The sequence below is a fragment of the Mastacembelus armatus genome, chromosome 19 (assembly GCF_900324485.2).
Source record: "Mastacembelus armatus chromosome 19, fMasArm1.2, whole genome shotgun sequence".
Taxonomy (NCBI): Eukaryota; Metazoa; Chordata; class Actinopteri; order Synbranchiformes; family Mastacembelidae; genus Mastacembelus; species Mastacembelus armatus.
In genome coordinates this window covers 7033576-7177754 of record NC_046651.1, presented here as the reverse complement: position 1 = coordinate 7177754, position 144179 = coordinate 7033576, and the positions used below count along the sequence as shown (strand labels likewise).

At 39.5% G+C, this 144179-nt stretch overlaps 7 protein-coding genes across 9 annotated transcripts; 2 read left to right on the top strand and 5 right to left on the bottom strand.

Annotated features, from left to right (window-relative positions):
* Positions 1–16553: 16553 nt before the first annotated feature.
* On the bottom strand, positions 16554–27785 carry frmpd2 (FERM and PDZ domain containing 2). The gene is made up of 28 exons (XM_026316114.1): positions 27665–27785; positions 26905–27068; positions 26596–26661; positions 26327–26506; positions 26089–26164; positions 25911–25998; positions 25403–25559; positions 25237–25308; positions 24727–24901; positions 24326–24461; positions 24092–24230; positions 23780–23932; positions 23446–23631; positions 23194–23353; positions 22839–23037; positions 22129–22217; positions 21841–21921; positions 21401–21508; positions 21064–21187; positions 20820–20833; positions 20417–20598; positions 20217–20315; positions 19246–19339; positions 18867–18952; positions 18076–18271; positions 16884–17098; positions 16685–16751; positions 16554–16591 (listed from the first exon to the last, which is right to left on the bottom strand). The coding sequence occupies exons 1-28, from the start codon at positions 27783–27785 to the stop codon at positions 16554–16556; spliced, it is 3465 nt and encodes a 1154-aa protein (XP_026171899.1).
* A 2144-nt stretch (positions 27786–29929) lies between these two features.
* mapk8b (mitogen-activated protein kinase 8b) lies at positions 29930–54596 on the top strand. Of its 2 annotated transcripts, none has more exons than XM_026314840.1 (12): positions 29930–30206; positions 35481–35661; positions 36071–36200; positions 36854–36912; positions 38390–38528; positions 41536–41701; positions 43682–43753; positions 45674–45856; positions 46918–47042; positions 48248–48311; positions 48813–48890; positions 49936–54596. In XM_026314840.1, exons 2-12 carry the CDS (start codon positions 35540–35542, stop codon positions 50139–50141), a joined length of 1344 nt encoding a protein of 447 aa, XP_026170625.1. In that variant the 5' UTR covers positions 29930–30206; positions 35481–35539; the 3' UTR covers positions 50142–54596. The 2 variants fall into 2 exon arrangements, with proteins under 2 accessions (XP_026170625.1, XP_026170626.1); XM_026314841.2 differs by having other exon boundaries at positions 49931–50095.
* Positions 54597–58581: 3985 nt separating this feature from the next.
* On the bottom strand, positions 58582–81353 carry arhgap22b (Rho GTPase activating protein 22b). Its single transcript, XM_026314839.1, has 10 exons — positions 81214–81353; positions 75494–75690; positions 71468–71555; positions 64675–64803; positions 62181–62388; positions 61952–62084; positions 61792–61865; positions 61494–61615; positions 60337–61357; positions 58582–59864 (listed from the first exon to the last, which is right to left on the bottom strand). Exons 1-10 carry the CDS (start codon positions 81254–81256, stop codon positions 59642–59644), a joined length of 2238 nt encoding a protein of 745 aa, XP_026170624.1. The 5' UTR covers positions 81257–81353; the 3' UTR covers positions 58582–59641.
* An 8455-nt stretch (positions 81354–89808) lies between these two features.
* On the bottom strand, positions 89809–92306 carry lrrc18b (leucine rich repeat containing 18b). Its single transcript, XM_026316034.1, has 3 exons — positions 92148–92306; positions 91482–91752; positions 89809–90334 (listed from the first exon to the last, which is right to left on the bottom strand). The coding sequence occupies exons 2-3, from the start codon at positions 91737–91739 to the stop codon at positions 89858–89860; spliced, it is 735 nt and encodes a 244-aa protein (XP_026171819.1). The 5' UTR covers positions 91740–91752; positions 92148–92306; the 3' UTR covers positions 89809–89857.
* A 9560-nt stretch (positions 92307–101866) lies between these two features.
* vstm4b (V-set and transmembrane domain containing 4b) lies at positions 101867–111711 on the bottom strand. The gene is made up of 8 exons (XM_026315770.1): positions 111660–111711; positions 110235–110642; positions 104442–104495; positions 104138–104245; positions 103995–104028; positions 103758–103882; positions 103112–103176; positions 101867–102402 (listed from the first exon to the last, which is right to left on the bottom strand). Exons 1-8 carry the CDS (start codon positions 111709–111711, stop codon positions 102277–102279), a joined length of 972 nt encoding a protein of 323 aa, XP_026171555.1. The 3' UTR covers positions 101867–102276.
* Positions 111712–122399: 10688 nt separating this feature from the next.
* Positions 122400–130787, top strand: LOC113135692 (uncharacterized). 2 transcript variants are annotated; one of them, XM_026315904.1, is made up of 3 exons: positions 122400–122541; positions 122611–122710; positions 124056–130787. In XM_026315904.1, the coding sequence occupies exon 3, from the start codon at positions 124189–124191 to the stop codon at positions 130453–130455; it is 6267 nt and encodes a 2088-aa protein (XP_026171689.1). In that variant the 5' UTR covers positions 122400–122541; positions 122611–122710; positions 124056–124188; the 3' UTR covers positions 130456–130787. The 2 variants fall into 2 exon arrangements, with proteins under 2 accessions (XP_026171689.1, XP_026171690.1); XM_026315905.1 differs by having other exon boundaries at positions 122435–122541; positions 122614–122710.
* A 2201-nt stretch (positions 130788–132988) lies between these two features.
* On the bottom strand, positions 132989–136062 carry LOC113135914 (bone morphogenetic protein 2). Its single transcript, XM_026316264.1, has 5 exons — positions 135728–136062; positions 135321–135460; positions 135024–135140; positions 134613–134802; positions 132989–133404 (listed from the first exon to the last, which is right to left on the bottom strand). Exons 1-5 carry the CDS (start codon positions 136038–136040, stop codon positions 132989–132991), a joined length of 1176 nt encoding a protein of 391 aa, XP_026172049.1. The 5' UTR covers positions 136041–136062.
* Positions 136063–144179: the final 8117 nt, after the last annotated feature.

The following is a 144179-nucleotide window of genomic DNA, read 5'->3' as shown; positions in this document are numbered from 1 at the left end:
TAGTGGGAGATTTTAACATTCATGTAGATGTTGAAAATAACAGCCTCAGCATTGCATTTAATTCTATATTAGATTCAATTGGTTTCATTCAAAACGTTAATAAACCCACCCACTGTTTTAATCACACCCTTGATCTTGTTCTGACCTATGGCATCGAAATTGAACATCTAATAATTTTCCCCCCAAATCCTGTTTTGTCAGATCATTCTTTAATAACTTTCGAATTTAAAATGATGGATCATGCAGCGTCTGGAAGAAAATTCCACTACAGCAGATGTTTATCCGACAACGCTGTTAATAAATTTAAGAAAATGATTCCATCTTTATTTGCATCTATGCCAAGTATAAACATAATGGAGGGCAGCTGCCTTAATCCTACTCCCTACCAAATTGATCATGTTGTTGACAGCGCTGTAACCTCACTGCGTGAAACGCTTGATTCTGTAGCCCCTCTGAAAAAGAAGTTAGTGATTCAGAGAAGTCTAGCCCCATGGTATAATTTACATGTTCGTACCTTAAAGCAGGCATCACGAAGGCTGGAAAGGAAGTGGCGTTCCACAAACTTAGAGGAAATTTTTCTAGCCTGGAAAAACAGTCTACTAACATATAAAAAAGCTCTCCGTAAAGCCAGAACTGCATACTATTCATCACTAATAGAGGAAAATAAGAACAATCCCAGGTTTCTTTTCAGCACTGTAGCCAGGCTGACAAAAAGTCACAGCTCCGTTGAGCCCAGTGTTCCCTTAGCTCTCAGCAGTGATGAATTTATGAGTTTCTTTACAAATAAAATCACAACTATTAGAGATAAAATTCAGCAGATGCTTCCTATACCTGCAATAAATGAATCTTTTACTACAGTAGCTCTTGAATCATCTGTAGGACCTCAGTTATGTTTAGACTGCTTCTCTCCTATAGATCTCTCTGAATTTACATCAGTAGTTGCTTCATCGAAATCATCAACGTGTCTCTTGGACCCCATCCCGACTAGACTGCTTAAAGGCACCCTGCCATTAATGAACTCATCTTTATTGGACTTGGTAAATTTATCTCTAGTATCAGGCTACGTACCACAGGCCTTTAAGACTGCAGTAATCAAACCTTTACTCAAAAAGCCTAGTCTTGATCCAGGTGTCTTGGCTAATTATAGACCAATATCCAACCTGCCATTTATTTCTAAAATCCTAGAAAAAGCTGTTGCTAAGCAGCTATCAGACCACTTACACAGGAATGAACTATTTGAAGATTTCCAATCAGGATTTAGAGCACATCATAGTACAGAAACAGCACTGTTGAAAGTTACCAACGATCTTCTCTTAGCCTCAGATAATGGACTTGTTTCGATACTTGTCCTCCTAGACCTTAGTGCAGCATTCGACACCATTGACCACAACATCTTATTACAGAGACTGGAGCATGTGATTGGTATCAGAGGAACAGCGTTAAAGTGGTTCCAATCCTATTTATCGGACAGATTCCAGTTTGTTCATGTCCATGATGAACCTTCCACACGAACAAAAGTTAGTTATGGAGTTCCACAAGGTTCTGTGCTAGGACCGATTCTGTTCACCCTGTACATGCTTCCTTTAGGATATATCATTAGGAAGCACTCTATTAATTACCACTGCTATGCGGATGACACTCAGTTATATCTATCTATTAAACCTGTTAACACAAACCAGTTAACCAGACTTCAAGCCTGTCTAACTGACATAAAGGCTTGGATGACCAGTAACTTTTTACTTTTAAACTCGGAGAAAACAGAAGTCATTATATTTGGGCCTAAAAATCTCAGAAATAACTTTTCTAAAATTATAGCTACTCTAGATGGCATAGCCCTGGCCTCCAGCACTACTGTAAAAAACCTTGGAGTTATTTTTGACCAGGACATGTCCTTTAACTCACACATAAAACAAATTTCTAGAACTGCATTCTTTCACCTGCGCAACATTTCCAAAATTAGGAACATCCTGTCTCAAAATGATGCAGAAAAACTAGTCCATGCGTTTGTTTCCTAAAGGCTAGATTACTGTAACTCATTACTATCTGGATGTCCTAATATCTTAATAAAAAGCCTCCAATTAATCCAGAATGCCGCAGCCAGAGTCCTGACAGGAACTAGCAAGAGAGATCATATTTCTCCTATATTGGCTTCTCTTCATTGGCTCCCTGTAAAATATAGAATAGAATTTAAAATCCTTCTTCTCACATACAAATCCCTTCATAATCAAGCTCCTTCATACCTTAAAGACCTCATAGTACCATATTATCCCAATAGGCCACTTCGCTCTCAGAGTGCAGGCCTACTTGTGGTTCCCAGAGTTCTCAAAAGCAGAATGGGAGGCAGAGCCTTTAGCTATCAAGCTCCTCTCCTGTGGAACCAGCTCCCAGCCTGGGTTCAGGAGGCAGACACTCTCTGTACTTTTAAGGCTAGACTTAAAACCTTCCTCTTTGACAAAGCATATAGTTAGGGCTGGCTTCAGGCAACCCTGAACCATCCCTTAGTTAGTTATGCTGCTATAGGCCTAGACTGCCCGAGGACCATCGGTGCACTGAGCTCCCCTACCCCCCCCCCCCCCCCCCTTCTCTCCCACCTCATGTATATTCCACCATTGAATGTTACTAACCTTGTGCTCTCTCTCTCCCCTAGTTTGTGCTCTCTCCCTCCCTCTCTCTCTCTCTCTCTCTCTCTCTCTGTACCTTCTGCAGGTGTCCCTGGTCCTGGAGCTGTATATCGCTGATGTGCAGTTACTGGCCCCACCAACCTGCAGTGTCTATTTGTTGTTTATTGTTGCTGTTCTTTTCTCTCTGCTCTATCCACTCACCCCAACCGGTCGAGGCAGATGGCCGCCCAAACTGAGCCCGGTTCTGCTGGAGGTTTTTTTCTTCCGTTAAAGGGAGTTTTTTCCTCTCCACTGTCGCCAAGTGCTTGCTCATAAGGGAATTGTTGGGTTTTTAGTTTTAGTTTTTGTAAACTGCCTTGAGATGATTTGTATTGTGATTTGGCGCTATACAAATAAAATTGAATTGAATTGAATTGAATGTTAGCTAATGAGTACAGAACAGATGAGACTGAGGTTAATATCATAAGTTATTGGTCATACTTAGCTTACATATGTAAAGCATCAATAGGGCATACATTAATCACAGCCTAAACCATTAAGAACAAGTGAATAAACAATTTCAGTCCTCTATATTCTATAGATTTATCATGAACTTGTGTTATTATTCATACATATGTATTTATTTTCTTTTTACACAACACCCGTCTTTAGCCAGTGCAGCAATATAGCCCAAGGTCTGTAAAGATTAGATTTCAATCAAAAATAAGTAAATGAACAAAAATCTGTGTGGGCAGAATTTGCTCAATATAGGAGAACGTGAGTTAGAAAAACAGAAGTTCAGCAAATGGGCTGTAACCTTCACTGACACTGATATCTTTCAGCAATGTAAAACAAATGACTTCAGTAATGTCTATTCAATATTTCTTTCTCTCCGTGCTGCATTTTTACCCAGCCAGGAAAACCACATGTCCAGTTTCTATAATGCAGCCCATATCTAAAGGATAGCCTTCTAACTGGAGCAGCAATAGGGCTTTTAAATTGCCGTCAAAAGAGATCATGGTTTGTATCCCCTTGAACAGTTTGGAGAGGAAAGGCATTGGCAGAAATCAAAGTGTCTTTGTTTCCACAAAGATCATCTGTCTCTTGTCTTTTCTCTTTTGAAGGAAGAAAGAATGTCTGAGGGTTGTGTTTTATAAAATTATGGCGAGGGTACAGTAAGTCAGAAAACATACATATATACACACACATCCAGTTATACAGGGCCCAGGCACCTGGAGGAGTCATGAATATCCATCACAGTTAGAAAAGATGACACAAATGTTCTTCAGTGAAACGTTAGTACTCACCAGGCGGCTCAGCTGTGCGTCCTGAGGCATATGTCTTTGAAAGAGAAACATACACACACGCACAGGAGCTGGAGGAGCTTCAACTGTCATCAAAGAGGATGAAATCTTAGTGAGAATAATGGGATTGTTGTTGCAGTGAGGTAATGGCAGATGGAGCTGCCAGTGTCACACAGCCATAAACACATTGTAGAACACACTGTACACCTGTTCACATAGACATGGCCACACATATTCACGCTAGCGCTTAAACACCTGTCTTCACATGCACACAGGCTGTAATGGAAATATAACTTTTTACTGCTGCTGCCTGTCAAACTTCACATGGACGCACTCACAACCACACACTGCTGGTCTTCACTGTGAGGGTTTGGAACAGCGCTACCCTTCCCTTGCAGGAAGCAGAACTGGGTGTAAATGTGACAGGCGTTGAGTTCTTCTTACCACTCTGTCATTACTCTGGCCTTATTTGTGTTTATACTGGAAGAATCTAAAGCTGAAAACTGCTGGAGAACCACAGATAATCTCACTGGTTGAGCAAAACCTCAGCGGGTGAAGCCGTGGAACCACAGGCTGCTTTCATTGGCTGTGCTGATGTGCTGCATGTTTATGGAGGCAAGGATGGATTTTATGAATTTGTAGCATCTGATGGTCAAACAGGCACTATTACCACACACTTACTGACTTGATTTTAGAACTGAACTCACCTTGGATCTGTCTTTTGTCACTCCCACACCCTACATGTGGTAACTCTGTGTTACTGGTCATCACCCTTGTTTGCCTTCTCAGTCCTGTGTGTCTGATCCCTTTACTGTTTTCTCTGGAGTTAGCAACTTGCTCCTTCCCTGCATACAGTATTTGAACAATATTAAAATGAACTTATGAACTGCTGTTTGTTTTCGAGTTTGTGGTTAAGCTTTTGTGTCCTAGGACCCAAACGTTACACTTCACTGACTCACAAGAAACCCAAAATACAGATGTGCCTGATGGGAACGTCTTTTGTCTTACTGGTATTTAATTATAAACAAAGTATGGGACAAATTACAATTTAACCTGAGGGAAAGTTGAATACGTGTACCAAGTTTCGTGGCTAGTGGAAAAGTCAGAGTCACTAGGATTCATCTACTGGAGACCATGAATGGCTGTAGTTCATGGCAGTGTTTATTAGTGTGTATGTTTTGTCATGCTGGCCCCAGTCACTGAACCAGAATAACTGATTCAACTCTGGCTCTCTCTGTGGATAAACAATAACAGCAGGCAGCAGAGGTCTAATAATGACAAACATACAAGTATGCATCTGGTATCACACATGCATATCTACACATTTAGATGCAGAACACACACACACACGCTAATAGGACACATTTTAGCAATCTGATGGTCTGTCTGCTCTGGTAATAGCCAAGCAAACATACGTAGAATCAGACTGATCTCAGCATTTATGTTTAATGATGGACACACACAGAGAATGAGATGCACAAAATATGTGGAGCTTAAAGTACAGTAATGATAAATAAATAATACATGGAAAAAATCTGTAACTAAACAGGTTGTTCTGTCTAGTTTTACTAAGCATACATATTTGCATACATATTTGTTTTTTTCATCAGGGTCCTGTGTAGCACAAAAGCTATCAATTATATGAATCTCATATCCTGAGGGCAGTATATCTCATGATTTCATGTCAAGTTTAACTTCCAGTCTAAGAACCACAGACGCACACTTCAGCTGTGGAATATATATCAGAATGACAAGTTGTAATACAGACACCAGTTGAAGCTCTGCACTGCCATCTTCTGGGTTTAACATAGTGTGATAAGAAAATGTATTTACAGTAGATCATCGGATGCATTTGGTTTATGTAAGCCATTTATTACATTACATTTCAAATCAAAGTATAACAATATCAGATGAATTAAGGCTTAAAAGCTGGGAGAGGTCAGATGTTGTAATATAAAAATGATCATGCTCCATTAACGTAATGATTTACTTGTATTTTCAAGCATGCATGTTCCCTGTACTAATATTAACTGTATTAAAATTCATAGCTTCCTGTATAACAGGCGTCATGGTAGTGCAGCAGTTGGTTCTGTTGCTTCACAACAAAAAGGTTTTGGGTTTGAATCCCATTTGAACCTGGGGGCCTTTCTGTGTGGAGTTTGCATGTTCTCCCCGTGTCTGTGTGGGTTTTCTTCTAGTGCTGCAGCTTCCCCACACAGTCCAAAGACATTTAGTTTGGGGTTAGAGTAATTAGTGACTCTAGATAGTCTATAGGTGTGAATATGAGGGTCAGTGTCTCAGCTCTGTGACAGACTGGTGATCTGTCCAGGCTCCGCCTCCTGTGCAATGTGAGCTGGGATTGTGTCCACCCCACCACGACCCTGAATGTTAAAGGATAAGAAGTAGATGATGGATGGATGAGAGCTCATAACAAGTTGATGTGGCTAAATTGTTAGCCATTACTTGGTTTTAAACCTGTCCAGCTGATATGGAACAATATTCATTTCTTAGCCATCTTTCTGGGCACCTGGCAGCTATAAGTTCTATTGTCAACTCTTTCAGCTCTGGTTTTGGTCTCTACCGACTCCTGAGGAAAATATTTGGCTCTTTAGCTGCTGAATAGTCCTCTATGTTCACCAGCTAGCCACTAATTATCTCTGCTGTTTGGTGCTGTGTAGGTGATGTGCTGTGGGTTTCAGTCAAAAATGACAGTGTATATTATAGGCGCTTTAACTAAAATCTAAATCAAACTGAAATCTATCTGCTTTAAATGAAAACTAAAAAAATAAACTAACCAGATTGAAGATACGAAACTTGGTCTGTTCGATCAACTGTTATGGTGGTTATACATCATTCATGTCCCCTAAGCTACACGCTGCAGATAGATCCACATTTCAGCAAACATATATATTAGACATAAGGTTTTCCTGGTCTTTCAGCAAGATGGAAATTTCATAATCTTCTCATCCAATTTCTTCTTTATGGCTGTATTTAAAGGGCCTGAGGTCAGAATTCATAAATGATTCACAACATGCTGAGAAGCTTCTTTGTAGCCTCAAAGCTGCCAAAAGGAAAAACAACAGGAATGTTTGTAGAAAAAAAATAACAGGTGGAGACAATTTGACCTATAGGTCAAGAGGCATTATGCAGACACAGTCTTCTTCTATACTTTCCTGCATGCAACCATCATTGATTCGAGCACCAGACCACCTTGTAACAATCTGTGCATGCTGTGCATCAAATCATCCATTCCAAGGAGTGATTGAAACAAGGTGGACACTGCACTAGGAGGATGATTTGTAAAATACATGGCAACTAATTATTTACAGGGATCCTTGCTACCCCAAAACACATTTACAAGGAAAGAAGCCTGAGTTTTTACTGGGATGAATAACACTTTTATGAGATGTGATGGACAGATACAGAACTGAGATTTATAGCTCTGGCATGGCCTGCTCATCCATGGGGATACATTAAGGGAACAATGGGAGGGAGAGACAGATGAGAGGGAAGAGGGGAATGAGAGTGCAAAGGGGAAAGAAACTACAGAAACTAAAAGAAAGACAAAAGAGTGTTCTGGGGATGCTTGAATTCCTTTCATTTGTGGCCGTTAAACTAAACGTCAAACAAAACTGCATTGAGGGCAGTGAGGAGTGGTGACAGTATATTTCTCTGTAGACCAGAAACTCCATCAGGATCTTTACGGTGCCAGTGAACACTTGACACTGATGTTGCTGTTAAGAACATGCACTGAAACACATCCCATGTATTACATTTCCACAGTCTACAGTTGGGAATTATTGGACCCTTGTTGTTATTCTTTTACACATCTCTGTAGGATTTAATCACACTATGACTGCAAGGAATGTGGACATCCATCCGTTTTAAGAGGAAGTGGGAAGCATGTCTAGAGCTGCTGTAAAAGCAGAAATGATCTTGACCTGGTTAGATTTGGTTTTTTTACTGTGAGATTGTTGAACATGTGTGCAAACTAGAGGTTCTGCAAAGAAAGAGAAAGCATATACTAATTTGCTAAAATATAGCTGCTTTGCAGCTTGAATCTTGCAGGCATTATAAGATGAGAGACACCTCAATTGTTTTTGAGGTTTGCTAACTTCAAAATATTGTTGATCTTTGGCTCCTGCTCATAGAGGTGATTTCTGACTCTGGAGTGGCTCCTGTCCTAATACAACATTTAAAACCTCAAGCTGCGAGTCCTAACGGGGCCTAGGAGAGTGGTCTTGGAGGAGAAACAGGGCCTTTGGGGGGAAAAGGGTGGGCTGATTGAGGGCAAGACAGAACATAGGGCTTGTAAAACTTGCCTGGGGTTCATGCGGTCTCACCGCGTTTCACAGAGACTGATGTTAACTGCTGCAGAGAGGTGGAGAATCCAAATAGACTCTTTATCCTGGACAGGAAGGTACATGGGTGCATAAGGAGCTCGAGAGAGATGACTGGATGATCCAGGTTCTGACTGCAGATGGGTGGGCTTTACAGTACGCATGAGAGTCGCACTGCATGGGTTTGACCACATTTGTTCATGTGGCGGATGTTCATGCCACCCAACTGACAGAATGATGATTTCCTCCACAGTGTACTTGCACATTCATAAGGGACTTTCACATAGGATGTAACACAACTCCTACACTATGAAATGCATCATTTGGGTTTTGCACTGTATATAAGCATATTTTTTTGATCCATCTCAGCTGAATGCAAACCTGAAACTCAGCTCAGTACACAGTCTTCCAGATGCAACAGTCTGAAAATATGCAGGAACAGTTGTACATTTGGAAATCTCTCTGCACTATTTAATGGCATATGCTGGAAATCTTACACTGTGCAGGGTAAAGGCAGTGCATACAGTATTCCTCCTCCTACTGTAAAATAACAACCCTCACCTTCACTTATTTCCCTCACTCATTTTCTCACACATGTCTGGGTGGTGCACTACATCAGGATTCAAACCATAAAGTTGCAATGAAGCGTGTTCACTTCAACAACACAGTACTGTACATTTAATCCATGCCTGGCTGAGTGTACCCAAGCAGGATCAGTCTGTGTGGAGAGTCCTGGTTTTCTGTGGTAGCACTTGACTGAGAAGTTTTACCCAGGGTGACATTAGATATTAAAGTCCGAGTGGAAGTTTAGGAAATTTGTAGGTTGGTACTAAAGTCAGCAATCATGTCAAGACATTTATAGTAATGGCCTATTCTAAACTTTTCTACACTTTTCACTGTTTAGTTTCCTGGTGATTTCTTGGAAAAAGCCATGTAGTATTACAGGAAAAACAGAGATCTGAGTCTAATATTAAAGTAGTTAAATTATTTGTTTTATGTTAGGACCATGTTTGTAATGAGCCAAAGCATGTGGGTGGGAAAGATCCTAATGCAACCAGAAGTTAGAAAACTTTTTTGGCTCATGTGCCAGGTGAATAATTTTCATCCTTCAGTCTGTGGTGTTTTTTGTGTAGTACAACGTATAGTAAGGGTTTAATTACCTCTCAAAATTCTTACTAAATTTCAAAACAATGTGTGATTAAATTCAAACAAAGCAATACAAAAACAAGCTTGTCATGTCTATTCATGTATAACAGCAGTTTATCAAAAGAGACATCTCTGAAATATCCTTAAAATATTGAAATCTTTGTATTCTTACGTATTTGTTTATATATGATAGTGGCAGTCCCTCTGCTATTGTAGTTTTTGACTAAACTGAGCTGCTTCCTGTTGTGTAACACTCATTAAGGCAGTTGAAAAATGAGTTCATTTAGCTCACAATGCTTCATCCTTCTGGTCTTATCATTGTAAACTGTTCAGGGAAATTAAAGTCCCATCACTCCCCTGTCTGTGTCTGTTGCAAATATCATTCCTCCCTTATTCTGAGTCCATAACCAGAATTTTTGGTCTTGAATTATGCAGAACATTAGGCCCTGGCCTACCCTCTGCTGTAGGGAGACTGAGCCTCTTTCCTTTTGGCTGTTTGATCCTTTGCACAGATGGTTTTCCTCAAGAAAAGGTGCTGAGTGAGAGGTGTATCAAAAGGACCCAAGTATACTGACCGATTCATGCTCTCCTGCCAAGACTGGCTCGGGCTAATGGGAATGACCAAATCAAAAGGCTCGGGCTGAGAGTAAGGATAACAGATAATGAGAGACCTAAGCCATAATGCTAATTTTAGGAATGGCAAGAGTAGCAGCAAATGTACAGTTGGTTGCACCAAGATGTAATATGTGGCATTCATGATGCAAGAGGCAAGCTAACGTGTTAGCTACTTTGGATTTTAACCTGAAACATTAACCCAGTCTTGAGGATCCAAAACAAACAGCACTTTTGAAAACACAACACACAATGGGTCTGAAGTCACAAGGCCCTTTTGTGGTTAGTGGAACATCAGATTTGCTATTTACCCTGGATGAATTAGACAGTGACTAAGCATCGTAACAAGTGACCAGGGATTCTGCGTTTCTCCTCCCACGCTTGATTTCTAGCAATATAACATCTTCACATTATTTTTTGTAAAACTTATTCTGGCAGCACCATTTCTTTTCTTCAAACTCACATCTGGGCTGCATACCTGGAACTGCTGGGAGCTCAGTCTAGTCAAAAAGTACTCTTCGTACCACTATTGAAAACACCGAGCTCTTCATCTCAGCACGATATCATGTTGTCATCCTCGAGGACTGCAACTAGTAAACTAGTCTTAACTAGTAAAGACTTAATTAATGTGTAAATCAGTCGGTGGTAGGTTGACAGCTGACAAGAATTATCTTCAGTTTCAATGGGAGTCCCTTATGACTTTATTTTAGTTATGCATGAATGAAATATTTGTGTCACAGGTCATAGTGTTTATGTATACATGTGATCATGTAATCAGATATTATGTAGCCCAGGGTTGCCTGCAGATTATTTTAATACTTTTGTATTTATTTAGTCTAACTTAAAAATTTCACAAAATTATTAAACCACATTTTCATCAAATATGCCAGCCATATTCCATATTACATCTTACTCTTCATATTGAAGGGGTCAAGCTGCCATAAGTTGACATGGTTATCCATTTGATGGTGCATCTTGCTGTTACATTTAATAAAGACTTATAACTGCATAGAAAAATGATAACCTCTACATTTGTGTGATGCACAACCAAATTTTATTCTTTAATAGTTTAATTATAGTTTAATATTACCTGATGCTCATTACTGTATCATTTTAAACAATCAAGGTGCTTTTGCTGTAATTGCACATACTCAGCAGCCAGAAGTATAGACAGAGTTTACGTAGTCTGTGGCTCCCAGATGTTAGTGGGTGTAACCAAGTGTGAAAAACGGTGTTGCTGAGAAAGAGCATATGCACGACACACATCACAGTCACCTTTCCCAGGATAGGTGGATCATGTCAGTGTGTGTTAAAGTTCCTCTGGGGGGAACTGAGTATTTATTTCAAAGAGAGCAGGAAACCTGTAAATCTCTTCACAATCGCTCAACCTTTGGCATCAATCAGAAACCTATCAGCCCCCAGCAGACATACAGTGTTATGTTGATGTTGCGCTGTAGGGAAGTAAACATATGCTAAACCAACCATTTAATATTGTTTAAATACTGTATCACTTTCTCTTTAGTTTTGACATATGAAGTATTGAATTCCTGTCATCAAAATAAGTAAATCTTTCACAATCCTTTCCGCCTCATGGGCTGAGACAACCACAGCCCAGGCTCCAACTCAGAGCTCCATGGTCCTCTCATAAGGTTGTTTTGCTTTCCTAAAGCATTGGAGATATATGATGAGGATTTCCGTTGAAGGAGCTGTTGAATTTCGTCCCCCTGGGGCGACCTCCCACACTGAACAGTGTTGACACATTATGAGCTAGCTGTATAACTCTCCTGTTTCCTTTAATGCGCTCACTTTCCCTCCAACTGTGTGCATGTGTGCGCATGTGAATACCCATACAGTTATTCTTTCACCTCCTATACATCTATTTGACATATTGAAATTTTATTCTCTATTGACCACTTCTTTTTCATGGATGTCACCTCAGTTACCTTTTTGACTCCCTCAGAAACATGGAATTCTTTGGCTGACCTCTCCCTTCAAATGTGCAATTACCATTGTTTTTATTTTTGAATACTGACCCACTTTATTCAGGATAAAATGGTAATTAGGATATCCTTTTCCACTTGACAGTAATAAGTGAAATTTGATGATTTCCCCTTCATGTTTCAAAAAGAGCTGGAAGGCTTTTTCCAAGTCCACAGTCGGTGGATGCTGGGATCGTGGTGATGGATTTGAGACCATTCTCAAAAACAACATGGCTTACGTTTAATCGTGGTAGTCAACTCTACACATTACAACAATCATTTTAATTGGGGAAATAGCTGAGCAAGAGGTGACATCAAAGATGCAGGCAAACTGCTCAGTGCACGCAATGACCCAGCATCCATCACCGCCTCTGGACAAAGTTGTGTACCGTGGTGGCTCCAGTGGAAAATGTGAATCGCTCACAATGCCTTGTAATACAGAGAGAGGGCTTTGAGGCCTGCCAAACTGCATCACTGTGCTCACTTGTCTGGGTGGTAATTGTTTATGTTGCTTTGGGGGTCATCAAGCTGTAGCGTGGGAGCAGAGGTGTTCATCCATATCCATGTAAAATCAGCTACTTTTATGGTTTCCAGAGTCAGATTTTCTTATGCCACATTCTCCTTACATGAAGGTAAAGAGAAGATCAGACCAGACACTTGTTCTGTGTATATTTTTTCATGTATATGTTCTGTATAATGCTATTTTTCATACATGTGTACAGTACAATATTTAATTTCCCCTTGGGGATTAATAAAGTACTTCTTCTTCTTCTTCTTCTACATGCTACCATGTAACATTAGCCTATGGATGGGAAATGCACACCCTGTATATGTGATCTATGTTTGGCTAATAATGTGAGGTATAAGTACAGACTGGAGTCAAAACTGAGCGCTGAACGTGAAATAAGAAATAATTGAAATTTGAACTTTTAATTGTGCCACATGTGCAAGTTGTCAAAAGAAAACTACTCTTTTCCTTCCACCCCTGCTTCTCCCTGCTCCATTGCACGCCACCCAGTCCTACACCATCATGTTCTCTTTCTTCGTTAATCCAGGAATCGCTCTCTAGCCTGTGAGTCTACAGCCTTCCAGCAGCTAATAGTAGCATGAAGCCTCCTGAAGCATGTTTGCACATACTGACTGACAGCTGTGAGCTCCCACCCCTGACTTTTGTCCTGCTCAGATTTGTCAGAAGAGCAAGCCTTGCTCAAAAAAATTTAAAAGGGAATATCTGTGAACTGCTCCTCTGCTGTTCAATGACACTGGGTCCAGAAGCCTTTGAAAGCATCTCTCCACATTAAGACATGTTTGGTAGTATATTAAAAATACATTTTTTAGTTTTAAAGCTGCATTTGTTGATTTTTGGGTCACTTAGAAGGACATAATAAGCTCTAAACACACACTGGCACATTAACACCTTATAAAGTGGATGTGGATGTGTAGTTTCCTATTCAAACGTCCTGTAGAGATGTTTCTGACTACATGATGAATGTAAATCCAATTTTCAATCTCAACAGCTCTTTAATTGCTAATCCTCCACTGCACTATTAGCTGCCATTGTCTCTGTTGTTTGCTGCTGGACTAATAGGATACAGTAGTTTCATCAGAGCTTTCTTGCTAAAAACAGCCCCTTGTGCTACTAGAAACAAGACTGATCAGAGTCCTCAGAGTGAAGCAAAAGTTTCAGGCTATAAAGACTAAAAGCTAAGAAATGTTAAGCCTTTCAACAGAGCTGAGGGAAACTGCAGTCTCGCAAGTTCATTACTATAAGTAACCCCTTCTATTATTCATAATTTGAGCCATTGTTAATATAAAAAACACATATATGCAACTTTAATGAGTAATACAATTGTTCAAGTTATATTCCAATAACAATTCAGTGAAGAAATGAGCTCAGCAGCAACAATAAATACAGTCATTCAAGATAATTGATGTTAAGGTCTCAGAAGTTCTGCTTTATTACATTGAGGTAAATTCACTGTCTCACAAAGAACAGCAACAGTAACTAGAAAAGTCATCCAGCAAAGGGACAATGGTAGGTTCTTTTATAAAATCATGCTTTTTTTGTTGCACACACAACAGCTGGCACAGTTAACAGTGATTCAGTTCCAACATAGTCATCTATGGTGAAGTACTGTACCAGAGAAAAAGTGTTGCACGATATTCTGTTAGCACTTAATGAAATGTTCCTTGGTGTATTCAGTCACGCACCTAAAAGGTTGTTATAACACAATGCAATTGCAAACAATCACATTTGCACACACTGCATGCTAAATCCAAACTGCAAAGGGCCATCCACACCCTTCCGTTCAAACAATTTGTAATTATTCAAAATTATGTTGATTTCACATACCAAATTTTTTGCTGCGATATATAAATAACATGGATCCAAAAGTGAGGTAGGTCTTTTCCACTGTGGATAAGACCATTAACTCTCTCACAAGTGCTGATCTAACTACACATGCTTCACATATAGAGATATAATTTAAAATTTTAAAATTTTGTTTGCACATTGCACAACTCATCCTGCAACTGCAGCCAACCTTGAAATCTAATCTCCACCCCATAGATTGGAAATCAATTAAGAAAAGCAGGGAGACAGTGATGTCAGGACAAAAGACTAGTTGAGAAAATCTGTCGTCACCCCGTCTTTCACTCATCCGTCATTACTATGTGCAGCGACCTATGCAGATGCTGCAGAGGTCAAGACCATGCTGTCCATCTCTGTTACTCTGTTCATGAACAAACAGAGGCCAGTCTATGGGTGTGCGTGTCCATCAGGGCGATTACACGCACACAGAAACACACACGCATGCACTTACAAAGCCTCGTGCCGACTCTACTGGCATAATTAGAAACATTTGGGATCATTTGCAAAGGGAACGCAAGCTCTGATGGGATCCAGATGTACTACTGCATTTCATCGAAATACAGGAACCCTTATTTATGAGGGGCCATTACTCACCCAGGGAGTGTGTGTGTGTGTGTGTGTGTGTGTGAGAGAGAGAGTGTATGTATTTACTGCCCAGTTTCTCTAGATATTAAATGAGTATTTGGATGTTTGAATAATCCATATTCAGGTTAAACACAGTTTAACAACTTTAGTTTTAGTGAGAAAATTAGGTATTGAATTCAGTGCATTTCTGACCTTAGAAAGGTTAAGGTTAAATGTATTTATAGTTAAAGCAGAAAAACAAAGTTGGCACAGAGAAGTTTGATTTTGGTTACAATTAATGACATAGACTAGAAATAACAAGCACACTGTTGTATCATTTCTAGATATTTGGTTTACTTTGCCTGCATTGCTGGCATGATGGCATTCTTCATATCTGTAGTGTCCTTCTCAAACTCCATACAACAGATGATTCATTTTTCACTTTTTCTGCTTTTGTTGTTATCAGGTTGTTTTTGCAATCCTGTGGAGGAGAAAAGAAAAAAAAAAAAACAAAACCACTTAAATCTTTCTTCTAGTTTCCAAATATAATATTGTTTAATTGTGGAGTGAGACCCACCATTGATTCTTATTAGTATTTAAAGAAAAATATTTTCACTTGTAGCACCCTTCTGCCACCTTGTGGCTACCAGCTTAATTGCTAATGACTGTTTAAAGGTTGCTTTTAGACCAGTAGTTCAGATGAAATCATAGATCAAATCATGGGTAATGGAGGTTCTTTGAACTAAATTGTTTGCATTGTTGCATTTCATTGAATTTAGGTTAAGATGAGAGATTGTTTGGAGCATGTAAAGGTTTCACCTCCAAAACAATTACATTGGCTGAATTTCTGTCTGTCTGTAATGTGGTACGATTGACTGATTCGTTGACATGAGTGAACAAGGCATGCTGGTCTCTTGAATGGATATAGGATTTCATAACATTTCCATCCACGATGGTAAATATTTACAATGAAAATATTGTAAAATCTTTCTGCATCAGCCAGAATTTCAGGAAAACATCAAGTGGTGGTTGAAAGAAATCAGATTGTTGTTTCTAAATTCTATATAAAATCAAACTGTATGATCAGACACAAAAAAGAAAAGGCCAAGTGTAAAGACAAATCAATGATATTGTCTTTTCCAGTCTCTCAGCTTTTTATCCCATTATTCTCATATTACTGTATATCCTTATGAAACTGTGAAGGTTTCAGTGTTGTCCACATGCAGCATCTACCTCTTCTTGCCATTTCCACTTATATTGTTTCAATATGCTGGGAAAACACACAATACACAAACACAGAATAACCTTTTGTAAAATATCTGATGTTTTCTCTCCAGCCCACATAATATTACCAACCAACACTTTACTGGACTCTCTTGTCAGTTGATATGTAACATATATTGTTACATATCAATATATGTCATATTTTATGTTCTATCGTACTGTTTTGTGTGTTTAGTAGGATTTTAAACATGCACAAATGATGCTACACTGTGTCATAATTTACCTACAGTATGTGATATTAATGCCTGGCTGCAGTGTTGGCTTTATTGGCCATGCTTACCTCAGTCTCAGTTAGTATTGATCAGAAAGTCCAGTGTTGATTCGGGAATCCATTAATTCTGGTGTTAGATCACTCATGTGCCAGTGAACTGATCAATGGAGGGTAGAATCCCTGTAGAAAACAGGCAAATGAGTGAGTAAAGTACTGTAGGTGGACGCTAGAGTGTGTGTGTGTATGTGTGTGTGTGTGTGTGTGTGTGTTTACCTGGGTCAGGCCGACAAAGAGTCAGTCGAACCTCAGGTGGGGAAGTCTTGAACAACTTTATCACCTTCTGCAGAAAGAGGAGATACGTAACAGACTGAGTGAATCTGAGTATGTAAGGAAATAAGAGAATTGAATAAAATAATAAAAAACAAGCATTACCAGTGAGAGTATGAAAGTAATTATGAATGAAGCCACATACTGGATAGGACAGCTCCTTAAGCGACTGGCCGTTGATGGCCAACAGGACGTCTCCCTCATGGATCCTCCCACTCTGCTGAGCTGGCTGGCCAGGGAATAGCTGCTTTATCCGGACCAGGCTGCCAAAGTCCCTGGTGGGTGGGTCCAGCTCACACATTAGGAAGCTGAATCCCAGGCCATTGGCACTCTTGGTCAGAATCACATCCTGAGTGTTGTCTTAGTAGGGTTTGAGGTGGGAGGACAGAGGCGATAATGGGATAATGGCGAAGCGTAGGTACAGAGAGGTCAGGAGAGAATTAGGAAGATAAGGTAGATGGGAAAGAATGGAGGAAAATTAGCTTTTCTTTTTAGAAAATTTACTTAAATTAATTATCACTTAGATAGGATTACACTTAAACATAACTAAAATGAATTAAAAATACAAAAAATATAAAAAAAAATAATTAGAAAATCTACAGTTCCATTAAAGGTTTTTTTCATGCAGGGTAGACGTTTGACATGTGCTCACTCTCTGTCATGCTAGTTCCTGCATTGCTACCTTGAAAGACATGCTCTCACTGCTACTGCTGTTTCTTTATAGCAATTAATAAGCTCCCTCTTCAGCCTGAGCATCCACCTATAGGCTACAAGTTGCTCTTGTAATCACACTCCCTAGTCCTGGTTGGGTTGACCTTGTTTCATTCTGGTAGGTGGTGAGGACAAATTCTGGATTCCAAATGAAATGAATGAATTTTGCAATAATTGCCTAACCCAAATGAGATGACTTTTTTAGAATTCATTTTTAGAATTAATTTTTTTTGGACTGGTGACCTGTCCAGGGTGTACCCCTGCCTTTCACCCAAAGAGAGCTGGGATAGGCTCCAGCAGATCCCTGTGACCCTAAATAGGAATAAGCAGGTATAGATGATGGATGGAGGGATGAATAATTTTCTTTTGATTATAACAGTAACATTAGCCAACTCAAAATTTAGACCAACCATGTCTATTTGCATACAGGTTATATCACGTATGCTCTTACTTAGCAGTAGGAATGAGTTAATTCATCATAGGATGTTGGCATGAATGTGCTCAGATCTTGGCTTTTGCTTTCTAGATTCATGAGATGATATGAGTTCTGATCTGATCTGATCTGATCTCATTAAAATTGAGTGCACATAACTCCATTGGTGTGAACCTGAGCTGAGGTGTCCTACCGTCATGGACAAAGCTGTAGTCTTTGGGCCGGTCAGTGACAATTTGTGAGGCAATGCCAATGGATGAGCAGCTGTTGAGTCTCAGTTGGCTGGTAGCTGGACTGATGCTCTGGTTGGATACATTGCTGCTGGTGTCTGCACTGAGGGACACCCTGGGCAGGGTCATGAATTCCCTCTGCACAACCAAGGTTACCACCTTGAGGAGAGGAGAGGAGAGGAGAGGAGAGGAGAGGAGAGGAGAGGAGAGGAGAGGAGAGGAGAGGAGAGGGTGGAGATCAGAGGAGAGGAGAGGAGAGGAGAGGAGAGGAGAGGAGAGGAGAGGAGAGGAGAGGAGAGGAGAGGGTGGAGATCAGAGGAGAGGAGGGTGGAGATCAGAGGAGAGGAGAGGACAGGGGAGCAGAGGAGAGGAGAGGAGAGCAAAGGAGAGGAGAGGGGAGCAGAGGAGGGGAGAGGAGAGGAGAGGAGAGGAGAGGGGAGCAGAGGAGGGGAGAGGAGAAGAGAGGAGAGGGGAGCAGAGGAGGGGAGAGGAGAGGAGAGGAGAGGAGAGGAGAGGAGAGGAGAGGAGAGGAGAGGAGAGGAGAGCAGAGCAGAGGAGAGGAGAGGAAAAGAGAGGAGAGGAGAGGAAAGGAGAGGAGAGGAGAGCAGAGGAGAGCAGGAATGTCATAGAGAGAAATACAAACATTTTTAGCAATAAACAACCAACAAATTTACCATTAGTAATTGTAATTGGTAATGGTAATTGTAGGTCTCTAATAGTCATATCCTAACAACAGTCACATGTCATTCTTTACCTCTCCAGTTTTACTCAGACACTCCACTGCCTGCTCATAAGTGAAGCCCTGAAAATTAATCCCATCCACCTCCAACAGTCTGTCACCTGTAATAGAAGAAAACAGAGGGACTGAAATAGAAAAATTATTACAGATTAACAATTTTGTGTATTATCACTGTTTCTTTCTTAAAAGCATCAGCTAAAACCAAAATTTCCAGTTTTAATAAGTGCCAACATTCACATGAAAAAATGAAATATTGAAAAATGGATATTCATTTGCCAATCTACACTGTACTGTTTATACCAATAATTCAGTTACAGTGCTTAATTTGTAACACGCAGACATAGGAATAAATCTGATCATCTATCTCTTAGTAAGAAACACAGAGCTGTAATACCTGTAAGTACACGTCCGTCTCTCTCAGCAGCCCCTCCAGGAACAAGGCTCTTGATGTAGATTCCTCCATTAGGAACCCCAGTGTTGGCACCCTTCTGAAGAGTCAGTGAAAAAGGCTTTTAATTCAATGTTAAATGTTGCTTGGGGTGGTCATGTTTATTTATAGCATTTGTTACTTCCAGTGGTGGGAATTTCATCTCTTCAAGTGCTGTGCTGAAGTAAATTTTTGAGGAATTATACTTGATTTTCATTTTCATTTCCTGCTAATTTATACTTTTACTCCACTACATTTCAGAGAGATTTTTATTATTATATTATTATTTTTAACTGCACATTTATCTGATATCAATCATTATTGATTATTTTGCATACAAAATTAAATGTGCTTAATGTAATGTAATGAAACAGTAGTTAAAATGACAACTAGCTACAACAATATGTTTGATGTCATTTTCAAACAAGGCATACTTCTTAAAGGGTTTATAACTGATGGCTTATTAATGTTCAGGTGGCTTTATGGTATAATGATACTCCTTTTCTAGATATTTACTATTAAAATGTTAGAATACTTTTGTTTATAGGGCATTTTTAAGTTGTAGTATTGTTTTGATGTGAGTATTTCTGGTGGCAGTGTTCATAGGGCAGTGAATAGTGAGGTAATATGGACCAACCTGCCTCTCTCTTTCTTTGTCTCTCTCTCTTTAATCTTGTCCAATCACAGATGTTATTCAGACTGGATTAAACAGACTTTATGACCCATTGATGAAGGTAAGTTGCTATACTAATGAGACTGGTTCTTACATTATAACATAGTTTGATGAATATAAGGTTTTGTGGGCCAAAAACAGAAACATGTCCACTTTCCCCCCAAAATTTGATGAGTAAATTTTAACTCAACCCAATGACACTTCCTCCAGAAAGTCAGATTTACAAAACTGATTGTAAGTGAATTCAGATGTTTGATAAACTCACAGAGATGCTAATGCCCATACTTCCTGTGATCTTCCTGAGCTCCACAGTGATCACCTCCGGCCTCACACAGTTTAGAGAGGGGGACACAGAACAGGTGTCCTGAAACCAACACAGAGAGAAACAACAGCAAATGAAAAGTAAAACTAAATGATTATAAATATAGTTTCACAAAAGCACCTGAACCACTGTCATGATTTTACCTGTGTGCTGAGGACTCGTACTTCACGGGGGACATGCAGCCTGTTGCTGGGCTTTGGCGTCATCATGACCGAGATGATCTCATCCAGGCTGTCGTCTCCCGATCGCCCGTCTGTCATCAGCGTCGACTGGGAATCGTAATTCCTCAACACTGGGGAGCGCACACCGTTGGGACTGAGAGGGACTGGAGACAAAATCATCATAGTGAGTCAGTTGAAATTTTTGACATTACTGCAGAATCAACCAATATTATTGACATATATAATATACACTAGCAGTCAAAAGTTTGGAAAAGTTTTTTACTGTTTTCTTTTGCCATACTACTAAATAGACAAGCTACCAAAAAACAGCCAACCAACACCTTACTGTCTCCATCAGTCATGTGAACCTCATCTTGCATCTTACCGCTGGACAAAAAGCTACACCTGTTTCTTTGTTTGGAGCCAGTAAATGCATTTCCTCATAATGTGAAACTATTATTTTAAAGTGATCTGAGTCTAAAAGAAGACAGAACTCATTTTTACATTTTAATAATTCAGATCAGGCACATATGTAGAACAGGCTAATTAGCAATCACCAGCTTTGTCTGAGTCCTATTATTCATAACACACATACAGCAGCCCACAAACACAATTACATATACATGTACATAGCACCTTTGGGTTGTGAGACAATGAGCTGCACCTCCTCGGGGCTGCTCTGCATGACCTCTGCTGCCTCACTTAAGGTGACGCCCTCCAGGCTGACATGGTTCAGAGAGATTAGACGACCACCTGAAGGCAAAGTTTGCACCGAAATGATGCTGGTGTCCAGTAGCAGTGTACTTTGAAGACCTCCTCCACAGAAATGATTGAAAGGACCTAACTAGATTATTTAATAGATTACAAGATATTTATGAGATTAATGGCTGATGAGGAAGTTTGACTTCTCCGTGTGAAAGCAAAGTTCTATAAAACGTCCCCCCCCTCAAAAAAATGATCCACTACCTGGTCGGATGCATCCATTTTTATCAGCTGGTCCCCCAGGCACAATGAAGACAATAAAGATGCCTAAGTCATAACGTCCAACAGTGTCCTCTCCCACTATCACAATACCTGGGAGGGCCAAAACCACAAAAAAAAAATCTTTTTAAAAGAAGAGAAGGCCTTTTTATGTTGCCATCTGGTATATTGTAAACTAAACTTTCAAAAACATGTTAAGTCCTGGGTTGTTAACATCATTATCTGTTCCCTGAATCTCTGGGAAACCTTTACCGTCTCGTTAATGTTTGAATGTCATGTATGAAGGTGCACTACAACAGCAGGAAAGGAAAGCTGGATCGCAGGATGTAGCAGTTTAAAATTTGTGCACTACCAGTTTTCTCCTGTCTAGTAGTTCATCAGACAATCAACACTGTTGATGGTGTGTGATAAAGTGATCTGTTTACCCAGGCCAAGCTTTGGGTCCTTCTTCAAAGAAACACATATGACTTCTCGTTCTGATGATGAGCTCAGTTTAGGTGGAGTTTCTATGAGACATAGAGTGGGTGTTACAGTTAACTAGAGGCAAACTGCAAAAACATTAGGTGCTAACACACATTAGGTGCTTCTTTATGGAAGCAAAGCATCACAGGCAACCTTCCAAAACGCTAACTTGTGGTACTGTGGCAAGAACTTGTAGTAAAATCTAGCATGAAAGTTATCAGTTACAGAAGGTGATATTTGGTTTACTGTACCTCTGGCTGCTGGAGAACCACACAGGGCTTCAGATCCACTCCTCTGAGAGCATGCTGGGGAATGCATACCAGTGCTGCTGCGCGGACTGCTGCAGAAGTTGTTGAAGAAATACATAAAGAGGAAAACTATAACAGTTATCTTTTCTCTATCTTCTTCATTAAAGCTGTGAAGGTGCATTAACCAAGGCAATGGTAAGGCAGGATGTGTTTTAAAACTACGGCCCATAAATTAGTCACGCCTGCCATCAACTGAAAGTATTTTCTGAACTGCATGTAGTAATTTCAACCTCCTGTACACTAAAGTCTAATGCTGTGCCTACTAGATGGTCTTTTGCAGAAAGACAGTGGGACAAAGAAAGAGGAAAAACCAGGGTTAACTTTAATTTGACTTCTTTCATCTGGATACATTAGTATTTAAAGTCAACTTGGTATTTGTATTGAATGAACACATTGATTAGTGATTTCATACAGACAGTAATTCAGGTTTTTTGTGCACCACTAATGCTTTGTGTAGCATTAGCGGTAACTAGAGCATTTCATCCATCCATCCATTAACTATACCCCCTTACTCCTAAGAGTCATCGGGATCTGCTGGAGTCTATCCATCGCAGTAGAGCATTCCACTAGATTACAAAACTTACTCTACTAATGGTAGCTGTGGACTGGAAGTTTAATATTACTAAATACTACATATTAAAACATATGCCTACCTCAGCTCATTGAGACTCTGGTACTGCTGTTTAATGCGGGTCTCGATCCTGGCTGCAACATCATCACACAGCTTGGTCAGGGACTCGTCCTGAGGTGTAGTTAGACCGCTGTCATCTTGCGGTGTCTCTGAACAGGAGAAGGACTTGAGCTGGCTGCTCTGAGCACAGCACATTGCTGCATAGTGCACAATGCTCTCTTCTGGAGGCAAAATAAGAGAAACATGCAAGAGTTTACAGTGACTGGAAAAAGTTAGTGAAGTCATACTATGTTTTGTCTTCGTATGAATGTCCTTCCTTTAATGGGCTCTCAAAACTCAGAAAAGGCTTTGGCAATGGTTATGGCCCAGTAACTGACCTGAGACCAGACTGTGACTGAGCTGTCGCGAGTTCATCTCATTGTAGAACTTGTGTTGGGCTGAGCACAGGTTACACAGGTATTTGGCTATCTTTGACTTTCCTGTGATGAAGGTGCACTTCTTCCTGCTGCCCTGGCTCTCCACCACAAATTTACATCTCTGCAGGAACAAAAGGACGAGTTTTAGATAAGAAAAGGGAATGCACACTTTTATTTTTGCAGCAATAAAGACTGTATCATCAATCCACTCACATTAGAGGAGATGGTTGTGGTCTCCCTCCAGTAGAAATTCTGACAGCTGGATTTACAACCATTTTTAACCTCATAAACAGTGACTCCTTTGGCACAAACCCCAAGAAGAATTTCTCCCTCTGAAGGCTTTTTCTCACGCATCACACGGTGGAACAACACACCATATTCAGGCAGCTGCTGACACACCTACACAGGGTGTAGGAGATAAATACAGGATGGCAGCTGATAGCAGGTGATACTAATGGAAGTCATAGTTGCATAAATGTCATATGTTGACAAGAATCTTCAAATTCAAGTCTACGTATATTGCTTGTTAATTTTACTATTTTGCTACCTTGAGGAACTCGAGCTTTGATTCTTCTGCGAGCATCTGAGCATTATTCATGTGAAGTCGTAGCAGCTGTCCCTGAATGTAGGGCAAGGCACGTTTCTCCATCACACTCTTGGAGACATACTGGTCAGGCCGGTAGTAGTTCCTACCATACATCTGACAACATATCACAGCTTTTTATTTATATTATTAAAATCTGTCTCCTATCAGTCACTCAATTTTATGAAGGTGGAGTACTAAATTGGGGGGGATATCCTCTTAATGACTCATGTGGGGAATATCTACCAACTTTAAATTTAGTTTTAGGTGTCCAACCTCAGGCATGCAGTCTCCATACTCTGTCTGCAGGGCCAGAGCTCCCAGGTACAGAGCAGTCTCCTCATGGCAGGACAGTCTGCCCTCCAAAAGGTCTCTCCTGAGCTGGAGGTAATACTGGTGACGGGTCTGTTTGTGCCTGAGGGAGAGAGAGGAGTCTAGATGATGTTACGTGACACATTTTTGCAATATTCTCTTTTTAGTAACAACATATGAATGATTACAAATACTTACAAAAGAAGAGAAATGTCTTTGACAAAGAATTTGATCCTGAAGAAAAGGACAAAGGTGGCTGTAGGCACTTTAATCCAGCTATCTGGAGCAACTTTTGAAATCTTGGTGTCGTTGTCCACAAAGAAAAACTCATTATCTGATCAGAGAGTACAGAAAAGCAGATGGTACAGATGATAGTTGAACTAAAGACATTAATATCCTTATATACTTATCCTTGTGTTTTGGCATTTGCTTTAGATTATGTTCCCACCCATAACAACTCTATAGGAAAAGGACTGCAAGTTGCATTTTCAGCCTTTTGGCGTCAGTACTGTTTCCTCATCAGGATGTAAGTTGCATCAACAAATTATTCATTTGTCTTTGGTTACTACACACTCGTAATTATTTTAAAACCCCATTACCATCAATATAAGCAAGTCCAAAGTAGAAATGTTCCACCAGGTTGGAGTGAGCCACAATCATGTCAAAGACGTCTCTCCCTCTGGATTTCATGTCACACTTGACCAGGATGCTCTGACCATTTGGCATCACCACACTCAGTTCTCTCTGGGTGGTTGGAGATTTACCCTTCTTTGACTGCAAGAGGGAAAAAAGAAATGTAAGGACAGAATGAATAATAATGATAAAAAATGGAGTCAAGCAAATATTTTGCAGTACACAGTTTGATTTCACCATAGCCACATATGTGATTTGTTAGCTGTCAAACTGCAAAAAATTGTTCTGAAGGTTTTGTCAAATTCTCATTTTCAAAATTCAGGACTTTAAAGAAATAACTCTCATCATCTAAACCACTCCCCATATTTCACTGATAGATCTGGCAAAAACTTACCTTCAGTGAGCTGGGTGATATAATAGTGCAAACTTTGTTCAAGACTCACAATATTAAGATTTAATGTCTTTCAATAACTCACCACAATAGATGCAGGCAGCTCTAAAACAACCAGTGGCTCATCTGGCATTCTAATAAACTCAGGGCCCATGTCCTGAAATGACAAGGAAACATGACAAAACATGATGAAAAATTGTAATATTATTCTATGTTATATAATTATCTGATTATACAATTGTCTGACCCACCTTTACTTTCTTGTCATTCAGGTTTATTGTGCACTCAAACTGTGTGAGAGATCTTGAGTTGACTTTTTGATTGTGATCCATGTGTGGACTACATGGGCTGCGGTTCAGCTGCTGCCAGCTGCCATAACACTCTCTGTGTCGATTTCCCGAGGGTGTCCTGGGGAAAATTGGTTTTCCATTCTCAGTCTGATATCTGATATCAGATCTGTCACTCATGAGGTGATGTCTCGGAGACATTATATATTTTAATCACAGTTGCTTTGTCTCTTCAAGGTGTTTGTTTCTCCAGCAGTTTCTATCTCTTGTGTATGCTTTCATTTTTATCATTTTATCAAGTAACTACTCAAACTTTAGTTCAACTTGGTTTATTTTAAAACAACATTATGCTGCAATGCTTTATTTTTTGCTTTGTTTCAAACATAAAAATTCATTTGTGAAAATGTGTTACAATTTGTGCTAAAATGCCTGTTGAAGGTGTGAAAAATATGTTTAGACACAGACTTCATACCCTGTGAGATCAGATGGATAAGATGCTCCTGAGAATGATCTAGAAATTTTCTTCTTAAGTGCCCATGCTGAGTTACTAAGAGAGCCCCCTGAAAAACAAATTGGCATTGTTGAGAGACAGTTGATCGTGGTTAGTTTAACACCACTCTGATGTCTACATGCTAAACAGGATTTCTTACTGTGTAATCTGTTCCTGACCATTTGACTGCGGTCTGTTAGCTGGGATCCATTTTCAGCCATGGGCACATGATCACCCTGTAACGACATAATTGTGTCAAAAAAAGAATACATTGGTGCTATGAATACACTAAAATAAAAAAAAAATGACCTAAACCAAATCAGAACTACTCAAAATCAAACCTGACCTCATCTAACTAGTTGAAACCAAATCAAACCACTCATTCAGTGCCCACTCACTGAGTTTCTGTAGACATCTTCAACCAGCTGTCTGATGAGGTGTTCAGCAGGAGGCAGCATCGCGACCTTGTGGTGACGCTCACAGGTCTCTACCACCGTCAGCAGGTCGGTCCGCCTCACCACCATATCCTCGCACATGCTCAGCAGCAAACCCTCCAACTGTCCACTCAGATTGACCGGCTTAAAGAAACACCAAAAAGCACAAGGGCTAAGAATTTGCAAAAAAAAAAAAGGAGTTTGACCAAAAGACAAAAGAGAGAGAAAGATACCTGGTTTTGAGGTAGATGATAATCAACACACCAATAAAGAGTCATCCCCAGTGAGTACACAACCATCTGATGGAAAAAAGCAAGAATGATTCCTACATTAAATTACTGGTTTTACCACCATTAATTTTCTTATCAGAGAAAAGACTGAATAGAAAAATGTGTCTGACCACTCAGATATCTCTAGTGACCCTCAGGTTTAGAACCACTGGTCTGCATCATGATAATTCCCAAATGGGTTTCCACTCAGGTAATAAATCGGCCTGAGGGTGGTAAATGTGAGGACACAGCCACACGTGACAGATTTCCAACCTTTTCAGCTACAGTCCTGGTGGAGGCAGTGTGACCTTGCTGGACCTCTGGAGCCATGAAGGAGGCCATGTCTTCATATCGGACACAGCTCTTGAATGCCAGATTCCCACTGGCTGACAGCAGCACAGAGCCAGGACTTAGCACACTGCACATGGTACCTGAACCTAAACAAAGACCAGACCAGAAACTAGTGACACTTGCCAACTGAAAGGATTTGATTAAGTTTGCTTGGACTGTTTAAGGTTACATGTTATGTAAAAATGCAGCTTGTAGGAGCTTGGTGAATGCCAATGCTGAATTAAAGACTAGAAAAAAAGGGGGAAATTCAGATGGATGAAGAGGTTTAAGAGTACAACTGAATGTAGTAATATGGATACACAACATTCATGCGAAGTCACACACTTTAATCTCATTCTGTTCAGCATTCAACACAATCATGCCTCAGCAACTGATTGGAAAGCTGGTCCTGCTGGGCCTGAATACCTTCCTGCAGATTTGGATCTTAGTCAGTCCAGACTGGGAAAAGTCTAATTATTATTTCTGTGTAGTATTATGATTATGTAGTTTTTGCATTCTTTGCACTTTGGTCCTTGCGGAACACTTTACTATACACTGTATTCAGTGCACATGGCCGAAAAGACAATTAAAGCAACCTCACTTGACTTGAGATGCTCTTGAATGCTGCCTTTGAATCAGGCCCTGCAGCCTGGCAACAGGTGGAGCTAAAAGGACATAGAAGTCAGTGAGTGGCTTTGGTTACCTTTTTTTGAGATATCTAGTAAGGCCTCAGTGGTGGCGAGCAACAGACACCAGACCTCATCCTCATCTAGTGGTGAACCCCTGGCCTCCAACACTTCTGCCAGGGTCACAAATGTACCCATCCTGCTGGGACACACAGACATTTACTAATAGAAAAGGACTGTATACTGATGGCCCTGTGATGGACTGGTGACCTGTCCAGGGTGTACACCTGCCTTTCACCCAAGGAGAGCTGGGATAGGCTCCAGCAGATCCCCGTGACCCTGGCTTTCAGGAAAAAGCGGGTATAGAAGATGGATGGATGGATGGATGGAAGATGGTAGACTCTCAGACTCTCTTAGATCCTTAGAACAGTGAGTCTCAATATTTGTGCGACAGATTAATGGCGTCATTAATGGTCAAGTGTTGTAAGCCTATAGGACGCCTCTTTCCTTCTCTTATTAGAGCATAAAGGAAGAAAAAATGGAAGAATTCTGATGTCATCTGTTGTTTGCAGTGATAGATTTTACATCAAAAAATGTTATTACTTTATCATTTTATTCCTGCTGTACAGAAACACTGCTTCATAGCCATTTCATTCTAACAGAAGCCAAAAGTACTACAGTAATTTGATAGTTTCCCAGGCAACCCAGCTCTGTTAATCAGGTTAGGTGTACAGTACTTTATGTAATTCAACTAAGATAATCTTTATTCTAGTGTCTGTAAGTATTATTGTATTTATAAAGCTAAGAAACTAAAAAATGTTAGGTAAACTACAAAAACAAACAAAATACCATTAGAACCATTTTTGGAAATAATAAAAGGTATTTGTTTCCCACTAGATAATAAAATGTTATTGTGTTGCTAGTGTTATTAGTGTTAATATCAAGGTATAAGTGTTTTTATGAGAAATTCTACTGTTGTCGTCTTCACACAGAGCTTAAACTTAGACTAAACTTTACTAGTTTAGACAGTTTGATTGTTTAAGCTTTGTTAAATGTCACCATATCAACCATATTCCAGAGGGGAAATTAAGTTGTAACCACAAGTGACATAAAGAAAAAAATATATTAAGCACCAAGAGTCAATGTAGAGTCTGAAACACAGGTCTAGATCTACAGCTGGTATAATGACAACTTGGTTTATGTATGTTATATAGCCTACCTTATTTCATATGGTATCTGAAGCGATTCTTCTTAAGTTCCTTCAGACATCCGCCACTCTAATCCTTCCTGCTGCCAGTCCACCCACCTCTCCCTGATGTCAGTGCTTCTGTCTGTCATGGCAGCTTTTCACAAGATCAGTTCCTCATAAATTGTCAATCACTGCCACAGAAGGGGCACATCACCTTCATCAGTTCTACAATTTCCTCTCCACTCACAGCTAATGAGGCGTTGTTTCTATGTTTCTGTTGTTTTCATGTTTAGACTGAGGAACATAAGAACATAATTGGATTTGCAGGGCAAGCTAACAGCAGATGGGGCAGCATAGGACCAATCCATTGTAGGTAGCATGGTGTTAATCTGATGTTTCAGTGACAAGCAACACATTAATTGCCCCACTTTCTATTAGTGGCTTTTACAGATTAACACACAATGCACTAATACACATGCCTGTCCATACAACAATTTCATGCTACCTATTTACATACAGTACCTTTCTCCCAGCTTCAGTGATAGGAATGAGATATAAAACAATTTAATTAAAGTTAATTTTAAAAATAAAAGTAAAAAACATTAGATTAAAATTTTAAAGTAAAAGCATGCCATTAAATCTTAAATTAATAGTGTAGAATAGGTGGTAAAAGCAGTATTTTGAAAAATGGATCCTGATGTGATATAAAAGCCTACTGGTGTGTTAACATGCAAGTAATGTTTCAGTTCATAAGGGACCAGGCCCCACACTCCTGCTATAACGTACATTTACAGTGAATAATCTATTTATTCTATGTTTTCTATTTAAGAACATGCAAATAAGTATAAATAGAGTGGTTGTCTTCAGAAAAGTAATAAAGAGACAATAAAGTCTAACAGTTGGATATCATACTATCATAAATGTTGCAAACTCGCTTAAAGAACATTTGTATACGTATATATTGTGTATTTATGTTGTGTACTTTAAACCCTTTTGAGAACAGACCTAAAACATGCCTAAATATCACTGCGGGCCTGTTGTTGCGGTGCCATTTCAAAACGTTGCGAAACCGTCGCTTCCGCTTTCCCGGAGCGGCCGCCGGGAACGCGCAGGCGGTCTTGAACGTGCCCTGCTGTCGCTGTGCAGCGGAGCAAACATCGTTTCGACGACGTCGGTATGAAATGGCAGAAACTGCCTGTGCTTGTGTCGCGGAAGCACAAAATCTAGATTACGCTGAAGCTAACGTTACACATGTGTTTTGCGGTGATCCCGGCCTGCTAGTGTGAGGGAAACGAGAGTGTATCCGGAGGAAAAGAGGGATTAAAGAGCTGTTTTTCACCAGAAAAAGAAAAAAAAACGTCCGGGTTGTGTCTCCAGCAGGCAGCGGACGGCGACTGCGGGTCGACACTGTCGGAATCAACCGGAGAGGGGTAAGCTTGAATTGTGGATTTGCTTTTTTCTCTGTTGGACCCTTTTGGCGTGTTATTATCGCCAGCTGGGGGGATGGGACCGGCTACATTTGGGTGACACCAGTTACAGCGAGTCTGTTCCTCCAACATACATGGTGTCCAGCCCAGCAGGCAGGACTGGTCTGGCCTAACTAGTCCGAGGCAGCCAGACCGAGCAGCTGTAACCTGTATCCGTGCTACACACTTTAGCTCTGCTTACAGTATAAACTGTGGACCTCCGTCAGGGAGCAGGTGACCTCCGGGCTGTGCTCACCTTGGACATTAACATCCTCCATGCAAACCGAGGTCACTTATTGGCGCCGTTAAATACACGCTGTATTCCCTCATATTTACTGCTGTATCATATATCTGTATACCATATGTCTCTCTGATCATTCAGTGACAGCACCGAGCAAAGGCTATATCAGTGTTTGGCTGTATGTAGGATTTCTATGTTCTTTATTGATGCTACAGGCTTATTCACCTGCACAGTGAAAGCTGGGATGTGAATACCTTTACTGGGTAGTTGGATAATGCAGCTTGATTTGTCTTTATTGGAGCAATCAAATAAACAGGTAACAGTCTCTACCTTCATCATCAAGGCCATTATCAGTTTGGTAATCCTGATTAATAAATCCCGGTTTATCAGAATTGTCTGATCAAAGGTGGCTTATGCTGAACATTGTCATTGAGTGCATATTGTGTGTGTGTGTGTGTGTGTGTGCGTGTGCGTGTGCGCGCGCGCGCGCGCGTGCGTGTGTAGTGCATGTATTTTGGTTGTACTCCCTGTCTACGTGTTCCCGTAGTCATATCTGTAACTCCTAGACTGCACTGCACATTGCTAGCGAGATTTTCTAAACAACCTGCCAAGAGAACAGCAGCGGTCAGCCAAAAGCACCAAGAAATCTGATTCCTGCACCAAAAGCTAAAGGTGGCCTGCAGAGACGGGATTATGAACCCTGGCTAACACAGGATGAGCCCACATTGATATCTGGAGCTCCTGTTGCTTGATAGTTATAAGATATTGGGGCTTATAGATTATGAATATTATTTACTCTTCACTCTTTGTAGCACAGGCCTCATCAATGTCACATTTGGCTGTTCATTTATTAATCACTTCCTGTTGAAAACCCATGTCACTCTTTGTATGTAAACACGTTAGCAAGTCAGGTGTAAATGATGCTGATTTGCCTTAGTAGGTGGAGCTGTTACTTGTTATAATAACTACTCTAACCTAGTAGCCGAAACCATCCCTGACAGAGTTGCGTGAAAGAGCATATCACAGTTTAAACAGTCACGGGTGAGAGCAAAGGCAGTTGCTTTTAGAACGAATCGCCAATCTCTTGTGACGTTTCACACCTTTGGCTCACCCTTTTTCATGAAAGATGTGATGTTTTATCTGCTGCTTTTTTTTTTTATTTCTTCTTGTGCAAATATGTTATCACACAACTTATTGTGGTGATTTCCAAGCACAAATGAATATTTGCGATCCCTGGTAGGAGATCCAGAAACTAACGAATGTCCTTCAGTGTTTGTTGTGGGGATGTTTCACTGAGAGCCTCAGAATGTGCTGCAGCAAATGGGTCTTATTACTGATATGTCAGACTGAGACCTTCAAGCAATGCACTTATAAATATATATCCATCCATTATCTATACCCACTTATTCCTAACCAGGGTCACATGGATCTGCTGGAGCCTATCCCAGCTCTCTTTGGGTGAAAGGCAGGGGTACACCCTGGACAGGTCACCAGTCCATCACATGGCCAACAATATATCGACATTTCAAATTTTCTTATCAATTTAATTTACTCTCAATTGAATTTCATATTGTTTATATCGCCCAGCCCTACCAATTGGGTTAAATGTATATAATATTATAAAATATGGCCACACTTTTGTCGGGTTGGCGCTGATTATAGCAGAGCATGTGAGATGCAATTTGTGCGAGTGACACATTCTGTAGTGGTTAAGGCCCTTGGTTAGTGGTGACAAAAGGTACCTAAACAGCCAATTGTATGTCTGAATGTACAACATTCTTTCAATAACAGAACTGAGCACACACACAGTTTTTATTGTTGTTTTACTTTTGCTATATGTAACTATTTGTGATGGTAGAAGATGATGTTGTTCAGTGTCTGTATTGGTATGAAGGTTTGGCACATAATGCACCGTCGTGGGCTCTTATCAGGTGCTGGTACTTTAGCTGAATGTGAATGGGGTAAAGATAAAATCAAGATGTCCTAAATAGCTAGTGGATTCAATCAGGCTCTTACATGGATAATTCACTCACCTCACTGATATTTGCAGGAATATTAATGGTAAAGTCACATTGAAACAGAACAGACCTGTAAAAGCTAGTGAAAGACAGATTCACTCCCAGGAGAGATGGTGTTGTGGAGAGCTGTGGGGGATGAGGGTAGTGTCAATTTAGACAGGACTGCCAAAGTGAATGTGTCTTCATCTGTACAAAAGCCACATTTGACACTTTCTGACACAGTTTTCTTTTTCTCTCTGGCTCTCTTATTTTGCTTTTACAGTTTTTCCACTGTAGAGCATAAGGTGATGCCAGTTTCAACTGTGATCCTTCAGTCTGTATGTTGCAGCAAGGGTTTTTCTAAGAGATAGTCAAGAGATCAGGCTGACCTTTCAGCCACGGAAGAGTGAAGTGGTCAGATAGATAAAATGTAGCTGTAGTCAAAATGCAGAGCCAACGCCATTCATATGTTCAGTCCTTTATTTGTGTGTAGCCCTGGGTGGATAACAAATTGTGATGGAGGGGGGCACACACTCACTATTATCAGCCTCTTAACAGTTGAATTGTACTGACAGCCTGACACACTTTGTCATATTGCTCAGGCCCATTTTCACACATGGCCACAGATCCGACAGTATCACAGAAACCTTGACGTGTGCTGCTCTGTGTTCACATGGGACATTAAATTATGTCAGATCAACTGAAATCTAACATCACTTTAGACATTTTCTCTAGTAATTGATTGAATTACATGTGCTTGCTTGTGCAAGTGATTACAAAATAGAGGTGTAGGTCATTTTCATTGAACTGTACCCGTCTGTTTAGTCAATTTAGTTCATTAAGGTCAGGAATATGATGCTTCAATCAACTTTCCAGATCTCAACCTGAGTCTTGGGTATCTGCCAATGCAAGTTCAATCTGATACTTCAGGTTATGCAGTGTTGGAACTGCTAGAGATGTTGGAACTACAGAAACACATTGAACAGCTGTGTAACAGAGTGAAGGGTCTTGTCTCATTAATGATCTTTAGCACAGACACAGAATTAATCTTAACTGATATGACCAGCTGACTGAAACAAGAAGCTGTTTGCTGAAAAGAGGTTTGAACTTGGAAAATCAGAGTTGTATTCAGGATCACTGGTACCCTCAAATGATTTACACACTTTTAACTCTCACTTTCATAAGCAACAAAATGGCGTGGTTGGTTTTAGTAAAGGACAGCAGTCCCACACCACTAGCAGGCTGAGATAGTCTTAATAAATACACTGCAGCAGCAACAACTCTTACGTTATGCATTGAGGTTTAAAAGCTGTAAATAAGGAACTGCCAAAGAAAATGGCTTTTTCTTTCTAGTCACCTGTGTGACCACCTGTTGAGCCCATCAGTGTAGTATAGTGGCACAGCTTGGTAAAGAGTGAATTTGTTACTGGCAGCACAGCAAATTGTCATTTCACCAGCAAATATGCATCAATTTTCTTACAAATTTCTTTTGTACCAGGTTTTTTGGCCTTGAAGTCAGTCCACAAAAGCTATGAGAATCAATGAAGAGTGTTAGTGAAGGAAAGGAAGAAGGTACCATGTTACATCACTGAATAAAAAATGACTTTGTCTGAATTTATTCAGTATCTTTAATTCTATAGAAAGGTCATATGTAGATTTAATTCCATTTATTTTTTCCCCAAACACTTGGCGGTACGTCTCTTGCTGTCAGATAAAATAACTGAGTTAAAGCTCTTGTGTGAACCTTTTATTCATCCCTGTACCTCTGCACTGCCTGGACTGCAGATTGTTGACAGGGTTGTCTAGCAGGAGAGAGAAAGCTATGAGATCACAGTCAAAGAGAATAAGTCTGGAGAGAGGAGACAAAGATGAGGAGGAACATTGGGTGAGGTGGCATGAATTTCTTAAATATAAACATTGCTTTCCTGGGGTCTTAGTCTTCTCTTGATTTTAGACACTTGGTTACATTTTCCTGTCTATCCAACATAATGTCACAGTTCTGTCTTGTCACCAGTAAGTGTATCTCTGCACATAAATGTCTTTGAGTAGAGTATGAACTTCTTCTCGAATTTCAACTGTACCTGGTTTCTGAATTGAATCTGAGGTAATTGTGGTGGTTGTGATTACAGCCCTATAAAACAAGACCCAAGGAGACAAGAAGATCTAAAGAACAGCAATCAAGGAAAGAAGGATGAGTGTAGTGGCGAGGAAAGCAAAGAGAGGGAAAGACTAACTGATACTGAAAGGCTGGGGGTGGGCTCACAGTAGTCAGAGAAATCCAGAGGTTGGGTTGTGGTCCGTGGAACGTACAGCTATCACCACAAAGCTGACCTCCTCAGCACAATGTTCCAAATTCCTCTAATGATTTTGTCATCTTCATACCAACACAAAAGCCCACTTCCTGCTTCCTCTCTGTGTTTCTCTGCCTGGGTCATCACTGTCTTGCTCTGACCTTGTTGTTTTGTATAGTCTGTACACAGCTCCTCTGAAATACACCATGACTGGTCTGATTTCCTGGTAATAAAGAGCTCCTTCATTATTGAATCCAGACTTTAATTGGGTTGAAGAGAAAATACCATAGCACAGATTAGCATGTCTGCACTGTGGTGGGGTTAATCACTATCAGTAACTCGACAGGTCTATTTAAGGATAGAATAAATAAAACTTTACTTTAATTACATATGGGCCCTACATAATAGCTAATAGTTTCTAATGGGTGAAGCAGTAAGCTGTTTCTAGGCCAGCTGATGAGTCAGAAGCCAGCAGTGTGTGGCTTTTTTTATTTTTACAGTCTGAGCAGTTTGAATACCTAGTTACCATCCAAATTTAGTGCAAACCTTATGCACAATTCAAAATTTCATGTTAAAACAGGAGGATGGAGAAATACTTAGTTGCTGTGAGCTGTGAACTTGGCTTTGAAACCGGAACCATAAAGGCAGGACCTGTTTGCCTGTGCCTGTAAATCTTAGATTCATTGTTTGTTCTGATGATGCTCTGCAGGTCTTGAGAGGAGAGCTCCCTTTGGATGCCCAGTCACAGTGTTTGTCCAAGGCTTCACCATGAACCGGAACAAGCGTGAAAAGGAGTACTACAGTATAGATGTGGGAGATTCAACTTTCATGGTTTTAAAACGTTACCAGAACCTCAGACCCATCGGATCTGGAGCACAAGGCATTGTCTGGTGAGTGAAAGGAAAATGCTGTACTCAAGGCCCACTTATCCATTTATTATCTTTTCTGGCACTTTCAACTGTATCTCCTAGTCAACATCTGCAGATGGTGTTTGCTCAGTTGCCATGGACATAGTTTGTATGATAAACAGCAACGTTGCTCAATTGCTGAATATAGAAAAATATTGGAATTTGTCTGGATTAAATGAATCATCATAAATCAAACGGAATTGAGATTAAAATGACTCAATTCAAGACTTTGGGAATAGAAATCAAATTAGGATCAGTGTCAATATCCAGCTCTACTAGAAAAGATGATGGCAACAACTTGACAGCATGAAGAGCTTTGTTTTGCTATTGTTAAGGTCATATATGATGTGTAACTGTTATAATGATGTTTTTTATTCTTTCTTCACCATAGTTCAGCATATGACCACAATTTGGAGAGGAACGTCGCCATCAAGAAGCTGAGTCGGCCCTTTCAGAATCAAACTCACGCAAAACGGGCCTACCGAGAACTGGTGCTCATGAAATGTGTCAACCACAAGAACGTAAGAGCTCAACTTTTCTCTTGTTTTCTGTCCTTTTTGCATGTTTTTCTTGTGTTTCAGTCTATCACATTTATCATTAGAGATTTTTAGCTGTGACACCTTTACTGTCAAATAACTAGGTTTCTTACTGGTAAATCTGGCTCTAAACAAGTCAGTCAACAATGACTGACAAGTAATGAACAAGTATACAGGAAACGGCTGCATTTATTTTTCTACATCACATCGATCATTGTTTTTGGCCCTGTGTTTGATTGTACTGATTAAAGCACTGTAAAGGATTATGCTGATATGTGGTCATTATTGTTATTCAGATACTTTCAGAGTCAGATAATTAAATAATCTGTTACACTTGCATAAAAATGTCATTCTCTATTGCTGAGTCACTGTCTGATTGATGGGTGATTTTGAAAAAAGCACTGTGCTTTGCCATGATGCTTCTCTGCGGTGCCATGTTTTTTCTTCAGTATTTTGAATTAAGAGAGTGTATTGTTGTTACTCATTATTGATGCACAGGCTGCTGCAGTCTGAGCCTTTCAGACCAACAGTTGGCTCTGCTGGTTCAGCAATGCAGAGCTGGAGATGTTGTCATTCATTGCAGCCCTTCATCTCCCAACCACACTCGCGAAGTAATAACTGTTCCTTTTCCTTGGCAGATAATCGGCTTATTAAATGTATTCACACCACAGAAGACATTGGAAGAATTCCAAGATGTGTGAGTATTACCAAGCTGAATATCTTTTCAGTGTGTTTGTAAAATCAATACAGGGTACGGCATGCTGGGAGACTTAGATGATCTTTTCTGACTTTAAGGGGGTTGTGCAGCTGGATCTCTGGTTGGTGTGTTATTCTTTTTTACAAGTGCATATTACAGGAGAGATGCATTTTCAGGAATATATGGAATTACTAATATTACAATCACCCTATGTGGATTTGTTAAATGTTAGACACATTTTACAAACTAGATTCAAACGGTGGGTGATCAGATGGGAATATTTCTGCAGAATATAGCTATGAACACTGATTAAAGTCAATTTTATTGCCATATTAAATAAAATCTGGTATCCTAACACACAAATCTATTAGGAAGATGACTAACTCTGGTGGTTCTGGTGGAGTGCAGATTGCATAGACTCTGCCAACTCTCTACTATCTAAGTCCTGTGTCTTTTAGTACCCTACCATTAATCACTTTACCATTTCTGCAGAGTCTGCCTTTAGTAAGAGCTTGGTCTTCAATGTCCTGGCTGCTTTTCAAAGCCGACAAGATGTCCCTGTGAGTGGGAACTGGCTCTAGGATGACTTAGAGGGGCATACTAGACTGAGATGTGGGGGAAGTGATGGTCTTTGCAGAGTACGACAGGAACAAACATGATTAATACCATCCTCTTGAAGCTCTTTATTTATGTATGTATGTGTGTCTGAGAGTTTGTGTGTTTGCACTGCTGTGTCTGCCTGATTGGAGCTAAAAAGGAAACTGGACAAATCATAGCCAGCGGGTTGCAGGGCGAACATACGGAGGATGAAGAAGAACACTCCATTTGCCTGTGTTTGTAGACTTGAATGCAAAGTTGTATTACCGCATGCACAACAGAAACATGGATTTCAGCATTTGTGCATTTGAACTCAACCTTAAACAAAAAACATTATTTGACAGTGTCACCTATCAATTTTCCCTCTACTACCTATGATATTAACATGGAATGTATACAGTTATTGTGCTAATTTTTACACCATAAACATCTGTCAGAACTTCCTCACATTTTGCAGGAGGTTTGAAGGCACTGATGATGCCACAGCTGCCAGATAAAATAATGTCAACACTCTTATGAAGAGGAAAACTCTTACTGTCATTTCTAAATGCCATGCAAAACAAGTCCTGTGTGGGTGAGGAAATAACAGACCATAATGTAGCTTCACATTAATTTTTGCTTCTAGTTAATATAGCTAAGATTCACTAATGTTTTCCTTATTTTGATTTCCAAGAAACCTGAACCAAACTACTAAGCATAACTAGTAAATGATTATTTACTTTAGACAAGTCAGTTACAAGTCACAATAATGTGTATTGTCACATAAAAATATGCTACATCATATGTGAAATAAATGCCTGTTATTCAAAGATGTTTGTGTATTGTTAGAATGCAATGTGCATTGTGTGTGATATTATTAACCTCTGTGGTTGGCCTGCAGGTATCTAGTGATGGAGCTGATGGATGCCAACCTGTGTCAGGTGATCCAGATGGAGCTGGACCACGAGAGGCTCTCCTACCTGCTCTACCAGATGCTGTGTGGAATTAAACACCTGCACTCTGCTGGCATCATTCACAGGGTGAGACACACTCATCTACATACATAGTGTACCCACAAAACAGTCTGCATAGGTCAACTCCATATAGGATGTCCAGACTTTAAGCTGTGATCGCACACAAGCATAAGATAAGATAATTAAAGATTTATTAGTCCCACAACTGGGAAATTTGGAATGTTACAGCAGTAATAGAAACAAAATATATAAAATACAATAAATCTATAAAAATAGAAATCAAGTGTTGTGCTCCGGTATATTAAATACTTTTACAGTTTTTACAATCTGTAGGTGTGGGAGGTCAGCTAGGGGTGGGAGTGTTGGGCCTGCAGGCAGCAGTGCTGGTTGTATAGCCTAACAGCAGAAGGAAGGAAGGACCTGCACTTTATCACATGCTTAGGGTGAAGCAGTCTGGCACTGACAGAACTGCCCAGTGCTGTCAAGAGTCTCATACATATTGTGAAAGTCCTTCTCCAGCAGGGACGTTAGCTTGACTAATATTTTCCTGTCTCTCACTACCTGCAACTGGGTTGACGGGACTTCCCAGGAGAAAGCTGGACATCCTGATCCTCTTATCAAGTCTCTTCAAATCTGCAGTTAAACCAATAAATAGTGGTGAGGGAAGCGAAGTGAACCCTTTGAATTTATATCTGCATTTGTGTATCAACAAGTACAATCTGTTTGAACACAGTCTTTGGAACACGTAAATCATTCTCTTATTCTTGTCCATATTGAGCACATAATTCAAAGTTGACAGTGTAGGCTGGTATAGGTATGTGAGCCTGTAGGCTAATGACATCAACAAAAGATTATTGGAATCAGAAGTTGGCAAACTGTAGACTGGTCAGTAAAACCAGATTAGGCTGACTTGAGCAATGTTACTCAAAAGAGAGCCTCCAAGACTTATAATCAATAATTAATTTGCATAAATCTGGAAAGGTTAAAGTAATCTCAACAGATCTCAACATTTATTATGCCAGAGGCAAACAGAAATTTTGATGGGTGCTTACAATAAAGACATGTTTATAATTGCCTGTGTGTTATTAGCTTAAGCTTTTTGTTTGTCTGTACTTGTGAAGAAAACTAGGTCATTCCAAATGGGGTTCACACACTTTTTCTTGCAACTGTACAGCTGTAAATAAATGTTTTTGAATCAGCAGCCCTGGAGAGGACAACAGCAAATGGGAAGGCTGCCGGCCCTCATATGATAATAAGATTAAGCAGAATTTCTAATGTGGCTTGCAGCTATTATCCAGGAAGATATTAAAGATGGCACTGAAAAGCCAGTTTATGCAAACAAACCATGTATACTATAGCTGCATCTTCATAGTTTGTCATTAGCTTAAAAAGTGACCAAAATAGTATCAGGATAGTTGGTAACCGTTTTGTTATTAACCAACTAATTGATTGTTTCAGCTATGTCACATGTTATTTGATGAGCTGTTTTCTACTGTTTTATGTTAATCTGAGCTGCAAGTGATAGCCATATATTTACTGTGGAAGCTTGAGGAATATCAGTCTTCTCACCTAAGTCTGAAGTGAACAAGTGTATTTCCCCAAATGTTGAGCTATGGTATTTAAGTTATTTGGAGTTGGCAGAATATCATATGATATTGATACTTTAGCATTATATGCAAGATATTCCCAGCCAAACATATGCAGGCTGCTGTGCAGGCAGAGATGATGTACAGGTTATAGTGAAACACACACGGATGTACGCACGCTCACATGCTCACATTCACCTTGAAAAAACAGTCACAGGAGACACATACACACCCTGAAGCACCAGCAGTAATACACAAAGTACACACACTAACACAAAGTGACGGCACACTGTCAGTCACCCTCAGTGAAAGACGCAGTAGTAGATTAGCAGAGCTCCTCTTGCTCTGCCAGCCAGAACTAATTGAGCCACAGGCGGAGCTAAGTAGCCTCGCTCGCATCGGCACGGCTCAGCACGCAAAGCTTTCATAGGGTGAACAGATGCAATATGAGTCATGGATAACCAAAGACTCGGCTCCCTTGTTTTTGTGAGATTTGTATTTATAATGAACCCTCTCTGTTCCTCTGTAGATACTCTGGACTGCAAAGCTCTCATTCTATAGAATATGTTTTCCTACCTGTCACAGCAGTCAAGTATTTTGGTGCGCAAAAACAGTTCAGTGGTTTCATTGTCAGGAAGTGATGTTAATGACTATGATTATAAGGGGATGCACCTTTAGCACATTCCAGAGGTTTTCATGGAGGTTTTTGGGCACTTCTGCAGGTGTTGTTATAGTGGTCTGTGCAGAGTTCTCCAGTTGATGGTTGCTATGTAAATTATGCTGAGTACCAATTAGTAAACCCTGTTGTGGCTGGCAAATTAGTTATTCTACAATTATTCAACTGGAAAATAGCCAATTGTACATAATAGCTGTTGGCAATGAGCTGTATTTATGATAGGATGCTGTACAGGTTGGAAATTTGAAGAACAAGAGAGATAATAGGTTTGCTTCTCAGCATTAGCTTCATCAGAGAGGAAAACACTCAGTCAAAACATTCAAGTCCTTTTTGTCATTCGATGGGGAATGAAAACTTGAAAAGAGACTGTCGGCAACATGCATTAAACTATAGCTCTTATTTCTTGATGAAAGCTTGGGTGTCTCCCTGTAGGTGTTTGGTGATTGGCACTACTGTAAAAACACTCAATTCAGGGAAAAGTTAAAATAAAATAAAACACTGGACCAAGACATTCAGGGCATGTGCGTTGACTGTGATAAAACAGCTCTGCTGGTATTTGTTTTTCATTCTGGGCATTAATGAGTGATGGTTTCTTCTAGTTTCTAATCTCAAGTTTTGGATTTTGAAACTTCACATCAGCCAATGTAATGTCTTCCACAAAGTTTCATCTACCAAACATTATTTTCAATGGTTAGAGGAGGGAGAGCTGGAAATGTATGACGAAAGAGCATAATATTATTGTATCATAATGCAATTGTACATTCTCAGTCTAAACCAGGTTTGTAACTTTCTGTGTTGGGATTTTGAACAGGACCTGAAGCCCAGTAACATTGTGGTGAAGTCTGACTGCACTCTAAAGATCCTGGACTTTGGGTTGGCCAGGACTGCTGCCACTGGCCTCCTCATGACGCCCTACGTGGTGACCCGTTACTACCGTGCCCCTGAAGTCATCCTTGGCATGGGCTATCAGGCCAACGGTAGGTGGAGGCGGTGGCTTCTTGACAGTGATTTGCCAATGAGGAGCTGCTGTCTGTCCTGCTGCATGGCCCTCCCCCCGAGATAATTTTTTCTCTGCAGCACCTCTTGAGCACACACTCACAAACACACTTTCCCTGTTCCCGTAAAGGTCACACTCAGGGGGGAAGTTGGCATGTTGGGCATCGGTGCTTTGTGGGAAACTTCCTCTCTGATGACTCCAGTGCCCAGCAGTGCTTTCGCATGTGTTTGATGTTTTATTAAGAGGTTGCCCGTCCTGAGCTCGGTACAGCCTGGTTAAAAAAAAATGCCATTATGAATACAAGCACTTGTGCATGTTTGAAGAGTTTCACTGGCCGCTATTGCTTGGAACATTATCACAGTTTCTGCAAGACAGCCTTTGAGGAGTAGTGCAACAATTTGGAAAATAAGCTTAGTATTAGATGGGAAGATTGATACAACAGAAGTTTACTGGATATGAAGCTAGAGGCAGGCGATGCTTACCTCAGCTTAGTATTGGTAGTAAGAAAAAAGGGCTAGCCTGGCTAGCTTTTTACCCCTTCTTCCACTCTTTATGCTAAGCTAAGATCACCACCTTAGAGCAGGTGCACTCCCTTCACATTTAGCATACAGACATAAGTGGTAATCAGTTTCCACCAACCTCTCTGCAGGATACCTCTCTGCAGGATAGCTAATTTTCCAAACTGTTTCCAAACTATTCTTTGGAATAGAGCCAGGAATGGGTCTTCATAGTAAGACTAGGTATAATTAAAGTCAGAAACATTAAGTAAATCCACTTCTCTGGATTTAAAAGTACTCAGGGTAAAAAGAAAAATCCCCTTCATGCAGGTGTTTGATTAAAACAAAACCAAGGAGAGTCTTATAAATACTAATACTATCTCAACCTTAGTTCTTCTGAACAAAAACCCTAAATTTTCCTGCTGACTTGTTGCATTTTTTTGCTTATTTTCTTCTCCCTCCTTTTATGCTGCGCATATGTAGTGGATATTTGGGCTGTGGGCTGCATTATGGCAGAAATGGTTCGCCACAAAATCCTTTTTCCAGGAAGGGATTGTATCCTTGAGCTGCTTGCAGCAGTGTCTGACATTATTTGTGAAATACACTCAATGCAACAAATCTTTTCAGACGATTATTTTTTTCCCCCTGATGGATTACGCTGATTATATCCTGTGAGCAACTATAGAAATTCTATTTCTTGGATACCTTGACTTGCTATCACCCACCTGCTCTTTCTACGTACACACAAATCACTTCTTCTTCACTCACCTTAGCAGCACTGGTGCTTCAAGCACCATTAAAGTGACATGAAAAGCCCAAAATAGAATTGAATAGTTTGCTCTTTCATAGCTGAGAACTGAACTGTAGAAATACCCTCTCCTATCCTCAGACTGTTTTCCATGTGTCTATGTAGATGCAATAGCAGCAGACACACAAATGGATGAATATTAGGATTATATCCAGAATAAAACACAGTATAAATTGGTGACAAACACTTGTGACTTTTAATCACGTCAAAATATATAATCATTTCTCGCCCTGTTGATCAGTATTCCAGTTTATCACATATGGCATGTATTGCAGTCAGGATAAAGAGGGTACTGAAATACATTTCACCTGAAAATATTTTCAGAAGACCTTTAGAGTCAGTGTCGCACTTTTTAAAGCTGCACCTGAAGTAGCAATAGCATGAATACCTTTTTGTTGAATAGTAAAATTGGTGTTCTTAAAGAATATTCAGCACATACAGTTTGTGCTAGCCAAAACAATATCTTTGCTTAGCCTTGTGGAACACTGACCCAGGTTTGAGAAAGCATTTAGCTGCATGCAGTTCATTGTTGCCATGCATCACATCACCTAGCATGCACATTATGTTTTCTTTATTTTCTTATGATTTGTGTTTGTTTTTTGGTTTGTGTCTCAGTCCTGCATGCTAATTCGGTGGTTGTCATTTCATTTTTCAGTTGATGTCTGGTCTGTTGGCTGCATCATGGCTGAAATGGTCCGGGGTAGTGTGTTGTTTCCAGGCACTGATCGTATCCTTAAGCTGAACATTCATCCAAAGCCCCAAATGCTGTCTCATCCCATCCTTTGTGTAATATCTTGGTCATATCTCTCCACACAGCAGGAGGCCAGAAGTCATTTATCCCAACGGACAAGGAGAGTAGTAGCTCGACCTGCCTTTACTTAGTCCAGTTCGGATGAAGCCAAAGTGTTGGCATTTCTGTCTTTCAGTGGATTAGTTGAGAAGGTTTTTAAAATTTTTTCCCTATTGACATTTTAACTCCCAATAGTAGATAAAACATTAATGATGGCTCTTTTCAGTTTTACTGTCCCTGCTGTGCCAGTGAGTCTGCATGCACATCCATGATACTGATGGAACTGGTAAACCCAAATGTAGTGCAGCTGTCATAAATGTCCTTTATTACATGTCATGTGTGAAAACAGTCTATTGTGCAATTTGAAAAGTAGTTTCTAAGTAGTTGCTTATATTAAGAGGAGACCAGTTGGTTCACATTTTTCTGAAGCTGATTGCTAGTTGAACAATTACCACAATACACTAATTAGAATAAGTGCTTCTTTTTAATGAGTTTATAATTTTGGTTATTTTTCTCAAATATTATTGACAGCCCTTAAAAACAGGAATAATGCTGCTTCTGTCCTAACAATTAGACATACTGACACCTTGCCTCTTTTTTATTGTCTCACCCTTTTCATATTAATGATTGTGTTACACACAGAGGTTATTTTGCTTTAACCAGTCAGCAACAAATGACATATGCCCTACTGATTTAGTTTTCAGTGGATGCAGTAGTTAGTTTTTCCAGTTGATTGAAGAAGAATGGCCATTTAAGACTTTTCTGTCACCATCTTGGCACCATAAGGTGGACCTATTTAGCCAGGTTGTTTTTCCCAACCAGACCAGGCTTCTTCTCCTTGTCCATTGGTTGTTAGGGATGAACAAAGATGAAAACAAGAATTTCTGAACGTGTCCTCGAAGTAGATCTGTGTATATCTATATTTATGAGTTTTTGTCTTTCAGAAAAAAGTCATACATGTTTTTGGCAATTGCATTGTTTCATATGAGCATCATTTATCATGTAGTGCTGTGTAGTACTGATGTTTGAAATACTTTTTTGCATAGAATGTGTGTCCTATTCAGTACGTCCTGACTGCTTCCTACAGGATCGACATATGAATGATATTTAAACTATCAGTACTTGTCATAACGTTTCACCAGACTTCCTGAAAATTCAATTTTTCCCCCAACTTGGTCCAGTCACCAGTCTCTGCCAGGAAAAGTGCTCAGTCTCCACCCTCTAAGCATCTTAGCATTTACAGCAAAGGTAACAGTCTGCTGTGTCTTTTTGACATCCCATGTCCAGAGCCAGATTTTACATTTTCATTTCTTTTGCATATATAGTGTTAAGTATTGAGGTGGGTGCAGGATGAAAGGAGGCATAGGACCCAAGTGCATGACACTTTTTTATTATGCCTGAATCCACCAGGCTCTAGCACTGACACACAACGCTACCTCCGCCATACAGCATACAAATAAAGTTTCTCCTCTCAGTGACATGCACAAACAAATGCTAACTAGTCACAACTAATGCTCCAACAAAGAAACAAAGGGAATGAGGACATGTGGGGCTAACAGAACACAGAGTGAAACTGGTTAAAGGTGATTAACCTAAAACTACTGAGGACTGAGAATGGAAGACAGGAACTAAGTATCAAAATAAGAATCCTCAGTGGAAGTCCCAGAGACGGTCATAACATACACTTACAGTACATGAGTGTGTTAGGACCATGTATAGTGCAGTGCAACACATGCCAGCTCCAGATGGCTTTCTTTTATTATTTATCACTTTATCAATATTCCACACCAGCTCTGAAATGTCTATTCCTTTTGTCCAAACCCAGCCCAGTGTTTTTCTTAATACTGTAACCTTAAGATATCGATCAGTGGAATAAGGTGATCGAGCAGCTGGGGACACCGTCTCAAGAGTTCCTGATGAAGCTCAACCAGTCAGTGAGGACTTACGTGGAGAACCGGCCACGTTATGCTGGCTACAGCTTTGAGAAGCTCTTCCCTGATGTACTGTTTCCTGCAGACTCTGAACACAACAAACTGAAAGGTAAAGATGCATTTGTTTTCCCTATGACCACGACCTAAGTCATCTTGCAAAGGTGTGCTGAAGCCCAGGGAGATCAGTGTGTTCATGTTACTGTTCATATTACTACTATTATAACGTCAGCAAAATTCTGTTTTATAGCAGGTTCCTTTTTTTTTAATGGAGAACTGAATTGATATAATGGGTCTGTTGTTGCTCAGTGAGTACAGATCCAAACACTTAAAAAGCAGAATTAAGAACTTTTCTTCCAGATAGCTTCTATTTTTGCAAACTTACAAACATCTTCTAGCACGAGCGCGAAAGTGACAAAACAGTTTTCATTTCTGCCTTACATTAATCTTTTTATTATGAAACCTGACAGCTCAGGACTAAGTTGTTAAGCATGAAGAGGAATTGACCTCAAGCGTATCTTCACGTGTAAATGGAGAGAAATTGACAAGAACATTCACAGCAGGCACCGCAGAGCTGTTGGAAATGTTGCAAGAAAAAAAAAAAAAGCTCAGCCTTTTCTGCCCTCATTAATTTACCCAGACAGGAATATATTGCAAAAGTGTTCTTCTGATAACTGCATGTGTCGGGTTTGCGTAGCTGGCTCTGAAAACTTTGATAGCTCACACTGGAAAATCTTTACACAAAGCACATGAGAACCAAGGTGGATGTCCTTGACAAACCAATATACAGACACATGACATTGAATGTTTTTGATTTGTTTTTTCTTGATCCCAAAAGGTTTCAGTAGTTGGATGTGATAATTAGTCGGTACCCTTGTATCTTGCAGATACAAGCAAGTACACAAGACACACAAGTACACAGCAGGTTTGTTAGGCATCAAGGATGCACATGCTGATTTTTGGTGAGAAACACAGTTTGAAGAGATTTCCTTGCTACCCCAATCTGTCAAATGAAACATTCTCTTCCCTGCTGCAGAAATACTCCATCCATTTGTACTCCCATCCATCACATTAATGGAGCTAGATACTCCCAACAAATTAAGAATGGAAATCTGTTTAGTTGAAAGCTAAACAACCAGTCTTGCCTCATTTTCTGCCACCCTTTCTTTCCAGCGAGCCAAGCCCGAGACCTACTATCCAAGATGCTGGTAATAGATGCTTCAAAACGGATCTCGGTGGACGAGGCACTCCAGCATCCTTATATCAATGTGTGGTACGACCCAACTGAAGTGGAAGCTGTAAGTACACGTTAATAATTAATTAGTTTTTTGTTTTGTTTTTTTTTCTTTAAAGCTTCAAATAATTTTTCTATAATTCATATATTCATGACTAAATAAGAGGCACAAAATGTTGACCTGCATTATCATCATAGTGTGGATGGAGTTTGCTCTATAGCTGGAACAATTAGCCAATTAATTCATTAATAAATGAATTGCTCACATAAATAAGCTGACTTTAACCTTTAAGATTTGGCTGTTCATTGATAATGAAGTGAAATATGGGAACATCTGGCAAATATGTTACAAAATCTCTGATCATGTTCAGGTAAGAAATGAGTCCATGTCTCAAAAATAAGAATTTGTTCTAAAAAAAAAAAAATTCGACCCATTGTTTCCTCTTCTCTGAAAATGTTTTCCCCTGCAGTCATGTTTTATAGTTGAGACTTCATGTTTAGTGTCTTGTGCTCTGCTTGGAAACACAATGACTCAGCCAGTGCAATTAAATTTTGCCTGTGATCAGGCGGATTGGGAGATGAAGTGAATTGTTGCTCCTTTGCCTCCTCTTTTCGGTGTGGCATGAAAAGATTCCTCAGAACTGACAGTTCAGCCTTGAAAAGTGCAGATCAGTACACAGTTTCCTCTGACACTGCACAAATATATCTACTCTCAGGCTGGTTTGGCTTGGAGGAAGTTTATTTCAGCTCTGTCAGTGCCATATATTTCAGTTTAGCAGGTTGTGGTGTTTACCGAGAATCATTTGTGCAAATTAAAGGACAAAGGTTTAATGCAGCCATTTTCTATCTTACCATCATCAGCTGAGCTGAGAACTGAATTTACTTTCTCCAGTTGAATACAAGGTTATTTACTTGCTGTAGTGTCATGTTTGTTATAATGTAAACATAAAGATTTAAGCTTGTCTTCTAAGACAAAGGCTACAGGTTTCAGTGTCACCGTTTATGCGACACTAAAACCTGATCAAAAAAAGAAGAAAATAAGGACTGTTGGGGGGATAATCAAAAAGGAAATGAAAAAAAGTCAGTGTTGTACACACAAATATAATGTAATCAGTATTACATTTTGTCTAGAAGTACTGCAATTTTACTTTTCTCTCTCTGAATGCAAAGGTCATTTCCTAACTGTGATGTTTATGGACTGTATGTTTAGAATGACCATTTGGTAAAAAGACTGAAATATAGGAAACGTGTGTCTCTGTTTTTTTAAAGCCGCCACCCATGATCACAGACAAGCAGCTGGACGAGAGAGAGCACACAGTGGAGGAGTGGAAAGGTAGCAAAGATCCTCGGTTCCCTCTCTGCTCCTGTCTTTGATGCGCTGTCATCAGTACTTAGCTGTTTGCAGTGTGTTGCATAAGGTTGATCTGTTTTAACACTTTGCAGCCTGTGGGACATTTTAATCTTCATTCTGAAACCGATGAACTTGTTTTCCTCTGCATCAAATACACAGTCCAGATTTTACTCTGCACAGAACTAATGGACATGTACTCCTGCTTAGAGTCTTGTGTAAAATGCAATTACATTACAATAATGTGACAATAGTAAATTTCATGTTCCTCACTCATATTTGCTAACACTAAAATAAAGACCAGAGGAAGAGTCTAAGGGAAGATTAGACTTTAAATTTTAGACTCATCACTTCCTGTGTGAATGCATAGTATATTTCTTTTATTTTCTGTCTTCTCTAAGTTTTTATTGGCACTTACATGTGTATGGACTCATCTTACACTGCCCTCCCCCCATACTTGATAGTTTTGTCTTTTATTTATTGTAGAGTTGATATACAAAGAAGTGTTGGACTGGGAGGAAAGGACAAAGAATGGAGTTATCAGGGGACAACCAGCGTCCATAGGTTAGTGGAGTTTCTTGTGTGTCTGTTTGTGAGACTGCATGTTAAACTCAGTTTTTATGTCTTGTAGGTGGAGAACTGAACAAGATTGCCGTGTTGCTGTTACATTTATGAATTGCATGTTGTTGTTAAATAGTTTTCCTGTTAATGCAAATGTGTTATTTTCACTCTGGTGCTTTCTTCTGTATTTGGCCTAATGGAGTCACGCAGTATTCAAGCAGGAGAGTGCTTATTTCATGTTCTGCTATGACCTTATTTAGTTTTGCCATAAGCTTGTAATGTGGCTGTAGCACTGCAGATTTTGAACGTGCTTGTTTGTGTAAAAAAACAAAGCTCTAAATTTTTACAATTACATTACAATTACAAATTTTTAAGAAAAAAAGTCAAACCTGGTATGAAATTGATACAACTGTGACGTATGATACTGTGAAGTGGAAATATAAGTTGTGAAGAACAGATTAATTTTGTTAAAAAGGTCATTATGAATTGGTGTAAGTGTAAATAGTGAGGATTACTCATTTACCTGAAGGTTTATCTTGTCATTGCAGCTAATTAGGCAGAAAATAATGCATATAACACACACATCAGATATATTTATCCATACTTCATTTAGCCTTAGACCTCTTGGTATCGTCAAACTCTCGAGTCAATAAAGTATGTCTTTTCCCTTGTTAAAATTGGAATTAAAACAATTTAGAATCAGAAATACTTTATTAATCCCTTCCAGGAAATTGTTTTGTTCCTGTGGGCTATTCCACACTATATAAATCACAGTCCTGAGTACCTGTAGAGACTGACCTGCTACTTCAATTTACCTGAATAGTTCCCTCCAAAATCGACTGCTTCACTGGTGCTTTTGCGCACACACGTACACATAAGTGACATTCTTTATATTTGTTTTGATGAATTGCTTATAGCGTCTCCAATACTGGAGAATGTCATTGCATGTAACAACTCAACAGTGGTTGACACGATCTCTGAGTGAGTGCTGCTGCAGGCTTGCGTTTGATGGCTGACCACAGGCCTTTTCCTCTTTCTCATAGCACAGGTGCAACAGTGAGCAGCAGCCCTCAGCAGCACCACCAGCACCACCCCTCCACATCCTCCTCCGCCTCCGTCAATGACGTCTCCTCCATGTCCACTGACCCAACGCTGACCGACACTGACAGCAGCCTGGAGACGGCCAGCACTGCTGCTGTCGCTGCCACCGCCGCTGCTGCTATGGCCACCGGCCCCCTGGGCTGCTGCAGATGACTATCATCTACACCTCTTCCTGGTCCTGGGTTGGACCACATACCCTGGTCACCACAGAGACCTGACACTGGCTCATGGCCCTGCCCCCTACGCCTGCCTCCCTCCACCTCCTCTCTGTGCTTGTCTTCAGTAGTGTAGCAATTAGCCAGCTAGCTGTTTGAGATATTTCTGAAAGGACAGATCTTTTTTCTTTTTTTATGACAGTTAAAAGCCTTTTTTTAAAGTAGGATTTCTTTTCGTTTAAGTCCTAGCTGTAATTTATTGTGGCATTTCTTAATTTTTCAGAAACCTAAGATGATGAAAAAAGAATTTGTATAATTTCACTATGTTCCGGTTTGTATTAACCGACAGTAAGAATTTAAAGAAATATCTGTAAAATGTTTTAATGTGATCTATTTTTCTGTTGAAAGTCATTTGTTTTCACTTGTAAACTACTGCTTTTACAACTTGCCATATAAATGTAGATTGAGTTTGTACAGATTTTATGGTAGCTGTAGTTTTATCTTCGATGCGAGTTTGCAGTGAGCCACTGAAACATAAATTCATTGATTGATGTGTGGTCTCAGTACTCCCCATATCTTCTATCTCATATCATATGGATATTGGTTAAATTGCGATTTAAATATCCATTTATTTGGGCTGAGATCATTTCGATTTATTTGTAAAAAGACTTTTTGTGAGTCACTACTACTTCCTACATTGAAAAATTGAATGAAATCCTTATCAATTGCTTGTTCTTCACTTCCTGTTCAGTCAGAAAACTGAGATTTTCACTCACGAATGATTTATGGTACCTTCTATATTTAAGCTATAGGATTGATAGGCACAGTTAGGTCCCCACAAAGTCAACTTGGAACTTTTTGATGACTGTCTTCTGTATTTTTAAGTGCTTTAATGTACCTCTTTCTCTTGTTTGCAACAGGCTGTGTGACATTATGCAGCTGGAGTGGTGGTGTGTGCTGGGGAGGACTGGGTGCTCCTTCTCCACTGGCTTGCTTTGACAATGAGGTGCTGTTAACATTTCAGGACTCGATTGTTTTTCATCATGCTTCGGGAGGTTTTTCCAGACGTGGAGTTGTGTGAAGTTGTGTAGTTGGTGACGGTGTAAGTAGAATGTACTTCAGTCAAGTAGGGAATTGTGTTGTTGAGAATGCATATGAATGTGTTGATATATGCTGTTTTAAGGGATTATAGTCTGCAGCCTGATGGAATTGGTTGAAAAGATGTCGACTTCCTTCTACCATGTCCTGTTATTAGTAACGTACTTTTTGTCAAATTGGAAATGGAAGGTGTCTAAAATTTGTCCTTTGGATAGCAGCCTTTTGAATCGCATTATACTCAGCATGTTAAACAGGAGCACAAATAACCCAAGTCAAAAGAAACAAATTATTCTTCCTGTATGCAATAATAGTGTGGTTTTTGATTTTGCTTTGAAAGGAAAAGTGCCTGCTGTTTGCCATTCATTCCTGAGTACATGGGAGGAAGTGTATTGACTACGTGTTGGGTTTTATGGAATCTGGATAACAGCAGCAGAGTCCATATCAAAACAATAGTTTATGATGGGGTTGTAGTTCTCACAAATGTATTGTATATTTTTGTACTTGATTTGATTTGGATCCCTGAGTGGGAGACTGGTATCTTGCAGGGTATGAAGGTGATGACGTATGTGAGATGATTAAGCTTGTGTTTGAGTCATTTTGAAAGAAAAGGCAGTTTTATCAAGGTATTTCATCAAAGTAGAAAGAAGTGTTTCTTTGCAGTGACAGCAACCAAAATATACTTAATAGTCTTTCTTTGAGTACTGATTAAATGCAGTGGTTGTAAGAGAAAAGAAAAAAGGGAGAAGTTCATCTATTGGACTAAGTTAAAGAAGTTAAACTGAATTATTGTCAGTATTGGAGCGTGTTTACTGTTGGAAGGCAGAGTGATGCTTTAGTTACAAAGACATTTCTGAGTGCCAGAGCCAAGCAACCAGTGTTTCTGGCTAATTTTTCAAATGTAACATCATTTAACAATCATACTACCGAAAAGTATGAACTATCCACTTTGTTGTTGTCTGCTGTTATCTAGTGTAGTTGTGACACAGACTGCCATCATTTTAAAGATCATGGACATCCCAGGCATAAATGAATAAAACAAAGGAGTTGACACTTTTTTTTGATTGTAACATTTTGTTCCGCCTTGAGGTGTCATGCAGCCACTCTGCCTGCTAGAAACATTTGCAATAGGCAGAGTCTGGATATACTGTACACCATCATGGATCATGAGCAGCTGTTGTGGATGTTGACAGCAGGGATAAGATCACTGTCACCAGATTTGCCTGACCATGTATTATAAACAGTGAGTTTGTCTAAAACCTGTTTTAGTCTGTGGCATGGTGTTTTTCAGGGAAACTCAAAGCAAAGTTGGAAGGAAGATGTCTTCAGACTGTAGCATATGCTGTAGCTCTGTGCTGTGCTCTGCTTAAGCACCTTGTTATTGTTTGCTAAATATGGAATATGGCTAAACAGGCTATTCATTCAACAGCACGATTTTACAAATGCTGTGTGGTATGGCTCGCTCTCTGCTGGAAGCTCTGGACATACACCAGCCATACAGAAATCCACAACTCTGTGTGTGTGTGTGTGTCTTTCTGTCTTGTGTGATCTACTAATTAGGGTTGCGCCATAAAAACCTGAAGAATGTCTAGTAAAAGCTTTAGCGATGGCTAAATTGGTTACCAAAAATGATCCATATCACCGTGAAATCTAACTCTGTTAACTGCGCACATTGGAAGTAACCGTAGTATCAGAGCTTCAAGCAAAGTAGGGCAGACAGTAAATTAAGGTGGCAGTCCTTTACGTAGGTATTACTACATTTGATTTATATATGCATACATAAAGTAAAACTATTTCAGAATGATCAGTTTAGAGTAAGTGGGGAAATATGTCATTATTCTTTACCTAATCACTTCTGTTTGGCCAATCAGTCTCTAATGTTACTAGTGTTTTGTTATTTGAGGTGTATTGTGTTATTTTTGTGGAATTTACTTTGAAATTTAAAAAAAAAACTTTCATTAAACAGCTGTTTTTAGGTCTGTTGGTTAGCTATGTAAGAGTTAACCTTGTTCTAAATATTTAGTAACAGCTAATCTCTACATAAGAACTAGTTTGTGTGGTGCAACCCGTTATAAGTTAGCGACTCGTAAATCTCCATTTGGTAAACACTTATGTTAAACCAACTCAGTTGTGTTTGAACATACGAACAGCTGGTGCAAAAGCTTCCATTCTCTCTTCACCGCCACGAAATTTAAAGAAATGTTGTAATTGTTGAGCATTAAGGATGTGCTAACCAGTAGTAAATATGCAGCGTATTTTAATGAGTAAAAACTAGTGTTTAATCAGTGGCATAATTGTAAACAGCAATAGCAAGGAGGAAAAACAAGTCACATGGTCATTTCTCAGCACATTGATCATATTAGATAAAGAAACCTAATAAGAGAAAACACTTTGTCTAAAGTGCGCTTAATTTTCTTAGCCCAACATTTGGGGTTTTAATTGGCGTATTTTTGTTGGTTTGTTTGTTTGTCTTCTTAGGTTGTCATTGCTTTTTTTTTTTTTTTTTTTTTTCTTTTATATGACTGCGTCTCTCCAAACAATGACATTCTGATTTAAGTCAGCTTTGATGAACTACCTCAGGCTGAATTTCTGCCAGTTCTTTGCATATACTTAGTCACCTGCAGAATTAGCTATCGAAGACGTGTGAATAACAGATTCCATTATTTATTTATTTCAAAGTGTACTATTTGTCGGTTTCAACAGACTTCTAGTTTTGTACATTATGTATACTTCACCTAGAAGTAAGAGAATTGTTATATGTATTTTTTGTTCTTTCATTTTTTTTTTTTTGTTTTTGTTTTTAAACTAAATGTGCAATACCTTCAGCAACCTGTGCTAGTTGTATGTGATGGGCCTAGCCTTTGTTAGATATCCCCTGAAGGTAAAGAAAATGTTTGGTACTGTCAATCCATGTTTTTTTTTTTTTTTTTTTTTTTTTTTTTTTTTTATGAATAAGATCAATTTTGGTTTGGGACTTATGTTTATAGTCATGTTGTGTAGTCGATGTTACCCACCAAACAAATCTGCCAGCCAGAGTGTGATGGAGAGACAGAAGTGCTTTCAGTCACAACAGGGCTGACAGATGTTGATGTGGGAGGTGGTAACTTTATTAAACTCCAAAAAAGATCAGTAAATACCTGCAAGAAACCATTCTCTGTATGGTGCTGGTTTGTAATGTTTGCTAGTGAATCCAGCCATGCAAGTAGTTTTAACAGTTCCTGGATCTGTGCGTCCCCAAACCCGCAACCAACGATTAAGTGCACTACTAGAATACATGCACTGGGATCTGATGATGCCACCTCTTACAAAATACAAGACTTAAAAAATATACTGGAAATAAACAAAACATACACTTTCATTTCTGATGTATGTCTTCTTTCCTGGAATAGCAAATGTCAAACTCCAGTACGCTGGTGGCACCAGTAGCAGCCGGTGATTCTGAGGGATTACATCTTCCCTTAAGCGCAAAGCACAAAAATCAAAGCCCGAACATGACGGAAAAATGCAACAAACAGAATAGCAGATGCAAAAAGAATGATGATTGATGCTGGTAAAGTGCATTTTTTTCCTCCTCCACATGACCAGACAAGGGCCAATATTTCCATGTATTATTGTGAAGACCAAAATTAACGTTTTGACATGAAAATCAATATTTATTTGCTGGTTTGTTGACAATGGGTCATGAACAGCTTTGTCTACCATACATTTGTCTTACAGACACTGTCAGGGGTTAATCTGAACCTCCAGTTAAACTATCACCATGACTTTTGGGCAGTAATGGATAAGCTTTATAAGGAAAGTGTTTTAATTTTGAATTTCTTGGCAGCAGAAACCAAATTTTGCCATAGAGAAGGTCTTCTGCAGCTTTGTGGATGTTCTGTTAAATTTCCAGTCTTTATTAACTTAAGACTATAAATGTTCTACAAAAACAGCCAACAGACTACAAGCATGGTGTTCAAACTAAAGACCCTAGTGTCATGTTGCCTACAGAGAACACAAATAAACTGCCCGGGCTCAGGAGGGTATGTGGTCTGCTACAGTGTGCTGTCAAAGATTTGTCTTAGTCTGTCTTAGTCTGGGGTAAGAAATACACTGTAGCATAAGAAGGCATCAGAAAGGTGCTATGGCATCAAAAATCTATCTTATCATATTGTGGTGTGTGTAAAATATGTCTTACTATATTATGAAGTGAAAAATTTGACTTAGGTAAATTATGGCATGATAATTGTGCTATAGTAGAGTGTGTGTTGAGAAATATGCCATACTATACTGGGACATAAACACTTGGCATATTAGAATATATGTAAAAACATATGGCTTAATATGTGGTGAAAAATGTTCCTTAGTATAACACAGTGCCAAAAATGAATAATGGATACCACACCAAGAAAACATTTTGACCACTTTAAAGTTTATTGGATTTAAATTAAAATGATGGAAAACAAACCAAATACCCAGCACCACTAAGGTGCTGCTGCAGCTAGAGGTACTTTAACATAATGACCAAAATAATAATAATCTTGGAAATCCTTCCCTCAGTATTTCTCTTTGGATGTTTGGTACAGCTGTCTGCTGGCACTGTAGCACAGCTGCAGTTTGAATTACTGACTGGGCATTTGAACATCCACACAGCTGCAGATACCCGTAGCCTTCTCTGTACCAGAATTTGGTCGTTGCTGCAAACAGATGTTAGAAATAAAAAAAAAAAAAAAAAACTTTCGCACAGATCTTAGCCATTACTTCAGAATGAGAAGAAAATGAAATTTTACCCCAAAAAGCCAGAACCTGATTGTTAAAATGCCTTTAAACAAGACACCTATCAAAATGATGCTCTACATGCTTTGCAAACTGCCGCTTAAACTAATCATGTTAGATTACACTGTAAGATGGTGTAAGCAACCTTTTGCAGATAAGTCACACAACTACATTTCTCATTACAATCAGCACAAGACACTGACGTTAATCATAACAACTCTAACTTACTGTAATTAATGAGATAATATCTAAAAGATCTTCCCTGATTAGACCTACACTGCATTAATCTTAACTTTTGTGATGAGTAGTATCATTAGGTAAAAGTTTGAAATGTTGACATTAAAATATGTGGTAGATTCATTAACCTTTAGGACAGATTAGTCGACTGAACAGAAAATAACTGATAGATTCATTTACAAAATCGCTAGACTGACAGATGAACTGAAAATAAAAGATCACTCATCTATCAGTATTGGCACATAGACACGAACACTCACATTCACACCTATGGGAAATTTGACATTTGTCACATTAACCTAACCGGAGAACCCAGAGAAAACCCACACAGACACGGGGAGAACATGCAAACGCCACACAGAAAGTCCCCAGGTTCAAACAGGTTTCAAACCCAGAATCTTCAGGCTGTGAGGCGAGCCACTGTACCTCTGCAATGCCAGATTCAGTTTTTTTCCCTCTGAATTCAGACATTCAACTGTCAAACTCTGTCGCACAAAGGAAAAAGCCATATTAGACTCGGCTTCCTAGGAGACTCAGTTACACAAAAGACTCTGTCACATATGACAGAATGTCTTCATGGTTTTAAGCTCATTCACTGTAGAAACAGTCCAGTTTACCACTTCCCATGAATCAAGAATGTAGGTTCACCAATCTGCAGATGATTTAGTCACTTTTATTCCTTCACATTACAATAGTGTAAATCCATAATAAATAAGCACCATAGATGATCAGCAGAACAATAAGAAAGACTTAACCTTAGATATGAGACATACATTAGAGGAAAATAGATGTCTCTGTTGGAATCAAAGAACCTGCTATAAATAAAGAACGTGGTATTGGGGAGCTTGCAATTAACAGTTAGGGAAGGTTACGCTAACATTAGTTTATTTTTTTTTTAAAGGTAAAAAAGCAAAATATAGTCATACTGTCCAATCAAAAGTACAGTTTCATTTGTAATTATGCTCTTTGTACGGAAATAAGTGTCACTTAATCCACTTCTGGACAGTCGTCTGATTGGTGATATGATGCTGAAAACATGTATCTGTTAGGCTCAGAAACAAAAAAACAAACGCAATGATCAAGTTTTATTGGTCCAGATTCATATTGTAACACACAAGCAAACATCCAGCACTCTGCAGAGTTTAAGTAATATTAAAAAACAAAGGAGCCAGAAAGGTTGAATTGTGTATGATCATGTGGTACGAAGAATCGAACACAGCAGTAACTATTTTTCCCCCTCTGATCATTGTTTACATGTTTTTCTTAGGGCTTTTTTCTTCAACGACACATTATACATTCACGACAAGGATACATTCTGAATTCAAGACTTCCATTCAGTTCACAACAATTGGCACCTTCTAGGGAGATCAAGTTATTCATCTTCAGCAGTTTGTTAGCATATTAAAATAATGCAGCCACTGTGTGTACTATGGGCAAATATACAGTATGCACTACATCTCTGAACAAGCAAGCAACACTAAATTTTTCCTATTTCAAAACACTTTCCTGAAGGCACGACCAGGAAATTCCATTGTTTCATTGAGGGCAGTGTTCAGCTTCATGTGCCAAAATCAACATGGCTTCCAGGCAGGCTATTCTAGTCATTAGTAAAGCGGCCCAGCTTTGGCATTTACTGCAAATTGTCTTCACCCACTGAGACACATGTACCATTTTTTGAGGTTAACATGTGCTAAGTTGAAAATGCTTAAATTATTTTCATTGTCCCTGTTATATTATCTGTACATTAAAGGAATACTGACATCTGTGAGCATCGGCGTGAACCCAATACTGAGGCTTTGCAATCAAATGGACTCGGAAACCATGTGGATGGTGACGAGAGGCACTGCAAGGGCCTGAGGATAAAGGAGTACAGAGGCAGCTGTGGCAGAGGTTCCACTTCGTACCGCTTTAGCTTTGTTCCACCTCCACAGGGAACTGTTTGGAAAATCCAACTTTCTGAACCTGCTTCTGTGGGATCGTTCAGATAGGAGATGTACAGTTAAACAGCCAAACATTCTGCAGCATAAATACATGACAGGAGGATAAATGCCAGTGGACAAAGCTCTGCTAAAGCTACCACTACCTTTAAAAATGTCATTTCACCCAAATTATAACATTTTCTAAAACCCTAACAGTATGAAGCCATGCTAATAGCTTTGCTTAGGTTTTAAGATATCCACCTATGAGTTTCTGCCTGAAACCCAAAGATGACTTGAATTTAGTTACTGCTGCTCAAAGCATTAAAAAAAAAAAACAATTCAATAACATCTTATTCCTGAAACAGAAACCTGTTCCTCTGTATAATTACTTAATAGTTACTTAACATTTAAGTATTTGACATCTTCAAAACCCAGCCAAAGAGAAAGCGGTTTGCTAGATACTTACCTTAATATAATTTGGGTAAACTGACTGTCCAGTTAAAGGAAACGTTTGGGAAGATTTTTGGGAATTCATTCATTCGTTCACTCTCTTACTAAGAGTTTGATGATGGATCCTTGTCTTAACTGCATGGTAAATGTAAAGCTAGAATTAGTTACTTTAGCAAGACTGCAACTTTCCACATGAGATATATGACGTTGAACCAGTGCAGTGTGCCAGGGGTTAATGACTGTGAATTTTTCACAGCAAGAGCAAGTGTATGTAGTTTGTTATAGTTATCAGTATTTCAGTATTTTCATTTCGATATTATCAAAAATGACCACTTCTTCAAAAGTTGGCATGATAATATTTAAATATAAAAAAAAAACTGATGTGAGTTTGAGTTTATGACCTATACTGCAACAGTCCACTAGGGGGCGATCAACTGTGGCCTTTACTTCCTGGGAGCTGTTGCATTGTCCATCTTTATGTGCAGTCTATGGCAAACACTAGTACTAACTCTTGGAAAGAAAGTGAAAGTGAATATTTCTGAAAATGTCAATTCAAGATAAATATCAGATAAAGATAAGTACCAGTCAGCTATCTGTGTTTGAACATTTAAGTTTCAAACAGGTCTTATAGTTTCAGCACAGAATCCATTCACTTACTATCCTTGTAAAACAGTGGTGGAAGTAGTCGGAGGTCTCCAGTCACATGCAGGCACCTGAACTGATAAAATACTGCCTTTGTACGACAAACCCTGGACTCGTCACAAGAAGTGTTATCACAGGAGCGCTCTCTTAACGTTCCGTTTGAAGCATACGTCAGTCAGAACCGCTCTGTGCTTAGTCAGCCAGTACCATTTTTCATTTACGTTTCCTGTGAGTTTGTGCTGCATGGACACAAATATGGCAGATTCCCTTGTTTTGTTCTTCTTTTGAAGGAATGCCCTGATGCACTGAGAAGGATGTGAGCCCTTAAAAGACAGCCAACCTCTAAATCCAAACCTGATGACGACCACAGTTTTGACCACAAACAAGTGGCCTTGTTGTATCAAATGTTGCTAGTCCTCGCACCCAGGGCCAGATCTCCCAGTGTAGAAAAGAAATCCTCCATCTCCTTCTCCAGAAGCCGGTTGCGGTTCTCTGCATCCTCCCGTGCCCTCTCTGAGTTTCGCAGTTTGATTTCCAACATGCGTTGCTTCTTCCTTTCCTGCTCCATCTCTTGCTCCAAACGCTCCATCTGCACACACAAAGCAGCACTGGACTCCTCCAATCTGTGAGGGCACAGCAAAGGTCACTCATTGGCTGTTCTGTGAAACGGTCTGCTCATATTAGAACAAAGCTGCACCAAAGAAGGTTTTTGTTTGCCCAGTTAGAAGGGCACGCACACAAGCAGATTCTGATCTTTTTTACTGTCCCTCATAGGTCACACAATGGCAGTTCAATACAAAACTTACTGCAGTATATAACTCTGCCATAGTAACTAATCTTACCTATTTAAAATGAGAAAATGTACTTCATTGTGATTGTTTTTCCCATTGTCTGTATTTATAAATGTTTTCCTGGTACACAACTGTATAACTGATACTGCTCTGTAATACAACCAGTGCAACTTTAACCATGTGACGAAAAACCTAGCTGGTTGCTATGGTGACTTTTGCTTTTGTATTTTACTGGATTATGAGCACAAAAAAAAAAATCTACACACTTAAAACAACATTAGAAAACTTAAGAACACAGACTTACTTTTGGATCCTGGTCTCATAGACAGTCTTCTGTTTCCTCAACTCATCCCTTAGCCCCTCCACCAGGCTGCTTAGTGCTATATTTACCCCATCTCCATCCTCAGACATGATAATAGATGGGACACCGACTGCCATGGCCATGTTTCCATTCTCACTGCAGACTGCACTGCTGCTGCACAGCTCCATGGCCTCACAGCTGTCCTGCTCAGAGCTCGGGTCTGTCATTCCCCCGTCCCTTCCTTGGTCAATCTCTCTCTGACCCTCCATCAACTCCCCCTTTTCTACAGCCTCTACTCCATCTCCACAGTTCTGGTTTCCTGAAAGCTCACTTCCAGAGCCAGAGATCTCACAGGAGGAGGTGGACCATGGTGTGCTCAATACACTTGGTACACTCCCCATGCTGGAGGAGGATGTGACATTGTCGTAGGTGGACAGTCTCTGTGAGGAACCGGTGGAGTCACGGTCACGGGCAGACCGTTCACCTGATGATGTGCGGCGGTGTCCCCTCAAAGAGGACAAGCCATTCATGAGCCAGTTACCTCCACTACTACTTGATCCTCCACTAGAAGACACACTAGTAGTTTCAGCGGCGGCGCTGCCACTGTTGCTTTGCTTAGCTTGCGGCTGGGAACGAGGTGCTGAGGAGCTTTTGAATGAGTACTTCCAAGAAGGCATGGTCTTGGCTTGTTTGCTTGGGCTGACCACTGTCTCTCCCTTCCCTGATGATGATCCCAGTTTTGGTCCAGAGTTTGGGTTAGGGGTGTGGGTGGGTGTAACAGCTGCACACAGTTTAGCATCCAGAGATGAGGCACTACTGTGCAGCTCTTGGTCAGGGTTGGACAGTGGACAGCTCTGGAGGTCCTCCTCAGATATCCAGGCTCCCAGGCTACGATGTTGGAGCTGATGCCCATACACAGGGAGCTCTGTTTGCGGTACACTGAGCTCTTCTTGGTCTCTCCCAGAGTACAACCGGTTATGTTCCCTAATGAGGACTGTCATCAGGTGCTGGACCAGAGAGGTACCTGATGATACAGACCACATTCAGTTTACTAATAATGCACATTCAGTGTGTTTTTTGTATCGTTATCACTATGTTACTAATGAAAGCTAAGCTGCCCAGGACTTTCTACTATGAAGTCAGTGAACATCAATCCATACCTTCCATGATAGTGACTGGGTCCTCCATCTTGGGTCGTAGGATATTTGGTCCAAATACTGTTGCAAGGTTCTGAACACTCATCTTATTTTCATTACAGTGGGACTGGACCTCATCCAGGAATCTAAGGAGAGAGAAGATAGTGTTAAACACTAAAGTAGCCATCATTCTTAAAAACCTTCAACATCTGCTCCTGAATTCACTCTCCATCTGTGAATATGTCAGTGTCCTTGTTCTTATCCCTCTGTGTTTATCATCATATAGTTAAGAGCAGTGAGAATAAATCTCAGAAGAGCTTACTTGCATATGTACTTGAGGAGATTGTAGTTAGGTAGAGGTAGAGTGCTAACTTGATTCCCAAGCTCTTGGACCCCCTGAAAGAAAGATTGTTCTGCTCTTATGACAGTGTGAATATTAGCATACATATACGTAAACACATGGTCCAATATACTGCACATACCTCCTCCTCATCTTTGGCCAAAAGCTGTGCACAGGTTAGAAAGTCCTCATATTTGGAGAAGGGAATGACAGGCTCAGGCAGTTCTCGGAGGTACAGCTTCAGTAAGGATGCCACTGTGTGGACATCTGTGTTGCTGTAGGGGAGTAGGGAAAAACAGGTGTCTGCTGGATGTTCTACCATTTCATTTTCAAAAAGCTGGTGCACTCTTGTAAGACTTCCTTCTATCTACCTGTCAAACAGAGGTTTGTCCCCACAGTCAAAGGCCTCCTGCAGCTCTTTGACCAGGTTGGCCTGTCCTGGCATCCGAAAGAGGCCCTCTTCATCCAGACCCCTCTCCCTGATAAAGTCCACACACTGCTCCACCAGCAGGGGGGCCAACCGGGGGCCAAACTTCTTCTCATACTGCACTGTGTCCTCTAGACGCTGGCCAAATATCCCTGCAGAGAACAGATAGGGAAACATGAAATATTGTTTGATTTCACTTGTTTATAGCTACACTGAAGCTACAACTAATAGTTATTATATTAGCGTTTCTAATGGTTTCTCCTTTGGTCTGTAAAATGTAACAATGTCTTTCCTTATTAAACTCAGTCAAGACATCCAAATTATTCAATCAGTACTGACAGAACAGACAAAGGCAGAACATCCTCACAGTGAAACAGGAAATAGTTATTTAGCCTGTAAAAATTAAATATTTGTTATTTGTTACCACAAAGTTTTCTATTAGATTGTTTATTCTGGTACACACTGAAGATACTGTCACAATGGCCCCACACAATGTAGTTATCCTACTACTCATGGCATTGTTACCTGTTGATTGGCTGCAACAGTCGCAGTTGGCTGACAGCTTGTAGTAATCATGGTAATTCACCAAACAGGGGTTGCACAGCAGCACAGAGCGTCTTTCATACAACCCAAAACCACATTTTACCAAGCTCATCCATTCTGGTTCAGGCATTTGCCTCCACTGGTGGATTAATCCTGCATTTACTAAGTCCTGCACCGTGGGAACGAGCCACAGTTCAGGGAATGGAGGGAGGAGTTTAAGCGAATGGCAAGAGACATGTGACCAGCAGATGGGGTCAGTGTGATGTGACCACAGTGCTGCTGTTAAGGATGGGATATAAGTTGGCGACAGATCTATTCTGGACGAGAACCGAGAGACAGACACTCCTACCCTATGAATCTGAGAGGGGAGAAATATGACCAAGCCAGCATGAGGTACCCATGATCACCTCATCACTAGACTTTAAATATAATAATAATAAGAAGAAGAATTTTATTTATAAGGCACTTTAAAAAACAGTAACAACTGACACAAAGTGCTGTGCATCATATCAACAGTAAGCATATATGAGCTAATGGTTGTGAGGCTTCTCTGTTTTGTAATAATTTATTATATCTAATTGAGGGCCCTACATAAGCTGATGATGAACAGCTGATAATTCTGTCAGATATTATTTTTAGTTCCTTGTTTGTTTTTTACACAAATCCATTAGAACAGTATACAAAAAACTACATAGTAGTAGTAGTAAAAGCAAAGGCAAGAGACGAAAACAACTTTTGGTTACTTTATCAAAGCTAAAGGACCCACAGCTCTGACATATTACTGCCATATACAGTAAAAAAAAAGTTGGAAATGCCTTCATGATGACAGAAAGTGTTAAACAAACCATTTTCCTTTTAAAGATTATGGGTATTTTTCAGTATTGCAGATGCTTAGTTCTATGAAGTCCAGCAACAAAAACAAAACAGTAAAAGAGGTTAGAAAGTTAAGCAAGGCCACTCATGGCGGTGTTATTTGAGTCCGCATTTTATTTTGCTTTTAAGAAAAAATATCTGACATGTTTTCTCTTCTTTCTACTATTTGATGACACATTTTTGTCCTGTTTATTATTATTATTATTCAATAATCAAAACTAATAATGAAATACTAACCATCATAGTAGTCAGTAGTAGCCGATACCCCCCCCCCCCTTCTAGCACATATTAAACCGAACTGATTCAAAATAAATGTTTAAAATGTCACACTATATATTACTGATGTGTTAGTCTACATTTATCCCCCTGTTAATATACAGCTCCTTTGCAACCCAACACCATGCTGTTCAGCTGCTCCCTATGGCCCAGTTCACACCCAGTCAGGCCTGGTTATATTTTTGGCCCCTTGTCAAGTATACTAGTTAGACATCCAGACCAGAAGAGATAAGGACAGAATTAAACTCAGGATCACTGCTGCATGGAGGTGAAAAGGAGATTTTGTAGCAGCAGAAAAACTGATCCTCAACTGATGCCACCACAGACAGGACTCAGACAGAAACACCCTGTCTCTTAATTTAAACCAAGAGTATACTGAAATATACTGGCAGCAAACTCTCAACACATTTCTCCAGTCAGGTACACCAGGACCAGAGACTGTGTGCAAATGAGCCGCAGGCTTGAGAAAACAGACATATTAGACACATATTGTGCGTGACCTGGTATGATTTTAATGTATAGAATATAATGCTAGTATAACATTTAGACAGCAGCAGTATCTTGTTTCAGGAACTGCACTGAGGAAATTAAATAATGTCACCTGTGCACGTTAAAATAGCACTGATGCATCCATTCCAGCTACAATTCATTTTTGATAGTCCAAATTTATTCCCTTGAGGTAAACATATTTAAAGATTGTTTTGTGATAAAGTTTCTTGTGTTGCAATTCATAGGTGCGGCTTTACCTCCTCCAAATGGTGCCCAGATGACCCTCCGTATGGCCTTCACCCAATCATCCATGTCCGTCTGGGAGTTTGCCATAAGTAGGAAGGATTCATGGCTGATTGGTGTTCGGTCCTTCTCTCCTGTTCCACCTGTGAAAAAGACAAAAATAATGTGGGTAATTGCTACACTACATCCACTCCATTCAATTAACAGAATTAGATTAGTGGCATCCTGGCTATTACACATATACTGTAGCTTCTGCCTGCAGTGCATTTATGCCAATCTTCTGTGTAAGACAGTACAGATATTGAACTGGGCTGTCTGAGCATGTGGCCACAAACTTCAAGATATTTTTCATCGAAATACAGTAGAAAAAGTGTAGCTATACACAGCATAAACAGGCAAGGCAGAAGGGAAAAGAACTGAGCAGCCTTGTAAGTTATCCAAAAACGTTTTCAAAATAAAGTGCAAATTTTGCTTTTAATAAATGACAAAAAGCAAAACAAACACAAAAACTGTCCACCCACAACGTACTAACCTTATGTGCTATACAGATTTCTCACCACTAGATGGCCCAATTACTGCACTTTTCATTTTTCTTATTGGAAGGCTAATCATATTCTCGAATGATGGGCCCAGTGACTCTAATTCATCATTTAAGTAATTTATCTGACAGTATGATCCAGAGAGGCTGTTACTGAGCATAAAAGGTTGAATATACCTAATTTTTTTACCTTTGTTCATTGGCAGGACATTGCAACAAAATATTTCAGACACTAGAATTACAATGTATAGTAAATGATGTTATAGTCAAGATCTGAATGTTTTACATGTTTGCTGTTTCTTTTACAGCAGCAGAATAGTATGAAAAAACTAACATCTCATTATCTTGATCCCACTGTTCTCTTCTACTACAGATTTCAATAATCTGGAAAGAATGTAATACCTTTCTAGTTTGGCTGAGCCATTACTATTGGATGGCAGTGTTGCCAGAGTCACAGTCACTGTCCTGAAAGTCATTTACTGTAGCTGTGAGAAGGGAATCCAAATATAAACAGTGGTGCCATAAAAAGTGCCGCTGTCACCCAGCATTGTGAACACACACTGACACGATGAACAGCACATTGTGGTTTGTCGTCACATGTGCTCCAGTGTCCTGCAAGACTAAACTAAGGATTTACTATTATTTGACACTTTGCCCCCATTAATGCATACTGACAGTGTGTATAGATTGTGTGCAAAAAAATCTAAATGAGTTTTTCAGTTTGCCCTCAGGAAAAGAGGCAAATATATAGGAAACTTAGACATTAAGGATTCTGAGCACATCCAATACTATCTCTTCAGTGAATAATACCTTGATAAGCCATGCAAGCACACGCACACGTGTGTGTGTGTGTGTGCATCCACATGCACACAATGCAACTTCAATCCCAACATAGCCAAGAGACATCAAAACCACTGGAGTACAAACATCACTTTCAGAGCCAATTAAGATAACACTGACTGGAGGGTTTACAGACACACACATTAAACTGAGTTTTCTTCTCAAAGACTCGGACTCAGATGGGCACTGACATTTCAGTCTGAGAGCCTCTTCTTATTGAAGATATATTCTTCATAATTATGCGGTAGCTTCGGTTCCTAAATGTCAGATGCCTCCCAGATGCTGCTGATTGGGATAGTAGCAGTGTGAAGAACAAGAAATATAGGTGGTTTTATAAGTGTAGAAGACCCACTTTCTTGTTGATGTCACTGTTTGAACTATCAATAGGTGGTGAACAGAGCTGAACATTTTGACTGGCTGTCAATCATCCCTATCACAATACATTCATTTAAAATGCCCCAACAGGTGTGTGGGAGCACAATTATCAGCAAATTCATTTGTTAGCATTCACATACCATGAGTTGTTGCTGTTATAAACAGTGTTAGACAAGCAAATTGTAATTTATTGAATATATTACTCTATACTGAAAAAAAAGACAATACTGATTACTCAAAAGCAAGTAACTATAACTGGATACATTACTCTATACCTTACTTTACTCAGCAGCCAGCTGTTTCAGGTGTGTTTGCGAGCACTGTAAACCCTGTCATCTGCATGCAGCACTACAAAAATCTTGTCCTCACAGGCCACAGGGTTCCAACGCTGGGTTCTAACGCTGCAACTCTGTACAAAACAGATGATTCCTGCATGTAGGTTACTAGGGGCCAATGTTAGTATGTCAGCTAAAAATGTACAGTTAAGCAACTGCCACGCGATCATGTCCTGGACCAAATATCCACCCTCCCTACAACTGAAAACAAGCTGACCTCCACAACATATCAAACTAACAGAAGCATATGGGGATTGTTTTACCATGAAGAGAGCCAGGCACTCTGTTGCCTGGCTCTCTGGTCTTTATGCTAAGCTCTATTAATGTGACTGATGAATCAGTTATAGCTGATAAACAATTAAAAATATTGCTGATCAACAATTAATCAAACACACACACAAAACTGACCAGGCTGAAGATGCTCCATATACACTTTTCCAGCCAGTGCAGGAGATTTAAACCACAACCAAAGACACATTACTCCATGACATTGCTTTCATTTATAACTTCATGTTTTACAACTAGCATGTGATGCTGTGGACACAACAAGCCTTCCACTGTAAGTGTCACACACAGTATGGTCAGTATACACAGATCCACAGTCATCCTGCAACACTTGGTGTGTGTAACAGGTCAATCATGCAAATAACCAATAAAAGTAACTATTAGCCCTTTAAATATATATTTAAGCCACTGGATGATATAAATTTTGATAAAGGTTGAAATCTGAACATTATTATGTTCTTAGACAGAAACCAGCAAATCAAAAACTTGTCTTTTCTGTGCCAGCTCAGCCACTTACTACATTTTGCAGCATAACCTTACTCTATCCATAGAAAATGAAAACACAATATAATTTAATAGCAGATTTATTTAAATGTGTAACGCTCAATATATGACATATGACAGCATTAGCTAATAGAGCAAGAGCAGAAGTAATCATCTTTATACTATTCAAAAAAGCCATAAGAGTTAACATAAGCTGTTAACGCTGTAAATCAGCCTCCATCAGTCTCAAAGCTACTCAGGCGTTCCACTTCAGCCTTTACTACACTTGTAAAAAATCTCCAGCATCTGTTTCCTGTTACCTTGGAGATGCTGTTTCTTCAGTCTGTCCGGCTTGCAACAGACCGGCCCCATATCAAAGTGTGCAGCGAGGGCTGAAGTTGGGACTGGCTCTGGTCTAAAGCTGCAGCATGAAGAAGCCTGCTCTAGGACAGCACAAAGTCCATTTGGAAGCAGATCAGTACACAGGTAGCACCAAAGGCCAGAACTTGCCAGTGAGGCATACTCAATGCCAACAGAAAACAAAACCCGTCAAACTCGTTCCACTTCTTGCTCTTCACTCCTTTATTCTGTCCATTCATTCACTCTTTTCTTCCTGTCTTTTGCATTTAGCAGTGTGGGTAGCAGGTCGGTTCCCTCAGCACCCCTGGGGAGAAGCAAATCCCTAAGGCGGAGTGCAACAAGACTCTCACTTCGTCTGTTTCTCTCTCTTTCTCTCTCTCAGTGTGTGTGCAGTAACTGGGAGATGGGCTGTCCTCCAATCTTTGCCAAACAAACATGTCCCCCCCACATACACACACAGAAAATAGACAATGCCAATCACTTTCTGTGAGATACAGAGAGTACAGACTTTAGATTCGTACTTAAATGTGACTTCATAAAGGAATATATGGATCTAAAGGAACGTAATAATCTGTGACTTCTTATATTGTCTGTGCTGCCACATTAAATCATCAGTTATTATGAACCAAAAGTGAACCAACCTTTAACCATATCATAAAGATGTGTTAGTTTGCTGTTGGAAACCTATTAGACCACATAAAACCCTAGTATTAGTTTGGCTCTGCCTGTGTCCTGAAAATGGCACTTAAAATAAACTATGAGCATCGTTGATGCACATTTCAGTAAAACTCTACTCAGTGGTCTTCATTTCAACTTCTGCTAAGCTTTTGTCTTCAAAAACACAAAATGGACCAACGGAAGCGTATCTTCTTATCTACATTTAAACTGATGAAAAAACAGAGCCTACTTTCTAAATGAACCAATCAGAGGAAAGAGCTGTGTGACGCTGTCATTGGTAATACTATACTATATTATCCACAAAAGGCCCTGTGATAGATTGGTGACCTGTCCAGGGTGTACCGCTGCCTTTCACCCAAAGAGAGCTGGGATAGGCTCCAGCAGATCCCCATATAGATAATGGGTATATGGGTATAGATAATGGATGGATGGATTATCCACAAATATTTAACATATGTATTAACATATCTAAAAATAAGGGATGCTGGGACTAAATGGAAGAAAAGTAGTGATAGCAGCCATAGTTGAAGAAATGTTCCACCAATAAAGGTTTTATCAACAGAAGGTTTCAGAAATGCCATTAAAGTCTTGCCTTCTTTGTTTGATTGACAGATGATCTCAGTGTATAATAGGCAACAATGATAGAAACAATGAAATACAAACTATCACACAACCTAGAAAAACCCAAATCAGATTATAAAAAAATAATCTGACATTTATAATACAGTTTGATTTAAATCAAGAATCCCTTTTTTGGTTACTGCGTTCTTCTTCTTAGTGTAAATCCTGAAAAATATTAACAGTCTAAGAGGTACATGTGAAATTTTGGTTTAGCTAGTACCCACAGGTTGTTAATTATCCCACTAACCCATTTTAGAGTGTACAGTAATGTGCATATGGGTGGTTAAAAAGGTGTCTGTCCCTTTTTTGTGCATTCTTGTGCAAATCAGTCTGATATCAGCCTTCTGGAAAAAAAAGGACAGGTAATTTTGTCAGAAAAAAAGAGAAATGCAATTGTTTCCATTCTTACCTTTTCACTGTTTTCTGAAATCAGCTGCTGCAGACTAGGGCAGAAACCATCCAAATTGTGGGACTATCAAGTACTATCCTCCTAAAGGATTTCTTCAGCACACTGTAATCACTACAACCTTTAAATCTTCTCATTTTATACAATACAAATGGATAAAGCCTTCATCACTGCAGAGCAACTTGTGTTATTCTGATAATATTCTAATAACAAATCCATAGTCGACAGTCAGCATGAGAAACAATATCAACAGCAGGAGCCTGACTTGTATTTCACTATAAGCTAACAAACATGAGCAGCCTGGGGAGCAGGTTTCACAGGATTTGATTTCATGTAACATTTAAACACTGCAGTCTCAAGTCACAGTGATGGCTGGTCTGCACAACCTTTTAACACTCCCAGTATCTGCATTTGTCTGAAACACATCTCTCCTCATGTCTAGTGTTTCTGCTGGCCTTCTGCCTCCCTCTTTCCTCCTCCTTGTCGCTTTACATCTTTTCACTTTTGCTCTGTCTGGCTGCCTGCATTTTTTTTCTCTGTCCTTCCTTCTCTCAGAGTGCAGGTCAGCAGGCGTGTCCACAAGTTAGAGGCTCATTGTGGTTCACACTACTCTGCTATGTTGACTGGCCCTAAATAAAGCACACAGACATTCACAAAGCCTGGCAGCTACGCACACAAACACACAAGCAAACACTCACAAAATGACAGCGTGAGATAAAGTGGAAGAAAAATATACTATACTAAAACTGGAGTCTGTTGCTGTCTTGCTAGGCCAAACTTGTAGTTTTATAGTTGTTAGAGAGTGGTGTCGTAGTAAAATAGGATTTTATGCATTTATCTTTGCTTTTTTCTAAATATGCCTTAATATGGGTTGAAAAAACAAATTGAAATATGAGCACCATAAAGTATCACTTTGGTCAACGCCATGAATCAAAATATACTAAATTCTGTCTTTTTATTTTTCACCTTGAACTACAGAAGACTCAAGAGAAACATAAAACATAAGCGCTGTACCTGCTGACTAAAACCTTAAAAGGCCTATTCGGCTACAGACAAAGCTTCTGTATAGTGGCTATGATGTGCATGTGAATCATAGGCAAAGAGCAGCTCAACATCATGGACAGGTCTTTTTGCTTTCATTCTATATTACTTTCCTAAACTAGAAACACAACACAAGTACCTGACACGTGTCCAGCTTTAAGGATGTGAGATAAAGAGACTGAGCGCTACAACAGCCAATCCTTGACTAATAGTGCTCTCTGCTGTTTGAGTACGGAATAACAACTAGAGGTGACGTGGGAGTGTTTCTATTTTCTGTTTAACACAGATCTGATATTTTGCAGACCACGCACACAAAAATATTGTCATTTCAGAAGGAGGATCACAAATCACAGGATACAGGATATATAATGTATGTCTCACAATGTTCTTTCACTTCTGGTTCTTAGCCTCTATGTTTTTAGTTTTTTATCGATGGATCCTTGCTGTAGGCACACTTCTCTTGTTTTTGGATGTGTGTCACCCTTTTCCATCATGTCCAGCCATTTGCTGTCTACCTGTTTAGAAATATGAATCACCGGAAACCACGCAACCATGAACGTAATAAAACATCTATGTGTACGTATGTCTATGTCTAGTCAGTTGTTTTTCTTTTACACTCTGGTTATTTAATGTTTTTTATAATACATTGTATGATGATTTGATGATTTGATAAAGGCCACAAGCTGCTTCCACAAAAAATTCTTTCTTTATATTTCAAGTGTTGCAGCAGTTTTGACGTGTCATCCAATAATACCAGAGGACATATATACAGGTCTAGATGCACGTACATATTATTCACATTTATGTATCAGTATGATAAACACCACAGGAGGAGTAGCTCTCACCTGGTACAATCTCAAACAGCTGTCTTCCTGGTTCATCCGGGTTAGCTGTGAGCTCATTGACCTGGCATCCCTGCAGTGGTATACAGCCCTGAAACAGACGGGAAGAAGCAAACAATACTGTGATGACTTAATGATGATGATTACTCAATTATTACTCATGTCGATTGTAAAATGGAATTGTAAAGAGTGCAGTTTTCTGAACAGTGAGTTTAACTTTTAACTTTCTGACATCTTTTGATTTTATCAGATATAATGAAAATTTGGAAGATTTTAACGTAAAAGACTTTTCTTGTTAGAATAAATACATTTTTCTTGATGGTTTCAATTTATAGCCACCTGATACAGATTTCTTCCAGCTCTGATTTCACCAAGACCTACCAACGATGCATTTCTAACAAATGTACTGACCAGATCTGTGACTGAAATGTTGGGGTTCCTGGAGATATTCGAACTGAACAGTGTGAAGCAGTATACAATCCCAGATCATGGTCAGGCAAGTCTGTAGATATTTGTTTGGTACTAAGTAGACCAGAAGTGCAGGCCTTTAGTCTTACAGATATTCAGTCCTATACTGATCTATCCTCTGCTTCTTTCTGACTTAGTTTTCTTCTCTTTCTTTCTTTTTCTCCTTCTATTTGCCACTCATGCTTGATCCATCCCACTTCCTCTTGCTCCACTCTTAACCCCTGTAAAATTTTAAGCAGCTACTCCTGTGATTGAACAGGGACTCGCACAGATTATCAGAATACATTATCCAGATCAATACCCATTTGCCCTGAGAACTGAGGCCAAGTGAGCTGTGAAGCGATGCCAGCGTCTGTAGGTCGGCCCCGTTAATCTGAGTACTGGCATCCTCCATCAAACAGGGAGAGGAGTCTGCCAAGCTGCCTCAACCAGAGGGCCGGGCTGTCGCCAACATTAGTCGCCATGGCAACAAATGGAAGGGGTGGGAGCTGTGGATGGATAAAGCACAGGGGCAGGGCAGGAACCGTGGGGGGCGGGGGGAGCTCCCAAGGGTGCTATGTGCTCGGAATAACACAAGTAGCAGGCTGAGCATAAATGAATAAGAAAAGGCAACACTGGGAATTAACCTAAGAACACAAATCACACAAATAATTAGATCATTTCTCCTTAGCTTGGAAACAGAATGACTTCTGTTTGGTGCAGTCATTTTAAAACTGGACTCTTATGCACAAACGTTCCACTAGTCACACACAGATGCAGACACACCCAGTTTAACCTGGTTTGCTCATAAAAGCCCATCATCATCCTGAACCAAAACAGCAGTCCAGACCTTTGAAAGCACACTCTCACTTTCATTAACTTTGGCAACATCCTCTGACAGTGCCAAAGCAGCCAACGTATCGCCACCCAGAGATATTACACACTGTTGTTGATTATTAATGTGCATAAGCCCTAAATATAAGCACATTAATGCCTCAGCCTCTGACTGTTTAGCAGTAAATCTGTGTTTTATTACCATTATGCATAATAATAAGTTTTGAAGGAATTCATAAAATAAATGTCATACCATGTTAGAAATGTACCGTTATCCCTCATATTCAGTTTGTTTTGTGACTTCATAAACAGTTAAGAGTTAATGAGTGAAAATTAAGCTTGAACTGTTGCAGTGTTGCTGTTTTACACACATTTCACTCACACAAACAAGTAACATGCGACCCATGCATAAATGTGCAAGAGTCTGGGACATACAAATTTAATCACTATAATTTGTGAAACATGATGTTGCGACTATCTGCTCTCAAGTTGCTTTTGTAAAATGGGAGGGGAAGAGGTAGGCAGTGATTTGTGCTTCCACAAAATTTCTAATTCCAGTTTAAGTTAGTCTGGAATTCATAAAGCAATAGTGCAGTTAGCATGAGCCTCTAAACTGAGACAAAAGCAAACCACCAAACTAAATCAACAATGGAAAAAGACGTCACTATCCAGTGTGTTTGATTGACAGCAGGACACAGATGAATAAACAATCATAAATTCCAATTAAGGGAAACAAGCTTTCACTTATCGCTTTATAAATCACTGTGCATGGTTTTCTTACAGTGGATGCAGCAAACGACTCATTTTGTGTGATCCCCTCCACCAACACCAGCATCCATGAGTTTGTCTTGGAGCAACAAAAATCTATTGTCCAATAACTGAAATCCATTGTACTGTGGTGCATCTATCCCTACATGATAAAAAGGAAAAGAAAATGTGTATGGATCCTGCATCCAATTTACCTTTCCTTCAACCAATTATCACATCCTTTTATCTTGGCGGTGGTGGTGGGGGTCTTGCTCTATTGCAGTGATTTGCCTACACCTCCTTCCTACCCTGCTCCAACCCTCACATTTCCTATCGATTGGAAGATGAGAAGGAGAAAGGGGGCCAGAATGACACAGTCTCACGCTTCCTGCTCTCAGAGGGGGGCAGATGTGTGCGTGTGTGTGCATTGCTCTGAGTGTATATGTGTGTTGTGAATCCACAGGGAGTTGCAAATCAGTTTTAGACTGGAGGAGTATTGGCAACCGCTGATTAAACACAGTCTGTCAAAGCCTTCAGTCATTTGTTCCCCTCAGAACAGAGACTGCAAGGAGAACACGTCATTTGGTGTGTATAAAGTGTGTGTGTGTATGTGTTGACAGAGACTAAAAGACAGTGATGGCAGACAGCTGCTTCCTACATTAAATGAATAGCAGTCATGCAGAGTGAAGACTTGAAGAAATCAATAAAAATGTCGAGATTTCAGCCAGGAATGCAAGGAGATGATTATTGTGCACTAAAGGCTGTGAGAGTGTCTGTGTGTGAGAGAGACGGAGTCAGTCATGTCCTTGCTGTCTTTTGTTGTTAGATTACATCATTGCCTCTTGTCACGACTCTGTAAGCTTGTCATCTACACCAACTGTCCATCCCAATATCATTTATGACCTTATGTATGGGTGTCTATGTTTTTCCTTGTGGTGACTGAAATCTATTTACACAGTGACATCGGGACTTGGCTTCCTAATAATGACCAAAGGTGGGTCCCCACCATGTAAATTACTGAATTTTAAGGACACAGCGTGGTTTAATGTTAGGGTGACAGGGATAGGCAGGTAGTGGCTATGGTTAGCTTAGGGTAAGTCTCCAGGAAATTAATGTAACTCAGTGTCTCCATGAAGTATTAAACCCAGTCTGTGTGTGTATGTGTGTGTGTGTGTGTGTGTGTGTGTGTGAGTTCAGTCCAGGCCAGCTGCTGTGTTGCTTGTAAACTTTTTAATAAGAATTATAGTGGGAAAAAAGAACGTCAGCACCTGGCCACAAAAGAAACCCCTCTTCAAAGAAGCAATGGGATCGATTAGAGATTTACTCTATAAAAATGTTTATGATGCACTAATGGAGGAGGAAATCAGGAATCAAGTGCTGCTATTTGTACTAATGTACTAAAATGTCCTGTGAGTGCGGTGAGTCATCTTTACCATGGTTATTTGTCGTTAGTCTATTTTCTCCAGGCTATTTTCATTCAGGATCTTTTTGAAATACATCACGTTTATTCTAACTGTTTAATAAATGACAGTTTCAGCTGGTAGGTGTAGGACACCGGATTCAGACTCCACCTTTGACGGACATGTAGCTGGTGGTCCTTATAACAGCAACATCTTTCACATGTAATAATGTGACTTTTATAAACATTATAAAAAATGTCTATATACAATTATACTGGTTTCAGATACATGGTTATACAATTATCATATGTCTACTGTCAGTTTCCCTGGTTTTAGTTCAAGCAATTTAGAAAATGTTCATCCTCCTCCTTTGAAAATGTTTAAGCACTATATCTACCTCTGCAAAGATAACATGCTAAGTGTCTCATCCAAATGAGAATAAAGAAACACAAGTTTACAGAAGCTGCAATTTCTACACCTGCTTCTTAAAATGATTAATTGGATAAAACATGCATTTTTTTGTGTGATTTAACTAATTACCCTCCAAAAGTTTGTATTGAGCTGCATTCATTTCTATCGATGTATTATTCATTAGCATTACCTGTGGTTTGGTTTCTTCCTCGTCTTTGTAGAAGTAGAGTTGATCTGAGCGCAGCACAAACCATCTCAGCTGCCAGTTTTTCATGATGCTGCGCTGCTTCTTAAGCCAGCCAGCCTTCAGCGCCCCCTCCAGGCTTGGGGAGGCTGGCCGGCATGAGCCCCTCGACACCTCGCCCATTACCATGCTCTTGGATCTGGCTGCAAACACACACACAGACACAGGCAGACAGATATTTCTATTTTGTGTATAGACTAGCAGTTGTAGAGTAGGGTCAAAGGGAGCTGAACTAGTGGCTCTATTTTTCTTCCATTCTTTAGGCTTGTGCCTTTTCATTTTCTCCCTAATAGAAGTGTGTTCTCCCTCATTCTGTATGCTGTTTGCAACTGCATGCTCTGCTCTTCAGTCATGAACACACAACCTTTGGCCCCAGGCTACTATGTCTCTAGATGAAGGGGGGAGTGGGAGTCCAGAGGTGGCCGGCACAATAATAACAGAGGCAGACACACACATGCAGCCTCAGGTGACAGAGATCCCCTTCCTTTTCAGAGGCCTTTGGAAAAGACTTATTATGTGTTACCAATAGAATTGCAGAGGCTTTGGGGGTGATATAATAGGTCCACATGGGACTGGCTGAGTGACTAAATCATTCTCATCAAATGCATGTAATCTGAGCTCATTCAAAGACAGGTTTAAAAGGGACTGGATGTCAGCTTTGTAGCTGTGTTTCAAAGTGACATGGTTTTTTCTTAGCAGTGCCAGTCGCTGTACGACATCAGTGTGTATGTGTGGGATGGACATGATACATGTGTCATCTCTGACTTTTTTTACACAGCTGACACTTAAGCACCCTTTCTATAAAGATAAAAGACTACTGTGCATGTAATGACATTTAACACTGGTTTCAGATACATTTTGTACACACTTAAAAAACCAGGCTGAAGGTTTCAAGGTTTGCTCAGATGAAAAACAGCCGCAAAGCTAAGATGACAGATGTGCAAGCAAAGAAGGCGAAGTTATTTGATGATCACATATACTTTATACAAATCAAATGAGCAGACATTTGTCTTGATGGTGTATTTTTTTTTCTGTCACACAAAGAAATGATCAATCCTCAGATAGCACAGAGGGAAGAAGAGGATGGATAAATGGGGAGGGGGATGAAAAAAAAACATTTTTTTTTTGTTTGTTTTTGTCTCTGTCTAATCAGTATACATATAGCTTAAGGAGTTATATACATGATCTTTTGCTAATCCTTCCCTTCGCTGTTTGTATCCATCATCTTCTTTTTGTTTCTCCTGGCCTCTCCTCTCTGTCTTCCTCTTCTACTTCAGCTTGTCTCATTTATCCATCTTGTTCTAATTCCAGTCTCTTCCAGCTCTGTATTTTCTCCTTGTCTCCCTTCATTTCTCTCCCTCTGACTCACTCTATTTCTCCTCTCCCTCCAGTGCTCTGCTAATCAAAACTTACTGAGAGCACATGCACACAAGACGCAAGAAAGACGAGGAAATAAAGCCGAGTTTAAAATTTGTTATTGGATTAGAGACATTTTCAGTGACTATTTAAAAAAATAACATAATTCCAGCAGTTTCTGTTGTTTTAAGAACAATGCATTGTAAAGTATAGGGAATTGCTTTTTTTCTGTTTGGGCAATGCTTTAGAATGGAAACCATTCTATTTCTGCCCATTAGCCTAAAGAAAACTGTGCTTAACAGCATCCACACCCAGCATGTTTAACTGTCCTGATATTTATTGTACTGATATTATTAAGTACAACAGGGACAGATGTGTTTCTCAAATTAGTTTCAACCCACAGTATGTGTGAAACAACAACAACAAAAAAAAAGACATACTACTATCTGTGCCATTTTATTTATCTAAGTTTTTAAGAATTTGAATCCTTCTTGACAACATTGGGCCTAAGATTACATACTGTAGTTATACTGTGGAAAGAAAAAATTTAAAGCTGCAGCATGTAACCTTTTCCCTCAGTATTTATTTTTGTGTTGAAACATGCACCAAAGGACGTCATCCTGAGAGAGAGAAACGCTGTCAAAGGCTAGATGTTTTGAGCAAACCTTGAATAACTCTAGCCTTTGACTGTCAATAACTAAACGCTTCTGGTCACAGTGAGGCGAAGAGTGCAACAGAGCAGGGAGAGGAAGAGGTGGGAGGAGCAGAGTGTCATACTAATGCTAGCTTTTCACGAAACTTGCTTAAACATTGATTTAACTCAGTAACTCAGTCAGATTATAGAAGCCCTGCATCAATGAAAAAAATACTTTAATGCAGCTTTGTTTCTTTTTTTTTTACTGAATGTGATGCACTGTATATTCATCATTACAAATGTTTATCTTTATTGTCAGTTGAAAGTTATTCTACAATTTACTTGTTGGGTTTCCCACCTAAAAAAACCCAACTCAGCCCAAGTCCATATTCAACACCTGCACGACTTGTCCCTCTTCCGTCTTTCAATCCTTCCCCGACCTGCCAGTGTTAGCATAAAAGAGCACCACTGTTCTGCTCATCAGCTGCTTGGATCATGAACGTGAGTGGAACATACACTGGTCGATGATTCACGCCTGAGTCACATCGACTGATTTTTCGGTGTGTGAATGTGTGTATGCCAAGCTCTACTACCCACTGCGCCAATTTGGACCTTCTGTTCTGAGTGATTCAGATCTTCCTTGGCTTGGGTGGAGCTGCTCTGTGGTCACTTCTCCAACTATCAGCTACAATGCTGAAAAGAGGCTGTTTTACTGTAAAAGCAGACTTTATACATAATCCCTTCAATTCAGTCAAATAGAGAGCGTAATTTTGGCTCATTCATTTACAGTAGCCAGCAGTTTAGGAAGGGCTGAGTCAAATAATAGGGTTGTACATGATGCCTGCACATGTACAGTATGCCCACATTTATTTATCATGACATACGTACAAGGGTCCATATGTCATGTTATTTTAGGGTCATAGAAGAATTTTTCATGGGGCTGAATATACAGTTCACAGAGAGTTATATATAATGTGTGTGTATGATGTGACAGAAAAGAGGCATGGTTTCAGAAAGTGAACATGTCATCTGAGTAAACCGAAAAAACTCTGAGAGACTAACGAGTCGGCTAAAGGGCACCTAAATTAGCCAGCTTGGAGAGCTACACAATACAGTGCTGAAAAATGAGAAAACCAAAGACTAAAATTCAGCCAGTGTCTGTCCATAAAAAGGTGGTTTCACCCTTCAGATCTAAATGTGCAACTAAATGTTACAATGAATAAATGGCTGTCCTGCGTCAACACACATGCTGCAGGCCTGTGATATCACTTCATGCAGTTTGGAGCTGTGCATTTATCACCAGGAGGAAATGGATGTATGGCTCTTATGCACATCACAGAGGAGCCTATCCATTAACATGGCAAGATGGGTACTCTAACGACAATACTAAACTGGTGGCTACAGCACTCACCACTCAAGCATGCATACAGGCATGTTAGAGAATTCAATTTCATTAATCTGGTTGTTGATTTATGGCTCTAGAAAATGGCAGAGAGAGTTACAGGTGCATGAGTGCGTAACTTCCAGTTAGCTTATTACTGGTGATTAATGTGTTAACCACTGGGTGTGTGTGTGTGTGTGTGTGTGTGTGTGTGCATGGCCTTCCTTGACAGGCTGGAGGTGTGGCCTACGACATACAGCCTTACATGAATGCTGCAGTGTAGCAGAGCTGATCTGCAGCAGAGGGTGTGTGTATATCTGTGCAAGCTATCATTTCCACGTGCACATTATCCGTGTGAGTTTTTATCCATGCAGTATACTCTTGATTGCAGTATCTAGTCATGAGGGGGTTCGTTTATATGCCTCAAAATGGCAGAGAGTCATGGTGCTGCTGCATTGTAAGACTTTGATCATAAAACCATGGTAACGCAAATCAAAGAGACACAGCAAGAGAATGAAGCAGCTGATATGTGGACAACTTTTCTGGTGTCAGCCAAGGAAAAATGTAACCAGAACCATACTACTGTCGTATAATGTTGGTTGTGGCAGTCACTGGTGCACAACAGATATTTTTTTTATTTTATAGGCCAGATATTTTTAATGAACTGGTTGGAGACCTCTGTCAACTGGTAGTTGCTCTGACTTGTTAGTTAAGGGGGAGAACAACCATCTTAGCTTTGACCAAAGGAAAGAAAATCTGCCTAAAACTTAAATGTGTTGCTTTTACTGTTCAGCCTCTGTACAGAATAAACAAATAAGATACATTGCACTAATGTCTAAATGAGTGTTATTTAACGGCATATAGATTTAAACAAAAAAAAAAAAAAGCCTGTCATTTAGGCATGGGGGCGTTGTTGGAATGGCGGCCCACTATACCCGGCACACTGGCATATCACTGAGCCTCTAGCAGTATATATGTTGAAGCTATGAATGATCAATAGTAAAGTTGTTGACATTTAGATTACAGATTTACCTTATAAATGCTAATCCCACTGTGCTTGGTTGTCGGGAAGTAGTTTAATCACCCACAATGTCACACGCACACCAGTGAGTGTTGTCTTGCTTTCACATCCTGCTCGGACCCTAGTTTAATATGCACTACATCTGTCACATACCGGTTTATTCATGGGCTTCGTGCAACAAATGTGATGCTGTCAGCAGTGAAGCACCAGTTTGCAGATGGTAGGCAGAGAATGCTTCTCAGGCAGAATCATAAGAGTCAATTTAATCTCTTCAGTTTTCACTGTGTTAACAGAAATGCAAAAGGAATGAGTGGTATTCTCACCTTGTTATATGTACAAGACAGTTGTATTTTGCGGATTATGTATATGCATGTGAAACCTTCATTCTTATTTAATAGACTTATAGTATTAAATTAATGCTAATAGTTAACCGTGACTTCTGCACATGGCTTAAACATGATGTTGTAATCAATTACATGCTAAAGCATAACATGTACTTAATCATCAAGCCAGTTGAAGCTGTTCTGTTATCTTAATATATGCAAATACACATTTAATCCATTTTACCAATTTCATGCTGCTCCAGCAGTTGATTTACACATCTCTCATTCCTGGGATCTATTCATCTCATTTTAATCAGATACAGCTGTACAAATACAGTCATCCAGATTTGTGCTAAGGGAGGAAGGAAGGACACACACACGCAGAAGTATTAATATAGCCATCCACTCATAGACACACACACACACACACACCCTCACACACACACACACACACACACACACACACATATTGTACAGATACATAAGCAGGAGCGCAAAGACACACAGGAGCAGCAGCTGTTCTTGCTGAGTGTTGCAATGATGAAACTAGAGATGCTACTCACTCCTCGTAATAGAATTCACACTGGCAGCATCGACCAGCTGTAGTAGAATGCTAATGTACACGAGAGCTTTCCTGCGTGGGCAGACCTGCTGCTTCATTCAGAAATACAAATGCACAGTAGTAGTGGAAGAAAAATAGATGGTGTGCAGAAAAAAGTGTTTCTGTAGATACATTTGTGTGGAAAATTGGAATTAAAGAAGAAAATATACTTTTGTAAATGGCTTAAAATTGTAAAACTTCAGGTCAGTGAGCAGCCACTGCATCACTAGTACATCCACTGATTTGAGAAACTCTATTCACTGTCCCTGTCAGATATGACATGATGTGTCACTACAGAGTAAAGGATGGACAGGCAGCTATGAAGGCATAACAAACAAACCATGTCCTACCTCTCCTGGTCTGTCTGATCTTTGGGCTCAGCATGGCTGTCATCGCTCATCCGAACGCTCTCCTGTCGGCATGTTCGTGTACATCCAAGCACCACACCCCTGTCTCTCCCTCTGCCTCTGTGCCTTTGCCTCTTTCCACTTCTTCTTCTCTCTCTGACCTTCTGCAGTGCGGCCGGCAGCTAGGGGGTTGGGTGAAGAGGGAAGGGGAGGAGAATGGAAAGAGAAGGGGATGGTAGAGGAGGAGGCGGAACTACCCTTCTTTTTTTCATTTGTGCACACACACCCAGTGCCCTCCACCCCTCCCTGTTTCATTATTCATAGCGGTACATCCGCCAGAGGTGGATGGAGGAGGAGATTTTTGGGGAGGGTCTCTCACTGGCAGAGCACAGGTCTGAGCAGCTAGCAGATGCTTGAATTTAAGTGTCTTTTTTAAAAAGATTGTGTGTGAAGGGGAGAAAGATAGAGGAAGAGGGGGTGTTCATCTGGCAGGTGTCTCCTCCTCCTGCATCTAATTAAGCTGTAGAGGTCCTCAGCTAGTCTCCACCCCTTCCCTTAATCACTCAACCCCCCGCCACTTTCTCTCTTATGTGTTTCTTACCTCTCTTTATCTGTCGCTGCAGCTAAACCTGTGTTTGATTTTTCTTCTTTCCCTAATTACTCTTGCTGCAACGCCTTTCTCATATCCTCTTTACCGCTAACATTTATTCTTGGTGTTTTCCATGTTTTGCCTCTGTCAGTATTGGCTTTCTAAGAATGATACTGCCTTAGATTTAAAATCATACGTGGGAAATTCCCAGCTCAAACAGTAGGTCATAATTACACCCTCTAGGCATTCCAGTGGCACAGCTCTGAAGCAGGGGAGAAGAAATATAGTTCCCCCTCTAACAAACAATGTCCTGTCGCCTTGAGCTAAAGGGCCCTGTAATAATTGTGTAGGAGTTTGTCACTGGTAGCAGGAGAGATTTATAGCTACGAGGAAAAATGTCACCAGTGTTTTGGCATTTGGCCACTTGATTTTGATTTACCTCTTGTAGTCTTTTAAAAAAAATGTTTGCTTGTTTATTTGACTATTTGTCACATTTGGTTATTTGATTTTTGCTAGTTAGTCTTACTTAACTATAAATGCTTTAGATTGTAAGGATTCACACTGTTTCAGTGTGCTCAGCAGTAATACAGCAGCCTGTAATAATAACAGAGCTGCTTACTCTGTGTTGTTCTTACCTGTCATACCATTTCCACTTAGCTCAGCTGAGGTTAACCTGAGACATTAATACAGAGTCAAACAGTGTTAGCTCACTTTCTTATAATTGTGGGCACAACGGGCTGCAGGTTTTTTTGTGGTTTGACCCACGAAGGGAGTCCACACTGTCCTACGAAGTAAAAAAAAACAACAACAATATATCAGTATTCATGATACCACAGAAATGTGTAATTTACACACAAAAACAAAATATGTCGTAAAAGCAGTAAGTACAATAATAGGGTCACATAATTTTCCATTCTGATGGAATGATGTCACACAAAGACCAAGGTGATGAGCTTTAAGAAGATAATGATACCTCTTGTTGTGCTGGTACACAACAAGAAGATGTTTTACAGTTTATAAATCCGTCGTAGTTTGCTTTCAACAGCGGTTTCTTTGTATTTTTCATATCTAGCAAATATAAGACCTGTCATTGCTGTAGCAGCTGTGCTACAGCAGCCAGGCATCCTCCAGTGCACAGAGAATAATAGCCTTAAGTCCTGCACTGCAATTGAATCAGAGCTGGCCCCACATCAACCACAGCTGCTCTTATTAGAGAGCAAAGCGGGAGCAAGACCCAAAGGAGGCGGAGAGTGTGTGTCTACCCTCCCAAGACATACACACACACATACAGATATACACACAAGCAACTAAAATGAAACAGCAAGCACATCTAATACACATGCAGGCATGGGTAACACAGGCTGAAATACAACAGAGAAAGAGAGACTGAGGAGAAACCAATATGAAGCAAAGTGAAGGAGTGACACACATACAGAAACACACCAAAAAGCCAAAATGAGGCAGCAGCAAAGAAAAACCTTCAGTGCCAGTGTTTAGTTTAAGCGTGAGGCTGGGTGAAAGTAATGTGGCCACACCACAGTGGGAGTGGCCCTGGGTGTAGTTTTATCTTCAAAATCATCCTGATTTAGTTCTGTTATCACAGAGTGGGATGTAGAACAAAACAGAAAACAACAGGAAGGTGAGAAGAGACGGAAACCTGAACTCAGAGCGTTTTTAAAGCCACCCAGCGAGATGAGTGGCAGAGTTGCAAACCACCAGAGGGGGACTTAACCATGGCTTTCCTGTTTTTGTTTAGCCATAACCACTGGGCTGCTCCCTGTATACACTTAACTGGCACCAACACTGTATGCACGTCCATGTCTATTTCAGAACTTACTCAAATGTCAGGTTTTTTTCTCCAGCGTGAAGGAGACAGCTTGAATCAGAGTAGAGCCCTCTTAGGGTGGAAAACTGTGACTGAGGTTTGTGACTTATATGTTTAAGATACCTTTTGGTCATCTATTTTGAGCTAAGTTATTGATTTCTTACATTTACACAAAATGTCTTGGTAATAATATTTTCTTAATCATATAATACTTAACCCATGTGCATGACTTGTTTTGTCTATGTATAACCTCACAGCAGTTGTTACACTGGCTATACAAGATATTATCTAGTTCTTCACAAACCTTGAGACTAGCTGTCAACTTGTTTACAAGTTATTATCTAGTATAAATGGGCATTTTGGCTAAAATGCCATTTGACATTTGCTGGGAACCTCTTGACAATTATTAATACAGTAGGTTCAGGTTTTCAGCCAAAGCTTTAAATAAATCCAATAATTTATGCTCACAGTCACACCACACACCCAACACGCAGAGGAAACACAAGGTTGGACCAACTGAGGTTAATTTTATTATTTTATTATTTCTTCTGTTGCACATGTAATTTACTTCTTTGGGTGACAAAGCGAGCCATTCACTGCCTTTCAATGGCTGTGCATAGCTGTTGTTAATTTATGATATGCTAACTTAACCTGGCAGAGTTTGCAATGTAGGCTACCTCATTTTCATTTATGTTCCACACAGAACTTCCTCATGGCTGTAGTCTCTGTCGTTTGCATTTGTTGCTGTAGTAAGATGATATACTGACCTTGTTATTGTGTTATTTGCAGGCACCAGTAAAAGCAATGGGAAAACTGGGCTCCTTGTTTTTAATAAAAAAATATATAGCTATACGCACATTTCTTTTATAGGTGCCAGGCTATCCAAATGACTTAACTAAAGAACAGTAATGCCTGTATACTCACTCCAAAGCAAGTAATTTATGAAATAACATTTCAGTCCATTCTGGATTTCATCAAATCACAATCTTACAAAATATTCTAAAATCCAATGCCACATCCCAATATATTGTTATATAAGTTTTAAAAGGGAAACAGATTAAATCAATTCACAATTATAGCAGTAGAAACCTTTAATATTCTGAACTTGTTGACAAAAACAAACATATATATTCAAACTTCTCACACATGTTATCAAAACAGATATGTGAACACAATATACTATGTGAAGTGTCCAAATACACACAATTACAAACAATATATATAATTACAAATCCAAAAGTCATAGAAAATACACATATAGACAAATGTGCATATAATGCTGTAATTTGCATTGCACATAACCTGAATTTTAATTCTTAGTGTATTGTGTAAACTAAAATTTCTGGCGAGTGTGCAGGCGTTACCTTTCTTTAGTTAAGCTCCTGGTTTTTAAAGACAAAACCACAGCTGCATCAAATATTTAATTTTATTAAAATTACTATGCACATACACATTCATATTTTATACTTGCTGCCTAGTGCTACATGATGTGCTACACACATCATGACCTTATGGAGCGTGAGCCTGTAAGCCTCAGCTTAGGCTGAAGAACTGAATCTCCTTTAGCACTACAGACAGATAACAACACACATTTGGAGACTCCAGAGAGCGAGACGAAATTAGATCTTGAATTAGAAACCAATAATAATTTTGGCCCACTGACAACAGCTAAATATCCAGTCTTGTTTGTGCGATGCTCTATGGGGCATCATTATGTGCCCGTATCAGTGCACTAAGCAGCTATCCTGCCAGCATATTGCTCAGCAAGTCAACAGCGGCCATCAAGGTAAACAAGAATCACCAGGCCATTATCTGTCAGGCACAGAAACACATAAACTGATTGCCAACCAGTGACCATGTTGAGGTAATGTGGGATGATCTGAGAGTGATGGGAAGGCCCTAGGCTGCCTCTGAAAACAGCCCCATCAGTGCACTATATTTAAAGTACTGTGCATCATTTAATTTGGATGTCCAAATTCAGGTTGAATTCAATACGGGTAGGGTAGCTAGCAAAAACTAATTAGTGTTAGTTTCCTGGGTACAATATTTAGCCAACTGGGATTTGTCATGTCACCAAATGTATCACTACTTCTTTTGCAGTGTCCTGTGGATGAACTCATGTCCTACTCTATTCTCTGAGTTTAGATAGCTGGTAGATTTTTCTGCTGTAAAAACAAGGAATCGTTGTTTGCTGAATTCCCTGCAGAATAATAAACCTAACAAAGCGTGCCATATTGAAACCCACTCTTTCCCTGATTAACTTAATCTCTTCCATCACTGCTGAGGTCATTTAATGTCACTGAGGATCAACCACACCCGGTATACTGACACATCGTGTTTGGAAAATCTCTTAAAATATTGATACCAAGGATGATTAAAATTTTATACTTGCAGGGGTGGCTAAAAAACATTACTGGGTGACTGCTGAAGGTCTGACTGTTGACTTAACATTATTTATTGATCACCACAGACTGACTGCAATGTGCCTCATCAGACATTCACCAGCAATGCACTAACATTAAAAAATGATATTGAAATTAGGTTTATATCCAGAGAACATTTTATATAAATAGTACCAGAATTGGCCTATATGACATTGTGTATCAACTGATTTCATTTTCTCAATTTTTTAGCAATGTATGATGAGGTTTATATGGCTATTTTATTCATTTGATGATGCACCTGGACTTACCAGGTTCATCCTCTTTTATTGTTTCTATGTACAATGTCTCAATTAATGCAATTCCAGATAAGTGATAGTAATTGATATATTTTAGTATTCTGATACATACACCATGATCAGGTGAAAGCAAATCACAGGGACATAATTGAAAATGTATTTTTGAAGGGCAGCACGGTGACTTAGTGGTTAGCACTGTTGCCTCACAGCAAGAAGGTTCCTGGTTTGAAACCTGACAGGGGCCTTTCTGTGTGGAGTTTGCATGTTCTCCCTGTGCTTGTGTGGGTTTTCTCCAGGTACTCTGGTTTCCTCCCTCAGTCCAAAAACATGTATGTCAGGTTGATTGGTGACTCTAAATTGCCCATAGGAGTGAGTGTGAGTGTGTGAGGTTGTTTGTCTCTATGTGGCCCTGTGATCCCCTGTGACCGTGAGGGATCTGCTGGAGCCTATCCCAGCTCTCTCTGGGTGAAAGACAGGGGTACACCCTGGACAGGTCACCAGTCCATCACAGGGCCACATAGAGACAAGCAACCTCACACACTCACACTCACTCCTATGGGCTATCACAAACTATGTTTTATGGGCTATCACAAAATGTTTTAAAGTATATTCAGCAGTTTATATACCCAGGCCCTGGTAAATGTTCTTATTCTAATGTGTTAAATTGTTAATTTTGTATATGCAGAGTAATAATAATACATCAGCAGCAAAAAGTAAACATTTTATACTTGACAGGTATGTCAAAGCTTCTGGGGATTGTAAATCATACTTTGGATAATAAGCAATCTAAAACACTTCAAGTTATGCTCATTATAATCCTAATAAGTAACACTCTGGTGATTCATCCTTTGATTAGCAGAAAGAATAAATTGGTGGTAGTTAGGAGAGTGTGACAGACTGAAGAGACAGGCAGCAGCCAGGTGTTTCCCCCTGACGTCCATCTGTCTCTCTCTAACGCCCTCTCATCGCCCATGACCCTCCTTCACTACTCTGTCACTGACAATTAGTACAGGGTCATGACTTTACCACTAATGGTTATGAGAGGAACTGACAGTACAGCAGACCGTGGTGTATGCAATATAGATGGCAGCTTTCTGCCTGTCTGACTGTGTTTTTGTCTCTGACTGAATGTTGTTAGTCGGCCCCTTTGCCATAATTACATTTGCTGTATATAAGCATTTTTTCAGGAGATGATAATAAGGTAAGTTGACTAAAGCTAATTCTGTAGTTCTTTAGAAAGCCGCACATGTGATCCTGGGGCATTAAATAGATATAAGTGTATCAGCTGTGTTGACTGTTTGAAATCCATAGTGATTTTCATTCTCATTTAAAAAATGAAAATTTGTTCTGAATGATGTAGAATTTGCTTCTTTTTCAACCAGCACACTCACCCAGATATTCCTGTAAGGTCATCATAGCTCAACATGCTGCAGACCAAGGTACATGTGTGTCAGCCTGGTGGTGCAGCTTTATGTTAACTGTGTTAAAGACCAGTAAAATACAATACACAAGCATGTAACTATTTTGTTGTTAATGTTGCTCACTAAATATATTTAAGATCAAGATAAATACAGTTTGAATTGCCATTATGTGGGAAAAAAAATGTATATCTTAAAATTCATGTATCGTGTATTTTACTTTAAATAAAAAATGAAACATTGGATTAAAATTAAAAGTAAAATAAATCGTAGAAGAAGCTTTACACAATGACTTTCTGCCCTGTTTCATTTCCTACAATACCACTAAGTCTAAGTGGATGCTGTCTCCACCAATAAAGGGACCAGGTCCATGCAATCAAAATTAATTAGATTCTATTTGTGGTCACATTGCTCTTCCTGCAGTTCTCTTGTACTCATCCTGCCTCACTGTTTGGGTGATTGGCATACACATACAGAGAGTGAGGGGATGGAGAGACTGATGGAATGGCCTTAAATAAAATCAAGGAGAAACAAAAAGACAGCACATCTGTGTGTGTGAATTGATTTTCAATAGCACTGACAGTGCAGTGTCCATGTCCAGAAGCATTGCACACAGAGTGTTAGACTGTTCAGCTGTGATGGACCGCCGACTAGCTTCATTACCTATTTAAACAAAAAGCACACTACTTAACAATGATTTACCATTGAAAGGCAACATAAAATAAAAAATACATTTATATACATTTATATATATATATATATATATATATATATATATATAAATGTATTTTTTATTTTATGTTGCCTTTCAATGGCAATATATATATATATATATATATATATAAGAGTTTATATAAGAGTTTGCATGTTGACCCTGTGCTTGTGTGGGTTTTCTCCAGGTACTCTGGTTTCCTCCCACAGTCCAAAAACATGTATGTCAGGTTGATTGGTGACTCTAAATTGCCCATAGGAGTGAGTGTGAGTGTGTGAGGTTGTTTGTCTCTATGTGGCCCTGTGATGGACTGGTGACCTGTCCAGGGTGTCCCCCTGCCTTTCACCCAAAGAGAGCTGGGATAGGCTCCAGCAGATCCCTGTGACCCTGGTTAGGAATAAGTGGGTATAGATGATGGATGGATGGGTGTATATACTGTATATATATACACCTAGATATGATATATATATATATATATATATTTATTTTTCTTTCTCAAAAGGACAAAAGGAGCATACTACTACTCATTGTAGGCGTCTGATAGCTTTCCTTCATGTTTTACTTTATCATCAGTCAGTGTCACAGTAAGGCTGAGTCAATAGGTATCTTGCCTCGTAATGACTCTATCTGCTGAGATCTTAGTGCAGTCCACTCAGCACACTTCACAGACCTCTGAGGTTATTTCCAAATCTTCAGATTGTATTGAGTGATTGTGTGAGCATAGCGAGGACAGTGACAATGGTGTGAGAACTGATCTTAATCTTTTGATGTGACAGTAGAGAATAAACAGGGAACATAAGCTATAGATGTCTTAGCAAACTGTTATATGAGCCTTATTTTCACTTTTGAGTGTAATAACAAATGTAAGAATTTCAGAAGCCTACAATAAATTCTACATGTGCCAATAACCAACATTCAACATTTAGGATGATGATGATCTAATTATCCTTGACTTGATATACTTCCTTTCCAACATTAAAGACTGCACTCAATGTACAGAAATTTGCATTGGCTTTTTTTCAGGACCTTGCAATTAAAAAGTGTTTGGTACAGTTCTATATGTGCTGAAAATAAAGACAGTTTCACATGTTGCAATTAATTAATGAAAGAAAATGATATTTAACAAAAATGCTGACATTTGACGTCTGGTGATCTTTGCTGCCCTCTACACAAAAAAGGCAGTGAACAAATGCAGTTTATAGTGAACACAGTTCATACCAGTTTCATAAAAGGCTGTATATGTTTATGATCCTTACTGTCAGTGTCAAAACAGTAGATACTGTAGCGTGTGCTAAAGCTCTTCAGTATTCTATAGGATGGTATGAAATCATCCCATGTGTTTGAGTTTAGAGTCAAGTAAAATAAAAACGGTAATAAATAATACACAATGGAATTTCATTAAAATGTTTTTGAAAAGCAAATTCTACATCTCCTTATTATCCTGCATCACCAAACTGGGTAGGGTCAGTAATTTAGGCTCTTTGCTTTTCACCATATCATTTATCTTTTTCCGTTCAGTTTGGCACTTACTCAAGCAGTCCTCACACAGAAGACTCTCTTTGACCATGTAAAGACTCTCTGTTACCACAATTGGCTTGTGATTGAGTGTGTCCTCAGTAATGATGGGGTTCCTATCCAGGTTGACCTTTTCCAGTTTGTTGAGCCTTGATAGGCAGAAGGGGACTTGTGTGAATCGATTGTCTGAGAGGCCGATGTGGCGGAGCTCCTTTAGTGCAGCAATGGAGGTAGGAAGAGCTTCCAGCAGGTTCAGACCCAGGTTGAGTGTGTGAAGGTTTTTCAACAGGCCAAGCTCATCAGGAAGGCTAATCAGACGGTTGTTACACAGGTTTAAAACCACCAGGGTCTGGAGACGGCCAATAGTCACAGGGAGCTGCTCCAGCTGCAATACAATCAGTGACACATTCTGTAATAGACAACAAAACCACTTTCATCTACTTTTTACTTAAAGTTTTTTTTTTTTCTAAAAGATTATTTGCTTTAACAAGGCATTTTGGCTTCATTACCAGAGTGTTAAGCCAAAAAGTGCTCCAGGTCCCATGACCTGGGCACAGAGACTCCATGTTCACTGTGTGGTGTTTGTGGCAATTGAGTAATTCGCAGATCTGTTTGTTAATTATCTGTTCACGACACATAAGGAACATAACTACAACATATTTAACATAGTGTCTCAAAGTGTACAAAAAGTACAGGATACAAATATGCTGAGGGCCCAGGATATTTGGTACACGTTCAAAAGAGAAGATAATATACAACAAGACTAGATCTGTCCTTTATAGGTGTGTTTCACTACATAAGATTTACAACACCTCCGAAACAAGCCACAAATAATCATCACAATAGAATTGACAAAAATACTATTCTGCCTTTAGTAGCTTTTCCATAGGGTTAGGGAACTTTTGAGAGATAGATTAAAAATCAACGTTAAAACTGATGCAGCACAGTCACAAAGAGTCTGATGTGTAAACGTGAGTAAGTCTTCAAAACCACATCCTACACTTCTCACAATGCATTTCAATACCTTTCTCACACTTTGAGCTATTATGCATTTCTAACTCCCCACCTGCTTATTTTCTTAGACTCGCCAAAGCTCGATCAGTCACAGATTATATTAAACAGCTTTTTTTACTTGCTGAACACCAGGACACAGGAGCAGTGAACTGACCTTTATGTATAATAATTCATGTGCTTTTCATTAAAATGTGTAAAATGCGAAAGATTTAGCAACATCTAGTGGTGAGATTGCAGAATGCAACCCCCTGAGCACACTCTCCACCCCTCCTCTGTTTCCAGGAACAAGAAGGGTTGCCGTGGCTGTGAGATGACAGGTCAAAACACGATTCTCTGTCTACAGCCAGTGTTTGGTTTGTCTGTTCTGGGCTACTGTAGAAACATGGAGGCACATCATGGCTGCCTCTGTAAAAGGCGACCTGCTCCATATGTAGATTTTAAAAGGATCATTCTAAGAGTAAGGAAATACAAAAATTCTTTTGCTCCTCATCTTGCCACAGTGACTAAACACTACTCACATAGTTGCTGTGTAGATCCAGAACAGTGAGTTTGGTAAAATCCTCAATAAAATTTGGGATCTTTCTGATCAGGTTCCTGCTCAGGTCTAGCTGGTCCACATTAGCGAGCTTCTGGATGCACTTTGGCACCGAAGTGACCTCCTTGAAACTGAGATCCAGCCGTCGTTTACCATCCAGTATCAGCTCCACACAGTTCTGAGCCATTTTCAGGGTGATTGTTTTCCCTTTAGCCTGCTTGGTTTTCTTTCCCTTAGCCATTGCTAAGCCAGTGCTGCAGGGAGACACAGGGCAGTGACAGGGACCGTAGTTAACAGTGTTTAGTAATGTGCTGTGATAGAAGAGATGACAGGGGAACTGGTGTGCAAGATTATGTTACCAATTGCTGTCCACCCAGCTGCAACAGTAGACAAAGTTGAGGTTTATATTTCTCCTTAGGTAAAATACAGGTAACATTATCACCACTTGCTCCATGACAAAGCAAAGAAAGTAACACTTTGCAGAAACTGTACCTCTATATTTAACAGGTGTAACCAGTACTATACAGCGGCATAGTTCAAAATGAAAAGTGAATGGTGAATGGTGAAGTGGGTGGTTAGTCTTTCTTTTAAACATTTCTTCAGGTTTTTTTTTAAGAAAGAAATTAATTTTAAAAATCGTATTACTCACCAATAGTAACGAGTCCCCTCTTAGACACAGTGCACTAAATAAAAACAGGAAAACAGACAAAGGGGAGTAAGACTCCACAGACTTTCAACAAGTAGCTAGTTACACAAGTAGTGTCGCTCTAAATAACATACCTGACAGAGCTGTAAATAAAAGCTATTCAGACTGTAATTGCTGACAAGGAAGGAGCTGACACTGGCTGTGTTTCAGGCAGCCTGAAGCTTTAGCCTGGACTGACTTGGCTGGACATAGCATTTGTTTTCATTTGTTCCCAGGCAACTGCTGTTTAGTCTGAGTGTAATTTAAGGCAGTGAGCAGCTCCAGCAGGACAATTTGTTATTTTGGTGTCTGTATTTGAAATTCATTTTAAAAAATGACAATTACTGTTTCTAGGATTGTTCTCTTTTAAATATAAATTATATTGAGAGGGTGTCAGTATGGTTCATTGATTCATGAGGCACTGGAGGATGTGATTTGGGTAGAACAACCAGGAAGAGCCCAGTTTTGATAAACATAACAAAATGACTGGCCTTTGATAAAATGTATGTTGACCTGCTACAGTGCCACAGGTGAAACAAAATGAGAGCTTTTTGTCACTTCAGCTCGATGTTCACAGAAGAACAAATTAAACTTTCAAAGAAAACCACACCATTGTCTCTGTGAAACACAGAGGAGGAAAGAAAGAAGTTATGTTACGGGGCTGAACACCAACAATTAAATATAAATAAAAAATAGTGGATGGCAGCCACTTGTATTTTTACTGTTCAATTAAAAGTGATTGGAAATTGTTACATTTATGGTTTGGAAACACATACAATTCACTTTGATGACATATTTTTTTTGAATTTAAAATTTTGTCAAATGCATAAATTAGCATTTTATGAAATGCTTGTTGAAAAAACAATTAGCATAGCACAGTGTATAGTACTGTATATAGATGGGGTTTCAGTATCATGCATTAAAATTTCAGACATACTACAAATGTAACCGTTGCCCTTTAACTCAACAACAACAATTGCTTTGCTTGTAAATAATTTTAAGCCTGACCTATTTCCCAATGTTTAACGTAATACAGGAGTCACATGGGCACACTGATATCTTCCTCTTGCTCTCTGACACACACACACACACACACAAACACACACAGACACACTTCTGTCAGCAATAAATATGGGTCACATAGTATAGTCACATCTTAGACATTACTCAGCTGTGACCTACCTAAATTTAGCCCGATGCATTTCATATGCTACACTTTTCCATGATCAGCCATTCAGGAACTCCTACCTGCCAGTAGGTGGTGCTGTCTTTGTACAAATTGCAGTGTCATTTCACTTTGTCATGAAATCTCTACAATTCTGCAAGACATCCTTGAAGACACTGTTTTAGGAACATTGAGCAGAAATTGAAAATTGAACAATGTAGACTTTGATGTTTGTGATGAGAAAAGTGCTGTACAGTAAACAGGCATGTTCAGATCTGATAAAGTGTGATTCAGATTAAGCTTTTCATCTCAACCCTGACAGAGAGTGATTGTTTCCAGGCCTAACAGGAAGTGGTATCAGATGCACAAAACAGAAAATGCAAGAGACTCTCTTATTTTATTTAAATTTACGAAAGTACATGATGAAATGTGCCTAGAAATGGGTGAGTCTGGGTGAGGTATCTTCCTATCTATTGACCTGCCGTGGCTATGCTGTTGTAAATCTTCCGGATCCAAAGACAAGCCCACTCTCCAGCCCTTGCCTATCATATATATGGACACGTATTATATTCTAAGGCGTGTTCTACCCTCACTATCTTACTAGATACATTAAGGAGGGATACAACAATTAGGACTAAATTCATTACAATACAATATGTCACAGAGTAGCAGAAGCACAGGTGCACTGTGAATTTTTAAATCTAGGTCAAACCACTTTGTATGGGTTTGCTTTTTTAGCCTTAAACTACAGAATCAATAATGTTGACATCCATTTGGTGAGAAGACACTGCAAAGCACTAAGTTTGCTTCAACCACAACTGTAAAAGTGAAAACAGCAGCACTTGAATAACCACATTTCTCATAATCAGAATTCGATGGTAACAAATGAATCCAACCTGGTTATTTTTTAGGTCTGCATGCACCAGACCTGAAATCAGGTCATTTATGGAACCACTTTAAGAAGAGAGTACCATGTTCTTGTAAACACACACATGAATCATGGCAATAAATATGATCATTCTGCAGAAAGAACACAATTTCCTTGGTTAGGGGATAGATTCCACTGTGCCTGTCAGAGCAAAACCAGCCACAGTATTGTGGACTGTGGACAAAGTAGCCACAAAATGCAAAAAACATTTAGTAAATTACAGACAAACCCAAGCTCTCTTTACTTCATCTTTTGTTGCCAGTGGCTTCTACCCAGGCCAGCTCATGCTTTTGCTGTGTTTTACTTTATTGCATTAATTTATTTCTCCTGAAACAGCAAGGAACAGCATAATACGGCCTATTAGCCTTTGTCATTTCCCTCTGCAGTGTGGAATGCAGGTCAGGAGATATGCAGGTCACTCTGGAGGAAATGGTGCAGACCAAATGGAGTGAGGTACTGCACACAGTTCAGATTACATCTAACAATTGTGAGCACAGTATGAGTGTGTTTCGGTGTGCGTGCATGTAAATCAAAGGCTTTGTTAGCTTACCTGAGCTGTGGAAAAAGAAAACAGCAAAAAGCAAAGAAAGAAAAAAGAAAGACAATTAGATTTCTTTCAAAATGTATGTCACAGATAACTATTTTATTTATCTATCTTCAGAAAAAATATTTTCCCCCAAACATTTGAGTCTAAACTTGTAAGAACTGCATTATATGTTATAAATTATTAAATGTTTGAATAATGCCATAATGCTAAATAGGGGGGCAAGAGTGCAGAGGACCTTTGTCATTTTTCCAAACACATTCATACAAACACATAATGAATGAATATGCAAATACATTCATAACAAATGTGTTAACACTCATGTGATAACTTGAGTTTGTGTATAAATATTAGCCATAACCTTGTTTAAAAATGGCCTGGACCCAGCCTTGGAAAAACATAAACCCTTTATCATGACGTAACTGAGCAATTTAAAATTAGATTTTAATACAATAATATATTGGAATTTGTGGATTCAAAATCCTTTAATTTACTCCTTAGCCATAATGGAATCTAAGCTAAATCTAATTAAAATGGATGTTTAAGGAAAAAACATTGGGGAATTCAATTTATCTTAAAAACCCATCAAAAGTGCTTTATAAGCACAATTTTTGATTAGCAGTGGAAAATAGCTTTCTGCAGCTGAGTAACATGCAGGTGTTAACATTTGTGAATCGATTCTAAAATAAGATCATATATTCACTCAATCAGCTTTTAGATGATGCAGTGACTCAAATATAATGTCAGGAGGATGCTATTGTGATCAGACACATGAAGCACAGAGCTTATGCAAGGCTGCAGAATTTGTTGTTGAGACTGACTTTCCAGCATGCTTCTGCAAACCTTTTCTTCTTTACTGTGACTTTATAGTTTAGGGACTCTAATTTACAAGAAGACTAAAGCGGCTTTTGTGCAGAAATGAGTGATAGCTTGTTGGCGATGTTTAGGAAAGCTGGCACCACGGGGGCAGAGGCATTCATGTGTTTATCTAAGCTTTGAATGGATGTGGTTTTCCTTTAGTCTAACTATGTGACTGTTAGCTTCAGGGCCTGGAGTTCAAAAAGCTCCTTGACTTTTTTTTAAAATCGACTTGACAAACATTTACCAGGTCATTGAGAAAGTGTTTTTGAGTGGGTAAATTAATTACTCGTGGTAGTTGTAAGCATTTGATAAATGTAATTACTAGGCCACAGTTGTCAACACACAAATCTCTTTGACTGATTTAGAGTCTAAATTATAAGATATAAAATTATAAATCAGTTACTTATAAAGCCACCTAATCATTTCCAATTGCTTGCCTGAGGAAATGCATTTAGCAAACTATGTGATTCACTTAAACACATCTCAAGTTTGAATATAAGGTGGTAATTTGTATGTACTGTATACTTTTATGGGAATTAAGATTGTTTCTTTTTAATGATGCAAGAAGCCAGTCATCATTACTGAGTCTAAGAGGAAGCACCTCTGTACCATCAAAGCTGTTTGTGTTTGTTGGTCTGGTCATTAACAATATAACAATTTTTCTCTACACTAAGATATAAATTGCACCAGTGTGAGCTATATATCTCTAAGTTTCAGTGTTTATCTACATAGCAAGAAATATTGTAGCTTGATGGTTTTTCTAATGTAACCTCTAAAGGCCCTAAAAGCCTTTTACGCTGTGTGAGACTGATCTAATAAAGTCTTAGTCACAATCTGTGTCACACTAAAATAAACCCTTAGTCATCAGATTATACAATGGATGTCCTGTGAGTCCGTTTCACAGTTTGACCTCAGATTCAGGCACATGTTACAAATTGTACAAACTTTCATGTGACTCCCAAAATATCTGCTCTAGGGTCCTTACGTCACTGCATAATTAAATATTAGATATGGAAATCACAAATGACTGCTTACATGTATGTTGCCAGTCCAATCTTTCACATTCAGTTCAGTACAATACAGGCCCACAAGTCAATAACCCGTTTTTGCATGGTGAATTACAATGACTCATAAGTACTATATTAAATGACAGGTAACTGTGAACAAAGCAAAGCTCCATAGCTTATTGTGGCTTTGTCATTTGTACCTTTGCAAGCCCACCACTCTCCTCACTGGTTGTTAACTATCTTGGAAGACATTTCAGTATGATGTCATCCTTCTGGGAAACCCAAAGGGATGACTGACATCCAGTCTCAGTCAGGCTGTTTCCTATTAGTTATGCTTTGGCTACAGTTCCATACAACAGGCTATTAAGTATGTCAGTGAACTGTCTCATCAGATACAGTATGTCAAATACATCCAAGCACAAGAAGAGGTTAAAAAAGTCGTTGCATTGAAAACAAGATCCAGACTGCTAAAGTTTGCAGTAAGCTGTGACAAGCTATCATGTTTTTATCGTTTCAAGAACTTTTCATGCATTTCACTTGGATTACAACTACTGCCAGTTCTTTTTAACATCAGAAATTGTTTCAAAGGGCAGTTTAATGCTTCTTTTGACACTGCAGTTTGTTTCTTGGCAGTAGCTAATTTTGACAATGAATTCCAATGTGTTTCTATGAATAAGAAACAGCTGGATGTCAGGTTTCGGGGAACTACTATTTAGTTTTAGGACCAAAAGACGCGCCCACTCTGGTACTCAAGGTTCAACTGAAGACTTTAACTAAACTAGGCAAAACAGGAAACAAAACATCAGGCTAAGAGGGGACAGGTCAGGGCAGGGTAACAAGGACATGAAGCGTGAACAGGACACAAGGAAACAAGGCACGAGGGTCCACATAAAACAAGAATATGGGACAAGGACACAAGGGGACAAGGTCGGAGGAGTCTGGGTCACACACTTAGGGGGACGCACCAGATCACACAAACACTTGAACATGAGAGACGGGGGTCAGGGCATGAAGGTCTGGGTCACACATGCACCTCGGGAGACGCACCAGACCACAAGAGAACATGAACATGAACACAAAGTTATCAGAGCACGAGGAGACAAAGCATGAAGGTCTGGGTCACACACACTTCGAGGGAGACGCACCAGACCAGGTTGGGAACATGAAACACGTACAGGGAATCAAGGCATGAAGGGATCTGGGTCACACACAGTTAAGGAGACGCCCCAGACCACACAGGGAACATGAACACGTAAACCAGGGAAAACAAGGCATGAAACACAAGGGCAAGAAACATGGCACAAGGCAAAGATACATAAACAGGAGACAGGGGAAAAGAACCAGGAAACAAAGACCAAAAGGAGACAAAATACTTAACTCTGGGAGAACAAAAGGCAGTCCATAATCAAAAACTCCAAAAGAAAACGAGTCTATCACTGGGCTCAAAAACGCTGTCTTGGCAGTACTCAAAATCATACATAACAGACAACCCAGCAACTAAAACAAGGAACAACCAAGGTATATAAAGACCGGGCACAAAACAAGAAACAGGTGAAAACAATCAACAAATTAGATCAACGTAAAGGAAACAGAAATAACCAAAAAACCAGTTCCTGTCAGGATCCTTCAAAATAAAATGAACAGGAAGTCCAGAGAAATGGATCCTGACACTGGAAACCCACTGGGTTTAAAGGCCTGTAGGCACTGTCCCAGTGGGCTTGGTTCAAGACATGGCCTTAGAGTACACTTACAAAGGGGATCACAGGGAACAAGGTCAGTCTTCCAACATGGACTGACTGTTCAACACTGAACACCAGATCCAAATTGGTTGCAGGACTTTCAGTTTGGAGCCTTAATCTAATTCCTGCTTTCTGTGATTTCAACTTGCTGAAGTCTTTCATTATAGTCTTTTGACCCAAGGCCAGTGTAGCTATGGATTACAGTAACCACACAGGATACATTGGTTGCAGACTGTGTGTTTACTATGCATTGTATGTCTATGGACTGAGATGATGGCATGCATGGGACAACAGGCACATGCAAGGCTTCCAGCTTTAACAACAGGTTTTGTTTGGATGGTTGACTGGTGACATCAGGATTTTTTTTTTTAAGGGAGTGTCTCCAAATCCTGGTGTTTTGCTCTCAGAAGACAAGTCTATCTCCAAGTCTATTTTCCCCACACGAGCAATTTTTCCCATTTAATCTTTTCCTCCTTATACCTCTTTTCTTTTTTCATCAATCCCACCCATTTAATCAATTTGAATTTTATTTACCTTTCTTAATATATTTTATTGCTATTGGACCATTTCCTACCAAGCTAGACATCCACTGGCCTGTCTTTTTGTCAACTCCATGTGTTTTCTTTGTGGGTGAGACATTTTTATAAGGCCTCTTGGGTGTCTTTTGTCTCACGCACACAGTGAGCTTCCTCTCTCTTTTCCTTTTGAAAAAATAATTTGGAGGTTGCAAGCAAACTAAACATAACATTAAGATCTCCCCTGCTCTCATTACAGCGCCTCAACCACCACAAGAGCAGCTGACACCCATCTAGACAGCTAAATGCTGCACTCCTCCTCGTCTACACCTTATTTAGAATGATACTATTGTTTTGCATGATAGCATGATAACATTTTGTAATTATCAAGAGAAACAAAGTAAAGTTGCAGTAGCTAGGAATCAACTCATATATTTATTTCACTTATTTATTATTTATTATTATTTCACTTATTGATATAAGCTGTACAAAACTTCAAAATGAACAAGAGTGGAAATACTAGAACAATAGAGGAATACTGCTAAATGCAGAGGTCAGTGATGGCTAGAGAAACAGGGGAAAGAAGTCTGGAGAGAGCAGAGAGGCACAATTCACACATATGGTTCTAGTTAGCAGACTCCCATTAAAGACAATGTGGTTTGGAAGAAACTTTATAGTTCACAGTTTAAGGGCATTTTTAAGACACTTCTACCCACCACTGAAAGGTCACATTCAGTCATTTCATACGGAGATAGTACACACTGTGCAAATGAAATGTACAGACAAGAACATCAGTGGAAATCTGGAATGCAGAAGTCAACATTGGTTTCCACTGTAATGTAATATATGGGGTGGGCGGGGGGTGGGGGGTCAAACTCAAAGTCAAACTCTATAACCATAAGCTTGCTTTAGAAATGGTGTTAGAAATTTGCAGTCATAGCTTGTAATCTAACTTTGCCTGATACTGTATTTGCAGGGATCTTTCAGGTGGCCCCTGGTTGGCAGCCATATTAAAGCTCAGCTTTTGTTCAACAATAACTTATTGAGGGTATAATCATACAATTTGACTTCCTTGACAGTAAAAGTCTCTTTCATCACACCACCCCACTGAATTTTATGCGTAGGTTATATCAGCTGATGGCTAGCTGACCATATTTACAACGTCATTTCCTAAAAAGTGGTTAAATAACCCTACAGCAAATATCAAATGTGATCTTTTTACATTCATGTTATATTTTAAATTATTCTAAAAACCTTCTCAAACTACTACCAGACAGCTGGTTTAGCCTCAGGCCAACACACTGACACACACTTTCAGCAGACATTCAGTAGAAAGTAAAGTTTGTATATTCATGAAAGGCTCTATACTCCTCACAAGATAGTAGAAGTCTTGGGGGAGGGGAAGGATACGGTGCCTTTGTGTCTGCATTTTAAGTTCACTCTCCTTTGCTTTTCCATGGCTGAATCCAGAGGATCATTAAATGGAAAAAAGACCCAAGCACTTTCACGCTGAGATTTGTGGAAAGTGAGAAAGAGACTGTAGCATAGGTATGTGGGATCTGGCTCTTATCTTATCTCTAAAAGCAAAAGTAGTAATCTATGACACAGACTAATGCAAAAAAGTCCAAACACAGGTCTTAGTTTGTCCATTTTTAGATAAGGTGCGTTTACAGTATGTGCCTATGTGTGTGAATCTAGCAGGCTGTTTATTCTACATGCAACTCCACCCTCCTATGCATATATATATATATATATATATATATATATATATATATATATATAGGTACAGTATGTGTGTTACTAACAGCCTGTTAAGTTGGTGTTGGCACCAGATGAAAGTGCTCGCAATTGTCTCACATACTTGGCTGTGCAGGGGAGGTTGGGGGCTAATCTCTACTTTAGTATCAACTCTGTGGAGCTGTGGTCATTAAATACTGCAGCATTAGACACAAAAACAGACGGAACACAGATGTTGTGAGGCAGATAATGCTGGGAACACACTTGAAGTAAATCACATTTGAAAATGCGTTGGCTTGCATTTATAACAATGACCTCTAATTTATTTTGTCACTTGTTGCTCCCTGTAGGTGTTTCTCTCATTTCTGTATGTAACAGTGGACACAAAGGGAAACAGCTGGGTCTGTCCAATACAAGTTCATAAATTCAACCACCATCTGGTTGAAAATATGTACAAATGTGCACTTCCATACACACAGGTGTCATTGTGTGGCACCTGTTAAATGTTTTAATTAGTGTTTAATCCACACATAAAAAGGTCTCTAAAAATAGCTGGCTTTACACCAGTGAATGAGTGAGTTGAGTCTTATTTTTAGGCAACCATACAGCACAGAAATATTAATCCCTGTATCCAGACTAACTAGCTAATGGATTGTCTGATTAAGGTTTGAGTGTGGTATAAATCATTTTGTAATTCTCTGCATATTTCCTAAAATGTGACCAGAAACTAGAAACACGCCAAAACAAGTAGACAACAGGTATTTGTCAGGCACATTGCATTCGATGGGAAGACAACAGTTTCAGAGTAAGCTTGAGGTTCATTGGTTGTGCTAACCACCAATCAAATGACTTGAACCTGCTGACATTTAGTTGCAATTACTATATGAAGCACATTTGATATAACTGGCTCATAGGCTCAGAATCACAAGTTGCAATGGCTGGGCAGCATGGGGGCTTAGTGGTTAGCGCTGTTGTCTCAGAGCAACAAGGTCCTGGGTTCGCAACCCGGCCTTTCTGTGTGGAGTTTACATGTTCTCCCTGTGCTTGTGTGGGTTTTCTCCAGGTACTCTGGTTTCCTCCCACAGTCCAAAAACATGTATGTCCGGTTGATTGGTGACTCTGAATTGCCCATAGGAGTGAGTGTGAGTGTGTGAGGTTGTTTGTCTCTATGTGGCCCTGTGATGGACTGGTGACCTGTCCAGGGTGTACCCCTGCCTTTCACCCAGAGAGAGCTGGGATAGGCTCCAGCAGATCCCTGGGACCCTGGTTAGGAATAAGGGGGTATAGATAATGGATGGATGGATGTTACAATGGACATATCTGGTCTAAATCCACACCACAGTCTTCTGTTGTGTTCCCAGTCAAAGCTACACAGGATTCAAACATGAATGCAAAAGATAAATGAAAATATTTTTTTTTCCGCCTTGGTCTCATAAAAGAAAGTTACATCAAATAACATAAAAAAAAATCATATGTACAATTTTTTCATAGTACACAATTTGCCCCTCCCAAACCATAGGAATACAAACCAACACAGACTATAAATAGACATTACTTTTTACATAAGGCACAGCTACTAGTGGTGTGTGGGTTTCTCTCATAGCTGTTGCTCTCCAAACATTATCTGAGCATACACGGTGCCGCTACGTGATGCCTTGGTTTCTGGAATTGGCTTCACCAGATCCAGCTCTGCATAGGTCAGACTCTCCTCCACTATCTTCGGCTGGAGATTAGGACATAGTGGAGAGGGAAAGAACAGGAAAATAACATTGGCTGTATGGTTGAAAGTGAAGTGGAAAGGTGGGTGGTCAGTGTTGAGAAAAGGAAAAGGAAAGTTGGGAGAATTGTTTATGTAGACTATTAATTTAACTGCAGGGCTGAAGATGCTGTAGATTTAACCTGTTTGCTTAAATGGCATTACAGTGTCAGATGCTAACAAGAAACATTCTATATCTGAGAGTTAAAAATTAAAAGTGATTCTCATAAAAGCAGCAAAAAATAGACCCCAAAAAGGCAGAGGTGGTCCTCTCTCCTCTTTTTGGTTTTCCTGCAGCATTTTTCCCCATTAAAATGCTGTTTCCACAGAGCCACTTCATTTCAGTGGTAATCATAAATTCAAACATGGGTTATGTGTCACATTTTAGGACATTTTTTGGTACTTTTGGTTGCAGACAGTCATGTCATATATTCTCCATTATACTTGGCACAATAACAACTCATTATGAAAGCCTTGTTGGTAGAGCAAGATGATTTTGAGCAAAAGGTAACAAACAAGTGTACCGCTAAAGCGTTACTCTCCAGAGTGTGATACATATGTTACACAAGCATAAAAATAGGCCAGATGATACTTAGAAGATCAGTGAATACTTGACATCAATAAAAGAAACACAGTAAAAACAAACATCCTACAAAACAGCATGGATGATACTCACCAACACTATTTTCCTTGGTTGTGGTTTTAAAAGTTTGGGTTTCCGTGTTTTGTCTCCAATGGGAGCTGCAGAGACAAAACAACAGTTAGCGGTTTTGCAGAGATCTGCTCAGCAAATACACTAAATGTATTTACAGTATGTATCAAATGAGAAACAGACCTCTCCACCTTACCCATACATTTGACATGCACTCCCTTTCACATATATATGAATAAATTCTAATATATTCATATATTCTATACCACTAAAGTGATTGGTCCTCTGGAGCTCTGAATAGTGCACAAGAACCTTTGATTTTTGCCTTAAAGTTATATTTTTATGTTAACAATGCATCAGTTAATTATCAGAAGAAGCGAAAGGTGCTGCCTCCACTGATTAAGCCACAGAAAAGATCATCTGACAGTGTGGGCTTTGCAGAATCTGTCAGACCAATGTTTTGATGGCAATTTAAGGGCCTAGTTAGGAATTTTGGGAAATAACACGTGCTCATTGTCTTCCTGCAAGTTAGATGAAAAAATGTATACTTCATTCCCTAAATGGCCAAAATACAGCGACTTACTTTGAGCTGTGGGGAAAACATTAATTCTGACACTGATTCAAACAAGAGAAAACAGTGCTTGTGAATGCACCACAGGCTTGTTTTTACCTTTTGCTGGTATCTCAGGTGGTATCTCCTCTTGGTAGTCTCTGCTCTTTTTCTTCCTGTACCTCCTCTCCTTCTTAGGAAGAGCTGGAGAGACACTGACCAAACTGGTGACTGTCTCTCCTGAGCTAAATGTGAAACCAGATTACCAAAGGTTTAAATGCATTTAAGAATATATTATTATCAAATTTTAATAAGGCGTTTATTAAGTATGGAAGCTGTATGACTCTTAAATCATACCTGTTCTGAGGGCTTTTGACCAAGTGGTACTTATCTGCAGAGATACAACACATTCAGAAATATAATAGATAATAGAGAATAATAGAGAATGGCTATTGTACTTTAACAGGTCCCTGAAAGGTGACCTTAACGTTGCTACTAACCTTTTAAGCTCTGTTTCCTCTGTACATACTGGCAGGATATCGTCACGGTGAACATGCACATGCACAGCAGACCAACTGAACAGATCAACACTGCATACAAGTACACATCTGAAATACACAAACATGTACACACCTATTAGTCCAACAATATACTGTGCCCACTGTACACAAAAATCTAAAGGAAAATGAAGTATGTGAGTTTCTGAGCTATTTAAGGCATTGGCTTGTGTTATTTTTGCATACCAAGAACAAAACAGTGCCTGCCCACCACAAATACTCACACACTATAAATATGATGGCTTACCTTCAAACAAGCTCCACAGTCCATCTTTGGCCTTGGTGTCTGGTAGAACATGTACTACACAGAAAAAGGAAGAGAGAAGAAAAACATGTGAAGACCATAGTCATCACTGTGGCTTCCCTGCCCTGATTACACACTAGCTAGAGTTTAAATAAAGCTTCAGGAAGACAACGAGCAGAGGTAGGCCTCCTCCTCCCTGCCGGATCCTGTCTCTGTTTCACTGTACTGAGGGTTTAACTGTAAGTTTTTAAAAAAAATAAAAAGTATTAATTTATCCCAATCAATATTACAGCAAAGAGTTGATTTAGAGTCGTGCTTCATCACAAACCTTTACCACATGTCTGTATGTGACAACTTTGCCTTTTTATGTGCATAGCAAACTGGAAAAACAGATATTTTGGCAGAAATTGTCTTTTTTCTTGCCTACTATGGAAAATGTATATGTTGTTTGTGGGGGGAAGTCAGGGAACAGTTAATCCAGACAACTTTTAATTCCATAGCATAATGAGAACAAGGAGAAGCTCATTCAATTGGATGTGACTTTTCTTGGCATCACCGTATCTTTATATATGGCTTCCTGGACCTTTCCATCTTACAGCTGTAGATCTGAACAGTTAATGCTACACAAATCACCTATGAGCACCAACTGGGGACTGCAGGCCTGTGAATGCAGACTACATCTGTAAAGACAATCTCAGCTATTTGCTTCTTATGTCCAAGATGGCTGAGAAAAATGTTTCCCATACTCAATGTGAAATCAGGTCCCACACACCCATTTCTCCACCCTATCTGACCACAGCAGTCTTAACACCACTGTAGTCTTGCTGAGCTGGTGGTAGGAAGCTTGTGAAGTGACACCCACCAAGGCATCTTGAAATACCTAAACCACGAGCAGCTGAAGATGGACAGGCTCACCACCACGGCAGCTGAAGCTTTTCCCACAGGCTGATCCGCCTGATGACTAACTGACAAACTAGCAGGAAAGCTTCATTATCTACAAACTTTATCTACAGAAGCTGTTAGAGAAGCTCTCCCCGTAGGTGTTCATCCTGCAATAGTGTTAAATTTTGGTGGTGTGCTGGAGAAAGAGAGGGGTAGGACCCAAATGCAGGACACGAAAACAATATTTTATTTCTCCTGGGATCACCAGGGCACAGAAAAATAACAAATAATATTCTGTTGCATCCACGAACAACTGGTAACATCAGGTAGTAAGTAATAACCTTAAGTAATGCTCCCACACAAACAAAGGAGAGAAACAAGACTTTATAGGGAGCGAGACAAAAGACAGAACACGAACAGGTGAAAACAATCCAGGATAATTAACGTAAAGCTGCCGGGGACCAGTACAGGGAAAACTGGAACTTAACACAAAATAAAGATCCCCGGCAGGAAGTCCCAAATGGGAGTCATGACAAATAGTAACTGAGAAAATTTCTCTTTAGACAAATTTGAATAACACATAAAACTCAAAAAACTATTACTTCTACTTTGTCTTTCACTGTTAGAAACCTGTACCTCTCTTTTTTTTAAAATCACAATTACAATCTGTGAATGAAAGATGAAGGTATTTTGTGCTTTCTTTGTGAAAATATATATAAAGATCGGATGCACATTGGAAGATGAGAAACTCATCACTCAAAAGTGTAAATGAAAACTGTGAAACATCTCATAAAGCAGTGGGATGTTTATAGCAAAGCCGGCAGTTTAGAGAAAACTGAAGCCACAAAAACTGTTTCTACAAAATACTACGTCATACTTATATGTTGAAACTACTTATTCTGGTATAGCATTTATTAAAAATAAATATCACTGTAAGACCAGGATGTGCTTACAGAGAGCAGCACATAGAACACCACACTAAGCAGCAGTGTTACTAGCCTGTTCAGCTGGTTGGCCTCTTGGCCTATATTCATCAACTATATGGAGGTGTTTTTTTTCTTGAAACTGCTAAGGCTCAGCAGTTTTTCAGACCTCGACTATTGGTTGAAAATATTTTTACAGAAGACTTTTGGGAAGTCTGAGGAAGTTAGTTACCTTTTACCACAAACCATGTGACCAACATTCTGGTGAAGCTAAATCAGGAAGAGCTTAAAACCTGGCTCTAGATTATGTGCATTGCTTCATACAGTTTGACATTACAAATATGAGAAATTTTACATATTAAATGATGTAGGCCTATGCAGAATCCCAGAAACCCTGTGTTTATTATTATCTTACCTACTCACCCTATTGTCTCACCTACTCAACTTGATGTCTGAGCTTTGTCAGATAACTTAGGTAGCTGTCCAAGGACAAGCATGTCAAAGAAAAATGTTTGCGTGACTTCACACATCACAGTGTTTTACCTTGCAAAAAAAGAAGTTTCTCAATTTGTTTTTCTTAAAATAAAATCGATTTTATATTAAAGACTAAGTGATCCCACATTTCAAGTGGAATTTCTTTTGTTTTAGCTTCAGATGTATTTAAAAATGAAATCATTGTGTTAGTAACCGATCAGACTTTGTGTAGTTTTTTTTTGGTCTTTATATTATTGGCAAAGCTTTTCTGAACACCAGTGATGTCATTGCCCATGAAAATCCCAAGCCATTCATTTATATAATAGACATATAGCAAAAATATCCATGAGTACAAGCAACAAGCCCTTGCAGCCTTACTGCAATCTGTTTGAAATATCATTTTAAAACAGACTATGTCCCACTTGTTTCAAATGGCAGATTATTTCATTTAAACCAATGCCCTTCGATCACAGTAAGTTATCCACAGCATAAATCTTTATAACATCTATGACATTTATGTGGTGTTTTTTTTTTCAGGCTCTGCCTAGACCAGTCAGTGCAGCAGCTTCACTTGCTGGAATAATCAGAAATGGGATAAATCTGCCACACTGCGTGCCATAAAACTGCCTTTTATCCTTGTCTAGAAAATGTCTTCTTTTTAAAGCTAATTTGAATGACAGAAGACTGGACTAGACTACAGTGGAAAGAGTCAAACAGACTCCTTTTTGTTTGTCAGAGCCACAGACTTGCATTCAGTTGCTGGCAGTATTTTAGACTTGTCTCTCTTTTTGTGCCTTAACAAACCCAACACTGTAAACATCAATAGACAGACTGGTGTTAATAATGATGCTCTGTATCTCCACCAGCTACTGATTCAATCACTGTTCCAAATTACTGTATTGGGAATGGCTGCTGTAAATACACAGCGGTGTCTCACAGCTTCAAATAATCCACTCTTTAACTTCCTGTTGTCTCTCTATTTCTTTTCCTTGAAGAATTACTATCCTTCTTCCACTTCTTCACTGTGTCCCTGTTACGAATACAAATGCAGGCCGATTTCGTTGGCTTCCAAGTCAAATATCCTTGTTTTTAGCCTTCATCCTTTTTCCTATTTATTCTTTTTATTTTTTCATGTTCTTAGTTAAACCAAAGGCACATCCAGGTGCTGCCACACCTTAACCGTTAACTTGGTTACAGAAATACCTAAGATATGACTCGTTTATACCAAGAGGAGGCTGTGTTGACACTGTGCTCTGCCCTTTTATACCAAACCATCTGACCTCATGAGCTCTGTTTATTATAGTTCTAGTAAGCTGAGTACTGGGTATTATGTGTGTGAGGCAGATTGTGACACCTGGTCACCTAATGTTACCCCACCGCAAGAATTTCATCAATCTGATGTCACACATAAACACACACACACGCACGTGCACATTAAGTCTCAGTCATCTACTGTTTCTCATCTAAAATGGGGGTTCAAGCTCTTAGATGTGTTGCTGATGTTTATCATCTCTGTCAGCCACTAGTTTGGCCATTAAGAAGAAATATTACTGCCTGCTGAGTTGAAATACAGTGGTTTTCCTGTGCCGCTAGGTCTGTTCGATACAATTTCCCAACTTAAATCCTGGACAGTGTTCAGCAAGGATTTATAAATCATAATTTAAATTGTGACAGCAAGTTTCTCTTCAAGTTACAGGTCTTAGTTTTGATTGACCTGGATTTACAGGCATACATCAGATTATAGGGGCACAGATTTTACACGTCTGAATCAATTTAGTCATTATCAGCAGTACTCTGTAATACTGAAACTGTGTAATACTGTCTTTAAATTTTAAAGTTTGAAAAAATATCTTGATGTCAAAGGCTATAATGTTAAAGTTTGAAAGATGTGGGCTACTGTAAGAGGCTGTGAAGCCTCAACAGACTAAATTTCAGGTTTCTTCTGTTATATTTTCTTCATTTAACTGCCATTCAGGTCATAATTGCAGCATTCATTCAAAAAATGTGCCAGCAGGCTTTTTTATTATTATCACTCAAACCACAATGGACCGGTGCTTCCGTGGATGGAAATAGCTCTCCACATCCTTGACCACGAAAGGATAAGAGCCAGACACGAGCCAGCTGCCCACTCGACTGTCACTGCAGACAAACATTCAAACTTCACCTTCCTCGGCACAACTATGCCTTGTTCCATTTCTGCTGAGTCTTTTTGGACTCTGTCTACTTTTAGGAGGGAAAGTCCTCGTTGAAGCCAATGTCAACAGCTCTCGGTAGGGACCGTGTGTCTGCCTGGGCGCAGACTTGGCTGTGGACACCCCAGAAGTCACAGCTTGTAAGAACACTGCCACGGAAAATGTGGTGAGAAAACTGTTGTTGAAAGTGGAGAAAACACTGACAATACTACAATTATATATTTAAAGATGAACAATCTTCAGAGTGTTGTGAGGATTAAACTTTGTGACACACTCATTATTCAGATAAACCACCCTGAAAACAAGTTTCACACAGATGTCTCTTCAACTACTCACTACTGAAGCCATTTAATACCAGAGTTATACCTCTGTCTGAAGCTGAGGGCACACTGTTTTAAACATTACTCTGAATTTTGTGTGATGAATTCGTGACTATGTAAACCATGCAAGGAATAGTTTAACAGGTTATAGCAACAATTAGCAACAAAACCAAGAATCTCTTCAGGACTGAAAAGCTGTGAGGAAATAATTACCACACTTTAAAATTTGCTTTATGAAAGTGAAGGGATTCTGTGGAGTATGTGGTACCAGTGGATGTGTCATCCATTCCGCTGTGAGATCGTCTCAGCGGCACTGAAACCTCACTCTCTTTGCTCTTTCTCCAAGAGCATCAACTCAGTCAAAGCCACAACTTACTGCAATGGAGGAGCCTTTTATCTCCAGTTCTGCTCTTAACCAATGACATCTAAACTCAAGCACAGGACAGTGCTTTTGCTCAGTGAACCCACGTCACCAACTCTTCAGCCAGATGAATTCAATCATCCAGTTGTGGTCAGAGAATCTGCTACTACTGGAGACACACTGGCAGTTTGATGTGTTCCCAGCTGGGAGCCCCTCAGAAACAATCACAGCTTTCTGCTGCTAGTTATGGAATATCTCTGCAGACCAACCTGGCAACTTCTTACAACTTTTTGTGGTCTTACTATTATCAAAACAGCCATTTGTCATTGCTTTTGTTGTGGTTGCAGAAATAGTTGTTAAGTCCCCAGCGTGCATTAAAAGAAGTGATGTCATTCAGGCATGAAGCCAAAAATTAATTGTAGCAGCCTATTGCTGAGGTTCCCAAACTCTTTGTCTCAAGACCTCAAAAGGCTTTTACGTTAATCATCCATTTAAGATCTTCTACAAAAACTTTTGTCCCAAAGCCATGTACACTCTTTCCTGCTCGGTTTCAATGAAGACACAGTTTGAAGTAACTGGGTTTTGGCCTGAAACTTGTACTCACAGTGTTTTGGGTTGACAGAAAAAAGAAACCCAGCCCTCACCTCTGAGCTCAGTAGCAGCAGTGCAGTTAGACGAAGCCTTCCAGCGATCTTGGTGCTTTTTAAACTCCTGCACCCGACACATGTAGAGGCCCTGGTCTCCTTCTGACACATTCAAGATCAGCAGGTCATAGATCTTCCCCTGCTTCACCACCGTCAGCTTCAGTTTGGGCCATTGGAAACTCTTTGTGTAGTTGCCATAAAAACGGGCCTTTCTCATGTTGACTCGGGCGATGAGGAGTTCGTCCTCTGGATGGTCTTTTCCCGCTGGAAGGAAGGTCCATTTCACTACTGGTAAAGCGGTATTTCGCCGTCGTTGGGACACAACACAGGAGAGTGTGATATTTTGACCCTCCTGGGCCACAGTGAAAGGGGAAGGGGTGATGGTGACGTTGATGGCTTTACACAAATCTGGAGAAGCAAGTTTTATACAAGTTGTTTTAGCATCTATTTAGTATCAAGATGCCTGGAAATGTTTGAATGACTGGTGATCTCTATTGTACATGATATTATTAACCCTTCATCTGATAATATCTGATCAGTATAACACTTGGGTTGGGGGGGGTAGAAGTTCTTTTCACTACACAGGCAACTGGTCCCTGAATGTCCCAGCTAGGTTGAATGCAGACTTGCATTGCCTGTCTGACTGACTTAAACTTTCCTCTTGACCACCAAAGCAGAAGAATAACAATTAGCAGTACAAATATAGTAAAGTTTGTTCCATATCTGAAATCCCTGCAGGCCTCACAGTAGATATGGTGTCGGCCAACAGTCTTTCTTCCTCCCACGCTGACATTTGTGTTGTTTTCAGCATGTGACCATGCATGAGGAACTTACTAATGAATGTGTTGCAGGACAATATATCACACATCTCTTCCAGCACTAGACGATTTCATAATACACATGCATGATTGTAGTGTGATTTGGCGCTATACAAACAAACTGAATTGAATTGAACTGAATCTCCATGACACGCAAGCATTTTACTGTTACAAGATGCAGATTCTTCGAGCACACCGCATAATTAAAATGAGTGCTTCTTTTACAGTGTTTGCCTTTTATTTGGTTTTGGAAAATATAGTTGACAGGAAAAAAAAAAAAACATTTGGATGTTGGATGTTGATTTTAAATTCCAAACTGTTACATTTAATAATCTGTTCTGTCAGGAGATCACTGAACTGAACATAAATTAATGTAGCACTGAAACTTCAGGCTCTGTTTTTACTTTCAAACACTCACAGCAAAACAATACATATAGAGGTTTTAGTTAAAAGACCATCTTGATTTGCAAAAAATGTTTTTCTCCATCACCTCACCACTGTCCCTGATTCTCAGATGTTTTCTGCAAAGTTTCTTTGAAAGAGATATATGTAGAAAACCATTTGTCTCCTGCTCATCCACTTGGTGAAGCAAATAAACTTTTCCTACCTCCAAACAGTGCTCGAGTCAAGAGAGCGAAGACCACAGAGGAGATCTTCATTTTCCACAACTGCAGCCTCCATAAACTCCAACTTAAATGTCTCTGAAGAAAAGAAGCGCCAGGTTTCCTCCTCCTCCTCTTCTTCTTCTCCTTTTTTCCTAGCAGAGGACTGTAATCTGAAACATTGGATGCTCTGTTTCTACTCAGAACCTCCCTCTGCCCCTCCCCACTGCTGTGACACACACTGGAAACACATTTGGAAGGATCCTGTGCACACACATAAACATTCACATGCATGCAGTACAAACAAAAAAGATAGGTTAGTATGTGCAGGGACACACACACACACGTGCACCTCTGCTTTTTGTGAGTTAGTGGGATATGTAATTTCCTGAGCAGAGGAGTGTGTTGTTGACGCCGAGCAAATCACACTTCCAGCTGTGGAGGACAGAAGGCATGGGAGCTCTTATTTTGCAAAACACACACATGCTGACACAGGGAGATGAAGCTGGGAGGTTAGCTGCAGTCTGTGTTTGTGTGTGGGCATCTCTGTGGGCAATAAAAATAATGAAGTAGAACATTTTCCATTTTGTGTTTAAAGCTAACAATTTTAATTATCCTGGCGTTTCCTCTTGTGCTAAACTGGTGTGGTTGTTTGTCCTGCTTTCAAAATGAGTCCTCAAACCCCATATTAGTTAAATTGTTGTGTCACTGTAGATCTACATCCATCTCCAGTCATCTCTTTTCTCATGTAACAGGATCCCACAGTGAATCTTTGTGCTGTACTCTGTCATTTCACTTTGCTGGCTTATATCAAACCCTAGAGAGCAGCGATGTGGAGATCTTGGACACTTTTGATTTACAGATAATAATGGAGACGGCCTGCAGGGCCTCATAAGTGCTTCTAGTCTGGCAACAATTTGACAAATATGGCTGTTCTCCACTTTACCAAAGCTCTGTGATTTTCAGCATTGAGTGCAAAATGTAGTGTGAGTTTCATCAAATAAGGGCTCACACAAGGCAGAAGGTTTTGGTCATGAATTTTTCCTCTTTATTGTGAATCTGTTTATCTACCCATCACTGACAGTGTGACACTGGGCGAGAAACTGTGGACACGCAGGACAGATCACCAGTCACATGACTGACACATAGAGACATACAACCAGTACAATAATAGATATAACACCAGACATATTTTCTTTCCTTGTTCATAAAACTCTGTAGGTCTGAACTGATCACAGACTTTGGATACTATAGTTTCTGAAGAAGCCAGAGAAAGCAAAGCTATAATATTTTAGCTTCCTGTTGCCTGGTGCCTACTGGTGATCCAGGAGGACCTGACTGGGAGCGTGGTCCTGAATCCCAGTCTCGGTCTCTGCCTCGTTACTGCTGCCAGATATGAGACTAAAGATTCATTGAAACAAACACATAGAGACTATACAGATGTACTCTACAGCACACACATTACACATAAGGATCACACTGGCATACACAGTTTCACACACACTCTGTGAATGTGTTGAGTCCAGTTCATACAGACTGATACACAGGCCCTCTAACAACTTCAAACTACATTGAAACCAAATATACACAACAATTACATATCCTTATACAATACACTATTAACTAGTTAGATCACCACCTGGCAACACAGCCACTGTCAGTTTAAACACATTACAAGAATTAAAGTGAACTGCACGAACCAGGACATGGGCAAGCTGTATACCCAGAATACAAGGTGACAAACTGCAAATACCAACAACAATACACAAAAAGTTTTAATACATATATTAAACACAGAAGGAGGAAAAAAATTCTAGACCAAACCAGGCTGTTTACAGGTGTGTGAGAATGCTTAGTTATTTTACCAGCAGCAGCAGGAAATGTGGTTAAATCTATTGATGATCTTATCTATTGGCTAAATGTTTAATAGATAAACTGAAGTTAGTATTGAACCATTTTCTCTGCAGTGTCATTTAACTGAAAGGTAGTTCTCATCAGAGACATGCAGCAGAGGTGACAATGCAGTAAACAGCAGGACTTTAACAATTACAATAGTTAGCTATTATTATGTGTTTCCATATAGAGTCACCAGGATTAGACCTGCTTTTAATGGACTATCCTTTGGTCTGGAAGAGGCAGTCCCAGAAACTTGACAGAGTACTAGGACTAATTCTAATTAAGATGATATAGATCACACATATATATACTTTAAGGTGGAACAGTGCAACAAGGACTGAATGTATAGTCTGAGCACCTTGAGCAAACCTGTTGCAATAATTATACAAGTCACAGCAAGGTAAAGAACATAAAATATGAACTGACTCTCCTACATATTTGTTTAGTAAAAGGCTAAAGTTGTTTTAATACGACTTTTTTATACCATGCCATGAGAAGTTGTGTTGTTCTTCTCTGTATCCATAAAATGCCTGGTAGCAGTAATCAAATTGTCAGAGAACAGAACATAAACTGCTCTTGGAATTAAACATAAATTGCACACGGTAAAGAAAACAAATAATTATTTCAAATATCCTATTAATTGAACTACAAATTATATTTGATTTGTGAAAGGAAATAAGGAAAATTTGCATCTGTTGTTCTGATATAAATACAAGCAATCGAAGTAGATAGAGCTGTATATAAGGGCTCTGGTGCTCAGGAATGAGACTGGACCTCAGTTTCACGAGGTTATTTTTTTCAGTGAGGTAAATATCTCCCCCTTGTGGAAAAAGCTTCAATTGCTTATGATTTTGAAAGCTTTCTGCTGAGTGGTGCTAAACAATCCCTGTGCAGTGCTGTATGTGTGTCAGTGGAGCAGCTTGGCTTTTATAAGGAAAGAATGAAATAAAGCTAAAACATCCATGAATTCAGGCTCCAAAATGGCTGGACCTAGTTTAATTAATACAAAATAACTTTCTACTGCCAAAAATTAAAAACATAATAGCACATTTTCTTATTAGATATTTATTATAAAAAGTATAATGATAGATATACCAGTACTGCCTTAGAAGAGGTAAAATAGTTTGAGGTTAATGTTTGTGTGACAAACCGCTGAGGAGAGAACAGCTGGCCTGGTTGACCTTTCACCCAGATGGGGTCACATCATCCTGTAAATCACTCTGCCTGACCTTTAACATTGCACGCCATAGGCACCACATTCTCCGATTGGCTGAGATGACTCAAAGCGAACGTCTGTGGCTGTGATTGAGAGTAAATAAAGGTTATGCAAACATGCACAAATATGTTTATTGCAGTTAGTTGCCAAATAACACAAAAAGAAAATTAATCTTGTGTTTGGATTGACTATATTCTATACAAATCAAAAAATATAAGGGAACACTTAAATCAGGTCTTGATGAGCGAATTATTCAAGGTGTCAGAAGTGACGAACTGCCTACACACTTTGGCGAGATAAGGCTGGGTACTGTCCTACACCAGGAGGAACCCAGGGCCCACAGCAGCAGTGAAAGGTCTGACAGGAATGTTGAGGATGTCTCGGCAGTACCTCTCAGCAGTCAGGGTACTGTTGGCTATGACATGGAGGTCTGTGTAGCCCTCCATCACATGGAGTTTTGTGCGATACACCGCCAAACTTATGTTTCAGGCAGCATAATGTTCACCATGATGTCTCCAGACTCTTCCATGCCTGTTGCATGTTCTCAGTGTGAACCTACTCTTTGTCTGTGAAGAGGACAGGGCACCAGTGGTGGATCTGCCAATTCTGGTGTTCTTCAGTGAATGCCAAACAAGCTGCATGGAACACGGGGCGTAGTAGAGGACCCTCATGCCACCCTCTGAAAGTTTGATCAGAATCATGCACAACTGTAGCCTGTTGGAGGTCATTTCATAGGGCTATTTGCTGGTAGGGCTGCATAGGGCTGGTCCTACTGTTCCTCCTTGCACAAAGGAGATTGTGGTCCTGCTGCTGGGTTGTTGCCCTTTTACAGCCCTGTCCAGCTCTCCTGGGTTAACGGCCAGTCCCCTGGTATCTCCCCCATGCTCCTCAGAATGTTCTGGGAAACACAGCGAACCTTCTTGCAACTGCACTAACGTATGTAACATCTTGAAGTAACTGAAGTACTTGTGCAACCTGATCGGGCTGCAGGTACTGCCTCATGCTACCAGTAGTGACAAGGACACAGGCAAAACACAAAACCTGAGAAGAACCAGTCAGTAAAAATAAAGAAAGCGTATTTGTCTGTGGCCACCACATGCAAAACCATTCCCTTTGTTGGGGGTTGTCTTGCTTTTGCCTCTTGCTTTTTGCTTCTCCATTGCACCTGTTGTCACTTTCATTTGCATCAAACAGGTGAAGCTGATCAAATGTCACCTGTGCTTCCTAAATGGATTGATGTTCCTGAAGGTGAACTGACTTGGTGTTATACTGTGGTGATTAAGTGTTCCCTTCATTTTTTGAGCTGTTCATATTATTAACTCGTCTTATATTAATGACACTAAATGAATATTTTACCTCTGATTGTCTCCTCATGGTACTCACTGTAGGGAAAGACAGTTTGACATTGTGTCATATTATTGCCAACTCATATCTGTTTTGTAACTTAGACATTAAAAAACAAATTCAGAAGACTTTACAAATAAAGAAATTTAAGCCGAAGAATTTATAAATGTAGTGTAAGTTAAACCATCATACAATTCACAAATTATCATGGCTGTACAATGACCCCTCAAGCCCATCACCTTACCTGTGCTGTTATCATGCACATGTTTCCTGATGATGCAGATCTTGAGAATAATGAATCCAGCAATTATGAAAATGCCGATCCCAGCGCCAATCAAAGCGTATTTAATTTCTGGAGTAAAAACAACCATCAGACATTTAATGGGCAATAACAGGCAGGATGCAATGCCACACCTGCGAAGACTACAACATCTGTGTGGAGAATGCTAGCTCACGATTAGTCCTCCTGACACGCTGAACAGCATATGACTTAATAAAAGGGGTTGGAGGATGTTTGATTTCACAACTTGTTTACTCTGTTGGAAGTTAGGGTCTTAGTCATGGTCTCGTATGCTTTTCTGCCGTATTACGTTGTGCTATCAGTGCTTGCAATTTGAATCCTGAACATCTAGGAATCATCGTGAGGTTACTGCTGGTCTCTGTGAGCCAATGCCCTCACGAAGGTTTGACTGCTTGTTGCTGGATTTGACTCTATAACCATTAACAACTGTAAATCATCCTAGTACTTTGGAATTTTAAATCTCTGTGCATAAAACTTTCAAGATCAAGCCCAAGCCCAAAAATGTTGCAGTATGACATTATGGGCTGATAATAATTTACAGTTAAACTGTATTTGGAAGCTTTGACAGCTGCACCTCCCACTACCTTGTTCAAGCAGGTTTTCCTTTTGGTAATACTAAGTGCAAAGGAAACAGAAAATAGTAAGTAAATCCTGCTGTACATGTATGTCACTTAACTGTAAATGTCTGATGACCTGTAATCTACCTTACAATCAGCACTGTGTGTTAAGTGCATCTCCTGTTGACCCACCTGGTTTTTCTTCAGAAGTTGCTCCATCTCCTCTCACACTCAGCAGACACTCTGAAACACAGTACTTACTATTTCAGGTCACGAACACAAGCTGTTCAGACAGACAGGAAAAGGCAGTGGCCCCAACACGTCAGTGTTGTTGCTTACATCTGATAAGACTGAGCTCTTGTCAAACAGTTTCACTGTGATCTTGAAAGACTGAAGTGTCCCACAGTGCTTTTTAAACTTTTCTGGGGCATTAGAAACAAAAATGACTTTTTATTCAGCCTCAGGTTGTGGCTACAGATATGAGCAATGCTGTATCGAGTGATTAGAGAGGTTAACCTCTGACAGCTGGCTCAAGATACAAATAACCCACATTACATTTCACGTGTTAATGGAAGTTTCTTACAAGTGCATGCATACATTTTAATACACCCTCACTGTGAGACACTTAAATAACAAGTGCAGACTTTTATTTATAACATTTATAGCAATACAGCAAGTCAGACATAATTTGGGTGGAGGATGTGTGTCTCCTAACACAGACACAGACACACACAGACACTGGTAAATATACAGACTGATTTGTGTTGCACTAAATCACTTAACTGGTGTGAAAAATGATGATGAACATTATTTTCTAGCGCACTAAAAGGTGGATATATTGCATCTAAAACCTTGCAGTGAAAATTATCGTCTTTTTGGCTTTAGGTTCTTGGGTAAACTTTCTCTTTCATAACTTGAAAAAATAATTGAATATAATCAGATATGCTGAATGTTTTGGATGATCTGTGGTTCACACTTTCTTTGTCTTGGTTCATATCAGCTTCATATAATCATAATCAGACCTGGTTTGTCAATGACACTTATTTATGGTTTTGTAAATAAGATGAGGACTACCAGAATGAGCCTTGGGCTCCAGTTCATCTATGCTGGGTCAATGACTGGAGGTGCATTTATGTAACAGATATGCTGTTGAAATTAGCAGCTGTAGCTTATCTCAGCTTCACCTTAGGGCACCAAGAGTAAAATAACAGCATCCACTGGTGTATGACTGCTTTTCACATGATTAAGTGACAATGGTAGCATTTTAGGAAACTGAACACATCCAGGACAAGTTATGGCCAAGAGACTCCTGATCCTGGCTGACTTTTAAGATGCTAAAAACAGGAGTGGTACAGTAGGAGGCGGGCATGACTGTAAAAACAGCCCACATGCTCAGCAAGGGGCTACCTTATCACTGTAAAGCCTGAATGAGAATTAAACCAAATGCGGCACAAAAGAATGAGCCTAAATAACCAGTGAATCTTTTTGGACCTAATCAATCAGCATGCTGTAGGAATTTATTACAGTTTCTTTCAGGGGCAGGAAGAGACATTTCACAAATACAGATGAATTTTAGCCACTTGGGTTGAGTGAGAAGTTTGTGAGTAAGAGGAAAGGTGGCTGACGGAAATGAACAGTGCTACTGTTACAGTAATTAAACCTGTGACTCTTCATGAACCAAGCTAAGTGTTTGGTCTATGGTAATTTCATCTTAATGTGTCCTGAGTGTTGGAGAGATAATGTTTCCAGTGACCAGAGTGCGACCTGTTACATAATGTGTCATGTCCAGTAAGCAGGGGCATGGACAGTCTAACAAGCTCACTGTGGCTTCAACTTCAACAGAAACTTTGACTAAATATAAGCTACAAGACATAAATGTCATGTGGTACAAAACCTGAAAATGGAAACAAGACAAAAATATGTAATTGATGAGTTTTGTTGAACTTCAATAATCTATATTCATATATAAACACAGAGAGCAGTGGTTTAATGTTTTCAGACTGGCAAACTGTATAAGACAAACAGCTTGTCACACCTTCACATTGTGTCTGTTCAAACTGCTCATCTTACACCCAAAACATACATACACAGATATTCCAACTACAACAATACAGCTGTCCATTGTACTCACCAGTGATGAGGACAGCCCTGATGACAGCTGACAAATACCCACACATCTGAAATGTTCTAATGTCTCAGAGCTCAGAGCAGCTTACTGACTTCTTGAAGTGCTGTGAATATTTGAAGAGCAGTTTCCTGATCTTGTGGGTTTCAAAGCACGGCTGATTAAAAGATTAGACGTTAAGCTGTTTCTGAATATGCCTGCTATAATGCATGATACCTACTTTTCTTGAGGTTTTTAGCCACTTGGGTTGAGTGAGTAAGTTTGTGAGTAAGAAAGAAAAGATGATCATGTTTGGGGGGAAATTCTCCGTTACACAAGAAACTACTTGTTTAATGGTTCATAAATGTGTTTAAACATGACTCAATGTGTCATAAGAACATTACAAACTGCTTTTAAATCTTTTAAGTCTTACTTTTAAGTCTTTTGCATGTATCAAGAACTTCTGGCATTTACATTTTAATCTTAGCACTTCATGCTACTTCTTCATACTCTATGTCAGGCTCTCTGCTCAAACTAAACTGGATCCAACCCAGTAGATTAAGACTGGGCTGGTAGTTTTTGACTATGCTGGACTTCTTCATGTAGTGATGATGTAACTGCATTTTTAAGCGTGTTAATGATTTCCTCTGACTGGTCAACCACCTGCTGTATCATTCCTCCAGGGTATTATTTTGTTTCTCTCCTTTCATCACTCCACACACGAGGCAAATAACAGCTGAACATGTAGTAAAGTTAAGCAACAGACTGCTGGACTAGTCTGTATTAAGCTTTTAATATTTACAAACTCTGAAAAATAGATTCTATACATATAGTGCATCGCTGCTGAAGATTAATCTGTGGGAAAGCACCTTGCCTTGAATAACAACTTAAAGTCATTTAAATGTGCTCATTCATTTTGCAGTAACCTGTTTAATACTTTCATTTCTCAGTTCACAGGAAATGATAAGTAAATGTGAAATGTGTTTGTTTTCTATGGGAAAAAAAGTTGTAGAGTAGCATTACAGTGCATCAGACCATGACAATCCAGCCACAGTTTTTGTGGTATCATCATACCACATGTACATTAAATAATGATTGTCTGAGTCTTCTCCATGATCTGGCTTACTTTTAGTATCAAAACAAGAATGAAGCTTTTAATGATAACAGACCTGGACATTTTTGTACTCACTGAATTCATTTCTACAATATATGAGTTCCCATTCATCGGTTTAGCAGCCTGTCAATCCTAAAGGACTGGACTTCATTTTTGCTTGTCTCTTGTCTGACTCAGTTCCTGTTCCTTTAAAGCTGTTTTTTCATTCTCTGTGGGCCATGACATTCAAAAGTGACAGCCAAGTTTATCTATAATGTAAGAGACAACAACACAAATACAGGTAAATACAGGTAAACTATTCAACTTCTATTAGTCTGAATTTCACACACAATGGTTTATTTATTAAGGTCGATAATATCATTGGCTGATTAATACAGTTTTGTCTGTCTGTCTGTCTACCTGCACACACCTTCTTGAACCAGCTGAACAAGTCCTGTTTAAGTCTTTCCACTACAAACACAGTCAAAATATCATCCCATCTAACTCCTAGTGAGACAACCGAACTGAACTCCAAAATTGATAATAACAATTGATAATTTCATTACCCATCCATCCATCATCTGACATACATGTTTTTGGACTGTGGGAGGAAACCAGAGTACCTGGAGAAAACCCACACAAGCACAGGGAGAACATGCAAACTCTACACAGAAAGGCCGGGTTGCGAACTTAATTTCATTACATAATTTTAAATTGTAATCCATACATTACAATGTATATACACTGTCCATAAATTGAATGAATTTCACTTTGCTCCCATTATAGCAAGGGCTAGCTCTTTGGCTGGGTTATATGAAAAACCCCCATTAACTGTGACCATCACTGGGTCCCATTTGTCATTGGGGGTTGGATCCAAACAGGATCAAGTTTGGTGTGAGACAGGAAAAGAGGGAGGCCTTTTTCTAAGCAGGACGGGTGCAGACAGTAAAGGGGAAATGTCCTTTTAACATGACATACCCACACTGCTTAGCAAGGAAGTCCGTTTTCTCAAACAATACAGGGACTCTTCCCTGTTAAAAGTCAGGACACATTATTAAGCAACTACATTTTGAAATAAAAGAAATTGATGAAAAACTGAAAATAATTAGTGTAAATGTTGATGTCCAATGCATATCAAGGGAGAACAGTTTTATAATTTTACAGTATTTATGTGCAACTTAAGCATTTGACTGACTGGCTGGAGTGCAGAAAGTGCAGTCAGCAAAGAGAAGGGCTGTAAGTGTATGAAATACAACATGATAGAAATAGACTGGCTTAAATATGGCACCTTGTTGGAGCACAGCACTGTGGATGCTGGAACCATAGAGCCATAGAGTTGTTGGTGGGGCCACAGAGGTCCAGCAGAAACACTGATGTAGTTATTTTAACACAAACTTTCCATCCTATATCCAGTTGAAGCTATTAAGTGCAAATCAAGAACAATTGACATGAACATGCTCATAACCCAAGTAACGGAACAACAGGAAGAACAAACCTTGTCATTAGTGATAAATATACTAAGGACATCAGGTGTGTAAGTCTGTCTCATGACATAAAACAAGTTGAGCCTCAGTACTTCTCAAAGACTCAACTTTCCTTGTTTAGGGAACGCACAGGGCCTTCCTTCAAATGTGACCTCACCCATTGACTTCCTCTGACTCATGAAGGAGGGGTCAACAAAGTCACCCCTCCATTTAAGCTTAATCTCACAACAACTACTGTTAGATTGGTCCTAAATCTAGACTACCCAGTCACACACCTTCATGTCCACAACATGACCTTGTAAACAGAGCTTGAACAACAAGAATTAGCCCATCCCCACCACAGCCGGATCAGTCAGCAGACATCTGCCTCCAACTACCAGTCTGTGTGTTTAGGGACTCATTTGGAAATGTATGATGCAATAAGCTATATCAGAGAGCTTGTTTCCCTGGGTGACAGAGGCAAATTGAGTCCGACTGAGTCAGCAGCAAAATGTTAGCCGATAGTGCTAACAACCTCAGCCTTCTGTATTGTCTCACCTGAGACTCAGTTGATTGATACCTCAGTTTTATTGATGAAGACCTTTTGTCATCTTTCAAAGGTGCCTAGAAGTGATAAAAGGGGGGGTCCATGTGGGAGCCTATCAGCCCTCTCTGCTTAGATACAAAAATAACCAATGACAGTGTCTATTTCATCCTGGTGGCCTGCCTTGCCCTGACACTTGACACCCACGGGTTATTCCAATGTGAACTAGCTGGTTGCGTCCTGTGTTGCTGCTCAGTTTGGCCACACCGACTTGTGTGTCTATTTTGGTACCTTCTGATGAGCTCGCTATCAGCAGCCTGGTCTCACCCATGCATTTCAACAAGGATCTGAGGGCTTGACTCACTTGTGGTGAGTTTTCTTTGTTCCTTCGACGGCAAACTTTGTTTACCATGAATGACAACTAGAATTTATTCTCAGCAGGTGGTATCACACTGGACTCCTGGATTCTGCAGTGAGGATTTGTTTTTGATTGCAGAGTTAGAGACCCTTCCCTCAGCATGAAGGACCCATCGCCAAGGTGAGCAAGTGGTGTGATTAGGTAGATGTTTACAAAGACATGAAAGAGCCAGCAGACAGTAAACATTAAATACAGTTTTTGGCTTTGGCTATACTTTGATGTACAAAAAGACCTAAAGAACAACAGTCCCTGGGCATGTGTATATTTCTTTTGCTATAAAATCATTACAAAATCACAATGACAAATCATTTACATTAATACTTTGCACATCTCTGAGGAAAATATACCATTATATTCAAATGGTTGCACGTTTTTACAGTATAGTTAATGGACTACTTCATTCCTTGGGTATAAATACTCGAGCAGATGCTGGGAAAGTACCGTGGTTGTTAACTGATCTCTGGAAGATTGTTGGCGACCAAAGTCTCCTGAAAAGCCAAAGCAGTCTGAAAGTTAGGCTTATAATACAGTAAAGTCACTAGGTTCTAGGGATGTTACTGGGGTTAGGTTTTAAAAATAAAAACAACAATAAATATCTTGGCTGCAATTAGATTTACTTATTGTTTTCTTCAAATCTTGACTCTGAATTACTACTAAAAACTAAACCTAAGTTAAAAACTACATAATTTTAATATACAGATACAATCACAGACACTATTAAATCGTATATTATCTATATATATATATATATATATACATATATATTTGTCTCAGTAAACCTCATCTGCTTATAAGGAGAATCATGGTTGTGTACATAGTTCAAGAGTTGAGTTATGTACCAATGGCTATGTGCCCAGGTCAGCATATATAAATGGGTTAATAAGCTACTATAAGTCCTCACCCAGATAGCTAAAATAAGCTACAGCAGAGCAGCTGCTGCTGAGGAATACTCTGACTGCTGTTGTGATTTCTTTGCATTTCCTGTACACTGTAGTGTAAACCTGCTGGTGCAAATGTTGTTCTAGTGCTTTTCAGGTGAATTGTCTGTATATTAACCCTAACAAATCTTATAAATTAAGATATGATTGTGTTTAAAAAGGGACCAATGCACAGAATGGAAAATTTTGAATGTTGTTCCTATAAATGGAACAACAGTCTTTCTCATGGCACTGACAGTATGATTAGTGCTCACAGCTTACAGAACCATACAGTGTTAAAAATATCCAAGAGCATGGCACTGTTTGAAGTGTTTGTCTGCTGCCTGCATAGTGACAGCTTAGATGAAGCCAGCAGTAAGAGCACGTTACATACATAAAGGTCATCAAAACCATTTCTACTAATCAAACAGACTTTTTGTAAGGTTTTGAACTGCACGAGTGTTGAAATGTCAACTGCTTACAGAGTGCAACTAAGTAAATAGGGTTAAAACTTTAAACACTGACCCCAATTTCCCTGTATTTTTCAGGAAGTTTATATACCCCAGCATTTCTCCAATGTCAACTTGAGCTTGAAGAAAGTCAAAGGATCTAAAGAGCTGCAGTAACAGTGAATGAGACAAGTCTGGTGATGCACAAGACAAAAAAACACCTGCTGACATCATGAGCTGTGTGGAAAAGCGGCATATGAGCCATCGGGTGGGGAGCATGCTCCATCATCGCTTCCCAAATGGTTTCTCTGACTTGCTCATGGATGAAACTGATCGGGAGGTCAGCACTCTCACTGATCGAGCATTCCGAAGTCTCTGCGTCGGAGATGATGCAGTTTACAATGACGATCTCTTGTATGGATACTCACCTTTCAGCTGCCACAAACCTCTGGCTGGGGAGCCTCTTAAAAAGATTCATCATAAGGAATCAAAAAAGCATGGGCAAAACAAAAACGACAAAAACGTACAGCCATGGAAACAGCAGCATAAAAAGAATATATCTCAAATGTCCTCTTTTCTTAAGGCATTAAGTGCCACAGAAGAAAGCTGTGAGGGGATGTTCATTAAAAATGGAGGTATGACAGACGCTAATGGAGAATCATGGGATAAATCAGCACTTCGCAGTATCCAAAGAGAGCTATCAGAGTTCTCCTCTGGCTATCACACCAACCTCACAGATGGGCATTCAAACAAAGCAAGTAAAGATATTGCCCTTCCCTTAGGGAAATCGTCAAAGGTCAAAAATGGGAAATCCACTGTCAAACTAAGGAAACTTAACATCAAAAACTTTTTCCTCCACAGTGAGTTTAGCCCTTTCCAAACATGGAGAGATTTTAACCGGTTCCCCTTTGCGCAAGAGGAAACAGTCACCTCTTTTATCCCCATAGATAATATCCCTAAATGGTACGATTTGCCCTTTTACAAGGAGCTGACAGAGGCACACAGAAAACAGACTCTGCATACAGAGAAAGCACAGTCTTGCCAGAAAGCAGCAGTTGAGCCCCCTCCTCCCACTGCTCCTAAACCTATCCTTCCCCCTCCTCCATCAAAGGTCCTGCCAAAGCCCTCAGCCACTCCGGTTGAGAAAAGTTGCTCATTGGATGGAGGAGATGGAAGTGCTGCCCCCTGGAGGTACAACAGGTCCAGGGCAAAAAGTGCTCTTCCAGCAAATCAGCCTGGAATACCAAATCAGGACAATCATTCAAAGACAGTGGATGAAAGTCTTTCATTGGTTAAAAAGGAAACTAGATCTGTGGAAGTGAAAGCTGTTGATGAAGCCAGCTCTGTGGCCTCTACTCCGTTCAGCATCTGCCAATTGATGACTCCCCTCATTCCCTCCAGACAACCGACGGAAATATCAGAAATCTTCCAAGAAGTCCTGTCACCCTCTGCCCTTGACCTTCCACTTAGGCCACACTCTGAGGTCAAAGTAATCAATGAACCTGCAGTCAAGAGGGAGGGCTATAAATCACTTGCTTCTAGCATCCTCTTCAACCTCAAAGATAACAGGAAACGGGTGAAAAGTCGTTACAGTCCACATAAATTCAAAATGTTAGATTTGCCTGAGGATGGTGCCCAGTCTCCACAATCAGATCATCTTAAGAATTCACAAGTTGGTTCTGAGGACACTGCATCTGGCTTCAGCACTCCTGCAATTTTAGGAGATGGACAGACAGTCTGCACTCCTATCTTGGAATCTACCAGCACTCCAACTCTTGGTTTTACAAAGCATGACACTGACAGGCCTCTGTCAGATGATTATCTGTTATCAAATCTACTGCAAACCAAAAGAGAGTCTGCATGTAGCAATGGTGAGGAAAACCCTATCTCTCCCTTCATACACTCAAAAAAGAATAAGAGCCCTATGCCTAAAAAGCAAAACTACCCCTCTCTGAATTTGTACAAAAAAGCCAGCCCCGTTATCAGCGATATGAAATATCTTCCAGTTCCTCTGAGCACCAGAGTTACTGCACGCATAGACCAACCAACAGAGACAAATCAACTTTCAGCACTCACGCTAAACAAAGAACTCTCTCCAAAAGCCGTGCTTGCAACACTTCATAGTGATTCAAATGTCAACAATGATCGTTCACCAATAACTTTACTCCAGGAAACTGAGGGTGACAAATTATCATCAAATATATCAGTAGAGAAGAGACCACCAAATATACCAGACAAAGCAAAATGGCCCTTGAAAGGCACAAAAGAAAAAGACTTTGGAGAACAGCCATCTTCTTTAAGTGAAAAAGATGCTAGTGGTCAAACAATGTCTACTATGGATGTGATCAGAGCAGCAAGGGAAGCAATTAATGCTGTAAAAACTAAAGCCCTATCTGCGACTCAGTCGGACAGCATTAATAAACACATTTCAGACATGGAAGAAGTGAACGACACAGAAATAGATGAGAAGGTTGCCTACTCGAAGGAAATGTTTAACAGCAAGAGGGAGAGTTCAGGAGCGGAAAACAGCAGTGTTTTATTTCAAAGTAGAAATGAATCAACAGGTGCAACACTGGCTGGCAAAAATAGCAATGCCAAGAAAGAACCTCCACCAGTTCCAAAGAGAAATTTTCCTAAATCTCATATTCAACTCTCTCTTGACAAACCAAATGTTGACACATCCTATAAAAATGACTTGGGGAATGCAAAACTAGATTTACCAGCAAAGGAAAATGAATCTGTCTCTAAACAAGGGAATCTCAAACCTTTATTCTCAGCCAGACAGAACAAATATATAAAATACCAGAGATATGCAAGGCCAGATGATGAACAAGTAGACGAATATGATGAAGGTGATTTGAATGTGAACACAAGACCAAAGGCTGATGAGGAGATTATATCACTAAAAGAAATGAGAGATAGTGAGCATATATTTAATGATTTGCATGCTTTGAAAGAGCTTCAGCAAGCAAGGCTTGGTGATCGTTTTCTTGAGAATACCAAAAACAAACTAGGGGTTATTAACATAGATGAGGAGGCGAGGGCTAAGAATGATCTGATATCAAAGGAGCTTCGTAACATAAAGAAGGGCATGTTATCTATGAGAGGGAACACAATGGCTAAGAGAGAACTATTTGCAAAGAAAGAGAAAGAACAGAGAAAGCAAGAGGCTTTCACAAAGATAGACAGTAATGTGATAGTAAACAAAGCACTTATAAATGACAATTATGACAAAGCCAAAATGGCACTTGAGGAGATCATCTCAGAGAGGCAGAAAAGAAAGAATAAATTAACAGAACAGGATGCAAATCTAACATTTGAGGAGACTGCTAGTGATGAAAGTTATGTAGCTAAGGCACAGAAAAGTAAACACGATGCTATGATAGAGGTTAAGGAAAACCAAGATGGTAACACGTCACTTAAAGAGAAAGACCTAAAAGAGAGGTTAAATGAGCTGAGAGACCACAATCACATGAGACAGATCCTATCACAAACTGAACCCAGACTTGGTGAGACTCATAGACTGGGTGGTAGGATAGCTCTACCTGGCATGGACAAAGCTGGCAATGACCTAAACTCAGTTATAAGTAAAGATAAACTTGATAATGGTAAACCAGCTGATAATCCTAACTCTGAATCAGAGGTGAATCTGAGACATGTAGCGAGACAGATGTCTGAAGAGAGCGGAGAAATACTGATGAATGATCCTGAAGTCAAAATGTTAAATGCTCCTCATGTTCCTCCCAGGAACAAAAAAGGAGGTAATAGGAGAGATGGAAATGCTACTATGGACACAGACACTTTGAAAAATGCAGAAGGTGAAGATAACTTTAACAAATATAGCAAATATAAAAACGGTGAGGATTGCTTGAAAGAGATGAGCAAAACAGACCTTCCCACAATTGAACCTGTGCCTGATCAAAGTGAAACCACCTCTCAAACAGAGATGTGGGATGTAGTAAATAATGAAAATTCAAAATCATTTACTGCAACTGATGCAGGTAACTGTGTTCCTATTTTAGCCTCACATTACCCACAGTCTAAAAATATAGTGTACTTATCGCCAGAGTTCAGGGGCGATGAAAAAGAGGCCAATAACTTGCAGACAGATATGAGCCCCACAATAGAAGCCACAGCTGAAAACACCAATGTCAGGGCACAGGAATTACACAAAATACAGCAAAAGGCCACTTTAAAAGTAGACAATTCAAACATACCAGATAACAATGTTACTAAAAATTTAGCAGCAGAATATGAACCTAACAAAATAAATAGAATGGGCGAAGAAACAAATGTGGATACTGAGGCTCTCAGTGAAATTTCCAGAAAGATTATATCCCCCTTACTACTGGTAAATGGTATTAGTGTCAATCAGAGCCCACCTGATCAAGCCAGCTTGTCCTCAAAATCTTCTTACTTCTCTGTGGAGAGTGCACTACTCAGAAATACTGAAACTGAGTCAAATGTTTACCACTCACTGGATAATTTGATTGGAGAAGGGGAGGAGGATGATTACCAATTGCAGAATGTTTCACGAAACACGAAATTGGACAGGCCTGAAGTGGAATATTATTCCTTAAGTGATCATGAAAATGAACCAGAAGTTGTAAAGCAACCAATCACATCTCTTCAAAAATACAAAGAGGTATCACACAATCACAGCAATAAAAGAGAAAATGCCACTGCAGACCAAAGCTTAACTCAGGAGGAAAATAATCAGACACCAATGTCCTCTGAAACATTCTCACCAACTTTGGGGATTCCTGCCTTATTCAAAGTAAAAGATAATACTTTCAGTAATAAGTTAAAGAAGACTGTACAACCTTGGTCACCAAAAGGGAGCCTAAGTGGTTCAGAGAGGGGAGAGGAGGAGTTACAACCAGCAAAGGGAAATCCAGAGTTCCTAATGGCCACTGAACCCACCAGTGGTGACACCTTTATTCCAGCGGAAATCTTCAAACCTAAAGAGATTTTATCAAACCAATCATCTCCCCTATCGTTGTCTTCAAATCTACAAAATGGAAACCCAAAGAAACCCCCAAGTGGGCAGTTCCTCACTGTCCCACAAGAAAAAGACATATTTTCTGGGGTGAGTCCATCATCTGAAGGTGTGGAGAGCTTAACAACTAGTACAGTTGACACTGCTGATGAGATGGGAATGAACGCAGGCGTGATGGTAGTGCATAAAGTGTCAAAGGTTCCTAGTGAACATGGTACTGAAATCCAGACAGGGCTGCCCAAACCACCAGCTGTTTTACCCAAATCTGAAAAGGCTGTTCTCAAAGCAATAAAACTAGCAAACAGAAGAATGAAGAAGGAGGAAGTCCAGAAGTCCACCCACAAATCATCTCAAAACAGCAGCAAACACAGAGCAGACAGAAGCAAGAGTGACAAATCTGATAGTAAATGTGCCACCAGCAGTAGAAATAACAAGAGCAGTGAGAAAAAACCCAAAGAAAAACTGGAGGAGGATGGTCGTCATCAGAGTGGTAAAACCAGCAATGACAGAAGTAGGCAACTACACCATGAACGAAGAGGCCACAATAGTGAAAACCACCATTATGACAGAACAGAAAGCAACAAGTCTCACCAACAGCCGCACAGTTTGGTGGAGAGCAATAATCAGACCAAGGACATATTACCCAGCGCTGTGACAGAAAGGGAAGGCCGCAGCAGTGTGAGACCCATTCGGGACAAGCCAGATCAAAGACAATACAGCAACGACAGGGTCATCAGTAATGTTCCTGTATACAAAGCTCACATCAGCAAGAGAACCACGTCAGACAGGACATTCCAGAGATCACAAAGCATCGATAGGTACTTAGGTGATAACACAGAACGCAGGCTCAGTGCCGAGAAGCTTGATCTAACGACCCAGCACAATGAGAAATCCATCCAGGGCGAGCTGCAGCAAAGAGGCAGAGCCAGAGATAAAGCAAGCAGAGGCAACCCACTGAGAAGGAGTCACAGTATTGATGCATACGGCACTGAAGTACGTCAACCTTCAACCCTGTCACGCCAATCAAGCCACACAGGCCAGCTTTCTCGCCAGTCCAGCATTGAGCATACTATTGTTACACAGTCCTTCCCTATGACCCAACGCAAACTCCTCCAGGATCCAGATTCTGGGCAGTACTTCTTTGTAAACATGCCCATACAGGTCAAGACAAAAACCTTCTTTGATCCTGAAACTGGGAGCTATGTGCAGCTGCCAGTCCAGCCACCAGATGGTGCTGTTCCTCAAGCATCCCCAATGGAGGTCCTAACCCCACCCGTGGTTGTTTACCACAGCTTTGTCCCGGTGCCTCTGTCACCCATGGCTCAAACTGCTACCATCCAAGCCCCTCTGGAGCGAGAAGAGTTTGAGCAGAGACACCAGGAAAGGTCAAGGCAACTGCACTGTATGGAGGGACATCCATATTTAGAACCTATGTGCATTCAACATGAACATATGCTAGGGGAGTTCCTGGGCACTGAGGAGCTGGACTGTCTGAGTTGATACGCCATATGTTTTTAAGGAAAAATCCACCCTCTCATGCTGTTTTGTCATATCAAATTGTGGCGTGCATTCCAGACATTATTTTGTGATGAAGACTTGGTTTTTGTGTGCTCCAACCTTCAAGTTGCCTAGTCTACTTTTAGTAGTGATTTCCTATATTTGGCAAAAAGATCTGGATCAAGCAAAAAATATTTTATTGTGGATTTCTCCCGATTTGACTACTGAGAGCTGGTATAAGATGGTGGGACTATGAAAAAGTCTTTTGCTCTTTAACACCGTTGTAGTTACAAAGGAGGTGCTGCATGTTATATACAGAATTAAAAAAAAAAAAATACAACAATAGATTGGGTCTGGAAATGCAAAGTACATTGCCATTATTCATTTTCAACAATGTTAAAGTGTTCAGGGTGGATTTTTCCTTCAAGGTTCAGTGTTTTTGCAATACAGGTCTTTGATCCTTTGTGCTTTTCTTGCCTTAAAGGTTAATGAGACACAGAAGCTGTGCAGGCTTTGTGAAGCTTATGGAGCCTCTATCATGTTTGTGAAGCAAAATCAGTTTGATTTGAGTAAAGACACAAGTTTTTGGAATTTGGGTGAATGATAGTTGTCGCTTAATACTGGTTGAATGTGGGTTGAAGGATTTGTGTAAGATAATGTGCATTTTTTAAAGCCAGATAAGGGACATGGATGATCCATGTACATAATGTATTTAAGTGTAAACAGAGAGGGTAACATTGAATGTAAATGTGAAATATTTATTGTAAATGCTTAATTTGTTATTTTCAACTACAGTGGTATTTGAGTCTCTACCACTTTTCAGGAATTCAAGCTTTTGTTTTATTACCTGCGAAGTTTTTTGCTTTGAGGTTTCTTTTTCCACCAGACAGTTTGCAGTCACTTAAATTTTTATTAGAGATACTCAAAACATACAGAACTTAGATCATATTTGTAATTAATGTCAACTGATAGTGTCCACACAACAAAAATTTTAATTACCGTGCATGATAAAGTTGAAATTGTAATTAATCCTGTTGAATATGTTTGTTATAACACTAAATTCATTTATAAAAGCTGTCATTATTGCAATTTGGGTTTTTGTTCAACTTAGAAAACTTAAAGGAGAATTGGTTTTACAAGTTTGCTGCATTGGCATTTTTCTAAACTAGAAGCATCTAGAAGCAGGGCTGTATTGTGTCTGTGATCCATTCCAATAAAAAACAACTGCTGTTACACATTTGACTGATCTAGTGTTACTCATTTCACTGTAGTCATTCTTCATTGAAAATCATGTTTAACCAAAATCTTTTTAAAAATAATAATTTGAAGATTTTGTTATTTTTGGTATTTATATAAATACCGACTACAGTAAGATTATTTTCCATGATGCCCTCAGAAAATAAAGCTGAGGTGCTTCAAGAACCGTATTATTAGTTCGTAATTAACTACTTGCTTAATCAAAGATGACTTAATTATTCTTCAAGGGTGTTTTTTTTTTCAAACAGGTTTAAAGAGCTTTCAATTTTGTGCATTTTGAATCTGTTTTCAAATTATCTGACCATCACTACCTGATCCAGGTACGGCAGAATTACAGTTATAGAGTGGGTTTCTAGTCTTCAGCAAGAACTACATCCTGCCATCTGTTGGTCAAATAATATAAAGACAGGAATGAACTAGAAGACAGTTTGTATGTTCTTTTATTTATCTGCATCACTATACAATGAATAAGAAATTAAAGACAAGGCAGGATCTTTTTAGACAATGTTCCCTATATATTTTAAACCTCTTAAACTGTAAAATGTATTTACATCCTCAAAGTTGTATTATATTTTCATCCAGGGTTCTGACTACTGACACAACACTTCCCTAATCATTGGTTTTGAAAACAGCAAATATTCAACACCAATGTAAAGAAAGACTGACTACTCAATACAAACCCCAGTTTAAATGTTAAAATCTCGAAATGTAAATCTGCATTGATTAATCAGTTATTTGGTCAACTGACTGAAAATGTATCTGCAAAACAGTTTTGATAACTGAGAAATTGGTTCCTGCAGTGCAATTGTGAATATTTTTGCTTTTCCTAGAATTCTATGCTTGTAAAGTGTCACAACAAAACACACATCAAATAATGTGTAGCAAATTATTTTACAGTAAAAGTAAGATTATACTGCCATGGACTGGCCAAGCAGCATGCACTGTCAGCAAACCAAGAGAGCCACCTAGACAACATAAGACAATTATCCTTTTCATCCACCAGCAACTAGTGCAATAGAAATTAAAGACTAAGAGCAAAAACTATTCTCAACTAAAGATCTTCAAAACATTATACTCTCAACTCTGGCAGTCAGGTCTATGTGTGCACCTTCTTGTGAAAATGTTTAGGAATCTTCAGACTAAAACAGTCAGTGATTAATAGTTAAGGAATAGCTGTTTTATTTCTCAAAATAATACAATATTTAAACATATGCACGAAAATACAGTGTTCTAACCAACTCATTGTCCCAGTGTTCGAGTGCAGGAGAAGTGCAGCCGGTCAGTGACAGCCACAGCTTAATGCCACCATGTCATCATACTGCTTCAAAACCACATTCTCCTCATCGTCGAAATATAACAAACTGATGGACTGGAGTCTGTCGGGTACACAACAGGGTGCTCCCACATCATCGCTAGAGATCTTGAGCGCATGCATGATGGAGCGAACTGTGGCGTGATTAGTCGCTCTTAGGCTTCCTCCCAGTGGGAACGGACAGGAGCCTTTGCAGTGGTAGGCGTTGTATCCCCGGGGAGAGATGATCCAGCCTGACCAGCCGATCTCCTCAAAGTCAACGAAAAGGGGAACCCGTTGACAGGACTGGGGGTGATCATGGCGTGAAGGACCTGGAGATGCACGTCGTCTCCTGCTGCGGTGGTCCTGGGACTCAGGTGCTGCTGCTTCAGGTTGGGTCTGTCCTGTGAGAAGAAAAAGGAAGGTGATTACATGAAGAATAGAATAATGAATAAACTAAGAAACAGATGTACATTTTTTTAACAAATGCCTTAATAATCCTTTGGAGAATATTCACAGACAAAGCAGCACAAAGTGAGGCTAAGCAGTAAGACAACAGTTTTACTATTTGTGAGACAAGTAAAAATGAAACAAATATTTTGACTGCATTATTGTCATTCATTTAAAATTTAAATTTTTTGATATTTTGTAGATTCAACAGTTTTGGCATGTTGTCTTTTCAGTACAAGCATCAGACAATAGGCTAGTATTGCTTTATGGTTAGATTACCCACCATGTTTGGTAATGTTCAATATGAGATCATACATGTTTATATAGCATTTAGGTTACAGTGGTCATACAAACCGAATATTAAACTCAACTGTCATTTCTCTTACCTCTTTATGCTGACCCTGCCCCCTGTGAGATGTCACCTGATTTATGTCATGTGACTTTAGTTAAATGTTTCCACAGCAATTTGTAGTTGTTCTAATGTAATTTCTTATAATTACTATCAATACAGCGAGTGGGATCAAAAACTGAAAGTGTTTCAAACTGACCTAAAATCTATTTTAATATTCCTGCACTGCAATTACTTTGTTATTCATACATTGACATGTACAGAAATACCAAACTACAGGGAGTAATACTGGCTCAAATATTAGCCAGGCCAATTTATCAGTCTGGCTCTAATGTAGACACATTCATCCAATTATAACACCTCAGACAAGAAATGTGAATTGTACAAATATTTGTATGGAAAAAAGTGGCATCCAAACTATGTGAACTACTGTGTTATTACATACAAATCACCTATTTCTCTAGTAATGTATATAGTGGTACATAATAATAAAACACTATTAAATACATGAATTAGATAACGGTGATATAGCAGATAATAACAGTAATATTGTATTGCTATATAGTGATTAATGTTGTGCAATATCATCTATTTTTTAATATGTTACTTCTTTTTCTCTTCTTGTGTATTAAAAATGAAAACATGGACATAGTGCAAGTGTGTTCTGTTCTTCAGTCCTGTTGGGTCAAATAAAAGCCCTTATGTTTCTGGGGTTGTAATGCCTATAGTGAAAGGAGACAGATGAGTGTCTTATGTCCATATTCAGTATCACCCACCCTATGTAACACACTGGTACCGCCACCCTCGTCTTACCCAGGTATGACTGGTTGGTTGCTCTAGTCCTGTCATCATCTGAGAATATGACCAGGTAGGCGTTTGTGTCTGTCAGCTCTTTGTTCTGCTTATTTGTAGACACTGCTGACTCAATCCAGTTACCAGACGGAAGTGTGGTCACCACCAGGATGCCATTGTTCTCCTCACTGTTTCTGATCCACTTGGACACCTGATATTTAGAGCAAAACTGAACAGATTAACCAAATTAAACAGATAAAACTGTATATGTTTATGTATGTGGTTAGCCTATAGTATTTGTAACTAGACAAAAGTATCTGACTAATTTTTTAGGAAATTACATCCCAATCCACCAGAAAAACAAATGACAATCAAAATGTAAAAACTGAAAGAAATTTCTTTTGAAAACAATAGAGTCAAAACTGCCATTACCATCTGAGTGACATTGAAGACTTCCCATCCCCGTGTGTACAGAGGCACCAGCTTGGAGTTGATGAGGTTTCCTCTCCAGGGTTTCACTCTGCTGTCTAGCACCTCGTACAGATCCACCTGGACAGACAAGTCACTGTCAGTTCACCACACTCAGCCCTCTCAGAATGAACAGCTGCAGATGAAGCATGTTTTCTCTGGAAGATCAAATCTGGACTAAATTTAAAGACGAGGCATAAACAATAACTACATCTGCAGGAAAACAAAAAATCAAACAATGTCAAACAATAATTATTTTACCTTATAGAAAAGAGACCCGTATGACTTTCCGAGGTAAAACTTCTGTTTCTTTCGGAACCAACGGAACTCCGCTTTGATCATTCTCTCCTCTCTACCGAAAGATGAGAGGTTGAAGAAGTGAAACTTCTCTCCAAAATGACCTGCAGGCGTGGAAATATAAAAAAGACATGTTTAACAATCTGCAGTTAATGAATTGTATAAAGGGTTTGTAAAAATAAAGAGTTTACAGTTATTTCTGCAGCAATTATCTGTTTAACATAGATAACTGTGCGTAATCGTGCGCTTTCTGCTCCGTACATTTGTAATATTTAGTGTTGTTATATGGCAAAAAGGTGAACTTGAACTAAAGAAATGATCAGTCACAAAACAACAATAATTCTTCAATATGAGTTTGACTTTTTGCTCACCTTTATCCTCGAAACTCCTCACTATGTTTCCTTCCAGAATCTCCTTCTGGTTTCTCGGGGTCCCATCAGAAACCGACACCGCGTTAAAAAGATCCAACATGAACTGAGGCGCCTTCTTATGAGGGGCCACCGCTGGACCTCGAGGTAAATCCGTCAGGTGGATCAGCGCGTCCACCTTCTCCCTCACCGTCTTCGCAGCATTCAAACCGTCCTGCAGCCCCGTCGTCCCTCTGTCCTGCGGGACAGCGAGCAGGGTGACGCATCTCAGCTGCAGAGCGAAGACCAGCCCGAGGCGCAGAGCTCCTGCTGTCATTATAGTGGAGAGTGGACTGAGCTCTACACCTGTGGGACCGTGCGTGATAAGGGCGACCCCGCAGCCTTTGATGACAGAGTGTCACTGTTTCAGCTAACACTGGGAGATGATTGGGCCGTGATTGATGATGGTGGAAAAAACACAAAGGAACGGAAAATACCTCGAGAGTAAGCGATAAAGACAAATAAACAACTAATTTCCCTTAATTTGATTTGTATGTCCAAGTTACAGCAGGTTGGAGAGAGTGTTTGTGGAGATACTGAATAATATTATATAAAGAAAAACCTCATATATGCAAAATAACAGATTGTTCGACCAGCATGAATGAGATATAGTGAACGAAGACCGCTACAATGTGGTAAAATGGTGCATACAGAACCGCAGCAATAATCAATGTTTGCATATATTAACATTACGTTAAAATGAGGCCATATCTTTAATTGTGAATATGAATCGCGTTTTTCTATTCCCATTATTTCCATCCAAATAAAGTTATCCCATCATGATGTTTTGTCCCAGTTGCTCCACGTCATGCGCTTCTCGGCCCAGGTGCCTGTTATCAGTATGAGGCCAGTTGCAAGAGAGCAAACGAAGAGCCGAGCCGTGACGCAAATGAAGCGAGTTTTCAAAAGCTGCCTGTTAACGCGCACATTTCCACAAAACGCCGACGGTCATGGTGTGCCCCCCTCTTCGTTCCTGTTTGGACAGTGACTCAGAGTTAACACCAAAATCAGCATGACGCGTTTATCCCCCCCCCCCCTTAATATGAATTCAGGATAATCCCTCAATCAATCAATTCGAACAAAAGGGATCAAATTCCCAAGATCATCAGGCTGATCAACGACCGACTCTTTCCGCTATTGTTGTTCAGATTCGTTTGCCTACACAGGAATGATGATCCCCTCATTTAGGGGCCATTACTCACGTTTAGGACCCCATAGTGAAAAAGGCTTTTTCTGGTCCTTCTTGTATCACTTGGAGGCCACGCTGTCAGATAAGCCACTGGATAGATTATAGACATAAACAGTGTAAACAAGATGCCAGCAGATGAAATGATGATTGGACTTGATGAAACATGAAGCTGTCTTTTTCTGAAGACAAAGTTAAGGACATACTGTATTATCAGGGAGATTGTGCAGTGTTTTTCTGGACTGCATGCAGTATGTTGTGAACATACATGACACAGCTGGATGATGGGGGATGTCCTCAAATATTTACACCTGTGGATGATCACAGATAGATATGGCTTAATTTAAAGCTACATTAGAGATGAAACATGTATTGGAGATTTTGTCAAAGACAGAGAAATATACAGCATAGTTATGTTTTTTTAATTTAAAAGGAATAAATTAACATTTTGGGAAAAAATTGTTATTTGCAATCTTGCAAAGTGGAGACAAGTGGATAGAAGAAGGACTGCTGGCCAACTCCTAAAGTATCACCATGTCAAGTCAGTGTTATCTATCTATCAGGAGGCTTTACAGTCTTTACAGCTTAAAACATCCTCTGTCCTTATAGACCCTAGAAAAAATGCTGTGCAAGAAAGCTCAGAGGGCAACAGAGGGGGGTCCTATGCCATATATTTTAGGTGTACAACAGGTAAAAAAATCATAAAAGATGAAGGTAGTTGGAGCCTATAGAAATGAGATGAACTGGTGTGAGTTATTAAATTGTTTTCCAGTTAGAAGCTACAGTGTCAGTTTGAATCTGGACAACAGGTGCTTCAGGATTTACAAGTTTTACAAGCACATGGATCAGATAATGAAGGTATGGAACAGACTAATGTCTGCATGTCTTCAGTTTGTTTTTCCAATAACTTATTAAATGTCCATCAGTAACTGTTGAGGATTATTGTAGTGTTCTCAGTTAAACAGCAGATGGAGTTATTGGATCAGGTATTGTAAAGAAGAGCTTCAATTTCATTGACGATGATGATGTGTGTTTTTTTTATAGCAACAGTCATTGTAGCTCCTGTTCAGAAACAGCTTGACTTACTAACAATTATATTTAGTAACACTGTCTGTCTCATCTGCCATAATAGAGATATGTAATACATAAATAATAGATTATTATATTATAGCTAAAAGAAGAAAGACTGTGTTGTTACTGGTGTGTGTTTACAGTGTTTAAACATTAGTAGTTAGTAGAAGACTAACAGTGACTTAGTGAGCACTTGGTGGTAGTACACTAAGAGTTTTAATTGCTGTATTTCTATTAGCATCAGAGATATCACATTACCCTATGAATTAACTTTGCTGTTCAGGGTAGAGGATCCTCTTGGCCATTTGCATGACATGAGGACAGAACAAACCAACTACAACAGTCTTCTGATAACTGAACTTGGCTGACGGGACACAAGTTTCCAATTTCACAAGACCATATCACAATAAATAAATCCAGCTGCAAATGTAAAGAAGCAGAAAAGGATACAGCAGTTAAGAAATACAACAGATGACAAAGTAGGAGCTAAATGAAGCTAAACCACCATGTGTTGATTAAAGTGTAATAGAAACATTGGGGCCTTGAAGTCATTTTGTGAATTGGTCAGAACTGTCTTCTGTCAGGGCCCATACCATATTTGGACGAGTCCTAATGTCCACATCTTTGATTCAGGATCTTAACCACCTTTAGTCTCTTATTGGTTAACAAACGTTTGTGGGCGTGGCTAAATATGAACAACTTTATTAATGACTACAAATAACTACAACTCCCACATACTAGCACGTCTAGCAACATGTAACATGCTGAGCATATGTAGGACATGATAGCATTGTTTCAGCTTGGTAATATCAAGTACAGTTAGTTATTAATATTGTATTGATTATTTCCTTGGTGGTCTATGAGAGAGTGCTTGTAACCATAGAATATACATGCTGAAGAAATCTCCCTTGGTAAACAGATGTCCCATGTAGGTGCTGAACATGTTACCAGTGGCACAACCATGTGGTCACTTACAAAGCTCTGCCTCTTTTCATTTTCCTCAGTCTTTTACTCCCATATGCTCACAGCTAGAAATATGTGATCACTTCCATGTTACCCAGCTGATTAATCCTCCCAGCAGTGGCGGAGCAGCTCTCTTCAGTTTTTTTCAGTAGTGACTGAATTGTGACGCTGTCTAATGTCAGGTAAAATCATTTATAAAATCAATCATTCAAAGTCATGTTTAATTCTTATTTGTTCATTTTGATCACCAAACCAAATCTGATGATATTTCTGCACCTGTAGTTGTACAGCCTGGTCTCTCTATAACCTCTGTATTTTATTTTTCTAAATGTTTTCATCCCTGCAAAATGATTCACAGCATTTTAATGAGAAACGCCTCAGATTTCTTCATTAGGCAATGGGGGATGTTACATGAGCTTTAGTGTGCGGTCGTCTACTCTTTCACCCCAATCTGCCTGGCTCTACATCTGACAAGTGTGGTCATGTGTTAATGACTTCACCTTGTGTTAAATACCTCTACTGAGGCAATTACAGACACATGGAAGGCATTTGCTACAAGTGCTGGCCACTGCTACAACTCTCTTTGAATGAATAATGAAGAGGAATACAATCACAGCAAAAGTGGAAACATACGACATGGTGTCGAAGTGAGCCACAATGTAACGTGATTTTCACGTCACAAACAAACAGGGTCATCTGTCTATTTCAGTGTCTGAATGGTCAAATCTGACCAAGAGGATCTCTCTGACTGTCGGTTCTGTATGTCTGGTAATGAGTTAGGATTGCATGACGAAGCTACACTCAGCAAGTAGCTAGCTCAGCTTAGCACAAAAGGGGAAACGGCTTGCCTGACCCTGTCCAACGATAAAAATCTCTTTATGACAATACTTTTTATCATCCTTCTTATATTCCAGCTACAGTGCACTTAACATTTAGGTGCATTTGTTAAACCTAGTACATTCTAATACAACAGTAGCACAATGAATTCTACTGTTATGAACATTATATTCCTCTTCACTTCTTGATCACCGGTCAAGCAAAAATGATGGAGGTTTGTATTGGTAAGAATTTTGCCATTGATGCTTCAGTACCAGAATAACTCAAATCATTAATGGTAAATACAGCAAATGATAGTATCACTTAGGAGCATTTGCACATTTACATTTCAAGATAATTAACCCAAAAGCATACACACTGGTGATCTGTGATCATGAGCAGGGCAGTTACACAAAGAATATTTAAGCCACCTTTGGTGATTTCCTGTTTTGGATTGTAAGATACCTTTATTTTCACTGTGTGGTAGGCACAGCGAAATACAGGTGCACTGCCTGTACCACTGCTCAGAAAAAATACTACTTCTACCTGCAATAATAATAATTAGACATTAAAAATAAGAATTGTATGCTCACACTCTAACCCAACCACCCCCTGGTGTCTCCACTGCTGCTATCAATTGCTGAGCTTGCTGAAAAAATAGTTTCCTTCAAAAATTGTACAGTAAAAAAACTGAACTATATGTTGCTACAAAACTGTACCCTTGCACACTTTCTAACACAATGTATTGGTCCCCCAAGGGCTCACTGGTGTTGCAGTGTGGCAAGCATCATGAATTCATCATGATTTTTCTTTTTGTTATTTCTTAACAAAAGTGTTTTTTAGCAGTTTTAAGTGGTTCTACCTCTAGTTCCTACAGCTATTAAACATCTCCATGTCTCCATTCTTTCAGCTGCTAAAGTTCCTGTCAGTGTCACCACTTCTGTTCTAAGTCCTGTAACACTGTCCTGTGGTCCTATATGTTTCACCCTGGAGCTCATGCACACTAGCCTGTTTTTTGGATGATTTTCATCATATAGTTGAATAAATGATAAATGATCTGTCTCTTTGCGCTCCGGAATGTCACTTTCCAGGGTGATTGACATCCATAGGAGCAACCATGTTCTCAAGCTCTGCAACAGTAAATCAAACTGACAAGGGAAGTTTTTGTAATGTTGGAAAAGCTAAACAAAAAGTCAAAAGAAAATAGAAAGTTAAAATATATATATAAATGTCACACTAAACATATGTTGTGCAGTAATAATCAAATTATATACCTCTTTTCTTTCTTACTTACTTACAATTTGGGGTAAGTAATCTCCCCACCCATTAACCGATGAGTCACAGTTGTATAGAGATGATATAAATAGGAGCACTGAGGTGTAGGGCCTGTGTGTCACCCCATCATCAACAGTACAACATCAGCAAACATGCATTTATGTTTACTACTCTAAAACTAGGTCCATGCACTGCATTACAATATTATTCAAAATCTTGTGTACGTCTCATTTTGAAAGCTCACCAACAATCTCCTCACACTGCTCGGGTGACTGCGTGATAAAGTCTCTTGCATTTGCATCTCCTGTCAGTTCATCCATTCTCCTGAGAAGGTGCTGAAATTCTTCTATGTCTGAAAGAGTTGTTTTTACCTGTGGTACAGCTTTTGTCATTAATGAGGAAAAGCATTCCTCCAGCTATTCTGACACTTTCATTATTTTTTCTAGGATAAGCTGTTGTGGTGCAACCATTATCATGAAATCTTTGGTCAGCTTTTCCACTGTTTTTAGCATTTCTCTCTCTGTCACTGTCTTCTGTACACTTGCATTAATAACAGTTTTATTTCTAGATATGGCCACGACTACTGCTGTTCTGGTGATTAAACCTCCGGCAACCAGATTTGCCATTCTCGCACCTTCATATACTGCTGAAATTCCTGTTAAAATTGCGGCATATGCTCCCACTCCTGCTCCATGTCTTTCAAAGCATTTCCCCGTTGCTCCTGACCTCCTTGTTTCACCTTACACCTTTTTATATGCATCAGATGATTCCCTAAGCTCATATATACTAGCTTGCATTATTAGTTTATTGTGGTTGTACAGTTCAATAAAGGATTTAGCACTTCAACAAAATGTTACTTATTATTTTTCTTGCACTTACTCCAGACTAATTCATAAGGAAAAACTGTGATCTCTACAGGTGGAAGAAGCTTGTGCCTTTGGATTTGAATTGTTTGTAGTACAGAGTTTGCAATGCACCACTCTGATATATTAAAATGACAATAAAAATAACAATGACCATTTTTAACTAATGTCTTGAGAGTGGTAGAATGAATCTCCCAAGTTTTTAAACTCATGTTTTTGTGTTAGTACTATATAGGGGTAATCTATGATTTGGCACTGTAGTACAGGGTAAGTGTAGCATGTTCTAGCACAGTGATGGCTTAAAATGAGTCTGAGCTAGTGTACATTTTGGACAGCAACCACTAATTAGTGACTGAATAAGGGAGATCATTGTCAATAGCTCTAGAGTACACAAATTTGAGGGGGGATCACCCAAGTCAGCAGTTTTCACTATGCAGGAACCCTGAATGCCTGGACAAAATATTGCAGCAATCCAATGAGCAGATGTGGACATACAATGTTTTACAGTGTTAGTGATAAATTGGACCTCCTGGTGGTGCTAGATGAATAGCCAGGAAAACATAAAAGTCATTAGAATTCACCCACTGGGAATGATGAATATCTGTACCAACATTTATGGCAATCCATCCAAGAGTTTCAAACTCATCCAAAACGGTCAACCTTCTTGTGGGGCTAGATGAAAAATCAGGGATAATATATTACTACAGTTTGTACCAAAGTTTTGAACTGAAAGACAGTCAAATCGCTGTCCCTTTAGCCCTGCTGCTGGCATTGCTACAACTTACTGAAAAAGGTCAAACATTAAACTAAAACAGCATTTTCCATGAGGCAGCAACTAAAAACATAATATAGAAAATAATACTAACATGCAATAACATGACAAAGTCAAACTAAATGTTTGATTACTTAAACACTAATGAAACAAGAAATGGTTCCTCCTACTGTTATTTTTGTAGTTTTAGTTGTAGTTGATCAGTGGGGGCAGTACTACATAATATTAAAGAGCCACATCAATAATGCAGTAGAGAAAGATTGTCAAGAAATGTTTTGCTTTTGAAAGCATGTGGAGAAAGAACAAATTCTTTAATCATTACCCACAAAGCTTGTGATGGAAACTTCCCAAACAAGCTGAAAAAAGAGGGATTTTCTAAAAAGATCTGATGAGAAAATGTCAGACATCGATTAGGAATGACAGAAAAGGGAAACAGAGAGGGAACATAGACTGAGAAAAGATGTAGACTAAAGCTTCCATCGCCATACATTAGACAGGCGTATTGGATTAATACTCAGTGGAGCCATTGACTGGAGGATATCCTCTTCAGCTCCAAAAGAAGAGAGTAGGAGTGTATGTGCTGGGCAGGTAGAGGAGACTACAGATCTTCCTGCTTCATCTTGCCTTAAATGAAAAATTAGCTGGTCTTTGAATATATTATTTTCTTGATGGAAGACTGCCAAAGGTTATCACGCTGTGCGAATATGCAGTTTGTGTGCAGGTCAGTTGGAGAATACGAGTCCAGAACTACTGCTAGTAGCGACTGAAACTCTCACAAGAAAGTGTATAATTGTATTTCCTAAAATGCCAAACTATGAGACATTATTGAAAATGTCACTCTTTCCTTATTCCTTTTTCAGCCATTTTTATCCTTCTGGTCTAAGCTTCTGGACTTCTGGATTGCTGTTGATCCAATATCTGAATGAAATCTTTCATCTTATTCAAACTGCAGCTTTTAATTTGGAGAAACACAGAGAACATTTGGTCTTGGCCCAAGCTCTATGGGCAGTATTGTATACAACATTTTTTTTTCTTTTCTTTTCTTTAACTCCAACATCCCCCCCCCCCCCCCCCCCCCCCCCCCCCCCGCTTTGAGCGGCGACCTCACCTTTCTGTCATTAAGTCAGCCAGACGCTACTTCATCTGGCAAATTGTTGCGGTTTAGATTGATATTCCTGATCGCTGAAACATACTTGCTTCCCTGCTTACCCTGTGTTCATTTGTCCAGTATTTGCAGTTAAATAGTGCCTCATAACATTCACCTGTTCCTAATTATGTTTGTTATCATGGTCGGCCACCTGCAGCGTCTGTCCGCGTATGAGTGAGAGAGCTTGGATACATAGATATTTGATTGCGTAAGTGTGTATTACTCTGTTATGTTTTTCATGCATGTGTGCATGCTTGTTAAAAAGGCAGACCTGCAGTCCTTTGTTTTTATTTAGTCTACATTTTTATTGCTGAGCTCACATA

Excerpts from the sequence above, each read along its gene's own strand:
- arhgap22b (XM_026314839.1), bottom strand. The coding sequence starts at position 81,256 with ATGACAGCCATGCTGAGCCCAAAGATCAGACAGACCAGGAGAG. Across the intron at positions 64,804-71,467 it reads GCTGTTTGAGATTGTACCAG|GTGGAACAGGAGAGAAGGAC; the intron begins GTGAGAGCTACT and ends TCTTTTTCACAG. Across the intron at positions 59,865-60,336 it reads TATGAGACCAGGATCCAAAA|ATTGGAGGAGTCCAGTGCTG; the intron begins GTAAGTCTGTGT and ends GTGCCCTCACAG.
- frmpd2 (XM_026316114.1), bottom strand. The coding sequence starts at position 27,785 with ATGGGTACATTTGTGACCCTGGCAGAAGTGTTGGAGGCCAGGGGTTCA. Across the intron at positions 21,188-21,400 it reads AAATGGATGCATCCGACCAG|GTGGTCGTCTAATCTCTCTG; the intron begins GTAGTGGATCAT and ends CTTTGCCTTCAG. Across the intron at positions 19,340-20,216 it reads GTATGGGCATTAGCATCTCT|AAGGGTGCCAACACTGGGGT; the intron begins GTGAGTTTATCA and ends CTGACTCTTCAG.
- vstm4b (XM_026315770.1), bottom strand. The coding sequence starts at position 111,711 with ATGAAGATCTCCTCTGTGGTCTTCGCTCTCTTGACTCGAGCACTGTTT. Across the intron at positions 104,246-104,441 it reads ACTGTGGAGCTTGTTTGAAG|ATGTGTACTTGTATGCAGTG; the intron begins GTAAGCCATCAT and ends TGTGTATTTCAG. Across the intron at positions 103,883-103,994 it reads GTCAAAAGCCCTCAGAACAG|CTCAGGAGAGACAGTCACCA; the intron begins GTATGATTTAAG and ends TTTCACATTTAG.
- LOC113135914 (XM_026316264.1), bottom strand. The coding sequence starts at position 136,040 with ATGACAGCAGGAGCTCTGCGCCTCGGGCTGGTCTTCGCTCTGCAGCTG. Across the intron at positions 134,803-135,023 it reads TCTTCAATGTCACTCAGATG|GTGTCCAAGTGGATCAGAAA; the intron begins GTAATGGCAGTT and ends TCTAAATATCAG. Across the intron at positions 133,405-134,612 it reads AACCAACCAGTCATACCTGG|GACAGACCCAACCTGAAGCA; the intron begins GTAAGACGAGGG and ends TTCTTCTCACAG.
- mapk8b (XM_026314840.1), top strand. The coding sequence starts at position 35,540 with ATGAACCGGAACAAGCGTGAAAAGGAGTACTACAGTATAGATGTGGGA. Across the intron at positions 41,702-43,681 it reads CATGGGCTATCAGGCCAACG|TTGATGTCTGGTCTGTTGGC; the intron begins GTAGGTGGAGGC and ends TTCATTTTTCAG. Across the intron at positions 43,754-45,673 it reads GTTGTTTCCAGGCACTGATC|ATATCGATCAGTGGAATAAG; the intron begins GTATCCTTAAGC and ends TGTAACCTTAAG.
- lrrc18b (XM_026316034.1), bottom strand. The coding sequence starts at position 91,739 with ATGGCTAAGGGAAAGAAAACCAAGCAGGCTAAAGGGAAAACAATCACC. Across the intron at positions 90,335-91,481 it reads TGGATCTACACAGCAACTAT|CTGGAGCAGCTCCCTGTGAC; the intron begins GTGAGTAGTGTT and ends ATTGTATTGCAG.
- LOC113135692 (XM_026315904.1), top strand. The coding sequence starts at position 124,189 with ATGAGCTGTGTGGAAAAGCGGCATATGAGCCATCGGGTGGGGAGCATG.